General features: G+C 36.6%; 1 protein-coding gene and 2 long non-coding RNA genes across 4 annotated transcripts; 2 read left to right on the top strand and 1 right to left on the bottom strand.

The window, feature by feature from the left end:
• The first annotated feature begins 9,819 nt into the window (after positions 1–9,819).
• Positions 9,820–57,973, top strand: schlank (ceramide synthase schlank). Of its 2 annotated transcripts, XM_036372082.2 has the most exons (8): positions 9,820–9,920; positions 9,987–10,175; positions 26,486–26,606; positions 45,653–45,874; positions 51,332–51,553; positions 52,426–52,541; positions 53,260–53,404; positions 57,724–57,973. In XM_036372082.2, exons 2-8 carry the CDS (start codon positions 9,991–9,993, stop codon positions 57,844–57,846), a joined length of 1,134 nt encoding a protein of 377 aa, XP_036227975.1. In that variant the 5' UTR covers positions 9,820–9,920; positions 9,987–9,990; the 3' UTR covers positions 57,847–57,973. The 2 variants fall into 2 exon arrangements, with proteins under 2 accessions (XP_036227975.1, XP_069965592.1); XM_070109491.1 differs by lacking the exon at positions 51,332–51,553 and having other exon boundaries at positions 9,872–10,175.
• LOC118682716 (uncharacterized) lies at positions 12,163–22,308 on the top strand. Its single transcript, XR_011396355.1, has 3 exons — positions 12,163–17,580; positions 17,648–17,763; positions 17,846–22,308. It is a non-coding gene; the product is annotated as an uncharacterized lncRNA (long non-coding RNA).
• Positions 57,974–116,728: 58,755 nt separating the features above from the next.
• On the bottom strand, positions 116,729–117,939 carry LOC118682725 (uncharacterized). The gene is made up of 2 exons (XR_004978528.2): positions 117,597–117,939; positions 116,729–117,525 (listed from the first exon to the last, which is right to left on the bottom strand). It is a non-coding gene; the product is annotated as an uncharacterized lncRNA (long non-coding RNA).
• Between the last annotated feature and the right edge of the window lie 26,240 nt (positions 117,940–144,179).

Below are 144,179 nucleotides of genomic sequence, written 5' to 3' on the forward strand. Positions count from 1 at the left end.
GCATTCGTAATAGCTATCAATAATAATGTAATCATTTTGTGGTTTAGATTTAAGTATATCATACTTTTCGCATAGGAACTATTATGTGGCATGTTCTAGCGTGGGCAAACTTTCCAATTTGTATACTACATTGATCATCCATCTAAGAAATTAACCTTTGTTTATTTTTAATTGCCATGATTAGTAGTAGATATATGAACTATTTCGATGTACAGATTGCTATCATTAATTGTATTTGAATATATATTTGTTTCTTAACTAAAGAATAATACAATATATTAACTTAAATAAAGTATACTATAATTGCCTAAAACTCTTCATTCCTCTTTCAATTAAATATACGCCCCCTCCACATTATAATGTTAGTTATTTTTAAAAACATTTCCTAAAAAAATTTTCATAAAAATAACGTATATGTGAAAACAATGTTTAGCGGTTCAGCTAGTGTATCTATATAAATGTTAATTTTGAAAAGCAAATCTAAAACAATTATTAAAAATTTGTAAGAATAGAAACTGGAACTATTGTATATGTAACGTATAAACATGTATATTTGTAAATGAATAAAAATAAAATTAGAATTTAAATTTTTTATTTATAAGGACCGAGGTAATCGCTATACCAGTTTTTTATAACCAGAGAAACCATTTTCAGTAAGTAAGTAAAGTAATAAGTAAGCTTACCAAAATAATGGACAATATAAAAAACGCTTCTTTGGTTACACAGCAGTTAGTTTTCCAAAATAGTTGGCAAATTTGAGCAGTAAAATACTCATATGTAGCATTTGGGCTACATACATTAACTAGTAGTAACGTATCGGTAATTATTTCGAAATAATATTAACGGAAACTGTAAGCCGGGTTAAAAATTAGTGTTAATAATTTTTTTTTTATTTTTTTTTAGCAATTTTGTACAAAAGTATAAGAAAGCCAAAGGTTACAACAAAACAACAGTTGGGAAAATATATTATATAATAATATAAAATAAACTCATGCTGAAACATCCCCAAATTGGATAAAGCAAGCCACAATTTTGAGGAAGTAATTATTAACATGATGATCCGATACAACTTACTACTTCAGGGAATGCACTTTTTGAATATTATTAGAAACGAAATTCACTTCCCACAAAAATGTAAAGACCATGGAGGCAAATTGCTTTTTTTACTTTAAATATTAACTGACAAAATAAATAATTATAATTCTGGGTAGCATGCAAAATAAAAAATACGTTATATTTTCCATTGATAAATAATTGTATCAATCATTTTCAAAAGTTAAACCTTCTTTATTTCTAATTTAACCAACTTAACACTAATTACTCGTTTTTTGAGTTTACAACTTACTGCTCTTTACTAAGCAGCACTCTAATTACAGCACACAATTTGGCAGCCCTTACATAGTAGATTGTTACAAAAACATCGCCACTTAAATATTATGACAAGTAAGGATTTCGCTGTTTGTTGGATTCTAATATTTTCATTCTATTTTGTTCTAACATTCGTGTTCGCCACACTGCCCTCCACCCAAGTGTGATCGTATTAGACATATTAGCGCTACCAAACGTTACAAGCTGTTCCAGATGTATCTTCTATACTAGTCGTTTAATAACCTGGTATGGTCCTTCACAACTATAAAGTAATTTGGGAGACAGCCCTTTCTTTCGTTGTGGGTTATATAACAATACCCAATCGCCTTCAATAAAACCGTCGGGAGTTCAGTGCCTTGTCGTATTTTACTTTTATTTAATCGCTTGTAATTTTGGTGCGCTGTCTCACCATAGCATGTATATCCCTCATCTCATCTTATAGGATTCTGTTGAATTCCTTAGCGTTGACGTTAATTCCAATTTTCAAATCAATCGGTAGTCGAAGATAATTAAAAAGAATTACCCTTGCTGGAGTCTGCCCCGTTGTTTCATGTTCATCAAAGCGATAAGCCATCAGGAACAATATATGGGTATCCCAATCGTTTTGATACTTGTCCACTACTTTTCTCAAAATTTTTTCCAAAGTTCAATTAAATCGTTCCATCATGCCATCGAACTGCGGATGTAGTGCAGTTGTACGGGTTTTCCGGAGACCCAGTTTCTGGCATATTCCTGTATTAGCGCTGATTCAAAATTTCTCCTTTGGTCAGAATGTAATTTTATTAGAACACCATATCTCGATACTCAATTGTGGAGAAATACAAGCGCTACTGTTCCTGCCTCTTGGTTAGGAATTGCGTATAGCTCCATTCGCCGAAACTAACAAAACATATTTGTTTTCTAATTTACTGATAGGAATTGGATCAGCTACATCCATGGCAACCCGCTCAAATTGCGCACCTGAATCGTACTACTTCATCTGGCCATGACTCCTGGATCTCGGCCTTTTAGCAGCAATGCACTCGACACAATTGACGATCCACTCCTTAACTGATTGACGACAACCAACCCAATAAAATCTTTGCTGCAATTTCTCCAATGTTTTAGTGATACCCATGTGTCCTCTACTTGGACCGTTGTGCAGCTCATTGAGAACTTCGGGAATTCTTACTTGCGGAACATTCCCATACGCGATGCAAGCAGCCAGACGCTAACTTCAAACTACTCCATTGTGTCCAATAAGCCTTTGCGACTGGGCTTTCTGCAGCTATTTCTTTTCGCGTTGGGCGTTTATTTATCTCCAATCTATGTATTACACTTTTCAAACCTGAATCTTCTTGCTGATATTTTCGCAGTTCCGGATCCCAGTCTGATGTTATTGTCATTAATAGGACTTTAATAATGTCTTCTTTGGCATTAGCTTTCAAGCATTGTCTGCATTCCAAATTACTACTAACTTTACGATGTTCAATAGAGAAGTCGTAATTTTGGAGTCTCTCAATACACCGTGCCAACTGTTCTTCTGGGTTCCTGAATTCTAGAAGCCATTTTAATGCTGCATTATCTGCCCTCACCCGAATCGCGAGCCATAAAGATACTTATGAAAATGTTTGATGCACTTCACCAACGCCATTAATTCCTTCCGAGTAACACAATAATTTCTCTCTGGCTTACTTATTGTCTGGCTGTAATACGCAACCACTTTCTCATGCCCGTCAATGACTTATGATAAAACGCCTCCTACTGCAAATCTACCAGCCTCCGTATGCAAATAAGCGCTGATCCTGTGACCGGGTATGCTAACATTGACGCAGTACTTTTTTCAGAGTTTGGAAAGCCACTTCCTGTTCTTTATTCCATTGAAAAACTTTGTTCTTTTTCATGGGTTCGTGGAGGCTACTAGCTACGCTGGCAAAATTTGGAACGAATCGTTTATAATAAGTCCACCGTCCAAGGAAACTCCGCAATTGACGTAAATTCTTAGGAGTGGGTCAATCTTTTACTGCCTATATCTTTTCATTAGCTGTGCAAATGCCCTCTGTTGTCACTTTGGGTCCTAAGTAGCTTACTTTCTTTTTAAAAAGGGAACACTTTTTGGACTCAGCTTTAGACCAGCGCTAGCTATCCGTTGGAAAACCTGTTCCATGTTCTTAAAGAGTTCATCGAAGCTTTTACCCAACACGATGATATCGTCGAGGTATACCAACCAGGTCTTCCAGTGTAATGCTTTTAATACCTGGTCCATTAGTCTCTCATAGGTAACAAGAGCGTTACATAATCTAAAGGGCATTACGGTGAATTGTCATAGACCATCTTCAAAGCTGAAAGCCGTCTTTTCTATTTCTTCTTCATTTACCTCCACGTGCCAGTTACCCCTTCTCAAATTAAGTATTGAGAACCATTTTGTGCCTGATGACGAGTACAGCGTGTCATCGATTCTAGGTAGTGGATAACTGTCTTTCTTTGTTACATCATTCAACCTTCTATAGTCCACACAAAACCTCATGTTCCCATCTTTCTTCTTCATAAGTACTACAGATGAACTCCATGGACTCTAATGGTTCGATTACGCCGCTTACGCTTATTTTACGTATGGTCTGGTATACAACTTTACGTTTTGCTAGTGGCACGCTTCGAGGAGCGTGGCCTTGATTGATCTTGCACCACCAGTGTTAATAAAATTTTTCACTAGTTTGGTTCTTCCTGGTTTGGAGTCGTCTTTATCATATATGTCCATGCGTTTACTTCGCTCGATTTGTCGTTTTCGCCCAAGAATGGTTCTTCCTGGTTTCGAATCGTGTTTATCATATATGTCCATGCGTTAATTTCGCTTGATATGTTGTTTTCGCTCATGAATAGTTGCTTAAGACGACAACTTGAATATCTATTCCAGTTGCAAAACGCAACTTTGCACTAACGGTACGTTACTCGTATCCCTGCTTATCTGTGAAATGGAGATTATAGGGCATTTGCTTGCGGGAGCCAACCCGTGCCCTTTTCGGCTGACTCGCTTTAGTTTAACCATGGGTTGGATTTGACATTTGCTCGATCTTCCTCAGCTTTGCGTTTACGTCCAGCTTTGCGTTTATTGGACCAGTTAAATTCGATATTACAGTTGCGTGCAATATGACCACTTATTCCGCAGTTGAAGCATTGAACCACACAAACATTTTTCTTACGCCCTTCTGTACATTTTTCATGTGCTTTCTGCATCAGTTCTTTTTTTTTCTACCTGATGGTAGTTTCCTGTTTCAGAGCATATGAAACGGTTTCGGCAAACTTCATTTTAGGATATGCTATCGCAACAAAGCGTGTAGTGTCATCTCGTATTCTATTAACGAAGCTCCCAGTTTCCGTGTTACCCATGGACTCCACGGATTTATGTGAATAAGCTAAGTGAGTTAACCTTTCAATATATGTAGAAAACTCCGGCAAAGACTTACTGACATTCTAGCAACGCGTTTCCTATTCGATTTGGAAGATTTGCTTCCTGTGATCACTACCTCAACGTTCCATAACGACTCAATTCGCAGTTTGGAACGCAACGAACAATGCAGCTACTTTATCGTTTACGTTCCAACTATTTGCAGATGCGTCTTTTCGCATTGAAATTTGAAAACAGGGAACGGAATTGTGCCTTCAAAGCATGCCTTGTCAAAGCACGTTAACATAGGTGCCCATTTAGTTGTAGCTCACGCAGACGATCTCTTAGAACCTATACTTCAGTTTTATTTCTATATCGCTCCTCCGAAATCTGTGAGGACACTTCTACTATTTGTGAGGTCACCTGCGATATCCGTGCATCCTGCTCTTTCCCTGTGGGGGTACCTATTCTAATATACATGTATCTTCATTGGGGACTACGCTTCCAACTGCGTTGACAACTGTGTTTCTCTCTTGCGTTCGATCATTGGATTGTTAAATAGAAGACCCAATTTAGTGGCTATGCATATATCTTTATTTCTGATTCTAACAACTTAACGCTCTATTACTCATTGTCCGAGCTTTAAAGTCCTTACTTATATCACCATTGGTTTCACACTTTAGTAGTCTAACAAATCTGTGTCTGCTGCGCAATCCGGCGATCCTTATAACAGAGAATGTAGATTATAGAGAAGGTCCAACTAAACAACAAAACCTAACAAAATATGATGAGCGTGTTTCACCACCAGCTCAAAAGTAGAAATTTTAACAGTCGCGTGTGAACAGAGCTGAGCCTTCAATGAAAATTATGCTCAAAAGTTTGCATTGATATTACAGCCGCATGTTACTCTTGTGGCTTATATATTTATACGCGTATATGCAATCATAATTATTGATATGAATATCATTATGCGAATTTTTATGAATGCATGCAAAACTGATAAGACTCTATTAAATTATGTAATTTTCAAAATACTATTTATAGTCAGTTTGGGCATTTATCAATTTTATTTAGTTTTTACATAATATGCATTCCTAATAAATATTTTGTATTATAATTGTTACTAATAGTGATAAAACTGATTAAAACATATACATCCATACATATTTTATCATATTAATCTTATATACTCGGATTCAGAAATTCAAATCATAATTTTATCACTTATCAATACACTATCTGTGCGCGCATTGATTTATATGTCAACATATATATGTATATATTGTAACGGATTTCTCGATAAATCGTCTACCTGTAACTCACTCTTGAGTTCGATCACTGGATTGTTAAATAAAAGTCCCAATTTAATGGCTACACACTTATCTTTATTTCTAATTCCAACAACTAAACACTTATTGCTCGTTATTCGAGCTTACAACTTCTTGCTTATGTCTCAATTGTTCTTATCACGGCAACACTCTAACTAGAGCTGTGTTTGCTGCACAATCCGGCAGCCCTTATATAGTAAATCTGTAACAAACCATTGTTTCTAGAACATTCTGGCAACTACGAATTCGCTAACTAGTTGCTTCTGGCAGTTTATCGTTGATTCGATTTTGTTCTATCATCCGTGTTCGTCACAATATATATAACATTGCCGAACAAATAATGCATACACAAACCAACCTACATACATATGAATATCCGTACACATGTAAATATGTCACTTGAAAAACTACAAAAATTGTTCTACAAAAACAAAAATCGTCTTTGGTATGTTGCCAACAACGTTTCATTGTCTTTTCTCCAAGAGCTGCCGGCAAGCGATTTGAGGATTTTGTTGCGGCTTTGTACTTTGGCAGTTATCGTGGTCATGTGAGGAGTGAAGAAGCACAGACTGTCCCATGTTACGCCTAAAATTTTAGGGTTATTAACCGTCGGAATTTTTGTGCCATCGACTGAATTGTTCAGGTCCAGTCTGTATTCCTTCATCCAATTTGTGAATATGGTCGCTGTGCATTTAGTGGGGAGAGTGTCAAACTCCTTGCAAAGAAGAAACGAGAAAGGTCGGAGAGACAGCTGTTTACTTTTGAGCACATGCCATCAATTCCATTGCCCGACGTCAATATCTTGCAGTCATCAGCGTACGAGGTCACGGAAATTCACGCTGGTGGTTGGAGGAGTATCAAAATGTAGAAATTAAACAGTAGTGAAGAGAGAACACCGCCCTATGGAAGCCGCTGTTTAATTCTTCTAAGTTTGGAGTTTTGACCCCGAAATAGTTCGGATGAATCCCGGCTGCTCAGGTAGTTCATAGTCCACCGCTTCAGCCCTGGAGGGAGCGTTGATTGTTCTAGGTCCTCAAGTAGCGTTGTGTGATTGACTGTGTCGAAGGCTTTCGAGAAGGCCAACGCTACGAGGATCGTCCTCTCGCAGGGTGGCTTCTGGTTTAGGCCATGAACTATCTGAGAGCTAATGACGCTAAGTGCTGTGGTGGTGCTGTGCACTTCTCGGAAGCCATGCTGATGGTCCGCTAGACTCAGAGTCAGAGTGGTGAGTGAACATCGGGAGTAGCAAGGCCTCAAGTGTCTTCACTACTGGGGAAAGGATAGTTATCGGGTGATAGGGTAGTAGTGGTGGTAGCAGTAGTGGGATAACTCTTCCGACTTTCCACACATCGGGTATTTGAAGAAAGGTCACCGAAAGGTTTTGTACCTTGGTGAGATACCTCACTCCCGTCGAGCCTAGATGCTTTAGAATCAGCATGCTTATTCCGTCAGGGCCAATGGACGATTTGGCCGTTTTGATGACACTCTGAACCTCCCCATCGGTGAAAGTACGAGGTCAGGGAAAGTAAGTGGTGCGCAGTCTTTTGGCATTTTGCGCAGCCGTCGGATAACACATCGTTTGATCTTGTCGGTCGACAGTCAAGTGCAGTGTAAACTGCTGGCTAAAACAGCTCGCGCACTTCTTCAGGTCCGAAGAGGCATGGCCATCGAAGTGAATTTCAACCCGGTCGTCATGTCTCTTCGAATTTGACAAGGCCTTGACAGTAGTCCAAAGCTTACTTACACCGGTGGAGAGATTGCAGGACTTCAGGTGCTCTATACATTTTGTCCGCTTATGTTCATTTACCATTTGCCGAATCTCCAAATTGAGATCCCTTATTCGGGGATCACAGGGATCGGCATGTGTCGCGCTCGTTTGCCAATACAGCTGCTTCGGCAGGGAAATTTGGGCGGAGTTCCACTTCCAGCCGGTATGAAGCGAGCAGTAGCGATCACCTTGCTGAATTGACGCTCGCCAACGATGACGTTCGTAGAAATGGGTAGTGCGTTGAAGGTGCTCTCGGTAAATTCTGTGAAGCCGACCCAGTTAGCTTTGTTTAAGTTAACAAAAGTGCGGTTGTCCACAGAAATAAAGTCGGGAGGTTTCCCGGTCGAGATAATTATGGGCAGATGGTCTGATGAGAGAGTTAGCATAGTTCGCCAGGTTATGCTATTTATCAGACCACCGCTAGCGATGGTAATATCGGTCGAGCTATTACAGGTGCCCATAATTCTGGTGGGGGCTTCATCATTCATTGTGTAGAATGTCGAATCGTCAATCTGTTCCGCCAGCTCCATCCCCCTACGATCATTTGACAGGCAGGAGTGCCAAAGATCGTGGTGCGCTTTAAAGTCACCTAGCACCAAACGGCTTTCACCACGAAGCAGCGCACCTATGTTCGGGTGTTATCCAGTTGGGCAGCATGTAACTGAGGGGATGTATATATTGAACATCTCGAGCTCAACATCGCCGGACCGGACAGCTCAAGGGTCAAGCGGTCGATGTCGCCATCAATTAAACGATATTGCACTGTGTTGTGCAGTATGAAGGCTAGGCCCCCACCATTATCTCGCTCGTGATCCTTACGTATAACGTTATAACCTGCACAACTCAGAAGATCTGAGCGGCTGTTTAACCTGGCTCATATATGCAACTATCTCCTCGATCTTTCTCTGGAGTCCGCTGCAGTTGAATTGTAGAATTCGCGTTTGTCGCGTGAGTCCGGTTGTGATCCTGGGGGTGAGGGAGGTACTAGTAGGTGGTGGTTGTTGCAGCTGTAATATCCGCATGGGCGGTTGTCGCACTGTGGTGTTGTTTGGCGACGCCACTTGATGAGATTGCGGGGGCAGACTCCTACAGCATGAGGCAACATATGACACACTCCACTCCCTTGAGGTGCGCAGGCCGGGACACGACAGAAAGTGGCACCAGCAGTGTAGGAATTGCACTTAACTGATGTGACGTTCCGGCATATTACGGACTGACATGCGGAACAGACTGTTGCGAGGAACCCGGGGTTGCTGAGAGGTTTTCGCACGAGGATTGGAGCGGGATGAAGGTAGAGGGGGAGTTGTTCGGACTGGGAGTCATGCTGCCTAGAGCTCCTTAGGACCGTAGAGGTCATTTCTTGGCCACTTGTGGCCCACTCCCTATGTGTCTTAAGGCTTGAGCAGGTCTTAAGATGACTCCATTCATCACATATATTGCACTTAACCGAGGTGGAATTTGGATGGAGCCTTTTAGCGCATATGAAGCAAAAGAATTCCCCGGGGCCCGGGTTTTACTCTATGCCAGCACGGGTCAAGAGGATACGGAGCAACCCTGCTGCTAGGTGTTGCTCTAATGACGACAAACTTAAACTAACACTTACCGATCCAAACAGGGTTAGATCGCCGATATAACAGCCCTTGGCCGGTTAAAATTCGGGTCCAGTAACTAAGAACCGGCTGTTGTGGGAATTGAATATGATCAATGCTGCCAATAATTTTCCATGGGGAAACATGCTAATCGTTTTCAGTTCCCTTGCGAAAGTGAAATATTTTGATAATGGCCGCACTGTGAACCTTCTCTATAATCTACATTATCTGCTTATAATGTTGAACTTTAACAAAACTTCGCCATTCGAACATTTTGGCTGCTATGAATTTCGCTGCCCTGTTGATTCTGGCAATTAATCGTCGGAACTATTGCGTTCTCGCATCAGTCATAATACTTATAGGTATAGTAGTAAAATTGTGTATAATAAAATTATCATGATACTAACTGAAGCTTATAGAGACGGCAAATATGGTGATGTAATCGATAATCAATCGAAAAGTTTTTATTCTACATATCGGTGCATTATAAAGGCTTAACGCTTGTAATTTTCATTAAAGAATAATCTGCTTGTAGAGTTTTATTGATTTGCGTTTTCATTTTTTGAAAGAGATATGGAGGTTATAAAAGTCGCTGGGGAAACGTTTTGGTCAACTCGTATTTGGTTACCTCCTAATACGACTTGGGAGGACATCGCTCCAGGTTCACGACCGGATGTGACGCACGCCGATTACAGGGATCTCACATGGCCCATACCAATGGCAGTAGTTATTATGTTACTTCGATATGCTATTGAAAGGTATATTTGTGTTATATATTGATTATTTTCTTTTAATATGATCAATTCTGCTTTGTATCCCACAATAATGCCGGCATCTCGCTTGATTATTCGGAACAAAAATCAGTTAAAACTGAGTTAGGGTAGGTCAGTAAAGGTTATAATCTTAAATAACAGGGAATTCTACACGTGAAAAATTTATATCTCAGAGATTATAGTTGTCAAACTTATTTATGTGTAAAGTACTTTAAAAGTTGGTCTGCATTTCTAAAAGTATTAACACGTTTTAGTGTGTAATGGCCAGTGGCCACTCCCTTTTCGTTGCTGAGTATAAAATTTTCAATATTGAAGACGTGAATTTTGGAAAAATTTTAGAATACCATCCCACGATTTTACGGTTAAAAGGGTTACGGTTGTCTAGAGGAGATCCTCCAGATAAAAAATACAACACTTGTTATCTGTCAACATGGTACCCATTTGTTATTGTGCATATAACGAAAATTGCGTAAAAATAAAATGCTTATTTTTATAAGGCGCGGCCGAAGGCCGCCAGTGCGGAAAGAAGTTTGACGCGATTAAATTATGAACACCCCGGTGTTGGACCGACCAGGGTTATTTTTGTGAAGCGCGGCCGAAGGCCGCCAGTGCAGAAAGAAGTTTGACGCGATTGAATTATGAACACCCCGGTATTGGACCGACCAGGGTTATTTTTTTGAAGCGCGGCCGAAGGCCGCCAGTGCAGAAAGAAGTTTGACGCGATTGAATTATGAACACCCCGGTGTTGGACCGACCTGGGTTATTTTTTTGAAGCGCGGCCGAAGGTGCAAAAAAAAGCAATGTTAAAGAGAATATATCACTCTCTATAAACTTCAATTTTTATTAAGGATAACAGTGAAGATTTTGAAAATTTGATATATGAATACATATGGCGTAAAAATATAGTAAATCAGCATCATGATCCATTTGTGAAATTATCAGATGCAATAAAACATACGTTTAAGCCATAAAACCTTTTTCTTTTATTAAAATGGAAAATTAAGTTCATAATATTTTGTAGAGGGTGATTGGGTTTTTTTTATTTATTTTGAACCCATTTGTTATTGTTCATATTACGAAAATAGTGTAAAAATTAAATGCTTATTAAAAGCAAATACTTAAGTATTTAATATAAAATAAATATGTAGAAACATTGTAGTGAAGTGTTAGTGTGTAATAAGTGCATAATATAAAAGAAAAGATAACCATAAACTGAGAAATTGTAAAATGAAATTTGTGAAATTTTCTACTTAATATGCAAATATCTCGAAAACTATAAGTTTACAGCGGCAATAATTATATATATTCGAGATCTTGAGAATCTTCTCTATCCAACCATACCCCTCTTAACCCTGAAATCGTGGTATGCTAAATAATTATTATAAATCGAAAAAACACGCACTTTAAATATTTACATTTTTTAAATTCAAATGCAAATATCTCAAAACCCTAAGACAGCGGCAAGACACCCCCATATCATTGCTTCTTCACATTCGTTCTTAACTGTATGCATCAAGTTACCGAGTGCCGTATCCGTTTTTATACTCTCGCAACCTGTTGCTACAGAGTATAATAGTTTTGTTCACCTAACGGTTGTTTGTATCACCTAAAACTAATCGAGTTAGATATAGGGTTATATATATATAAATGATCAGGATGAAGAGACGAGTTGAAATCCGGGTGACTGTCTGTCCGTCGGTCCGTCCGTCCGTGCAAGCTCTAACTTGAGTAAAAATTGAGATATCTTTATGAAACTTGGTAGACATGTTTCTGAGTACCGTGAGACGGTTGGTATTGCAGATGGGCGTAATCGGACCACTGCCACGCCCACAAAACGCCATTAATCAAAAACAAATAACTTGCCATAACTAAGCTCCGCAATAAGATACAAGACTGTTATTTGGTACACAGGATCACATTAGGAAGGGGCATCTGCAGTTAAAACTTTTTTTAAAAAGTGAGCGTGGTCCCGCCTCTAATAGGTTTAATGTGCAAATCTCCTAAACCGCTAATGCTATAATAACAAAATTCACTAGAACCAAATGTTTTTAGCACTTCTATTGACGGTGTGAAAATAGTTGAAATCGGGTGGCAACTCCGCCCACTCCCCATATAACGGTACTGTTAAAAAAGCGCGATAAATCAAGCACTAAACACGCCCGAGACATTAAATTTTATCTCTGAGATGGTATAAATTGGGTTTATAGGAACCGCGTTCAAAATTAGTCTGTGGGCGTGGCACAGCCCACTTTTAGGTGAAAACCCATATCTTGAGATCTGCTCAACCGATTTCAACCAAATTCGGTGCATAACGTTCTTTTCATGTTTCTATGTCATAGCGAAAATGGGCGAAATCGGACTACAACCACGCTTACTTCCCATGTAACACCATTTTCAATTCCATCTGATTCTTTCACTTTCCACTATGCAAATCAGGTAACAATGATTATATCGGGGTAAAACTTTGCGTGAATAATGCAATTAAAGTATGCCACCTTGCGGCCAAAAATTGTCTAAATCGAACCAAAACTGTTCAAACCCCTAAGTACTAAATATGTGGACCCCAGTGCCTATAGTTGACCTTCTACCGAAAATATTAGTCAATCCACAAAGAAATCTCAAACGAGTATACCATTGACTTTGCGAGAGTATAAAATGTTCGGTTACATCCGAACTTAGCCCTTCCTTACTTGTTCTCAATTAAATCCTACGCCCAATGTATTAAAGAAGCAAAAAGTTCTCTTTTTTTAAAAAATAATTTTCGGCCAAAACTCCTGGATTTTGTTTAAGTGCTCCTTCGCGAGAACCTTATGCATTTACCTATTGCTACCGATAAGTATGAGTTCTTGTGTGCGACTTGACCATAGAACCCTGTTTTTTTGTTTGTTTTAATTTTGCGATTGGTGTCAGTGCAGAGAGATTTCTTAAAATATTTCCTAACATTTTGATCGATTTGGATACAGTAAATCGAAAGTTTTATTTTTGGCCGCTTTGGACGCGATGAGATACAAAACGCCGGACGGAAAGAATGTGTTCTTGCAACAATTCGACCGATTTCAGAGTATATTTTTCCTTTTTCGAAACATCTTACCATTAATTCCCTTTCCGAGGGGCTCATATCTCTTTTAGGCGAGATTCGATATTCTAAATTTAATAAAGTGAATAGAACAAAACTCTTTAAAATTGCTACTTTTACGAAAACAAGTAACACTATAACTTTCTTACATTTAGTTATTACGTAAGTAATTCCCATTGAAGTACTTGTGCGCAGGCTTTTTCTTCGCTGCCAAATTATTATTTTCTATAAATTTGTCTATGAAACTATGGTGTCAGATTTTCATTGCCTCAAATGCTATGGGATTATGCAATAGACTAGTGATAAAGCACTTAATACGATTATGGTCTAAAATAGTACAAAGAAGTTATTTTTTAACAAAAGGATATAGAAGAACTTCCTTTATCCGTACATACCCAGCCTACATTTCTATTATATACTTTTCATATATTAACACATTCGTAAATGGTTTCTACATATTTATTTAGTAATTATTAGGAGACATGGGAGAGAAACGAAAACGCGACAGATTCGGAGTAATGTTAAAGTTAATTCTCTCATTATTCTCTCTAAATTGCCAAAGTTTACATGCTTACGCGAATATTTTATTATTGTCGGAAACATGGATAAACGATAAAGAAGGTGCTGATGTGCCGAGCTTCGATTGTGTCGTCCATTTCAAACGTCCCAATGTAACAGCTGTTGGGGTAGCTATCTACCATAACTCCACAGACAGAATAAATATTGTCGCTCCACATATGGATATGAATTTAGAACAAATTAATTGGTTATCTGTGAATGCTGCTGCAGTTGGAGAGATATTTGTGCGGCCGAATGTGCCCTATAGTGCAGCAGAATTAGGAGAAGATTTGCACACTATGCCAATGATTTTAAGCGGTGATTTTAATCTCAATTTTGCCTTGGAAGAAGCTCAACCACTTGTACAATTTTTAGAAAGTAAATTTAAATTAAAAATTTATAATAATCCCAAAAACTCAGCAAACAGATCAGACACACGACAATAGATGCAATTTTCTTAAGATATTTAAATAATTTACTATCACGAGTTTTCTTTTCATATTTTTCATACCACAAATCAATTATATTTTTTCTTGAACATGAAAGTATGGAAGTGAATGAATATATTTTTTTTACTAATGGAGGCGAAACATCAACTATCATTTTGCAATAACCTAACACCCTTGAAAATTCCAAATTAATGAATAGTGACTTCTGCTATCGGGGAAATATTTTTATCTCATAAAACTCGCTGGCTAGTTTCATTTTTTCATTTCAAGTGCCCATTGAGATCCATGATGTTTTACTTCTATCGCCTAGCTTTCTAGGCTGTTTGGTTTTTACTTTAACTTATTTTTATTCGTTTGCAAAATTTGTAAATATGGTAAAGTTTATTAATTTTTTTTGCATGTAACTCTTTGTTATTGTGTGAATTAGTCGTATTTAAGAAAAACTTTAGTTATGATTGAAAGCTATTTGTGCACAATTTAATATATAATAAATGTATAGAAATTATTTAGTGAAGTGTTGGTGGATATAAAAGGGAAAAATATGAATGTAAAATTCATTATAAACCGAAAAATTAGATACTTTAAATTCTTGAATTTTTTGGGAAAATTTAGTACATCGTAAAAAACATCGCCGGCAGCTGTATACTAATATTGTGACGAACACGGATGCCAGAACACAATAGAATCGACGATTAATTGCCAGAATCAACCAGGCAGCGAAATTCATAGTTGCCAGCATGTTGTAGTGGCGAAGTTTGGTTAACGATCTAATATATGTTAAAGGGCTGCCGGATTGTGCAGCAGACACAGTTTTAGTTAGAGTACTGCCGTGTGAAAGCAATGAAGATATAAGTAAGAAGTTTTAAGCTCGGATTATGAGTAATAAAGGGTTAAGTTGTTGGAATCAGAAATTTTATTCAACAATCTAGATCGAACGCAAGAGAGAGTTTGTGGTAGACGATTTATCGAGAAATCCGTTACAATTGCTATTTGAAGTGGGATTGTTAAATAAATTCCTAGAGAAATAATTGTTTAACGAACAGATAATTCTTCAACTGAAAAAGGAGCTGGACGTGGTTTGGCCACAACTGGAGTGGTGTTCGAATTAAAGCCACAGTGACGAGGAGCAACAGAAGCAGAAAACATAAATTTAGAGGATTATGTCTTTTAGAGGAATATATAACGAATTTAGAGGAAAATATAACGAAAAAAGAAGAAAAGGAAGAGACTTAATGTTTATCTGGGGTTATGGACCCGTTTTTGGCTGCCGTTTGGGGAGCGTTTGTCAACGCAGTTGTCAACCTAAATGCAGCAGATGTCAACTTAAATATCGACGCAGGTGAATTCGGAAATGGCAGAGCATTTCAGAACATTTTGAAACTCGTAAGTCAATACAGGAAGAGCAAGAAGCACAGGTGTTCTCAAAATTGAAGGAGCAGGATAAAATTAAGGCTAAAGTGGAATGCCAGAAGTATATCCAACTCCTAATCAAGAGGCTTAACCAATAGCGGACGTATTCGTCAACAAGTATCAATGGATTTACGTTCTGTTCAAAAAATAAATTTAAAGACAGCTTTATTGCAGGGAATGTACCAGAAACTTGGTACCAGAATAACACGTATGAATTTTGCAAGAAATTTATGGACAAATATCAAAAAGATTGGGATACTCTTATATCCTTGTTCCTGATGGGCTATCAGGCTGCTGTATATGAAACCACGTAGCAGACTTCAGAAAGTCTAATTTGTGGCTTTGGCCACCGACTGAGTGAAGATTCGAATTAGTGCCAATAACAGGAGAGCTAAGGAAGTCAATAGCACTCTAGAAGACGAGATGAGGGATATGCATGCTATGGTGAGACAGAGCACTAAAATTATGAGCGATAAAATAAAATCAAAATACAAAATGAGTTCTGAGGGTTTTATTGAAGGAGATTGGCTATTGTTATATAATCCACAACGAAAGTAGGGGATGTATCCCAAATTACAGTGTAGTTGGGAATGACCATACCAGGTTATTAAACGACATACAGCCCTTTGGAAGACCTAGGAATAAAAAGAAGGTAGCTCATCTAGAACGTCTTGCAGCGTTTGGTACTGCAAACATGTCTCATCAGGACGATCAGACATAGTCGGCTAGCAGTATGACGAACACGGATGCGAGAAGAAAATATAATCGACGATAAATTGCCAGAATCAACCAGACAGCGATTCACTTATCAACCTATAGGTATTTTTGATGTCTGTATACCATGTGCCAATACAGCCAAATATCTTGGCATTACGCTTCATGCAAAAGTGTAAGCACATGTTCACTTAGACCAAAAAGGTATCAGTCGATTTTATTTTTTAGTACCACAATCAAAGATGTAACTTATCTTGTCATACACTTGGATATAACCCTCACGTGGGAAAAACATATATTAAGTAAAATAGGTCTTTCGACCCGGCCATTAGGAGCCCCATTGTGATACCACCGGGACTAAGGTCCCTTCACTCTAGTGGCTCCTCTCTGAACCATTGAATGAATGCCCTTGATAATTTTGCTGGTAGCTATGTATGTATACCACATATCAAGCAAAATAGGTAGGTAGGTGGGTAGAGTGGCTGTCTTTCGACACTCCTAGGCCTTTAGGAGGCCCATTGTGATATCAACGGGACTAAGGACCCATCGCTCTATTGGCTACTCTGAACCACTGAACGAATGCGCTTGATACTTTTGCTGATAGGTATGTATGTATATAATGTTTCACTCACTAAGCCATCAACACTTGCTGTGTAGCTCTATCTCTCTCTTTCTTTTCCTTTGTTCAATAGTGGATGCGTCATACACTCTAAGCACTGCGCCTTAAACGTTTAACACAACCTTTTTCGAATCTCCATTAGAAGTTCCACTTCAGAAACAAATTCTGCTGCATGACAACGTTCGGCCTCACGAATATATTCCTCATATGTTGTACCGTCCGACTATTATTTGTTTCTTTTGATGGCACATGGTCTGGCTCAGAAGCAGTTCCACTCATAAGACGACATCGAAAAATGGCTTGATTTTTGGATAACATCGTAAGATGAACAGTTTTACCGTAATGGTATTCGAGCTTTGAGAAAGATAGTAACAATTTTTGACTAGCGTCAATTGTAACCTACCTACCTGCCTAGTTGCGCACCTAATATAATTTCGCATATTTTATGGCATTGAACTATAGTGTATACAATATTATAGGTTAAATCAATTTTGCTAAGATATCTTACATATTGCCCAATATATACGTATAAAGCCAATTGGACCTTTGAAAAGTTTATATTAGGTATATTGCAGATATGGTAGTATTGACTCTATTTTATCCATTTGCCATTGATACATATTATTAACAGAAAAAAGTGCTCTCTGAGTTGCATTATGGTACCTCGTATACTATCACCAATATATAAGGAGTAAAGTCAACCGGATGTTAGAAAATCCTGATATTAGTTACATAAATGGGGCTAGCGTAAGTTTTCATCCGATTTTAACAATTTTAAGCGCAAACTTACACTATTATTATAAAAACACACTCACGTAATTTTACTCAGATAACCAGCATATTGGCCGATAAATGCAGTATAAAGTCATCCGGAAGTCAATCCAAGTTTTGTTCCCAAGAAAGCTTCCAGATATCCAGCATTTTATTCATTGTCCTGATCCAGAGATGTAGGGACCGTTCCCACGACAGTCGGGTCTACGTAACCCGAACGGACCCGGATTTATCCAGCTAAGGACTGTCAACTCGGCAGAATTTTACCGCTACAACAACAACAACAGAGATGTAGGGATAACATGACTCCTTGGGGTGTACCCCTTCGGACAGATCTGCACATCTTTAAAGCTCCCAACGTTGAAATAATTGACCTGCCCAAGAGCATCCGTTCAGTTAAAATCCGGAAAGGCTCCGGGCCCAAATCTTCAAGCGGGCTCAGTATGGCCCTCGGCTGGATGTTATTGAAAGCACCTTCTAGTCTAGCTACGAGGGTGAATTCTTTTATCTTTACAGATTTTTCAATCTCTGTTACCACTGAGCTTAACGCCGTTTTTGTGGATGTAACCTTAAAATACGCATGCTGCGAAACTGCCATTTTTCCTGGGTTTAGTTTGCACCTTATATGTATTTCTATTGGCCTCACCAGCGTTTTTAAGAGAAACGAGGAAAAACTAATAGGTCTAAAATCCTTTGGATTAGTGTGTGAGCTTTTGCCCGCATTTAGTATATATATCACCTTGATCCCCTCCCTACGGAGGGAATATACTCATACCCAATAAAGTCAGCGTTCACCCGACACATTATTAGAAATGAAGTAAAAACACATTGTAAACAAATAATTTAGCTCAAATTTTTTACATGTATTTCTTCTTTATATTTTTAAGTTCAAAATGCAAAAACAAAAATGTATATTCCTATTTTCATTTTTGTTATAACGTAATTTTAGTGAAAGAACAAGTAAACATAGGCACCATTAAGTCTGCGTTCAGTTAGCTTGAATTGGAAATACCGTCACTTCTCATGAATTTGTTTCTTCTTTTTGCGTAGATTCTATTGTGTTTTAATATAATTAATCCAGGAGCTTCTGGCGAGTCACCAAAGACGTGTGTGGCCTGGCGTTGTCCTGATGGAACACAATTCGGCCTCTGTTGATCAAGGATGGCCTCTTCTGGATGAGTGCTGCCTTCAAGCGGTCCAGTTGTTGGCAGTAGAGAGCCGAATTGAGCGTTTGGCCATAGGGAAGCAGCTCGCAGTAGATGATTCCTTGCCCATCCCACCAAACACACAGCAAAACCTTCCTGGCCGTCAATCAGGTCTTGGCCACTATCTGGGCCGCTTCCCCGAGCTTTGACCAGGACCGTTTGCGCTCGATGTTGTCATAAGTGACCCATTTTTCATCGCCAGTCACAATCCGCTTCAGAAACGGGTCGATTTTGTTGCGATTCTGCAGCGATTTGCAGATGGAAATTCGGTCCATCATGTTTTTTGCGTTAGTTCGTGTGACACCCAAACATAGAGCTCCTTTTTGAATCCAAGGTTATGCAAATGGTTCCAAGCGGTTTTCTGGCTTATCTTTAGTTCCTCAGCAATTAAATAATTACTCACGTGACGGTCTGTTTCCACTATTTCCATGATTTTATCGCAATTTTCGACGACAGGCCTCCCGACGCGTCGTGCATCTTTGACATCGAAATTACCGGAACGGAACCTATCAAATCACTTTTGTGCTACACGTTCGTTTACAGTATCGGGCCCATAAACTAAATTAATGTTTTCAGCCGCTTTGGCTGCTTTTTCGCCTTGATCGAAGAAAAATTGTAAAATATAGCGAATTTTCCCTTTGCTGGTGTCCATCTTTGACGAGCGCTCACAACGAACTGAGTAAATCAATCGAAAAACTGTCAAAGACAAACTTTTAGCGCGAATAAACACGTTTTCAGCGTCGTATAGTATGACATGATGCGACACGTAACACTAGTACTATGGACAATAAAGCCATCTCTTAGATAAAAACCGAACTTTTTACTTGACCTAATATAATAAAGAAATTTGTCTGTCGGAAAGAAAAATTATCATTAAGTTGTGGAAAGATGGCGAAAGTTTCAGAAAAATTGGGCGAACTATTAGAAGAACGTATTCTTCTGTCCAACGCGTCGGAAACAATAAAAAAAAACACGTAATTTTAACGTCAAAACCGCGATCTGGCCGTCTAAAAATATCAGCCCGGAAAGAACGGAAAATAATAAATATGGTGAAAGTTAACTGTCGAATTACGTCCACAAAGATTATTGAAAACGTAAATATAACAATTAAAACAACAATTGGTGCCGAAACTGCTAAAAAAATTTACGAAAACCTGGATATCATGGAAGAGCCGCTCGAAAGAAACCATAAAATTTACTCGTAAACAGACGAAAGCGCATTGAATTTGCTCATAATTATATAAATAAGTGGCCGTAATTCTGGAGACAAGTAATATTATCGGATGAAAGTAAATTTTGCATTTTTGGCATAAAAGATCGACAAATTGTGTGGCGCAAGACAGGAACTGCCTTTGAATAGCAAAATCTTGTTGGTACAGTTAAACAGAGAGTTTGCGGAATTATGGTGTGGGGTTGTTTGGCGGCTGGTGGTGTGGGTCAGCTTGAATTTATTGAATTCATAATGGATAAATGGGGTTATTTGAACATTTTAAAAAACAATTTGAAACAAAGTGCAGAGATCTTGGATTATCTTCGACGTTTTGGTTCCAACAAGATAATGACCAGAAGCATACAGCGGAAATAGTAAGACCTTGGCTCTTGTACAATGCTCCTAGACAACTTAAAACGCCCCCTCAATCACCTGACCTGAATCCTATTGAGCATCTATAGGATCTGTTGGAAAAAAGAATTCGTCAGCATACAATAACGAGGATTTGAGAAGTATTATGACGGAAGAATAGTCCCAGATTACAGCTAAGGAAACAGATAAGTTGGTAAGATCAATGCCAAATCAATTGAGCGAGGTTTTAAAACAACGGCTATCCAACAAAATATTGAATTTAATTTTTGTTTATCATTTTTAATACTTTTCAACTAATTTTAAACTTTTGCCAAAAAAATGAAAATGGGAATATACATTTTGTGTTTGCATTTTGAACTTGAGAATGTAAAGAAGAAATACATGTAGAAAACTTGAACTGAATAACCTATCTACATTGTGTTTTTTTTTCGATTTATAAGACTTGAAGCTGCCTATCACCCAGTAAACATTACTATCTGACACAATGTCTACAGGAGGGGACTCTGCTACCACTTCACTCTCCAGTCCGTGCTCCAATGAGTGGTTCACGGAACTCTCTGGAAGGTAAGAAGATTTTCACGAATTTCATTTTGCCTTCCTTACCTACTTTCTATATTATCTTAAGAGGTTATAATAGTTGTCCCACTCTTCTTCTCTTTGAGATAATTTGGTTAAATTGAATTGCTTCCTGAAATCTTTCTACACGTTCTTAAGTAAGGGAGACCACCAGCGGGGTCTATTTCTTACCTTACTGCATGTTATAGGACAAGCCTCCTCTAGTGCTTGTCAACAAGAATCTGTGAACTGTTCAACGAGTCTAGGTCCACTTTTATCTCTGGTTAAAATGGCGGAATCATAAGAATACGATTTTTTAGGTCCTGCAGATGCATCTGACAGCCACCTCTAGTGCTTGTTGACAGTAATCTGTGAACTGTTCCTCCAGTACTCCAATGTGTCAATTTATCTACCAGTTCTTCCCACATAAGTGTTATGTCTAATACTTTTTGTCGGTTTCTAGTTATAAATGTTGGAGTACTGCCCTTGTTGCATAACAAAAGCTTATTTCCTAATAAATAATTAAAGAGCAACTCACCCCTATCGTTGATGTCCGTGCTGCCCCATAGCGTGTGGTGTGCATTGGAGTCGTACCCAAGTAAATATAATCGAGCACTTGAATGCTTCGCTGTCTTGTACCGGCTCTTTAATAAGCTGCATGGTACTATGACAATGATGGCGATATGAGATTAATTTGGAGAAGGTGCATTAATTAGTGTCTTCTCTTCGTCTTTTTGAGAGTCGCTCAAAAGCTCACTCTCAGTGGAGAGTTTAGAGAGTCTGTCTGCGAACTTAGACCCCGAAGTACCCTTATCTTGCTCTGTGTTCTCCACGTCACTCGAGGACTCCATTGGATCTTCCTCGACTTCACATTCTGATTCCGATGCCAAGTTTTCTCCTGCATCGGCATCTGACTTAAAGATCCTTATCTTGCTTGCACTCACTTCCATTAGGCTCTGAGGATTTTTCCTTCGGTGTCTCCCTCATCCAGTACCCCAATGATAATGCGGTTCCGGGCCGCATCAGCAAAAGATTTTGCTGGTGTCACGCCCTTAGTCTTCGGTCTCTTGGCTGACTGCTTAGCCACATCAGCTGACCTTTGTCTCTTAGCTGCCACTGCCGGCTTCCAGCTTAAAGTTAGGCAAGAAAGCTTTCGCGCAATCAATGGATTCCTAGAGTTTTTTTGTAAGCTCCTCATTTTGTGGCGGTTGCAGCTCCATTTTTCTCAGCAGGTAAGCAGCGCGTAGCTTCTTTGCATACTTTGCCTTTGCTGGGACTTCAATCTTAAAGGAAGGCCATTCTGAAGCTGAAGCACTACTGGCAGCATCACTTTTGACATCTCCCTCCTTCCCCTGCTTAGCAGCCAAACCTTGGCTACAAGGGTTTTTATGGGCCGCCTCCGGTGCTGTTGCTTTCTTTGAGTCAGCTTGGGCTTCTGCTCTTTTAATAGTGTTAGCCTTTGCTCCAGGACCAAGCCTCGCTCCTGTCCTCACCTCGGCTGTTGCCAAGCTTCGCATCATACACTGCTCTCATCTGGGAACAACTCGCTTCCTCCGGCCTTTTTACAGGAGGTCCGGACTCCGTTTTGTTTATATTATTCTTATTGTATAAACAATTTGGTTCATACCTTGTACCCACGCGTGTAGGGGATGGTATGTCCGATGTATGTATATGTAACCAATTCCTATTTAAACAGATAGGAAGCCTGACCTCTCCTACGCTAGATACCTCCCTACAACAGCAAGAGCGGAATGCTGCCAGCTCGTCCCTGTCTACATCGTGAAACTGGTATCTATTCCCAGTCGGCACCCTCGTGGGGGGTTCAGCGGAGGATTTTCGCTAATCTCAAGCAAAATAAGTAGCACCGAAATAAGATCAGAAAATTTAAACGGGCTTTTAAATAAAAATTCTAAGCTTAGCCTTGGCAATAAAGTTCTTTCATACAACGCGGTCATAAAGCCGATTTGGATGTATGGTATTCAACTGTGGGGTACGACCTGTGCAACTAACATTGCTGTAATATAACGCTTCAAGTCGAAAATCCTTAGATCTATAACAATGCCTATTTGCATTAACAACGTACAAAAAATAGATAATAAACCCGAGCGAAGGGTTAAGTTATCTCTTCGGCCAATAAATATTCTGTACGACTTGCATTTTCATATTGTCCATTTTATACACTTAAACTTGTGTCTCAGTTCGGCTTTCTTTTTATTTTATTCTATTTTCGTATGGGGTGAATATTTTTAATAATTGGCTATGAGATACAGAAAGACGGTATCATTACAAATTCAAACATTATTTGTTGCCACTAATATATTTTTTCTATTGGTTAAATCTATTATATAATATTGTACTATTGTCGAGACGAGAGCGAACACGTTCTCTAGTTTTTCAATGGTCACTGAAGGAATTATCCTGTTGTAGCGCTGAACCATTTCGAATATCGGTTCGGTAGGTGCTGAGCTGTGTTCACGTGCGGAGTTTTTCGCTAGTGCCAATATTGGGCTGTTTGTGTGTTCAACTTGTTCATTTGACGTAAAATGAAAGGCCGAAGTAAGATCGTGGGAACCGCTGCTATATCGCGTGAACCGTGCTGATATATTGGGATCAGGCGACTGAGCGGCCCTCGAAATGACCTCAACTCTCTTGACCAGAAACCATTCCTCGCAGACTTACTTACATGTTTCGTGTCGTTATTTTGCTAAAACAACCATTTCAACGGCATATTCCACTCGGTGCAGGGCAGCATAACCTTCTCCAATATTTTTCTATACAAGTTCTGATCAATGGTTTTTTTTATCAGGTGGATTGGTCCAACGCTTTGCCCATACCACCACTTTTGCACCACGATGTTCAACGATCTTGACAGTGTATTGCGGATTATATTCAGTATTTCGCACACGACGGACATGCTGTGCCACCAAATAAAATCATCAATAGACCCGGTGCCACCAAATAAAATCACTACATCCGTCTGTCCACAAAATATTTCTACGTTGGCCAGTTGAAATTCAATGTATTTCTTTGTAAACAATGGAACTTTTCGCGGACTCCGCGGAAATAAATTATTTTCAAGTAAACATCTACGAATTGTTACTTCTTAATTTCTCTAGATGACGCCTGAGGATATTTTCTAGACGACTAGATGGTGCGTGGGTCGACTTCTCTAGTGGTTTTGCGTTTCTTTACGTGTCTTGGTTTATATCTGTGGTACAGGGCATCTGCAATCAGTTGATCAGAGCACCCGAATACTTCTTTAATTTCTTTATAGATTTTAACCATTTTACGAAGATTTTTACGTTTTCGTCACTGCAGGAGGAAAACTCCTCTATCCATTAATTAAACGACTTAAATTTTACAAAATCCCATTGTATTTATATTTTTAAACTTACTTTACAGTTTTTTTTTACATCCACTTGGCACCTTACATTCATATTATCATAAATCTTTAAACGGTATGAATACACACAGTATTCTTAAATGATATGTTCAAAACTGAAAATGATGATATAACTAAGTATGTATATCGAATGTAACTTAGTAGTAGGCTAGCACGTCCGCTTAAATTCTCAATAAATAGCTAATTTTAAAAGTAATGAATTTTTTTATTTTCATTAATTTTGTAACTAGCAAAGCAAAGCATAGCTTCTTCTTTCAACCTTATTAATTTTATGGATGTGTTTAATAATTTAAATAAAATACAAACGTCGCAATTGGGATTGTTTCGTATTTCACTTGTCAAAATTTTACATTCCTTTTGGCACTGTATTATATAACATATTTTTCACCATAGTAAATTTGTCACCGCCATTCAACACAGAGAAAAAAGTTATCGATTGATATACAACGTAAGTAAAAAATACCTCTTGTTACGCTGAAATGCGTGCGCTTTTTTAATGTTCTATTCAATAACGTATTTAGTAACTATTTATGCTATTTTTAGAAAAAGCTTCCTTCAAAATAGTATCTCTTGTTTTTGCCTAATAACGCATGTACTGGAGGGAGTATGTAGAAAGTTACGTCAATAACTCACATTAAGCCATTACATTTGTAAAAAATCGTGAAAGATATAACTTATGTGGTCTTTGAAGATGCAAATGATTTAATGATTCTTCCTGAATGATAATTTTGCAATATTCTAGACAAGTACAGAGATTACTTGTTTGTACTACTACTACTATTCAGCTCGTGAGGAATAGGACTCTTTTCAGAGATATATAAATTTTAAAGCATATATCTTAAGATATGTGGTGAATTAGTTCGCAAATTTTATGTCATTGAATTTTTGGCCACCGCGATTGCGTGTTGTGAATATCGTCCAGTCGGTCCCATTTTATATCTCTGTTTTCATCATACCGTTTTATGTTCTTTTACCAAAGGTTATGGAATAATAGTCGATCTTAATTTCTCCCAGGGCTGGCCAGATATTTTTCTTTGACATAATTATTTGAAAAATATTATTTGCCTTTAATTTGAACTACTTCATTTTCAATTGATAATGTTGCCAAGCCTGTCAGACTTTCTACACACATTGCCGTAAATAAATTTAGAACGATATCTATTAATTCGTTTGAACAAATATAATCTCAAAGTTTAGTGGTATACTTTTATGAGCCAATACCTTGTACTTCGTGGCATAAATCTGTTGCATCTACTTATATCGGTCAATCCAACGTGAGTTAATGACATTAATAATTTTTTACAATGTTCAACAATGGCTCTGTGTATGTAAAAGTTTGCAGCTGACCAATAAATATAAATAAATAAATAAAAATACAAAAATTTAGTAACTTGTTTCAACTGGTCGTATATTTCAACGATTGAAGACAATGCAGTATCAATTATAGCAAAAGATAAATTAACTTAAAAATTTTGTTCAGAATCGCGAATTGGCTCATCGTCCCTATCATAATTGTACTGTCTTTTCTGTTTTCTCTAGCGAGCTGGTGCCGTTTCTGTTTCGAATGTACATACATAAATATGTGATATTTTGTGTGCAAATTAATGAAATACTCGCAATCAACACATAGCAATGTGCATCATACATCAACAACCACTACTATTAAAAAACAAACTACAATACACCCGTTGATGTTTTTAATTTGTATTAGAATACGAGAATAGGAAGCTAAGATTTTTGTATATTATATACAAATAAAAAAAATTAAATAATTTTGTAAATAATTTGTTATTTTATTGAAATAAAATTAAAAACAATTATGAAAAATATATATAATGTTAGCCGCCCTAAAATTCTTGCGCCCTAGGCCAAGCTTGCCTATATGGACGAGACGGCCCTGATTTCTCTTATACATTTACTCAGCATTTTCATCTCTAAACTTGCCTTTTTCAGATTCTGGATAATGCCTATTGGGAAATCATTGGGCATTAAGTCATCTCGATCAAAAAAAGCTTGCAATAACCCTGTTTTGGAAAAAGCTTACCAAAAGTGTAATACGTTGAATTACAAGCTGGTAAGTAAAAGTTTTGTTGCATAATAGTTGTTATTTTGTCCATATAAAAACAATAACTATTTCCTAAAATTACCATTTCGAAAACATTTTTGTATGCTCAAAAGTGCTTGGTGTAGTCTGATACTTGTTTAAATTTAAAATGGTTGAACTATCTGTAGGTTTCGACTTTTTGCCTTTTAATAAAACAATTTTTCTGTTCGAATGTGACTCTACTTTAATCCCAAAATCTGACTAAAGTCTCACGAATAATGAATACATTTCATAATTGTGGCTTTATTTTCGACATTTTCGAGAGTTGGATACTATAACAGGATTTTTATTTGTGGGAGGCTAAAGAAGCCAGTCTACTTAAAAACGCAGATAACAACTCTGAGCTTACATTTTTGGGAAGCATTCTGCAAAGTATTTGGCAGTAATGCTAAAACTTAAGAACATTTTTCGAAGAAAATATAACGAAATCGAAAACAACAAGTCAACATACGTCGTGAAATTACTAAATTTCTGCACGTTGACTCAGTTTATAAAGATGTATAATATTGGCATTTTTAATATTAGTTTAATCATTATAATGCATCAATAGACAATGTAAATTCATAAAAAAATAAATGTGAAAGTAAGTATTAGTTGAGAGATTCTTAAGTATTTAAGGAGCAACGATTTTGTTTAAGATCAATTTTGAAAAATATTCAGTTAAAACCGCTCTTAAATGTATAAAAAATAATGTAAATATATATTTTTTTAAAAAAACTCCAAAATTCGTGAGTCGTGTTAAGCTGTCATGTTATTTTTGTTCAGTATTGTTTGGCATTTCATCATGGAAAGACACCTGAACAACGTTTATAAATCGTTCAACTTTATTACAAAAATTCACGTTCTGTAAAGAATGTGCTTCATGCGCTTCGCTGAACTTATGGTCAATATAATCGGTTTTTCGCAACACCACCACCCATCATGAGACCCAGCATTCATTATTGGATAATATTCGACCAAATAAACCACATACAGCACGCAGTGAAGAAAATAAAGCGACCGTAGCTGAGAGTTTATGCGAAGACCGTGTAGAGTCGATTCGGATACGTATGGAACGACTTGTCGCATTTTACAACGAGATCTTAAATTGAAAGCATATAAATACAGCTTGAGCAAGAATTGAAGGCGCTCGACCTTGCCAACCGCCATCGCTTTGCCCTATGGGCTTTAAAAAAGTTCCAAGAAGATCCGACTTTTCGATCCAAATTTGATTCAGCGATGAGGCCCATTTCTGGCTCAATGGGTATGTAACAAAATTGCCGCATTTGGGACGAAGAACAACCTGAAGACATTCAAGAGCTGCCATCCAGAAAAACAACGGTTTGGTGTAGTTTGTGGGTCGGTGGAATCATCGGTCCATATTTCTTTAAAAATGATGCCGGTAAGGAAGTTTTAGTGGTTTTTTTTAAAGTGGGGACTTTCGAAATGGATCACTCTATAGTACGTCTGAATGTCAAAAATGGGTGGAATCGGGTTAATACTTCCCATAGCCCCCATATATCTAATATAATGCTTTTCGAACTTTATAGTGACTTTATATCGCATATATCGGCCAATATGTGAGTTATCTCAATGAAATTGAAACAGCGTGTTTTTCTAATAACAGTGTATCTAAATTGAATAAAATTGTGTGAAAACTTGATCTAGCACCTATATAACTAATATCAGAATTTTCGAACATCTGGCTGACTACTCCATAAATATGATGATACCTTAAGATAGTAGTCTGGTAACTTGGAAATATCGAATTTTTTTTTTTTGAAAATACTAGGTATATGTTGTATATTAAGAGTACAGTGTAAAAATTTTAGAACGAAAATCGAAATAGTGACGAAGTTATAGCACCTATATATACGTGAGCGTCTGGTAGTAGTACGCATATAAATAGAAACATTTTACAGATGTCCTCAAGCGACCAAATCACCGGGTCCAGCCAACTTCTTTTTTTTAGACGCTCACTTCTGTGCTACGAAACAACAAATTTCAAAAAAAAAAAGCAAAAAGAACTTTTTTGTTTAGATAAAATCAGGTCAATACTACTCCCAACTCCCATATACCATATATAATGATTTTCGTTTTTCTAACAAGTTTTATGGCGAACATGTTCAGTGTGTAAGTTATGTATTTAAAAAAGTTGATGTTCTCAAGTATACCTGAGCAATGTCCAGATTAATGCAATCAACCCGTCCCTTTCTCTGCCTCCAATATATCCTATATAATATTCCCGACTGTCTGCCTGACTTGAAACCATTTAGGTTGGTCAAAACGTGTGATATTTTAATGAAAATAAATGGACAAGTTTTCTTAAAAATTATGTGGTTTGGCGCTGAATTAAAGTGAAATTGGTCTAGTTTAGACCTTGGATTAGACCTCATATTCCTAATACATTGAATTCCGATCTTCTGGTTGACGTTTTCCACATCAACTCAATATTTATTTATTTATTTGGCTGCTAGTTTGTCGGTAGGTTTCTCTTTTTTTTTAAATATCTTTTAACCCAATTTTATTGATATTATAATAGTAATTGTATTTTTTAATTAAAAGCCTGTTAGTAACAAACCCTTTTTTTATGTTACGAAAGTTATTGTGCCAGTATTATACTAACGAATAGGTGGCATAAAGGCAAGAAGCAGCATCGCTTGGACCAATTATATTTATTAGACATCGGAGTCCTAAACTGACGGAAATTGTATTACCCGGCTCGACATTAATACTTTAATTTAAAATAAATAAAGCTCTGACAAATTGTTGATATTCTCATCTGATCTTGACACTAAAACATATTAATATGCTGCACATTATGTTAAGGTTAGTGCTGCAAACACTCTTCATGCAGCTTAACTTCTATTCTAGAAAAAAATCGTGCTTCAACATTATTATGTAACCTTTGTTAACATATTTTATATTTCGGATTTGTAATAAGCAATGATGTCATTCTCCTTCGTGAAATAAGCCTTTTCTCAATGATTGCTTTCGGGCTCTACAAAAAATTAAATTTACTAAGTATAATTATTTTAAGTTTTTATGAACGTCATTTAAATTTCCCTCGCTTTCATTTCTTTGTTTCAATTTACGATTTCTGTCAAAAACTTTAGCAAATACTTTGAACAGTGCTTCCCAAAAATGTAAACTCAGGATTGTTATTTGTGTTATGAAGTAGACTGGCTTTAGTAGACTTTAGAAAAAAAAGTCCTGTTATAGTCCAGCGCATGCGTAACGGCAACTATGCTCCACTAGCCCTTTGCAATTGGGGTGAAAGGTAATTTCGATCTCTTACAATTCATCTAAAATGAATTATTACAAGTTGGTACATCTGTCGTGAGTTAGTGCAAGCTATAAGTCATTCTTTGTTTACAAGGCATTTGAAGTTGACGTGAATTAAGTTTAGCACGCCGGAAAACGGTTTTTTTTTTAAATAATGAGACGAGTTATTTATTTACAGCGAACTATCGCTGGATAATGTGGAAATCAGACTGATTTTATTAAATAATATTTCTTATACCGAAAGTTCATAGTTTACTCAATGTTAAATAAATTTACAAAGAATGCTTATTAAGTGATTGGGTTATTGAACTTCACAATTTTGATCAATTCAAAGAATTGGTACAGAATATAATTTTGTTTTGTTCAATTTATTTATAATAATTTCAAGTGGTAGGAAACGGTTTCAAATTACATATACTTTGTATTAATTGATTTATTAACCCTTTTTATTAGTATGGTTTAAAAGTTTACTTATTTTATTTATTTCTTTTTTTATTATTTTGAATAATGTTTTTAATATTTCTTATTGTATCATTAAAATAGGAGTTAATCTGCACTTGTTAATTTGTTGTGTCTATTATGTTATCAGTATTCACTAAACGTCTCTGTATTTCTTATCTATCGTCGTCGTCCATATTTCCAAATAATCATTTTGTCAAGCTACCTATTTCATTTATTAAACCTAGTATTTTTCTACCTTCCTTGCGTAATAATGTCAATAATTTGTTTTTAGCGTCTAACAATGAATTTAGTATTTCTTTATGATTAATTTTTATTGAATTTATATATGCTGTTATTTGTTGCAAAATATCCTTAATTTCGATATCTATTATATGTGATACTACAATATATCTGAATCCTTCACTATTTCTTCTCTTCTTATTTGTAAGTCCGTGTATCCTCCTTGTTTCGTTAGTTGAGTCACCACTATTGTTCCTTTAGTCAGATGTGTCCATATTATTGTTAGTAAAACTATTACTGCTATTTGTAAATTTTAATTTTTTTTAATATTATATGGATGAATACGCTTTAATAAATCTTTCCTATACTTCGGCTTCACCTTGTGTCGTACAGCTTTATAATTCTTTTTAAATCCTTCTGCTCTATTTTTCTCATAATCTTCTCTATTTCTATTTAACTTTGTTACTAAGTTATTATTTTTTTGCTTTTGCTTGCTACCTTATTATTGACTTTATTATTGTGTACATCTATAGGGTTAAATTTTATTGTCGAATGAAACCTCCCATTGTAAATACGAATAGATTTTTATATTAATTGTACTGTAAATTTGTACAGTACCCTGAATTTTTCTAATATATTGTAGTATTGTGAAATCTCTCTATATCTGAATTACCTGTATGTGAATTGGGTTTCGTTAAATGTAATATTCTATTTTCATTATCTAAATATTGTTTTATTATAACAGCTTTAAATTCGTTGTCTGCAATTATATTTTTTGGTTTTTCTAACTTAGAAAAATGATCTTCTAAATTTTCAATTCTAGTTATATGATATCTGTCGTTTAATGGATAAGCGGCGCCATATTTTGAAAATTTATCAATAATAGTTAAAAAATAAAAATTCTTTACGACAAAATCAATATGTGATTTGGTTTTTATCTGTGGGTGTTTCAGTGAATTTTAGGTTTAACTGGGTTCCTATGTCTTGTCAAATTTCGCATTGATTAACAACTATTTGAATCAGCTACACTTTCCTTAATGTGATAAAATGAACTTTGTTTGACTGCTTCAATTTCGGTGTCGATATCTTACGCTCGCATTGTGCATTTAGTAAATTTGACTTGGTTATCGTTTGAATACATTTCTATCAACTTTTTTGTACTATAGTATGACTGTGTTCGGATATTTCCGAGACTATGCCTACATTTCCTTTTGAAATTTATCTCCAAAAATTTCTGCCATTATATCAAAATCATTTTCTCTGATAAAAATAATCCTTGTTCCATGTATTGTCTTAAACTCTTCGATTTTGTTATTTGTTAAAATTACAAAATCTGGATAACGCAAAATCGGATGTGTACTTATTAACGTTTTTAATTTTTCGAATGCTTCGATATTCGTGGGGTCTTTTATATTGATTTTAGCTCCTTAATTTAGATACTTTGTATGTGGTTAGTCTACCTTCGCATAATCTTTCATAAACTTTCTATAGTACCCTGTAGCGCCGAAGAAACTTCTGATTTGTTCCTCTGTTCGTGGTAACTCCAGATTGTTTATTACCTTAATTTTGTTTGGATTAGCCTTCATTCCTTCTTTTGTTAAAATATGCCCTAAAAATTCTGTCTCCTTTTTCATAAAATTACATTTATCTATTTGAATTTTAAAATTCTTATTTTCAAGGACTTTGAAAATATCTGTTATGGCTTTAATATGTTCATTTAAAGATGTGCTAAAAATCCAAATATTTTCTGAATAGTTAACGTATGTTTTTTTGATATACAGGGGTGTTGTAGAATCTGATAGTTGTCGGAATCAGAATTGAAACCGATAAAAAAAATGTAGTAGGTGTCATGAATCCAGATATTATTGGTTTGACGTTCGAAACAGAAATTGTATCGGGTTTGGGTGTCACGGAAACCAATTTTATCGGTTTTTTTTATCAGAAACAAAGCAAGAGGATTTTTGCTGACAGATTTAAAATGTAAGTGAAGAAAATAAAGTATATTATTGTTACGATTTATTTTATCGTTATTTCTATTAAGGAAAACATATGAATAAAACAAAAAATGTCATAATTATCGAGTTTATGGAAAAAATCAAGATATTTTAGGAGAATTTACAAAACGTAACAAACGTAATTCAACAGCCAAATGCGTCTTTATTCAGATAATGTGATATAAATCTGTAAAGTAAGCATGTATACAAACATACAAGTAAATGTAAGTCAAATTTCACATGCGACTCCCCTGGTGCATCAAGTGGATTACTGTGTTCTTATAGCGAAACTAATTGTAAACTTTAGTAGACTTCATTCAGCATTTCAAATTTATAAAACGCTTCCTAATTTATTCATTTGAAAATTTTGTCACATAAGTAGACAGCTGATTCGAATATTGGTTTTGCATATGATCGAAAAGACGCAAATCCAATCAGATTCTGTGACACCATTCAAAATCAGAATTGGTTTGTAATTCTGACAACTACGCAAGTCTGTCTTGAATTCCACAACACCCCTGATAATCTCTTAAAATTTCGTCAGCCGTTGGAACGTGGCTGGTGCATTCTTTAACCCGAATGGCATTCTTATTCTTATTTCATTAAGCCATAGTGCCGTTGTTTCTCTATTTTTTATTATTACAATTTTTTTTTTGTTTACTAAAATTTGGATATATCCTTTTGCCAAATCTGTTGTTGTAAAATATTTGGGACGTCCTTATTTGTTTAATATTGAATCAATATTGGGCAGAGGATATTTGTCATCTATTGTTATTATTTCACTTAATTTTCTATAATCTACAACGAGCCTAAATTTTTTTATGCCTGAGTTGTCCATATTTGTTTTGTCAGCACAACTAATAAAGAATTGAATATCTTGATGAACTTTTTCTGATGATTCCTTGTTCTTCCATTTCTCTAATTTGTTTTCTTACCTCTTCCTCATGTTGAGGTGGACATCTATAAAGTTTTGTATTTATTTGTTCATTCGATATCGTCCTAATTTTATGTTGAAATTTCATTGTACTAGTAAGTACATCTCCTTCTTTGAAAAATAACCTATATATCATATTCCTCTTTATTTAAATGATCGAGGTGTAAATTTTTTATGTCACCATTTACTGGTTCAAGTGAGCAGATTTATTTTACGGCATGAGCCTTATTTATGAAATTCACTGATTTTGCGTTGAATATGAAGTTTTCATTCAAAATTAATTAATGCATTTAGACTACTTAGTAAATCTGCATCCGTAATGAACAGATATGAACGGTTGGCTAGTCTTCTGGCTTTCCACCTGAACCGACATCCTTCTAGAAATCATAACTCCTTTGGAGCATGGGTATGCACTTCAAAATGAAGAGTGTCCCTACCCGTAATGATTGTAAAATGAATTGGTTTTATCGTAATCTTTTTAAAATCATTTATTTTTTCGTCAATTATACTGAGAGAAACGCCTGTATCGATTAAAGCTACATATTTACTTGTTCCTATCCTAATTTGAATTTTCGGTAAATCTTCCAAGGCTAGTTTTAAAAAAAACGTCATTTATCAGAAGGTTCTGTCGTATCGAATCGGCTACTTTCTATTGTGTTAATTTCCGAAAAATTATTATTTCTAAATTGTCCTAAATTCTGAGTTTGCCTTATTTGATTGGAATTATTTCTATAATCATTACGTTCATAATTGTTATTTCATTAATATTGCATCTGTTGTTGATTATGATTATTAAATCTATTATTGAACGGTCTGTCGTCATTTGGTCGCGGTTGATATCTAAAAAATTTTTTTTGTTCACTTTCTCGTCCTTAATTTTATTATATTTACTATATTCTGGTCTGATGTAACTATCCTTATATCTTCTTCTCGTCATTAATTCTAAAATTCTTCCTAAGTCGTGTTCGTCATAATTTTTTTCAAGTATTGTTCCTTAGGTCATTTCTTTAATAGTATTCACTAACAAATTGTTCGTGTTGCTTAAGTTAATACAGCTATTACCCTCATAACATACTATAATTCATCACTCTTATTTATATTTAATGTTTTGTATATCTATAGCTAGTTCACTTATATTGTTTGCACGAAGACTTGCTATCCTTCGGTATGTTTGATGTGGTTCGGTGTCTGGTCTATATCTCAGTTTTAATGTAGTTTTGATTTGCCTCCAGTTATTAGGTTCTGGGTGGTTTATTACTATGCTTTTTGCTTCTTCTTGTATATTGCTGTAGTAAATCGTCCGCACTGCTTCCCTTCTAATTTCTTCATCTGATATTGGAGACAGTAAATACTCAACTCCTTTAAAAAATGAGTTCACTATGATGCCCTCTGTTCCGGTTAATATTGGCATGTGTCTTATGGTTTTTTATACTCTCGCAACCTGTTGCTACAGAGTATAATAGTTTTGTTCACCTAACGGTTGTTTGTATCACCTAAAATTAATCGAGTTAGATATAGGGTTATATATATATAAATGATCAGGATGAAGAGACGAGTTGAAATCCGGGTGACTGTCTGTCCGTCCGTCCGTCTGTCCGTCCGTCCGTGCAAGCTCTAACTTGAGTAAAAATTGAGATATCTTTATGAAACTTGGTAGACATGTTTCATGGTACCGTGAGACGGTTGGTATTGCAGATGGGCGTAATCGGACCACTGCCACGCCCACAAAACGCCATTAATCAAAAACAAATAACTTGCCATAACTAAGCTCCGCAATAAGATACAAGACTGTTATTTGGTACACAGGATCACATTAGGGAGGGGCATCTGCAGTTAAATTTTTTTTTTTAAAAGTGGGCGTGGTCCCGCCTCTAATAGGTTTAATGTGCATATCTCCTAAACCGCTAATGCTATAATAACAAAATTCACTGGAAGCAAATGTTTTTAGCACTTCTATTGACGGTGTGAAAATAGTTGAAATCGGGTGGCAACTCCGCCCACTCCCCATATAACGGTACTGTTAAAAACTACTAAAAGCGCGATAAATCAAGCACTAAACACGCCAGAGACATTAAATTTTATCTCTGAGATGGTATAAGATGACTTTATAGGAACCGCGTTCAAAATTAGACAGTGGGCGTGGCACAGCCCACTTTTAGGTGAAAACCCATATCTTGAGATCTGCTTAACCGATTTCAACCAAATTCGGTGCGTAACGTTCTTTTCATGTTTCTATGTCATAGTGCGAAAATGGGCGAAATCGGATTACAACCAAGCCTATTTTCCATATGACACCATTTTAAATACCACTTGATTCTTTCACTTTCCTCTATGCAAATCAAGCAACAATGATTATATCGGCGTAAAACTTTGCGTGAATAATACGTTTAAAGTATGCCACCTTGTGACCAAAAATTTTCTAAATCGAACCAAAACTGTTCAAGCCCCTAGGTACTGAATATGTGGACCCCAGTACCTATAGTTGACTTTTTACCGTAAATATCAGCCAATCCACAAAGAAATCTCAAGCGAGTATACCATTTGACTTTGCGAGAGTATAAAATGTTCGGTTACATCCGAACTTAGCACTTCCTTACTTGTTAATATTTGGTCCCGTCTCCTGTTGTTGTCCTCTGTACTTCTTCCTCCAGATATGCGGCTCTGAGCTGCTCTAGCTGCTGTCCTCTTCTAGCCAGCTGCTCCACCAAATCCACCTGTGCCGTATTTTGATGTTTCATCCTTCTTCTCCAACGTCTTTTGTCTTTGACCGAATGTTGCTGCTTTTTTGTAGGTAGTGTTCACTTTTATGTTTACTGCACAGTCACTTATTTGTTTTGTGTCGTGGTGTTCCCTTCTGTGCTCACTGCACTGTCACTTATTTGTTTTGTTGTGGTGGCTGCCTTTTTATTTTTTTTTTTTTCACTAGGAACCTACCGACTGCCCCAATTAAGTTTAGCGTCGCGACAAATGGTTTTTTTCATAATAAGACGGCGAACAATCGTTGGAGAATGTGGAAATCAGACTGATTTTATTGAATAATATTTCTTACAACGAATGTTGATTGTTTACTCAACTGGTTATTGAATTTAATAATTTTGATCAATTCAAAGAATTGGTACAGAATATAATTTTGTTTTGTTCAATTTATTTATAATAATTTCAAGTGGTAGGAAATGGTCTCAAATTACATACAAGTATACTTTGTATTAATTGATTTATGCTACATTGCAGTGTATTAACCCTTTTTATTAGTAAAATTATAAAGCATCAGCACTATATTTTATTGTACTGAAATTCTTGTTTACATTGTTTTATTTATTGTAGCAATGAAGTAATTAAGTAGCAAGTTTGTGTATTAGATTTTGGGTTGGAAGTGTCTGTATATGTAACTCGTGTCAGAGTATTTTTTTTATTTATGAAAAATTAAATATCGCGCAGTGATTAGATTCTTTGTTCGGAAAGGTTTAAAAGCAAAGAAAATTTACAATTGTTAAAAGTGTATAAGGAGTCCTCACCATCATAACGCACCGTTGAATTTTGGGCTGGTGAATTTAAACGTGGTCGTACTAGGTTTGAAGACGACCAAAACATCATTGAGCAAGTTCACAATATTGTTAGTGAAGATCCAAGTTTGACTAAGAGTGAAATTGCTAACGCCATATGCATCTCAGACGAACGAGTACTTCATATTTTACATAGAGAATTACATATGAAAAAGCTGCTTGGAAAATTAGTGCCACACACCGTAACAATTACCCTAAAACTGGATCGAAAACCAATTTCTACGCATAATTTGGAGCGTTTTAAGCAGAATTAAACCGACTTCTTGCGTCGTTTTATAACTATGGATCTACCACCATGATTATAAAATGAAATAAGACCGTTTACCGTAGACTGAATTTGGTTGTTCAGCTCTAAAGCATGTGAAACCACAACGATCAGCAAAGAAGGTTATGGCCTTTTGGATCAGCTGGATGTATAAATTCGTGAGAAAAGATCTAGCTATTCCAATAGACAATTTTTCATCAAGACAATGCATGAATTGCTTGAGTATCCACCGTATTTAGATTTGGCTCCAAGCGCCTACTACCTCTTCAGAAACCTGAAACAATTCCTTCGTGAAAAGTGTTTTTGGTGGAATGCAGAAGCTATTACAGTCGTAGACGAGCATAATGCAGAGCTTCCGGAAAGTCGTTATAGGGATGGCTTAAAACTATTGGAGGATCAGTGGAATAAGTGTATAGAAGTTAAGTGAGATTATATTAACCTGTATATTATTTGCGGCAATGTCCTGGTTCAGGAAAGCTTCGTTCGTAGAGTAGTTTTTTTAAACGTATTAATTTACCAACACTTAAAGATAATGGCAAAATTACCCTAGGTTGGTTCAAAGGCAATGTACTCTCAATATCTTGCAGAGCAAATGTTAAACTGATTGATCCATTTTTGCAAGTTGAAAACCTGGTTGAAAATTTGCCAGAAGATAAGAGCAGAGTGAAAAAACAATATTTTTGAAGTAAAAAATTGTTTAAACGTTAAAACAGTTGTAATTGTTTTCGATAATATATAGCTGAATAGACTGCATATTGTGAGATCTAAATCGTTTTCAAGCTCTCTTAAAATTCGCTTCTTACAAGTAGTCATTACAATATAATAAAATTTAAGCAACAGGAGCATAAATTGAATGTAAAGTCTTTTTCCAAACTATCGAACCCAATAATAACCCTCTGTTTTTACCCGACTTGCCTTTCGTAGCATGAACAGTCAAAAAGAATTTTCACAATGTTGGAATTTTAATCTTTCAATTACGATGGTAAAAACATTTTTGGGCACGGGTCATACATGCCATATCCAAAATTAAAAAATTCAATTCATTACAATACATAAACTTTTTTTTTATTAAGAGATACCGATCATTCATTTAGGATTCATTCTTACAATAAACATTTTAGAATAGACTCTAACTGTATAAAAATAACCAGTTTTAATTCCCATGTCTGTAACTACCGTTTCTCAAAGTCTATTATACCTTGATAGAAGCGTTCTTTGTTCTTCCGAATAAGCTCCCATATTATCTTTAAATGTATCTAAATAAGAATGTAACATGTCTTTAGTTAAAAAGTTATTGTTTGAGGAGAGTGTTCAGCCGATATAAAATGTTTTATAAATTAAAGCGGTAATAGCATTGCCGCGTTTTTCGTGACTAACTACAAAAGCGAAACGTTCCTCTATGTAGTAGAATTGCTTCTCAGCGTCGAGTCGGATATAACGCAAAATAAATGTAGTTTGCTTCACGTGGCTAGAATCAGGTTTTGCATCAACAATTATAGAGTAAAATTTGGCCTCTTTTCGTTCTTCCAATATGAAGGATATCACACGGTCATAACGGTTATGTTGAAAACTACTAAAAATGCGATAACTCAATCAATAAATGCGTTAGAGGCATTAAATATTGCACCCGAGATGATACAAATGGGCTTTATAGAAGTCGGTAACAAAATTGGTCAATGGGCGTGGCATTACCCATATTTAGGTGAAAACCCATATATCAGGACCTGCTCGACGAATTTCAAATTCGGCCGATAAAAGATGAAAATTGGCGAAATAGAATCACCACAACGCTTACTTTCTATATAACACAATTTTAAATTTCATATGATTCTCTTCCTTTACAGTATACAAATTAAACACTAATAAATATATCAGCGTAAAACTTTGCAGAAATAGTTCTTTTAAGATATGCCATACCAAGCCCAAAAATTGCCAAAATCGAACCATAACTCTCCAAGTCCTCAGATGTCGAAGATGTCAACCTCAGTTCGTATGTCTGAAAATATCGGTCAATGTGTGAGATATATTATTGAAGCTCGGAGGGAATATTTTTCTGATAATACTGTACGCTAGTTTCAAAAATGTACCTTTCCCCTAGCTCCTACATACGTAATATAAGGATTTCAAAATTCCATTTGCCTTTATATCGTATATATCGGTCAATTTGTAAGATATCTGACCAAAATGAATTGAGCGAAGAATGTTGGTCAATATATGTGACATTTCAAAGTTTTCATAAACGCAATGTGGTTTAGCGCTGTATCCTAAACCATGGTCTAAACCTTATACCCCTTATAATAATAACCGTTTCATTGGTTGTTTCTTTGGGTATATATTAAATTTAGCCTCTTTAGTTGAGTCACACATATGTCTCATTTGAGTTAACGGTTACACCCGAACTTAGCCCTTCCTTTCTTGTTGATACTACAAATGGTGCCACAACTCTGTGATCCTTTATAACAAATTGTGCTTTTAGCACTTCATAAATTTTCATTTAGAATTTTAGAATTAATACTCGTGATTTCGAAATATTAAATGATTGATAGGAATTGTTACTTTTAATATGAAATATTGTCATGAGTGACGTGCAGTACATATCGCAATTTAATAAAATAAGTAAGGCACGTAAGAAGGAAGAGAGGAGGAGCAAGAGGTATGCAAAAAAGTCCAGAATTCACTTCAACATAAATTGGAAAGACGTTTAAAGAAGAATTAAATAAAAATGAACATTCTTTAACAGTGCGATATGTGCCATTAAGAATCGGATATAAATCAAGAATAGCTCGAAAAAGGTTCCTTATTAGCAAGGTCAACAGCTGAAAGAAAGGATTTTTGGATGGATGGATTTCTGGGATAATGTATTGTTCGCAGACGAGAGTAAATATTGTCAAATGCGATAGTCGAATAGCGGTATGAAGAAAGGCAAATACTGAAATTTGGAAGAAGCTACATCTGACCACATAACTATTATAAAGAACTCACTTCAAATCGAGGGAATTCACCTCTTGAAATATTAACATGGTTTTGATTTTTAGCAGAGGGGAATTTTGAACCTGGAAGTAGGGAATGAATAATATGCTAGTCTGTGAATTTTTAAATTTCATTTCGATTTTAATTTTTTTTTATTTTAAGTTAATATAGGTATACTAATACATTTATTTAAATAATTTAACATTGATATGCTGTTGGCAATTTCACTGTCAATATTTATTACTTCAATAATTATTTATTTACATTAGAAAGTTTATCTTAATATAAAAAAATTCAGTGTCCGTGTGTATGTTCCGAATGAACTCAAAAACGACTCAACTGATATTCATGAAAGTTGGCATATATATGTAATTTGGTCCAACTTAAATGATAGGATAGTTATTAGTTAAAGTCCGTATATCTGTCCGCCTTCGCAAGCGAGTGAAATTTAAGATATCTTAATGAAGCTTGGTGCACGTTATCCTTTGGAAAACGAGTCGTAGATGGGCGTAATCGGATCGCTGCCACGTCCACAAAACTCCATTAATCGAAAGCATATAAATAGCCCTAACTCAGCCGGACATAAAGAATAGTTATTATTTAAATTAATGGTCTAGAGGACTGTACGAATCTGCAAGACTTATCTATATCTATATAAATGCATATGCTTTTATTTTTCTATGCATGCATATAAGTACATAACATATGAATGTGCCTACGAAATTACATACATATATAGCAATAAGTTTGTATAAATATAAATGAACATTCTTTAGATTTCGAATTTCAGAAAAAAACGAAATTAAATTTATTATAATGAATATGAACTCGCATCCAAATTGAGGAAACACAAATTTGTAGTAAAAAACACAACAAACAAATTTTCATTAATGAATGCAGGAACGTCGAAGTTTGGTATTTGCCAACAATCTTCTTTTCGCGACCACAACTTTCTTATGTTGCTTACAGAACTCAAGAGTGAATATCCCGTAAACCACACTGACAAAAGTGACAACATAGCTAGATTTAAAATATTTTTCTGTAGCTCATATTTAATTACTATGATTTGTTGACAAAGTTATTAAGACGGTCAAGGCAATCGTCGCCCGTTTATTATTTTCTTTTTTATGTTGGCACATCAAGGATTTCCTACCAACAACACAACGTTGCGACGCTTTGTCCTCGCGCAAACAGACGCAGACTAAATCTACATAATAAGGTGAATACAAATATTCTACCGACCCATTATAATATTATATATTGTGAATTTCAAAAGATGGATTTTTTTTTGCACATATGTATATCCAATGTTTATATATGGTATTTGAGAATATTTTCCGATAATTGAAGTTGATCCGACAAATAATTTCGGAGGTATGAGCGTATTTGTAAGCTTTTTTGAACAAATTTTTTGTTTGTAATTGGCTCCCAAAACTTTATACGCGTTTTTTCAAAATACTGCTTTCAGCATCGGTAAGCCAAATTTTTCCCAAACGGCTGAACCGATCAACTTTAAATTTTTACTCGACCTTTTTAGATACATATATTTCTCAGGTAATGATCGAAGAAATTTGATAATTATTTCAACTTTCTAAGCCACTCTGAATTGTAAATTTTTTCACAAATATCTATTATTTCGGGAATCCGCCGTTTTTTAAAAAATCAAAATGATGACAAGTAGGAAATAAAAAATTTTCAAAATTATCTGTTGCTACAGAGTACCTATAATAGCTTTGTTCACCTAACGGTTGTTTGTATCACCTTAAACTAATCGAGTTAGATATAGGGTTATATATATATAACTGATCAATATGAAGAGACGAGTTGAAATCCGGATGACTGTCCGTCCGTCCGTGCAATCTCTAACTTGAGTAAAAATTGAGATATCTTAATGAAACTCGGTAGACATGTTTCTTGGTTCCGTGAGACGGTTGGTATTGCAGATGGGCGTAATCGGACCACTGCCACGCCCACAAAATGCCATTAATCAAAAACTAATAAATTGCCATAACTAAGCTCCGCAATAAGATACAAGACTGTTATTTGGTACACAGAATCACATTAGGGAGGGGCATCTGCAGTTAAATTATTATTAAAGTGGGTGTGGTCCCGCCCCTAATAGGTTTAATGTGCATATCTACTAAACAGCTAATGCTATAATAGCAAAATTCACGGGAAGTAAATGTTTTTAGAACCTCTACCTACAGTGTGAAAATAGTTGAAATCGGGTGGCAACTAAATCCACTCCCCATATAACGGTACTGTTAAAAACTACTAAAAGCACGATAATTCAAGTACTAAACACGCCAGAGACATTAAATTTTATCTCTTGGATGGTATGAGATGACTTTATAGGAACCGTGTCAAAATTAGACAGTGGGAGTGGCACCACCCACTTTTAGGTGAAACCCCATATCTTGGGATCTGCTTAACCGATTTACACCAAATTCGGTGCATTACGTTATTTTCATATTTCTATGTTATAGTGCAAAAATGGGCGAAATTGGATCACGCCTATTTCCCACATAACACGCATTTTCAATTCCATCTGATTCTTTCACTTCCCACTATGCATATCAAACATCAATGATTATATCGGGGTAAAACTTTGCGTGAATAATACGTTTAAAGTATGCCACCTTGTGACCAAAAATTGTCTAAATCGAACCAAAACTGTTCAAGCCCCTAAGTACTAAATATGTGGACCCCAGTGCCTATAGTTGATCTTCTACCGAAAATATCAGTCAATCCACAAAGAAATCTCAAACGAGTATACCATTTGACTTTGCGAGAGTATAACATTTTCGGTTACATCCGAACTTAGCCCTTCCTTACTTGTTATTTATGAGATAAATAAAATGCCTCTACAAAAACTAAAATACACAAAAAAGTTTATTTTTCTAATCTGCTAGTGAATATAAGCCCTTAAGGATTTCAAAGGAAGCGATGTAAAAATTGGATAATGGGCGTGACCCCCAATACCAAATACGAGGTCTACAGTGACTGACTTTTTATCGAAAATATCGGTCAATCTTTAGGGTATCTTAATGAAAGTCAATATCTTTTTCTGGTTAAAATATGACATAACGAAAATGGATAACATCGTACCATTCAATTGTACCCCTAACCCTCAAGTTTCGGTTAGTTTTGTATCGTTTATACATATCGATCCATATGAATCTTAACAAAAGTAAGTAACGTACTTTATGGTATATATGTATTGTAGTTTCCTGCCGAAAATATGTGAAATGTGTTCACGAAATGCCCATGTAATACCTATAATGATTTTCGTTATTTTAGCAGACTTTATGCCGAATATGTCAATCAATAAATGCAATAAGTCCACACCTACCCATTGTCCAAATATACCTGATATAACATCCAGCTTTCCTCCTGACTTTAAACCGTTTGTGTTGGACGATATGTGTATTAAATATAATAGCACGGTCTAAGACCTTTATTCTTAATAAATATAATGATTTCAGTTTCTCTCGTTGAGTTTTCTTTTTTTATATACCATATACTTAATATTATAAAGAGGAAAGATTTGATTGTTTGAATAGAATAGGCTCCGAAAACATTTGACGGTTTTCAAAAATTCTCTCACCGTTGGGGACCTACACTCCTCTGGTAAACATAGACTATATTATAATTTCAAAAAAGTTAGGGATCCCTATGTAGTATTGAAACTAGTATAACATACTTATAGTATGAGTTAATAAGATATGAAACATTACTGTAATCCATTCACAGTTTCGTCGATGAATAAATGTTAAATTTTTACGCAACACCTATGTATATACGAGGTGTGTCTAGAAAATATCGGTAATTTTAAAATTTCGCGGGTTTGGAGAGTCCAATTGCCAAAATTTAAAGTACGATAAAATTACCAGCTGTATTCATTGCTTACTTTGTCTGTTGCAGCCGCTAAGGTTAGACGGGCTTGACGTCTTTCTTTTGTTAAAAAGATAAAGATTGCATAGTTTATATCTCAATTATCGTAAAAGTCAGAAAAAACCAAAAAAAAAAAATACATTTTAATTATAAATAGAGTAAAGAAAAATATTAATCGATTAATGTATCAAATGATTAAATGCAAAAACAAAAAATTATTTTCAATTATTTGAAAGGTATTAATCGATTAATCGCTTCTTTCGATTATATTTGTTTTTAGTGTTAAAATAATGAAATAACTTCATTGAACATATTTCGTATTATTATAACCGCAAATATTACACACATATATCATTTACACTTGTTTTTCAAGTACGATTGCAAAAACAGTAGTTTTGAAAGCTTTTTGGTTGTTAATATACTTCGGTTTTCTTAAGCTATTGTCCCAGCTTTAGAAAATAGACGTTTCGCGGGTACTAAAAAAACAAATCTAGAGCAAATATTTCTGGGAAAGTGAATAAAGTTTAGGATAAACAATCTGCATTTATTCCCATGCCTCGAGAGTGTTTCGTTTAAAATCTAAAACTTGGCAATACAAAAAAAACTCAGCTCGTCTTGAGAAACTGTATTATTATTCTGCCTCCATCTTTTGCTATGAACTAATCATTTATGAAGAACTCGTAGGTCGAAATCATTTTCCAAAGATTTTTTTGATGTTTCCATTTGCTTCCACTTTCAGTTTCGCTGCATCCTCGCAAAGCAAGAGCTTTAGGATTTGCAAAATGTATTGTAAACCGTTGGTCGAGTATGGTTGAAGCCGCTCCCAAAAATAAATGTTCAACTGTCTCAAAGCGTCAAACTGTTTTAGCAAAACTTCTTTTATTTCAAGTGGCACTGGGGCCACCATTATAAGTGACAACAGCCATATTATATGATTGAAAATTAGTTTAACGTTTCTTCAAGAACCCCAGATATATGTTCAGCAGTTGAGCAATTTGAGCACACCTATCGTTCTCCAAAATTGTTTACTTTAATGTTTATTGTGAACGGTTACCCCAATCATGCTGTTCATACTTTTATCAGCCATATATCTGTAGTAAATAATTATGTAATTTACAATAGTATAATTTATTGTATATCTTAGCCACAGCAACGCGTGGCCGAGGTCTTCTAGTTTTTCAATATAAAGTTTTGTTTTTGTTTGATCTTTGCAAATCGCGAGACTACTCTCGCGGTGTTCGGTTACACCTGAACCTAGTTTTTCCTTACTTCTTTGTACATAATGTTAACAGAACTACAGAGAAATATAAAAACCAACGCCCACAATGTTAAAAACTTTGTCGTCAGTGTATGTAGGTATGTTTTGATTATCATTAAATTTCTGTAGTGAATATATTATTAAATATAATTTTTTATTCATTTACTGATGTTAAAACTACGATTCTTTTAAGATACCGTCCTTAAAAAAACAAACTGATATGTCTGAGCGACAAATTCAACGTTGGTGGCGATTGAGAAGAGCTGCAGATAGACCAACAACTATAGTAAAATTTTGTGAAAATACGTGGCGTTGCATATATTATTCATACAGCTTTACTTTTGGAATTATCGTCCTTTGGGATAAAGATTGGTTTTGGGACATAAAGCATTGCTGGTATGGTTATCCGCATCAGGTTTGTAAAATCTAAATAACGTATATTTTACATAGTATTATTAAGTGATTTATATTGTATGTCTTTTGATCTCAGTATACATGAATACGCAGACAGCACCTCAGATTTTTCATTATTAAAGTAATTGACCTCAAACTATGATTTTATTTAATTTAAGTTTGAAGAATGCGAAAAATGAAATAATACGGAATGGGCAATAGTGGACCTTACTTCCCCGAGGAGCAATAGAAATAGATAATATGAAGCGTTAACGCATTTTATATGTGGATTTGTTTTTAAATTATTACTTTTAGTGACATAGTTCTATAAAATAATCTCTAACAGTTCGACCGCCATGGTACGTATAACCATAACTCTTGTCATTATAACTATAGAGCCTAGGGCAACACACAAAGTTTGTTTATTGAATCTTCAAATATGTATATCCTTTTTTTGTTACGTACAAATGGATATATGGTAGAGTAATTTGAATATTTAAAAATCACAGATTATTTATTCAAAGAAGTTTGAATACATTGTTGGTATCGGTTTAATGTTGTGTCTTTGAACAAAATGAATATTCTCTCACCGTTTTGGTTGATTGTTTCTTAACATCAGAATATTGTTTTATTCCTCATTAGAAAATATCAAATAGCCAAAATATTTGAGGTACACCTGTCTGCGTTATATTATATAATATATTTCAATGCGTTAATAAATGCTGACAAAAAATCAAAATGGTATAAAAATTATAGTTTTGAAGCGCTTTTTTTTTATAGATACGTCAAATATATTTAGTCCTTTTCCTTACATTTTTATTCTGTTTTCAAATATTTTACCTGACACATTTATACAGACAAATTTCGTTGCATGATTTATAAAATCATAATTTATTCTAAAACATTTCTCTAAGTTCGGTAGATAGGTAGATACTCATTAAAAAGCCCTTTTAGATTAGCCTAATTGCCCGTCTGGAAATTTTTTCATGGACAACGAAATTAGAGATCTTTGTCCACTCCATACAAAATAAGAAAAAGTTTATGTCAAGCGAATGATGTTCCGACTCTGAATAAGCATTTGCGAAGAGCTTTAAAAAAAGCTGAAATTATTTATTAGTTATATGCAAAATATCTGTATATCAATTGGTTATTTTAAATCTATCCTACCAGAATATACATTGTGACCAGAAAGTTTCCGGAAATTGTCAATTGAACTACCCGCGCTGTTGATATCAGTCGACCTCAATAGTGTTGCGATTTTTACAATGGAAAAAAATATTGACAAAGAATTTGCATCAAATTTTGTGTTTCGAACCAAGCTTCGTCTGTGAATGTAAAAAAGGCTTATGGTGAATCGATTCTATCGATCTAATTCTACAACTGGTGCAAAGCCTTTAAGGATGGTCCAGAAACCGTCAAAGACAAGCCTCGTTCCGGTCATCCTTCGACGTCTACCACTGACGATAACATCAAATAAGTGAAGGAAATCGTGCTCGAAAATCGTCATGCGAGTGATAGAGAGATAGCGTGTAAACTAAGCATCGGCCGTAAAGCAGCTCGTTTGATTTTGACCGTTAATTTGATTGGATTGAGAAAATTCAAACTCAATGGTGAATGTTTATTATCATTCAAAAGGACATTCTTTGGCATTTATTTTTTAAATACTATCTCTTTTAAATGTTACTGGTGAACGATACGCGTAATGTTTTGCTCCAAGACCTGACCGGCCCAAAACGTAAAATTATCTGCTCATCGTAGTGTTCTTTCAATAAAACCATTGATTTATGCGATGTGTTGTTGTTGTTGTAACGGTTACCTAGTCCCCGTTTGGGTGATAAATTCCAGATTGGTTGTCGTCGAGGTCATCTAACGGGAAGCCCAGGAAACGAGCTGTTTCGACGGGGTCGGACCATAGGGTAAAGGGTGTTAGATGAGTGGAGTTTGTTTGTTGGGCATGCAAAGAGGTGGTTAGTGTCATGCGGAAACTCATTGCACACAGGACATGTGTTTGGTATGTCGGGGTCTATTCTGGATAATTAGTTTAACCTGCTACAATATCCAGAACGAAGTTGCGCGAGGGTCACTCTGGTTCTCGAGCTCTACGTCTGCTATGGGTGGTGGTTTGACTCGTAATACTCCATTCACTGAGAGGGAGTCGGTGAAGGTGTTGATGGCTCCACTGTGAATGGCGGTCAGTGCCTGTCTGAAGTTCGTTGCGTCCGAAGTCCTGTCGGCTTACTGTCTAATGTCGTCGACGTAACCAAGGAAAGACCTCTTGATGTTCCTAGGAGGCGGCTCTGCTACAAGCAGACGACTGCAGGGGTGGTTTCTACGAAAACATCCCAGCAGAAACTCCTTGGAGAGGAGCTCGTTATGTTCCTTAACCGGAAGCATACGGGCCTCACTGTGTAGGTGTTCGATTGGGGACATCAAAAGGCATCCCGTGATAGTCCGGAGTGCAGTGTTCTGACAAGTCTGGAGCTTCTTCGTCTGCGTGGCACTACATCCAGGCGACCATATTGGGGCTGCATAATTAAGGACCGGACGGCCGATTACCTTGTAAGTTGCCAACAACGTTTCTTTGTATTTTCCCCAAGAGCTGCCGGCAAGCGATTTGAGGATTTTGTTGCGACTCTGTACTTTGGCAGTTATCGCGGTCGTGTGAGGAGTGAAGGAGCAAAGACTGTCTAGCGTAACGCCGAGTTGTTTACTGTCGGAATTTTGGTGCCATCGACTGAAATGTTTAGATCCAGTCTGTACTCCTTCGTCCAGTTCGTAAATATGGTCGCTGTGGATTTATGGGGGAGAGTGTCAGACTCCTTGAAGAGAAGAAGCGAGAAAGATTAGAGAGATAGCTGTTTACTTTCGAGCACATGCCATCGGTTCGATTGTCCAACGTCAATATCGTGCAGTCATCAGCGTACGAGGTCACGGAAATTCCTTCTGGTGGTTGAGGGAGTTTCGAGATGTAGAAGTTAAACAGTAAAGGGGGGAGGATACCACCCTGTGGAACCCCCTGTTTGATTCTTTTCAGTTTGGAGTTTTGACCCCGAAATAGTTCGGATGATTGCCGACCGCTCAGGTAGGTGTCGAAGGCTTTCGACAAGTCCAACGCTACGAGGATCGTCCTCTCGCGGGGTGGCTTCTGGTTTAGGCCATGAACTATCCGGGCGTTTATGACGCTAAGTGCTGTGGTGGTGCTGTGCACTTTCCGGATCCATACTGATGTTCTGCTAGGCTACGGTTGTGAGTGTACGTCGGGAGTTACAAGGCCTCAAGTGTCTTCACTACTAGGGAAAGGAGATTTATTGGGCGATAAGACTCCCCTTTGTTGGCGGGTTTCCTAGGCTTTAGTAGTGGGACCACTCTTCCGACTTTCCAAACATCGGGTATTTGAAGAGTGGCCATCGAACATGGTGCAGGTTGCACAGCCGTTGAGGCAAATGTCGCATTATTGCGTTGACAGCATGGGGCCACGTAACTCGTGTGTCTTAAGGCCTGAACAGGTCTTAAGATGGCTCCATCCATTGCATGTATTGCACCTAACCGAGGTGGAGTTTGGATGGAGCCTTCTAGCACAAACGCAGCAATAAAATTCCTCGGGGCCTGGGCTGGACTCAATGCCAGCACGGGTCAGGAGGATACGGAGCAATCCTGCTGCTAGGCGTTGCTCCAATGACGACAAACTTAATCTAGAACTTACCGATCCAAACAGGGTTAGATCGCCGAAATGTGTGAGAAGTGGCGCCATCTTGTTGAAACCAAACCAAATAGTCGGTTATGATGGTGCGATAACGGTCTCCATTGACGGTTACGTTCTCACCGGGATCATTTTTGAAGAAATATGTACCGATGATTCCACCGGCCCACAAACTACACCAAACCGTTGTGTTTCTGGATGAAATGGCAGCTCTTGAATGTCTTCAGGTTGCTCTTCGTCCCAAATGCGGCAATTTTGCTTGTTACATACCCATTGAGCCAGAAATGGGCCTCATCGCTGAACAAAATTTGGCTCGAAAACATCGGATCTTTTTAGAACTTTTCAAGCGCCCATAGGGCGAAGCGATGTCGCTTGGGAAGGTCGAGCGGCTTCAATTCTTGCTCAAGTTGTATTTTGTACGATTTCAATTTGAGATCTCGTCGTAAAATGCGCTAAGTCGTTCCATACGTCAGTCCCAGTTGCTGCCAACGTCGCCGAATCGACTCTCCACAGTCTTCGTGTACACTCTTAGTTACGGTCTATATTTTCTTCACTGCGTGCTGGACATGGTCTATTCGGTCGAATATTATCCAATAATGAATGCTGGGTCTCACGATGGGTAATGGTTTTGCGAATAGTAGTAATTGAAATAATATGACAGCTTGACACGACTCACGCGTGATTTGTCAAAAAAAGGCTATTGAAAAAGGTACCTCTACTTGGATCACCCGTTATAAGAATTTCAAACTTCCTCTTGATTAAAGATATCTTAACAAAATTAAGTGAAAGTATAATATTGGATATACTATAGTTTAATGCTGAAAATGTGCGATATCGATCCACAAATTAACCAAACTCTGATATACTACATAGATATAATGATTTTTATTAGTCCAGGATGAAATTGAGATTTCCTATTATTTGATTGATGTTACATATCTTACATATTAAATTTGATTGTGTTAATATCACATAACATATATGTGTTGTATCTCATTTGAGTTAATTGTGTAAATTTTTTTTTCTAGATTTTGAATATAAAGTAGTATAATAGTAATGAATGTGTTTCACCGGCTTTGATCCTTGCAAGAGTAAAAATTTTCGGGTACACCCGAACTTAGCCCTTACTTATTTGTCAGAGTTGAATTTTTCGAAGACCTAAGACGTTAATAGGTTAGGTAATTGGCTAAAGTGTGCCTAAAACTCCGCCATAAAAATGGCAGTATGTGCATTTCAAGAAAAAAATAGGTGAAAAATATTTTATCTTCCATTTTATTAATGAATATTTAAAGCCGTTTTGACAGAATATTTTATTGAAGTTCGTTCCTTTTTTTTTTTGCTGTGTTTCTTACACTAAACATTGTTAGTACAATGAAAAATGATAGTATTGTTGTTACCAGGAAAAAACTACATTGCTTTCATGGTAAAGTGCTGGCATTTGGTGACACACATGTGGTATTCGTTCTTAGTATAGTATTGTTATTTAATGTTTGTCGCAGGTATAATATACATGCTATAGTTAATATAATATATCATTAAATTCGCTAATGCTTTGGTCAATATCTCTCTCTGAGTTTCTTCTATAATCAATATAAATGTGGTTACTGATATATTTTAACCAATTCGTTTTATGGGATAGTAAAACCCACTTTTGGTGCTACAACAGGAGAATGATCAGAAGATAAATGAGTACATGTATCAGCAGTTATAAGCGATATTTCCCTATTTTAGGTGAAATATGTTTATTTACATTACATTGGCAACAAAATATTTTTTTAGTCTATTTCTAGCGATATATGGTGGTATTATATGATATCCATGGCTTTTTATTGGTCCCTTACTGTAACACAGTTTATTGACGTTAAGCGGAAAGATTTTTGGCAAATGTTTGTTCATCATATGGTCACACTGCTACTTATGGCATTGAGCTGGGTTTGTAATTTACACCGCGTCGGTTCCTTAGTTCTTGTCGTACATGACTGTGCCGACATATTTTTAGAGGTAAGTTAGAATTTCTCTCATCATTTTTAGATTTTTTTTAGTTTTTTCAGAATTAAACAAAGTAGTATATGTATGTTCCTTCCATAATCAATCAATCTCACCATAGTCAAAAGTTATTATATTAACTACTTAAATTGGATACAAAATTTAGCACATGCTTAACTAAAACGCAAAAAAACAATATTGTGAATGTGGCGTCTGTCCAGCATTTTATAGTAGTCAGATTATAGTGATAAATTATAACCCTAAATATGTAAATTTATAATCAAAGTTAAAGTTGCATGTTTGACAGTTGCATAGAGCCGAATTATTATATTCAACACAGCCGAATTCGTCGAAACTACCAAGACAAATATTAAAGTTTTTATGCTTCCATAGCGGTCTAATCCACATTCTCTTCACCCCAAATTGGTGAAATGTTTAGCAGCAATACTTACACTGTAAAAGCGTGTACGTTATACATTATACATACATATATATTAATGTATGTATATATTAACTAATGAATATTAAATAATAATATATTTTTGTACTCTTAAACCGTATTTGCAATTATAAACGTTTTCTCTTGACGCTTGTGTAGTCTTATCTCACTTATAATGGATTTATATATTGTTTCTTCTTTCATTGTCATTCGACGTAAATCAAAACAATGAAAATTCAAAATTAGTCTGCAATTAGTCCCTTGGTTTTTGACAAACCCAATAAATATGATACCTATATGTAAACCAATAATACCATCTCTTTTAACTTTGTATTAACCAATGATGCCAAAGCAACCCATATTATTCAATTATTTCTAAAATTCAGAACACTCAAAATAGATAAAACAGGACTTAGTTTTATTTAATTATATAAATTTTCAATTCTAGGCTGCAAAATTGACAAAGTACGCGAAATATCAGAAATTGTGTGATTTTATATTTGCGATATTTACTGTTGTATGGATTTTAACCAGGCTCGGTTTCTTTCCACGCATAATTTATAGGTAAGTACTCAAAAGTTACCATCATTTACTAAGGCACTAGCGATGAAATGTTATAAAAATTATTTACAAAGTTAGATGAACGTTCCCATTATAGTGAAGGTGAATTTTAGTGACTTCTGTTTTAAAATTATTGCGGTAAGGTTAAATTGTAATTTTTGTCGTATATACGAGTATACACTGGTGGGCCACATAATTAAAGCCAAAATAGTATAATATTAAATACAGCACGCGTTTCAGTTCAATGTTTTTAGCAATGAAGTATCAACACGAACCATCAGAAGTCATCTTCTTTAAAATTACTACGAGGATTCATTGCAAAAAAAAAAAACAAACAACTTAAAGCGTCGTATTCAATTTGCAAAGGAGCATATCGGAAATTTTTTGGTGATGATGCCTGAATCATTTTTATGCAGGATAACGACCCCAAGAATACTGCTAGGAGTGTTAAAACTTGGTTTTTGTCAGAAAATGTTGCCGTATTGTTTTCACCATAGCATTGTTGATTCCTAAAACATTGTTTACTAGTTTGAAATTAAAAGTAAATAGACCTCTGTAATGTAACTGCAATGCCAACGACTGGATCTGGAGCATGTTTATTAAAATTATATTAATTTAAAACGCACAGTACACAACTCCGTACACAAAAGAATATTTATTGTTTAATTTCTTTAGATACATTTATCTATACTTACATATAATATATATTTTTGTTTTGCAGTTCATCTGTTGAAGCTCCAAATATTTTACCAATGTTCCCGGCGTACTATATTTTCAACACTCTTTTAATATCTCTACTGTTTCTACATGTAGTTTGGACATACTTGATTTTAAAAATTGTTGTTGATTCTTTACAGAAAGGATTGGTGAGTTACTGAGTTAACGGATATATTTTTATACTAATATATTTTAACATGTGAGTTCATATTTTAAAATCTCATTAATTAGTAATTGATTGCAGACCTGCTTCAAAACATAATCGGACAAGCGTTTACCTCAAATAAATGTGCCTTTTTACTGTTTTTTTCGCATTTATTTAAATGGTGCTTTAAAAAAAACATTGTTAATATGAATTATTATTCTAAAATTACTGGATTCTTAAAAAATCTCAGTGCCTTAGTTTTTAAAGCTTATTAAATTTGAAGGGTCTGAAAAATTATTTGCTAACTATCTACTTTAATTCTTAAAAAGTATTTGGCAAAAAAGCATGAAAGTAAATCTTATTCGAAATATTAAGTGGCCTGATTTGACATTTTTTATACTACAATAACAACACTGGTTAATAAAATTTTTTTTATTACATGAAAACTCTAAACAATAATATGTGAATGAAAAAAACCTGCCACGTCACGTTTTCTTGTGACATCAAAACATATATTTTCTTAAGAAGTACAAACAACAGCTTCATTTCAAGATCTTATTGCTTAATATAGAAAAAATAGTTATGATTTTCGTGAATATTTGGCTTCTGGTAGGTTTTTTTAATTTGCAACAATAATCTGCTACCATTCCTGCGCTCCATTTTCCTTGATACCGCTTCTCCATTAAGCAAATGTCCTTATAGATCCTCTCGCTTTGTTTGTCATTCACAGCACCCAAATTTGGCGGAAAAAACTCCAGATGAGAGTCCAACATATGTATTTTAAGGACCTATTACTCCTCAAATCCTTTCCTGATATTATAAGTTCATTTATCAAGTCTTTGCAATTTTTCGATTTATGGTTTCCTAAAAAATTTTGAACAACGTTCACAAAACATTTCCAGGAGAATTTTTCCTGATCATTGAGTTTTTCTTCAAAGCTCTTATCCTTTATCAGTTGCCGTATTTGTTGACCTACAAATTATTCTTTCTTTAATTTTTGCTTTGCTGAGTTTGGGGAATTACTCTTTCAGATATACAAATCCACTGTCATCTCTAGGCACAGCTTTTATAAAAAAAAAAAAATGGCAGTGGCAGTTCGGCAATTAATGATGTGAATTTACGACGCTGAGATTTAAAAAAAAAAAAAATTTTACACAAATGTAATAAAAACTGTCGGGATCGTTAATTAAAAATACACGTATTTGAGTTAGTTATCACAAAAAAAACGACGTAATTTAAACAAAATTATTATAGGTATATTGTTATTGAGGGTACACCAACATAAATCAACATCATTACAAAACTGGTGTGACAATAACCTACAAGGTGCTTTCCAAAGTAAACAGTAAAAAAACATTTCATCTATTGGAAGTGAAGTTATTGCGATTTAAGTGTCAGTATGTTTTTGTCATCGGTGTGAAACTGAGCTTCGAACAAAGAGCCAACATTAAATTTTGTTTTAAAATTGGTAAAACTTTTACCGAAACGTTTCAATTGATGAAACAAGTTTATGGCGATTATTGCCTATCCCGTAGTCGAGTGCACGAGTGGTTTCAACGTTTTCAAAGTGGTCGTGGGGACATAATCTAGAAACGAGCCGAAACCCAAAAAATCGCGCCTGGAGAAGTCAAAAGTGAAGACAATGCCGATTTGTTTTTTGTGATTCCAAGGGTATTGTCCACAAAAAATTTGTTCCACCCGGCCAAAACGTTAATGCGGTATTCTACCTTGGAGTTTTGAAGCGTTTGGTGCGCTGTATTCGACGTGTTCGGCCCGAATATCGCGAAGATGAAAGTTGGCGGTTGTTGGACAATAATGCGCCGTCTCATCGACCGACGCTTGTGGCCGATTATTTGACCAAAAATCATTTTAACAATCAACCACTCCCTGTAATCACCTAATATGTCACCGTGCGACTTCTACCTTTTCGGAAAAATGCATTTGCCGATGAAAAGAAAGCGTTATGCAGACGTGGAGGCCATTCAAAAGGCTTGCTCCGGCATACTGGCGGCCATACCGGGCAACGAGCTAAAACACTCGTTCGACATGCTTTTGGACCGTGCAAAAAGCTGTATTAAAGCAGAAGAAGACTATTTTGAATAAAATAATTGATTTTGCCGATAAAACCATTTTGTTGTTTTTTTGAAAGTCCTGTTTACTTTGGAACGCACCTTGTACATAACAGTGATTACCAGTGTAATGGATGGTGATAATAGATAATAAACAAAAAATGGCGACTGGCGACTCTGTCTCCTGTGAAGCTAGCCGATAGAAATTCATATTTTTTACATACTGTTTCCTAGCGGCAATTAAAATCGCGCGAACGTAATTTTTCTGTTCGTGATACGAGACCAAATTTTAAGTATATTTTCAAGTAACAAGTTAAAATGAATGTTTACTTTACATATAAATAATAGTTATGTTTGTGTATCACATATTGGCCCTTCTTCATCAGACGAATCAGAGTATATATTACGATAATTCATTATTTGAAGGAGACCATTTTTGATTTCGAAGTCATGACAACACTTTTCTCTCTTATTGTGGCCATATCTTATAGACTTAGTCTTTTAACGTATATTCTGTTCCTCTGTTATGTTTTGACAATATTCATTGAACTAAAAATAAGCTTCTGCGTTACTGGGGGTTAATTTTAAAAGGTTAAAAACAAAGTTACAAAGCCTAGCAAAAGGATTTTCGTTAGTACATTTTTGAATTCTCGAAACTCTGCGCAAAATTCTACTGTTGAGTTTACATTAATCCACTGGTATAAAATATATTTACTCCATTGCAATTCTATGGCAGTTAATTTTTAAGCCTCAAATTTACATTTTTCTTGTTCTAAATATTCGATAATATATCATTATCAATAGAAAAAGTGTATATTTTTTAAAGTGCGAATGTTACTCAATAAACGTCGATGTATTTATTCTATTAAACTAATAAGATAATTGCAGCAATTCTGATTATACTATTTTTACATATTGCCGTTTTAAAAAAAGTTTTCAAAAATGTATTGATATTTAAAACACGTTTAGCCTCAGTTATGCATACACAGCTCAACACTGCTTTGACAAACATTGCATGTGAAACATACTCGCAGTTATACTTCACACAGCGTATAGAAATTCAGCAGTTTTCAATGTTTGTAAGATTGAAGTGTTATAATAGGCGCCATGAGAGAAGAGAGAATAGGAGAGCAGCGATGCCTCTATCTGAAATATCACGCAGCATATAAATCAAAATTCAACAGATTTCATGTCATGTCCTAGAGTTCGGTAATTAAATACATGCAAAACGTATTAAACAGATTCCTTTGTGAAACTGCTCATTTATGGCAGTGCCATTTAATTTGGGCATTTATTTGTACTGTATGGTTAATTATTTTTCTATAAAACTCGCTTTTATTTTTTTCACATAAGTTTTCTAAAATGTCAAAAAAAAGACTATGTAATTTTAAGAAAAGTATAACAATTCTAAACGCATATGGAATTTTTCTGGCTAAACGCATAAAAAGAGCTAAATCTAACCAGAAAAAGGCTAAAATGCCTACACTGATTTTACATTCATTCGGATATGCTAGTTCTTTCCCAATAATATTTTTTTAACTGTAAATTACATTGGAAAACAATTTTAATACAAGCTACATTTGTAGCTTGATATTTGAGTAATGTTAAAATGAACTGAAAAATTATGTTTCAGGAAATTGAATGCTTTACAAGGAACTTAGTACACAGAAGTTCCATTATTTTCAAACTAAATCTCCTATTTCGCATCTACAATTGCGTAAGTACAGCCAAATTTAACTTTACGAGAGAGTTTTGTCTACCAACCGCAGATGATTATGTATATTATCGAATACTATATAATAGTAGGTCGAAGTGTCAAAATCAGGAAATTGCTCAAAAGCAGTTGTCTTTATTTTACAAATTTTAAATTTTATTTTATTTGTTATTAATTTATAATTGTAATAATTGTATTTGAACGCTGCGTTCCTATAGTTTGATAGTTAATAAATAAATTTTAAAATTCTTGAAAGTTGTCCATATTAATCAACTTGTGTAAACGCACATATATTTAATAATCTCATCTCCGCATAGTTCTTATAGAAACGTTTTTTTAGAGCATGCTGCAATATTATTCTCTCTTTCATGTTACATATAAAATGACATTTTCGCCACAATATAAAGAATTAGTTATCATAATTTTATTTCATAATTTTAAACGAATTGGTCTTCAAAAGTGTACGCTCAGTAATTAGTTGATCAAAATTTTAAAATAATTATCAAATTAATATTGTAATATATTTTTAAATATTTTTAGATGTCAGGTGATATCCGATCGAGTGATAGTGAAGACGTATCTGATAGCTCTGAAAGCGCAAATATTCCCAATGGAATTGGAGAACCTACAAAAGAAGTTAGCAGTATGAATCGATTGCGTTAATTATAGAAGAGAAATAACATTTTATGCATATTTGTATACATGTAAATAAATAACAAGCTTGATTATTTAAACCAGAAAACCAAAAAAGTTATATAATAAAAGTGATCATAGAAAAATTTAAACAAAAGTTTTATAATTTAATCCATTATATCGTCACCTAAAATGCAAAACGACGTATTATCAAAAAGATCATGTTACGTATGCAACAAATTTCTATATAAATTAAAAGGTTTTTATAATATTAGTAAGATCTTATTAAATCGGTTTTCCTTGTCCTGCAACCTTATGAAAAGTGATGTATTCAGATATATATGAAACTGAGCGGTAATTAAAGAAAAATTTGATGTTATAAAAGGTCGAATTTGGGCCGAAACTGTGTACCCTCTACCAAATAGACTGTAAAGTAGGTAGGTAGGTAGAGTGGCTGTCCAACGACGCACCTAGGCCTATAGGAGGCCCATTGTGATACCACTGGGACTGTGATCCCCTCACTCTATTGGCTCCTCTCTGAACCAACCTGTGCTCCTGATGAAGTTCATCAGTACAAATAATTTTATATTAGCAACTTCTGATACGTCGTCAAGGAATCCACGACCGATAGTTGCGATTCTTTTCCTATATAAAGCTTTACATTCGCATAGAAGATGCTTTACAGTCTCCTCTTCTTCTACTTCTTGACAGCTTCTACAATAGTCGTTGTATGGTACACCTAGTCTACTGACATGTCTACCAATTAGATAGTGACCTGTTAGTACTTCTATCAGAGTTCTTATATCATTCCTATTAAATTTTAGTAGTCGGTTTGTGCGACTCACGCTCCAACTCTACTGGTTGAGCAGGTTATTGATTGTCTTCACCGAGACTCAGCTATATTTAGAGCATGTTCGCTGATTAAGTGTTTGCAAGTTGCCAGAGGCATAAAGATACCCTCTTTTTCAGGGGTTAGTTGCAAAGTGGTGCCTCTTCTGGCTAGTTCATCTGCTTCGCAGTTACCAGGAATATCACTATGTCCTGACCCATTGCAGGTTTATTGTGAAGTAGGATGTGAGATCCTCTAATAGGTCAAGACAATCTTTCACTAGCTTGGATGACACCATTGGAGACTTGAGTGATTTCAAGGCCGCTTGGCTATCCGTATATATATACCTTCTGCTCAAATATAAACGAGACTGGCTCAAACAACAAAAACGGTTAATTATTCTTCAATATTTATTTTATCCCCTTCAAAATAGTCACCATTAGAGGCGATACACATATGCCACCTTATTTTCCAATCTTCCTAACACTTCTGGTAGGTCGCTTTAGGTATGGCTTTCAGTTCCTTCTTCGAATTCTCTTTTATGACTTCAATCGACAGAAAATGCTTTCCACAAAGCGGCAATTTGAGTTTAGGGAAAAGAAAAAAGTCACACGGTGCCATGTCGGGTGAATACGGTGCTTGCGGACAATATTTGCGTTGTTTTTGGTCAAATAATCGCGTACAAGACGAGACGTATGAGCTGGATTTTGGAACAAGTCGAGCAGACACACGTCTCATGCCCAAAACATCGTGAATAATGCTATGAGCGGATCCATTTGATATGTTGAGCTCACTAGCTATCTCTCTTTCAGTCACACGACGATTTTCCAACACAATTTTCTTTACTTTTTCGACGTTTTCTTCGTTTATTGACGTTGCTGGACGACGATCATGGGGCAAGCTCTCCAGGGATGTACGGCCGTCCTTGAACGACTTATACCAATCAAAAATACGTGCACGTGATAGGCAAGACTCCCCATATGCCTTCTGCAACATTTTCATTGCCTCCGTCGCACTTATTCCATTGGAATAATAAAATTTCAAACAAACATTTTTTGCTCAACGTTAATTTCCATAGTAAAATTCGAAAAACACACTCGAGGTTGACTTGTTTATAGTGCCTTAAAAAAAACTATGTGACAGATCGCGCTCAAATTTGACATGTAAACATATAACAGTCCTGCCAACCTATGCAAAAAAAAGTATGACCATATGTCATGTCCTTGTCGAGTTATGGATAAAGTCTCATTTTGCGTTGAGCAGAAGGTATATGCTCCTTGTTGGGAGCACACTTTTTGTCAATACCACAAGGCTTTCTTTAATTGCTGTGATCTCCGCCTGGAAGACACTGCAGTGGTCTGGCAAACGGAAGGCGATGTTGGTGTCTAATGTTGCGCAAAAGACACCACCTCCCACTCGATGATCCAGTTTGGATCCATCCGTGTAGATGCTAATTCCTGTATTCCTGTCCACCTCGTCCCTTTTCCACTCCTCTCTTGTGGGGAAGGCAATATTGTGGACCGAATTTGGTTTCCGTTCTATTGGATTGTGGAAATCCGTGGTTTTGGGTAGGAACGGGAATATACTGAGTATCTTTGAATGCCCCTTGTTGCATGCGACTAGTTGGGAGGATTCCCTCAGTCTAAGAGCTGACTTGGCTGCCACTTGCTTACAGAACAGGTCTGTTGGCAATAAATGTAGAATGACGTTTAGAGCCTGGCTTGACGTTGTTCTAAGTGCTCCACTAATGCATATGCTGGCTGCTCTCTGTATGCTTTCCATACGCTTTACCGCGTATTTCTATTCCATTATTGGCCACCATACCAATATACCGTATGTCATGATTGGAATGACAACTGCTGTATAGAGCCAATAAGTTACCTGAGGCGTAAGCCCCCATTTGGGGCCCACCATCCTTTTACAGGTGTAGAGTGCTGTGGCTGCCTTCTTCATCCTAGCATCCAAGTTTTGTTTCCATAAAAGCTTTCTGTCTAAGATTAGTCCCAGGTAGCTCGCTTTATCTCCAATTGTTAGTCTGCAACCATTTATTATTGGCGCCGTAACTTCTGGAGCATTATGTTTTCTGGTGAACAATACATCCTCTGTCTTACCAACATTTAAGTTTAATCCGCACGATACTGCCCAACGATTTATATCGTCCAAGATCGTTTGCATAACTGCCGATACTGCCACATCGTCAGCGTAGGCCACAACATGTACCCCCTTCTTTTCTAGATTCACCAGCAACTTATTCATTGTCAGGACCCAGAGAAGTGGGGATAACACGCCTCCTTGAGGTGTACCTCTTTGGACAGATCTGCACATCATTGACGCTCCCATCGTTGAAATTATTGACCTGCTGTTGTTGTTGTAACGGTTACCTAGTCCCCGTTTGGGTGATAAGTTCCAGACTCGTTGTCGTCGAGGTCATCTAACGGGAATTATTTGTAGTTTGGATTATTGACCTGCTCGTGGGCATCTGTTCAATTAATTTCCTGAAAGGTTCAGAGATGTCCAGATCCTTAAGCGCACTCAGTATTGCCCTAGGCTGGATATTATTGAAGGCTCCTTCTATATCTAAAATGGCAAATAGAGTGTATTCTTTAACTTCCAAAGATTTTTCAATCTCCGCCACCGCAGAGCTTAGTGTTGTTTCTGTGGATTTTCCTTTGGAATACGCATGCTGCGAACCAGCCAACTTTTCTGGTTTCAGTTTGTTTCTTATATGTAATTCTATTAGTCTTTCCAGAATTTTTAGAAGGAATTAGGAGAGGCTAATTGGGCAAAAGTCGTTTGGACTTGTATGCGAGCTTTTGCCTGCCTTTGGTATGTATATTACCTTGATTTCCCTCCAAAGCGAAGGGATATAGTTTAATTGCAGCGCCCCCTTAAGAATGGCAATTAGCCAATTTATTATGTAATTCTGCGACTGCTGCAATTGAGCCGGGAATAGACCGTCTGATCCCGGCGACTTGAAGGGCTTAAAGCTGTTTATTGCCCAGCGTACGTTGCTTTCTCTCACACTGTTTATTAGAGTGGGGTCCATTTCTGCTCCACTGTCTAGAGTATATTCCGCAGTATGGCTTTCAGAGCTGCCTGGGAAGTGGGTATCCGTTAGTAGCCCCAAGGACTCTTCACTGGATACCGTCCAACTTCGGTCTGGCTTCTGAAAATAACCGATACTATGCACCGCTTGTGCCATTATTTTCCTAAATCGAGACACTTCCGCCGTGTTCTCAATATCATTGCAAAACGATTTCCATGAATTTCTTTTTGCTCTCCTAACTTCCTTTTTGTATGACCAAAGGAGGTTGTCCCAGTCTGACTCGCCTTGGGATTGCTTAGCTAAATTGAACTGCTTTCTGCATTCTTTCTGTAGCTTTTTAAGTTCTAGAGACCACCAGGGGGGCCTTATTCCACCCCTGCTTCGTGTTATTGGACAAGCCACTTCTAGTGCTTGCCGGCACGATTCCGTGAGTCGACTAACGAGGATATTTAGATCCTCCTTGCTATTGGGCTGAAACGGTAGAATCATGGGGATACGTTTTTCCAGCTCTTGCATGTGCACCTGCCAGTTCGTTTTCCTGATTCCTAAAGTTAATGCCTCTATCGGCCGTTTCCTCTATTGTACATTTAATATATCGGTGATCCGAAAAGGAATGTTCTTCGAGAACCCTCCATTGGGTTACCCTGTCAATTAGTTCTTCCGACACAAGTGTGATATCCAGCACTTCTTGTCGGTTCCTTGTAATAAATGTTGGCGTGCTTCCCTTATTACACACCAGTAACTTAGTACCTAGTAGGTAATTAAAGAGACACTCACCTATGTCATTGACATCTGTGCTGCCCCAGATTGTGTGATGCGCATTTGAGTCGCATCCAAGTATCGTCATGCACTTGGATGCCTCGCTATCCCGTACCACCTCTTTTACCATCAGAGGTGGCACCAGCTATTGCTCGTATGGCATATAGCACGACGCTAGCCGGTAACTGCTTGTGCCCGTTTCAGAGCTTACTGCTGCTGTGTCGTTGTTGCTGTAATTATGTAATATAAAAACATTAAGGTTTTTCTTTGCCATTATGCAGGCTCTGATTTTACCTTCACAGTTAGCCATCAGCAACTTATAGTTCGGCGTCCTCAGTCCGCAAATACGCCCTCCATTTACCCATGGCTCCTGAATGAGGACAAATTCAGGCTGTTCCATTGCCACGCGGTTGATTAGGGCTGCTGAAGCTAGTTTGCTATGATGGAGATTAATTTGTAGAAGACGCATTAACTATTGTTATATCTGCGTCTTCCTGAGAGTCGCTTAAAAGCTATTTCTCAGTATACAAGCTTGAGAGCCGGAAGAAGAACACTCACCTTGCTCCATACTTTCCGCGTCGCTCGAGGACTCCATAGGATCTCCCTCTACTTCGCATATCTCTTTTCTCGATGCCAAATGGTCTGCAGCATCGGCGTCCGACTTGTAAGGCGTTATCCTCACTTTCGTGCACCCGTAATTTATCTCCCCGTCACTTTTCGCCAGCGGTTCGATGGATTCTTTCATTAATAACAGCATAATCTGCATCGTGGCCCTTTTGGTCTCCACGCCAGATTCTGCTACGCTGTCCACAAATGTCTTGACATACCAATTTTGCCCCGGGGTATACCTCTCCCACCTTGGTTATAGCAGCTTTGTATAGAGCGACCGATCTCTCGTCGTCGCAAGCAATAATTTTGATCTGGCCCTGGTACCAGCCGGCATCTGCGCATGGCGGTGGTGGACCCGTTACTTAATAGCACTTCCAGCGCCACATTTGTCAGCGCAGCCTGCACCCATTTCCATTGGGCTCTGGGGATTCTTCCTTCGGGATCTCCCTCATCCAGAACGCCAATGACAATTCGGTTCCGGGCCACTTCTGAAAATGATTTTGGGGGCGTTACACCCTTGGTCTTCGGCCTCTTGGCTGACTTCTGCCGCTTGGCTGCCGTTACCAGCGGCTCCAACTTGTAGTTGGGTATGACTGCTCTCGCGCAGTCAATCGATGCTTGGAGCTCCTTCGTTAGCTCCTCTTTCGTTGGCGGCTTTAGCTCTACCAACCTTAGTAAGTATGCGGCGCGTCGTCTCTCCGCATACTTTGCCTTTGACGGGTCCTGCATGCTAAATGCAGGCCACTCCCTGGCAGATGCACTTCTTGCAGCAGCCCCTTTGGCATCTCCTCCCTCCCCCTGCTTCTCAGCCGTGTTTTGGCTGCAGGGTTTGGGTCTGGCTGCCTCCGGCGCTACCACTTTCTGTGGGCCAGCTTTAGCTTCTGCTCCTTTACTAGTGCTTGCCTTGTCTTCTGGACCAAGCTTCGCTCCTGTCCTCTTAGTGTTTGTTGAGCTCGCTCCAAACGCTGCTCTTTTTTGGGAGCAACTAGCCCCCTCCAGCTTTTTTTCTGGAGATCCGGGTTCTCTTCGAGTTTTGTTTTTCATTCTGTGTTGTGTTTGTTTATTCTGGTTCATTGGTGGTCCCACGAGTGTGGGGGAAAGTATGTCCGCTTGCGCATAGCCCCCGTTGCGCAAGTAAGGCTATCTTATTACGGAGGGCGCCAGGTATCCGTAAGCTCCGTTCGAGACTGGGCTATTTAAGGGCCCCCAGCCAGGTTGATCCTCAGCACGGGTCGCATGATACCTTGATCCAGCCCTTTATCGTACCCCCGTCCACGGGTAGGCTCCTCATCTGTATGCTGTGCTATTGAGGAACATCGAACACACAGATAAGAAGTCTGACCTTTGCTAGATTCCTCACGTCTACGGCAGGAGCGGACTGTTACCAGCTCGTCCCCGCTTGTGTCGTGAATCTGTGGTATCTATTACCAGCCGGCACCCTCGGGGAGGGTTCAATGGGGGATTTTTGCCAACCAGACTGTAAAGTTCAATCTTTTTGTAACAGATGGAATGACTTACATGTATGTTTTTAGTAATAGTTCTTTGATAGTACAATGGATATACATTCTTGTGCAGTCAAATTGTTCACCTAAGTGATGCTTTAACTTTTTAAAGTAATCAACAAAAGTATGTAGGATCAGTGCGAATTTGATATAAGGCTAATATCGGAAAAAAAATAAAATATATATCAATAATATAATATATAAAATAAAATATATATCCCTCAAAATAATATATATCACAACTTTATGCATAAACTTTAATTCAGTCTATCATGGGAACCGCAAATGTTCATTGGTACCATGTTCCTTAGCAAGCTTTTAGCCCTAAACAAACTCAGTACCGATCATTTCGGAAACGTACCTGTAAACACATAGAGAACATGAAGAGTAATGCTACAACTCTCACTTACTATACTACACTTTCTATTCTATATTCAAAAATCCAATGAAAGGCAGCTAATCTACCTATATGCATATATAAAAGAGAGTCAGTCATCGGCTATTTCTCGTGCCGACAGGACGTTTTGTTTTTCGCTTACGTAGCGTTTTTTGATTACTTGTATTATTCAATTCGATCTCGTCGCTCGCGAACACTATCTTCGGTTTTTATACTCTCGCAACATGTTGCTTCAGAGTATAATAGTTTTGATCACCTAACGGTAGTTTGTATCACCTAAAACTAATCGAGTTAGATATAAGATTATGCATATATAAATGATCAGAATGAGGAGACGAGTTGAAATCCGGGTGACTGCTTGTCCGTCCGTCGGTCCGTAAGTTCGTGCAATCTGTAACTTGAGTAAAGATTGAGATAATTTTATGAAACTTGGTACAAATATTTCTTTGTACCGAAAGGCGGTTGGTATTGCAGATGGGTGTAAGTGGACCACTGCCACGCCTACAAAACGCCATTAATCAAAAACTAATAAGTTTCCATAACAAAGCTCCACAATAAGATACAAAACTGTTAGTTGGTATACGGAATCACATTAGGAAGGGGCATCCGCAGATCAAAAGTGGGCGTGGTCCCGCACCCTAATAGGTTTAATATGCATTTTATACCATCCCATAGATAAAATTTAATGACTCTGGTGTGTTTAGTGATTGATTTCTCGCGCCTCAGTGAATTTTGTTTTCATAGCTTTGTAGAGATATGCATATTAATATCTTGGGATCTGCTTAACCGATTTCAACCAAATTCGGTACGAATTCTTCTCATATTTCTATGTTATAATGCGAAAATTGGCGAAATCGGATTACAACCACGCCTATTTCCCCTATAACACCATAAATTCCATCTGATTCTTTCACTTTTCACTATGCAAATCAAGCAACAATGATTGTATCGGATAAAACTTTCCGTGAATAATGCGTTTAAAGTATGCCACCTTGTGGCCAAAAATTGTCTAAATTGAAGCAAAACCGTTCAAGCTCCTAAGTACCCTATATGTGGATCCCAGTGCCTAAAGTTGATTTTTTACAGAAAATATCGATCAATGTGTAAGATATATAATTTAAATTCATATAATAAAATAAATAAGTGAAACTCTCGATAAAAGTATGTCTTTGAGTCAAAAATGGGTCGAATCGGATCAATACTTCCTTTAATATAAAATTTTGCCAACACCTGAAGTAACTTCCCGGTCTTTGATCCTTGCAAGTTGTGAGAGTATAAAATATTCGGTTACACCCGAACTTAGAACTTCCTTATTTGTGGGCGTGGTCCCGCCTCTAATAGGTTTAATGTGCATATCTCCTAAACCGCTAATGCTATAATAACAAAATTCACTGGAAGCAAATATTTTTAGCACTTCTATTGACGGTGTGAAAATAGTTGAAATCGGGTGGCAACTCCGCCCACTCCCCATATAACGGTACTGTTAAAAACTACTAAAAGCACGATAAATCAAGCACTAAACACGCCAGAGTCATTAAATTTTATCTCTGGGATGGTATGAGATGACTTTATAGGAACCGCGTTCAAAATTAGACAGTGGGCGTGGCACAGCCCACTTTTAGGTGAAAACCCATATCTTGAGATCTGCTTAACCGATTTCAACCAAATTCGGTGCATAACGTTCTTTTCATGTTTCTATGTCACAGTGTAAAAATGGGCGAAATCGGACTACAACCACGCCTACTTTCCATATAACACCATTTTAAATTCCATCTGATTATTTCACTTTCCACTATGCAAATCAGGCAACAATGACTGTATCGGGATAAAACTTTGCGTGAATAATGCGATTAAAGTATGCCACCTTGTGGCCAAAAATTGTCTAAATCGAACCAAAACTGTTTAAGCCCCTAAGTACTAAATATGTGGACCCCAGTGCCTATAGTTGACCTTCTACCGAAAATATCAGCCAATCCACAAAGAAATCTCAAACGAGTATACTATTTGACTTTGCGAGAGTATAAAATGTTCGGTTACATCCGAACTTAGCCCTTCCTTACTTGTTTATATTAAATTTTTAGATTATGTGACAAAAGTCTTAACAAAAGTTACAGACTTTTTCATTACCTGCAACATTGCCATATAACTTTTTTCTATAGTACTCTTAGTTTTGCTGTAAATCGAGATAAACCATTCTTGACCCTTGCAAATTCAACCACGGCCATCCCTTTCTATTTCCCGACCTCAGATCGCCGTAAATTTATTCAATTCATTTATTTAACAGAAAGATAATTATAAATAATTATATTACAGTTTAAATGGTCTAAAGAAAATTCTGTTTTTTTGTTCTGGAATATGCTGTTCCTCTCGTTTCAGTACTTTCTGCATTCATCAAGGATGTGGTTGATTGTCAGAGGACAATTGCATGCAAGATGGAGCAGCAGAGCCACTTAGGAGGTGTTGATGTGTGATTGCTGTGTGTCGTAGGCGTAACCTAGTGAATGTTTGTATTTGCTCTGTAGAAGATTTAATTGGAATAAAGGATGCGATGTGGTTTTTGTTAATAACCGTGTTAGCGTGCTTATATGTTTCTTTTTATGTAGTTTTTGACACATTTTCGAATGTCTGATCTAACATAGGTGGCGACAGCTTCTCTTGGAGAATGACAATTTTTTTTGGCTGCTACATCAGCACATTCATTACCAGAAATTCCATAACGGCCAGGGGTCCACATTATTTTTATTTTGGAGCTTTGTTCTATTAATTTCTCACGTATTCTTTGGATCAAAGGTTCGTGGTTTTTTACATTTTGTAGTCCTTCTACTGCCGATTTACTATCTGAGCAAATAACATTTTGTCTTTGGATGTGGCTGCATATTCTGTAGCGAGGCTTATACAATAGCTAGGCAGCAAAAATAGAACAGTGTGGAAAGAGTAATCCAGCCCTAATTGTGTTACCATCTTCGAATACTATGGCAAATGAAACAGTGTCACTGTATTTGGAGCCAGTAAAAATAAATTTCCATCCGAGTGCTGTCAAATTACCTCTGATTTGTAAAAAGTTTTTTTTAGTATATCAAAGATGAAGTGTTTTGTTTTGGATGAAAAAGTAACGAACTTATAAATGATGATGTTGAAAGGTTCCAAGGAGGCAATCGAGGTACTCTGACCAGAGTTGATTTTAACGGAATTTCGACGTTTTTGGATAGCTGAGCGATTCTACATATTGTTGATGCCCGCATTAGGATTCGTTTTCTGTTCAGGGCCCTTTTTATATCGTTGGTCAAATCACAAAAAGATTTGGAATAAGTCGGTATGGTACCAGGTGGTGCGATGTTTAAGTTCAGGGAGTCCAGATTCATCTAAAAGGTTTTTTATTGGTGTCGTTGAAAAAGCGCGAAGACTTTTCCGTACTGCTGCGTGGTAAATTGCCGAAATGTTTGCGAGGGAACTTTTTGTCCCGTACCCGTGTAAGGGTGGACCATAGTCGATAACAGAAAGAATTAAGGACCTAGTTAGATTATTTAAGGTAGTTTGATTACAATTAATATGTTTAGAAGCAAACTATTTTATCTTATTCAACCTTTTGTGGAGTTTTCCTTTTAGAAATTTACAATGTTCCTTAAAACTCTCGCTAACTAAAAGCCCACGAATGATGCTAAAAAATATAAAAAAGTACAATAAATATTAAAAACACATAAAACAATATAAATAACAAAACGGGCGCGAATCTTTAAATATAAAAACTAATACGCGGACGCGATACAAACATACACACATATAAATACCGATAAAAAAAAAGTGAAAAGGGCTAAGCTTAAACTACAAAAGAAATTAAAAGATATTAACACAACCAACACGAGATTAAACCAACAGCGGGAAAACAAAAGCCAACAAAGCCTTAAATAACATATCACATACGCATATTCCTCCCACAACCCCTGCAGGAAATCAGAGTGAGTTGTATCGATTCCTCTTATTGTATATACTTGTACGTCAAATTTCGTTTTTTCATCCAAAAAAACTGAAATAATACTTTTTATAACGGTCACCAAACTGTTTTAATTTACGAGAAAAGCCGAAAACAGCACACTTTTCCGGCAATACCCCTTATACGGCATACATCCCGCCATACCCACTATCCTTTGCAAAACAAGAATAAGTAGTTTTGCGTATATTATACATTCAAAGTCCACATTGGCATACATTCCGCAATACCCCTCTCGAAAACAAGCAGGGTTGCGTACAAATACCAAAGTACAAACAATTAGTGCATACATAGGTACGAAGTGCATTGATCTTTACAACAAGCTCTCAACTGCACAAGTACATAAATACATACATATAAGTCCACGTATTAGGGTGTGCCTATATACCCCTACATAAAGACATAAAAAATATTATTAAATAAAAAGTGCGGGTTAGTAATTAAATTACATACAATCGGAAGATATTAAAAAAATAATAATAATAAATTCAAAAATTAATAATAATAATTTAAAAATATCGCAAGTAAAACTCTTATTATCTTAAAAGAGTTCTGTTCCACATACGAGTCTATACGAAAATTAAAAACGCCATTGATTTATTAATTTTAATCAAAGCAAAAAAAAGAATCTGCTTTTCTTAAAATTCTTACACTAAAAATTTTTTTCTTTATGCGACATACGTTTTTAAATGACTCGGACTCAAAAGAATCAAAAATATCTTAGTACCAAAGATGATTTAGATGATAAAAGTCCATGTACACCAGAAGCTACACACTCAAAAGAAGGTGCTACAAAGCAAAAAAGGGGTAAGGACATTTCATACAGCAAATTCATTGCTGAGAGTGACAGTCTTAACGATACTGCACTCGATTTTCATCTTCATCGATTCAAGACAATTCTGAATCGGTTTTAGAACACAATTAAGACAATCTTGACAATTTTTGGACACGTCTCCAAGCTGCATATGACGCAATGGTAGAACATGACGACTCAGATCAGCTTTCGGTTTTGGTTTTAGACAATATTTAAAAACAAAAGCAATGATTTCTGACTAATTAAAATTAATTAAATCAATTGCACCTGCTCCGCACCCGAGAGAAGAGCTGTCACAAGGTCAAGAGGCAAGTTCAGGCATCCATCTAAAGGTGCTTGCATAAGACACAAACATTTTTCATGGTGGTTATGAACAATTGCTGTCCTTGTGGAACATCTTTACAGCCGCTTACATAAACCACCCAAAATTATCAAATGCACAAAAATTGTATCACCTCCGATGCAAAACAAATACCACTGTTTTAAATTGTTTGTCGGTTTTATCGACACAGAATATTCCCACAGACAGGTGGACTCTATACTGGTAAACATATGCACATATGTTATGAAAAATCATAACTTCTATAAAAGCAATCATAACTTCTATAATAACCACCCAGTACGAAATCGCAGAAAGGGTAGACAAAAAAATAGTCAGAACGAAAAACGTTTAACACGACCTAAAACGAAGCTTCAATAGACCCCAAGCCAGTAGCAATAATAATTTAAATAGAAGTTTTTTCAAAAATCACACGTTCACATCCGAACAGTACAAATACACGTCATGCGAACTATGTACAGAGGGGCATAAGCTCAAATCTTGCGAAAGATTCAAGCACTTCAATATTATCGACCGAAACAATTCTGTGAAAACAAAAAAGACTTTGTGCAAATTGCCTGTCACATGCGTATAAACTTAAAGAGTACGAAAGCAAATTGAATTGCGTTTATTGTCATAAACGACATCATTCAATGCTTAATTACAGGACATTTTCCAGCTCACCCCCAAACAACTCGAATATGAAAAGAGGCACGAGTTTAGTTGCAATAGCAAATCTCGAAGTGCAAAATCCCGAAAATTGCCAAGAAGCACCATTATGCTCACAGTCAATAAAAACTCAAACGCCACATAGCGATTATCGAAGTAGAGTACTACTACCCACAGCAGGCGTCTCCATCGAACACCGAGAAGAACTGTTTAAACTTAGGGCCTTAATAGACCAAGGATCACAACGATCATCTATAACGTCTAGGGCACAAAATAGGTTACAACTACCAACAAAACAAGCCTATTTTGAAATCAAGAGAATGGGCGGAAGAATAGTCCAAAACTCAAACAAAATCTGCCCCATTACTCTAACTTCCCCCAAAGCGGAAAAGCGCATTCAAGCAGAAGCTTTTGTCTTACCGCAACTAACAAATATGCTTCCAAGCTATCGTATAAATTGCAAGCTCTGGCAAAAGCTTTTATATCTAAAGATCGCTCCTAGCAGAAAACCCAAGTTGAGGAAATCTCAAACGAATACCTCAAATCACGATTAAAAAAATTTTGAGAGTTGGAAGAACTCTATAATATATTAACTATAAATTAAAACAAGTTACCTTTGGCATCAACTGTGTTCCATATTTAGCCATTCGTACACTCTTCAAATTGGCAGAAAACACAAAAGTCAGAATTTCCTCTGGCAACCGAAATGTTAAAAACTCAAACATATGCAGACGATATCCTGTCTGGAAGTCACAGTCTTCCACAAACATGCATGTGAATCCTTATCACAGGTTATATCAGCCCTCACAACCGCAGGGTTTCCCTTAAAAAAAAACTACCGCAAATTACTCAGATATAGTAAAAAAATATATCAAGCGAAAATTCGTTAGACATTAATTTCCTTAAATTCGAAAAGGAAAGTATAACAAAAACTAAATAGAATGCGATATCTGATCAGTTTTCATACACTATAGCGTTAATGTCGGCATTATCCGCCAAAACAAAGTACCAAATTTTATCCTCTGTGGCAAAACTTTTCAATCCGGCAGGATTGTTTTCGCCAGTTATGGTACAGACGAAAATCTTGATACAAGAATTATGGCTGGACGGAACCGACTGGGACGAACAAGTAAAACCACTTCGGTTAGAAAAATTGTCCCAATTCGCAAGCAGTCTGGAAGGCATTTCCCAGATACAAATCCCACAATGGGTAAACTATTCCACGGTACACAAAGCCGCATTACACGGCGTCTGTGACGCCTCTGAGAAGCATGCTGCGCGCACACAAAGCGATACCGCGACCACAAGCCACTTACTAGTAGCAAAAGCAAAGATGGCTCCATTAAAAACGATAAGTTTACCTCGACTTGAGCTTTGTGTAGCGCCAGTACTTGCAAAATTAGCTTTCATGGTGCAGACAAATTTAAACATTAAGAAATATAGATTGTATATCTGGGTTGATTCTGAAATTGTTATAGCCTGGTTGGAAAAACCACCACGTGCATGGAAGACGTAAATTTCTAATCGAACGTCTCAAATACTGGACCTTGTGGGATCAGACACTTGGCGACATGTAGCCAGTGCTGGTAACCCTGCCGATCTAGGTAAAAGAGGGTGAAAACCGCTGCACCGTACCACCACCATCCTCTAGTGAAATGTCCCCGATGGTTAACAGAATCTTTCGTTTCTTGACCACATTCCCCCAATCGCGATTTACTTGCCCCTGAAAGTAGAAAAATCGACTCCTTTCACACAACATTGGAGGAGACTGACACCCTTGAGCGGTCTTCATCGTCACCCGAGCCCTCAGAATAGTCGCCTATATGTTAAAATTCAAAGAGCGACTTAAAATTGAAGTTCGGTGAGTTCTCCCAGAATACTCCCAAGGCAATACATTGCAGTGCACCTCGAGCTATGTACGAATCTGACAAAGTAGGCTTTTCTCGCGGCATTTGCTCGCTTCCTCGGATGAAACTAGTGAGCGATAGCTGTGGATTTTATTAAATAAATATGCCGTGAAATTGTACAGAAGTACGCACCCCAAGGCATTAATTGGCAGTTTATCCCCCAAGTGTGGTTTAGGAGAATCAGCTGTAAAAAGTTTCAGTTCCCACTTCAAAAAACTAGCTGGAAACTACAAGTTCAACTATGAAGAATTCACAACATGCTTAGTTCGTATTGAAGCCGTTCTTAATTCACGGCCATTTATATAACTCTCGCAAGATCCCTCAGATTTCACAGCCTTAACTCCAGCACATGTATTCAAAGGAACACCCATTCTGGCCATACCTGAGCCAGGTGTGGAGTCGATATCTTTATTAAATCGCTGGGAAAGAATTAAAATTCTACATCACGATTTCATCCACCGATGGAAAGAAGAGTACATAAAGGATCTCCATAAAAGGTATCGTTGGAACACTCTTGAACAAGCGCCAAAGCTTGGAGATTGTGCCATTATTCATGATGATTTTCTGCCTACCGAATGGCAGCTTAGTCGCATAGAAAAGCTACATTACGGCTCCGATGGTCATATAAGAGTCGTTGATCTCCGTACCCAAAGCGGAACGCTGACCAGACCGCTCGTGAAGCGTGATTTCTACCAATCGCAGATAATAACGATAAAGCAAATAATAAACGACCGAACCGATAATAATCCCGAAAACGTAATTAATAACCACTTCAATAAATGGACAAAAAGAATGAAAAGACGATAACTCGTAAACTCGACAACAATCCGTATATATAGGTATATAATATAACGGGTCGATCAATATGGCGACCCCTTCATGCCACAAAGAGTTGTAGAATGCCCATTTTAACTTATATCTTACAATTTCATAAAACCCAATAACCTTTTCTACACAGATAACTATGGACGTAGATGCACCTATGTCAACGCCTGCTATTCGGTCGGCTATCAATGTGCCGCGACCTGGGGTTACTCCAGCGCCCTGGTCTGTAACTGCAACCGCTCCTCGAAGTGGCACCCGACCATCACCAACACCAAATATGGAACCGTAGCGCACATAGTACTCAAGAGTGCACGCCCGTCAATCTGTGCCAAATATGCGGCAGGCTGCATCATACGTTGCTCCATCGCAACACGAGACGTGTCATCGGTCGGCCACCTGCCCCGCGTAGCCGCCCTCTAAGCAGAAAACCACCATCAACTCGACGATACAGCACCGAAGACCAGCAGCCCCTCCTGCTTCCCGACTAAGGAGTCACTGAAATGAAGCACCGATGATGCGCCGACACTTTAGGCCGCAATATCGCCGCTACACGGGACTGAGCAAAGTTGTAGCAACGCTGCAACCGCTGCATAGACACCTAGGCTAAACATTCGCCTAGGGGAGCCGTAATAGCTAAATGAGCTATAATGAGCTAGCACCACACCACACAAGCAACACTGATACACTCCAACGCACCACAACAATACCATCCACTCCCGAAAACACCACACCCCAATACATACAACTCACCGAGGGATACCAACACACACCACACACGATCTCACCACTCTGCCCAATCAACAAAAAGGATCGACGACTGGATACGGCACCTTTTTTCGATCGATCGCCGTCGTAAGTGAATCAGCCGAGTTTTTTCTACGCAACCCCGAAAACCTACACCGTTTTAAAATCATTTTATAATTTCAAAGTCTTTTAATTGTGTAGAACGATTTTGTTTAACATATAAAATTTGCGAATTTGAAACCCTTTATAAAAGGTGTTTTTTTAGATTTATAGATGATTTCTGGCGTATGACCGCCAAGGCTGGCTCGGATGTAGTCCAATCTAGACGTCCAATTTTCGACGACTTTTTCCAACATTTGTGACCGCAGATCGGCAATAACACGGCGAATGTTGTCTTCCAATCGGTTAAGCGTTTGTGGCTTATGCGCATATACCAATGACTTTACATAACCCCACAGAAAGTAGTCTAATAGTCTGGAGGCCAGTTCACAGGTCCAAAACGTGAAATTAGGCGGTCACCAAACGTGTCTTTCAATAAATCGATTGTGGCACAGCTCCTGGACATCATGGTTGTTCAATTGAGGAATGAAAAAGTTAGTAATCATGGCTCTAAACCGATCACCATTGACTGTAACGTTCTGGCCATAATCGTTTTTGAAGAAGTACGGACCAATGATTCCACCAGCCCATAAAGGGCACCAAACAGTTAGTTTTTCGGGATGTAACGGTGTTTCGAAATACACTTAAGGATTAGCTTCCCTCCAAATGCGGCAGTTTTGTTTGTTGACATAGCTATTCAGAAGTGCGCTTCATGGCATTATACGATAAAATGAACGTTGTGCGCGATACGTATTCCGCACAGTACCATAATTTTTGAAATAAAATTGCACTCTTTGCAAGCGTTGTTCAGGCGCGAGTCTATTCATGATGAATCGCCAAACCAAACTGAGAATAAATCACTGTACAGCTGTTAAATCGGTCGCCATTTTGAACAGTAATGCCAACTTAAAGTTCTATACCTCGAAAAAAACCCCCTTTATATGTCATTATATATACCTCTTTTATTCTAAAGCAAGTGCAAGTGAAAGTCGTGAGTGTTTTTTAACACCAAACTACAATAAATAGATACAATGCTAGGGTTATGGTCTTTTATAAGTAGTTGTACCTCATGGAAATTATTCTAATACCCATTAAGATTCCATTGCAAAATAGTGATCATTTTGACTTATAAATAGGTCTTAAAATAAACTGTAGGGTGTATGTATATTATATAATATTCAATATTTTAAAACTTTTGTATAATGATACAATGTATTGTAATTTTACCATATATTTTTATGTGGTTATAATTTTTATTTTTTTTTCTATTATTATTTTTGAATTGTGTTTTATTTTCTATGGATTGTTTTCATTATTATTCGTAGTGTGGCTTGAAATTTCTTCACTTGACATTGTTGTGTCATCTACGTGAAAGATGTATATGTGACTATTCCTCCCGTTAGTGTTGTTGTTGTAGTTTTGGAGATCAAGAGGGTAATTATTTGTAGAGCTGAGATCTTTTGTTGCCATTGGGTGGAGAAAAGAGCTAATAATTGAATCATGATCAGTGTGTGTGTGTTGGATGGGTGGGAATGATTTGAGCAGGTGTTGAGTGAAAATCGAGTTTTTCAGGGTTGCTTTGGAATTTTTCTGGAATAAAGGTGTATTTGTGTGGGTGATTACCGATTATATTTATTTCTAAAGCAGTTGAGTTTTGATGCTCTAATTGAGTTGAGTTATTTAGTTTATATTAGTTTTTTTGTGTGTTAATAGAATAGGTTTGGACTGTACCTGCAATGAATATATTATTTGAGTGATTATTAGTTTTTAATGTTTGAGAAGAGGTCGATTTATTAATTACTGATTGAGATGTAGCACTGGACTCTCAGCGCGTTTCCATAATTTTCCGAGAAATCGTTCGGCTATAATTTTTTCATTTCATTCTTGTGAAGAAGAGAATGTTTCCATTAAGCAGTTCTGAAACACTTTCTATTTCTTTGCTTACTGCACAAATTGAAAGCATGACTACTGCGATAAAGGTTTATTCTTTTCAGCAGATTCTAAAACAATAAATTAAGGATCGTTTTTTTAACGGTTGGGAGCTCGAGATACTTATATAAGGTCAGTGCTTATGAATGTTGTTTTTTTTTTGTTTTTAGCTTTTTTTTTTTTTTAATACCGGCACTGTCGGAAAGGAAATCAAACCGATTTGCGTTCACAAGGGATGGCCCTGGAGCCATTTTGGCTAAACACTTCACAGGAAACTTCTTAATTAAGATTCTCTTTCAAAAATTTGCGGAAATAAATTACCGACGATATTTTCAATGATATTTATAGCACATGAGTATTAACTTAAAACTTTGAACTAGCACGAAAAGCACACGGTAGAGAAAGAGAACTGTTCACTATGAGTGATAGTCAGTGACTGCTCCCGTAATTTATTTTTCCTATATTGTTTGTTATTTTATCTTTCGTTTCCGATGGGTTTATTATTTTCAAAGGCTTCTAGCTTACATGTTATAAAGCAAATTAGCAGTGAGGTGCACAAAATATCTTCTCTTCGCCATGAACTACCTCTTATGAAAAATTACATAATAGCCGAAAAATTCCTTAAAGTGAAACAACATGAGTCACGCTATATACATTGCTCAACCACGTGAAAGGCACCGTGTATGCTTCTTTTCTCAATAATGTTGCCGGAGAGGAAATCTTCAAAGAAATATCTTCCCAAGTATTGATAGAAGTATATTGGTTTACAAAATATACTAATGAAAAACCATTACCATCGGAAGTTGTGTTGCTTATGTCCAGATGAAAGACTTTACTTGAGCTCGTGCCCCTATAAGCCAGAAACGTTGTCTAAAAAACTGTAGCATTTGTTGTATACCACCATGTAGGCAACGTGTATGCTCATTAGGGACTAGCAAGTAAGCCAGGGCCCCACGTGGAATTATAATTTGATGTCGATGAGCTTCATCTAAGTCGGTGCTGGTGAGCCGACCACCTACTCTCTGTATGCCGTCAGTATCCAGAAAGGGATTGAGTGCTGAGATTTGACTACGACCCGCAATCCTAGAATGCAATGCAACCGATTTAGTTTCGTGTTTAAGATTATTACCTTGTGCTTGTCGAACGTGCAGAAGTAACGCCCAGTGCTGCTCTTCGACAGAAACTACATCGTTCCTGTAACCATGATATTTCGGTAACCATCGCCTTAACTAAACGACTTAATTTGCTAAATTTCACTACGAGAGGCATCCGCTTGTCTTTCGTGTCATAATCCACTGGTAATCAGCTCTAGAAACGAAGATGGAGACCGGACGAGACTCAGCTATGGAGAGTTACTCTTCCTCTTTCGTCAAAGTGGGTAGGCTCATTGTGCAGCCCACACCACGTCGATCCCTGCTAAGAGAGCAGGAGATAGGCCCCTGCTTGCACAATCGGCTGGATTCGATTCCGAGCGAATGTGTTTCCAAGCATTAATATCGGCTTGGATGTAAGCTACACGATTGGTCACGTATTGCTTGAACGTGGATGGAGTTTTGCGGATCCAGCATAAAACAATAGTGGAATCGCTCCAATACGTACATGGGGCGTCCTGTAAATCTAGAGCCTTACGTGCATTATTCAGCGCCTTGGATAGAAGATGAGCACTACACAGTTCGAGGCGCAGTATAGTCACATCCTTAATTGGTGCTATCTTCGTCTTCGCTGAAACAAGAACGGTGCGTGACGTTCCGCTGTTATCGATAGTTTGAACATATATAACTGCTGCATATACTACTAGCATCGCAAAACCCGTGTAAAAACCAAAAGCCCACTCGTATACCCAGCCAACGAGGAATACGAAGCCGTGCAATATCTTGCAAGTTATTGCGAAATATCAACTATGTATTGAGTAGCTCTGCTGCGAGTTCGGCATCCCATGGCAGACCAGCCTTCCATAAGTCCAGTATGAAAAGTTTGGCCAACACGACTACAGAAGCTAATATCCCAGTTGGATCGTATAATTTCGCCACGTCACTCAAAACCCTTCGTTTAGTAAGCATTGAGGTGTCGTCAACCATGTTTACATTGAAGAAGAGTTCGTCACTGACTGGATCCCAGTAGAGACCCAATATCTTTGTTGTTCTTGTTCCAAAGCAGTTCTACGTCTTGAGCACGAGTAACGGCAAGTTCGTCGCTGTCGATAGTCCATATCCAAATAGTCATCAACGCAGAAATTCTAAATATGCTATAACGCGCTGCGGCAGCCCGGCTTGGGTCATAGATGACTTTATAATTGTCATTCACACATTGACGCAGTGCGTTGAATGGGCTACACGCCATTCCATAAGTTACCATCTTTAATTCATATACTTGAAGAGGTTTATTTGGTGATTCACGCCAGAGTATTCGCTGCCATTTACGATGTCGTTTGTCTATCAATATTTGTCGGAACATTTTCTTAACGTCTGCAGTAATTGCTACGTTGATTTTGCGAAAACGGTTAAGAATGTCGACAAAAATTCCGCTAGAGAGCGTGGTGACTAAACGTAGAATAAACAACGCTGTCTAAGTTAATTAATTGAATTAATTATTGTTTATTTAATCAGTTATGCGCAAAATTATGTTAAACGTAAAGAAAAAATTGTATTGCTCAAAATAAATATATACATCACCCGAGCTCTCGTTTATCGCAAGAAATATTAAGTAAGCATCATGCCCCCTTGCAACAGCACAGGTATAACCAAACTTAACTGTCTCACGTGTAATGAGCACATTAAAGGAAATACATCTAGTATCCAATGTAGTACATCATTAGGAGAAGCTAGTGCCATCTTGAAAACAAAGGTACGAGAACTCACGCATAGCCTTCAAATCCGACTTAACTCCATCACAGCTTTCTCATCTCAAGAATCTTCGCTCTAAATTAGATTCACTGGCAGAAAAAGGCACGTCTAATAAAACAATTAAATATGTACATGGAATACCAAAGATTGTCGAGAAAAATTTTCTTATGTTATGCATAACGAATTTCTTGTCTCATGCATTACGGAATCATGGCTCCAAATGTCAATAGCTGATGGTGAAGTTGTCGACTAGGTCTTACAACATCTATAGAAAAGATAGGGATCCTATGGTCAGTGGTCTTGAACGTGGAGAAAGAGTTTTCATCGCAGTAAAGCGTTCTATTCAATCTGAGCTGATTGTCATAAACGACAACACCCTGGAACAAGTATTCATTAAAATTAAAGGTATAAACACAGATATTGTCATCGGTAGTATATATATTCCTCCTCTGTCAACTGCTGACACATATTTGCTACATATAAATTCACTGTCGTATGTCCGAGACAAACTATCGGATGTGAATCTACTGATAATAGGTGACTATAATCTTCCTTGCAGCATATCAAGGACAGAGTGTGCCCAAATACTCTACGAAAATCTATCCATGCTTGTATGCCAGCAATTCAATAATGTCTTGAACAATCATCACAAGACCCTAGATTTGTGCTTTAGCAACGCTGATATTGTGCTATGTAAGACACCAGCCATTATAGAAGAGGACAAACATCACCCAGCAATAAACATCACCCTCGATATACGCATCTTAGACCTGAACTATCAACCAGCTATGTATTTAAGAACGCAGATTACGACAGCTTGAATAAATTATTCAACAGAACGAACTGGATCGACCTTCACAAACTTGACTGTATAGATGATATATTGAATTGGTTTTACCAAAAAGTGTATGAAACACTAAAAAACCCAGCAACTATTCGTGTTGGTTCACCTTGGAACTTATACGCAAAATAAAACTAAACAAGTAAGGAAGGGCTAAGTTCGGATGTAACCGAACATTTTATACTCTCCCAAAGTCAAATGGTATACTCGTTTGAGATTTCTTTGTGGATTGGCTGATATTTTCGGTAGAAGGTCAACTATAGGCACTGGGGTCCAAATATAATATTTAGTACTTAGGGGCTTGAACAGTTTTGGTTCGATTTAGACAATTTTTGGTCACAAGGTGGCATACTTTAAACGTATTATTCACGCAAAGTTTTATCCCGATATAATCATTGTTGCTTGATATGCATAGTGGAAAGTGAAAGAATCAGATGGAATTTAAAATGGTGTTATATGGGAAGTAGGCGTGGTTGTAGTCTAATTTCGCCCATTTTCGCACTATAACATAGAAATATGAGAAGAATATTACGTACCGAATTTAGTTGAAATCGGTTAAGCAGATCTCAAGATATAGGTTTTCACCTAAAAGTGGGCTGTGCCACTCCCACTATCTAATTTTGAACGCGGTTCCTATAAAGTCATCTCATGCCATACCAGAGATAAAATTTAATGTCTCTGGCGTGTTTAGTGCTTGATTTATCGCGCTTTTAGTAGTTTTTAACAGTACCGTTATATGGGGAGTGGGCGGAGTTGCCACCCGATTTCAACTATTTTCACACTGTGGGTGGAGGTTCTAAAAAAATTTTCTTCCAGTGAATTTTGTTATTATAACATTAGCGGTTTAGGAGATATGCACATTAAACCTATTAGAGGCGGGACCACGCCTACTTTTAAAAAAAAAATTTAACTGCAGATGCCCCTCCCTAATGTAATTCTGTGTACCAAATAACAGTCTTGTATCTTGTTTCGGAGCTTAGTTATGGTAGTTTATTTGTTTTTGATTAATGGCGTTTTGTGGGCGTGGCAGTGGTCCGATTACGCCCATCTGCAATACCAACCGTCTCACGGTACTCAGAAACATGTCTACCAAGTTTCATAAAGATATCTCAATTTTTACTCAAGTTAGTGATGGCACGGACGCACGGACGGACAGACAGTCACCCGGATTTCAACTCGTCTCTTCATCCTGATCATTTATATATATATAACCCTATTTCTAACTCGGTTTTAGGTGATACAAACAACCGTTAGGTGAACAAAACTATTATACTCTGTAGCAACAGGTTGCGAGAATATAAAAACAAGACACATGCAATCTACAAACAAAGGAGCACAAGTCCTAACTATAAGTGGTTTGCGAGCTTCAGATATGAATGCAAAACATTAAGTGGTAGATGTTATCGAAATTACGAGGCCCAGGTAGAAAACTCCGTCAAGACGGACACCCGAGCCTACTGGAAGTTCATGAAGAATAAGAGAAAACACAACACAGATATCAGCGGAAGTGCGATTGAACAATTCAATAGCAAACACTGGTAAAGGAAACAGCAACTAATTTGCGTCTTTTTTTGAGAACACCTATACATCCAATGATGCTGGATATACGCAAGACTCAATGGCCGTACCTGCGGCTTCAACTTATCATGATGACAATTCTGGAGTAAATTGCAACTTATCTGACATGGATGCCAGTTTTGATGACGTTTTCAAACAGCTAGCATCGCTTGATATAAATAAAGGTGCAGGCCCCGATGGACTACCAAATATATTTCTACGCGGTTGTGCGGTAGGACTCTGTGAGCCAATATCTCATATTTTTAGTAAATCGCTGTCACAAGAGACATTCCCAACGTGTTGGAAAAAGTCATACGTCTGTCCAATACACAAGTCTGGACATAGATCTGACTTCCAAAACTACCGCCTAATCTGCATCCAATCATCACTAGCGAAGCTCTTAGAAAAATTGGTCCTATCACAACTGGCAGCGTCCTTCAAGGTTATTATTATCACCCGTCAGCATGGATTTGTTGGCGAACGATCCACAACAACTAATTTTTTTATCTATATTAACTACATACTTGAGTCTATGAATGCTGGCACAAATGTTCATGCAAAGTTCGACAAAGTTGACCACGAAACATTACTAATGAAACCCCAAAATTATGGTATCAATGGCACGGTGCTCAAATGGTTCCACTCGTACCTAGTCATCTGTCAAAAGAATGCGAAGTGCTATTTGGAGTCCCTCAAGCCTCGAATCTAAATCCTTTATTATTCAATATATTTGTTAATGATATTGGTAAACATTTTAAATCTGAATACTTGCTGTACGCGGATGACCTCAAAATCTTTAGGATGATACGTGAAGAACAAGATAAAATCTGTCTGCGGCAAGACTTGGTTTGCCTAAGCACCTGGTGTACTGCCAATAAATTATATTTATATATCACTAAATGCGCTGCAATATCCTTTTCAAAAGCACGCTCACTTGAAGTCATGAACTACAAAATGAATTACCAGAAACTTCAGGAAGTCGTCGAACTAAAAGATCTTGGAATAATCATAGACAACAGGTTGACTTTCCATAAGCACACTGATAAAATCGCCTTACAAGCCTACAAAGTGCTTGAACTCATCACTACAGCAGTAAAAGACTTCAGTAATGCGTCCACCTTAGTTAAACTCTTTACTACATTAGTAGTCGCCATGTATTGATATTCAAGTCAATAGACTTGAAAAAATTCAGTATAAATTCTGCAAGTCACTGTCTATTTTCTTAACACGGCAAACATCAACAGCAGCAGTGGAGGAAGTAAAGAAGATTGTTGAAGAAGTTCTGGCAGACTTAATGTTCTTTTATAAAGTCTTGAATGGTTTTATCGAGGCTCCTGAGGTACGCTTTATTAAAACAACCAAATCAACTAAAAGCTATGTCATACACGGTCCTAGGAACAGGATAGCTAATTGAGAAGACATCTATACGACTACTTATTAAAAAATGGAAAGATAAGAAGTCGGTTGAAAATCATCCAAGGTGTGGTCGACCTAAGGTCTTTTGTAAAACAGACGAACGTTGGTTGGTTCGCCAGGTCAAATAAGAACCAAAAACAAATGCCACGGTTCTCTCCAAAAATGTTAAAGAAAGCCTAAATATAGATGTGACACCCCAAACCATTCGAAATTATTTGAAAATTATGACTACAGGGGAACAGTTGCGCGCAAAAAGCCAGATATCTCTAAAAAAAAATAGATTGGAAAGATTAAGCTTTGCACAAACGTACATAAACAAGCCCGCTGAATTTTGGAGTAATGTGATCTTTGCAGATGAGAGCAAATTTAATCTTTTTGGATGTGATGGCAAAGTAATTGTGTACAGGAAACCCAATACAGAGCTGGAAGAGCGAAATACAGTGGCAACGGTGAAACACGGAGGTGGAGGCGTTATGATTTGGAAGTGTATGTCAGCAGCAGGAGTTGGAAAAATGGAACCAATTCGCCAAATCATGGACCACATGCAATATATTAGTATTTTGAAGAGAAACTTGCGAACTAGTGCAAAAAATCCCGGAATCGGAGCGACTTTCCAGTTTTACCAAGATAACGACCCGAAGCATTCCGCATTAAATACAAAGCTTTGGCTTTTATACAATTGCCCTGGAGTAATTAAAACGAGTGCTCAAAGTCAAGATCTAAATCCCATAGAGCATCTATGGGATCATTTAGAAAGAAGACTAAGACAGCGTCATTTTACGAGCAAAACCCAAATGGAACAGATACTAATGGAAGAGTGGTACAGTATAACCACATCCATAACAAGAAAGTTGGTCGAATCAATAACAAGACGTTTAAAAAAAGTAGTCCGAAGAAAAGGAAGAGTTACGCGAAATAAAAAAGTAATTTTTTGTTTTTTAACTTGGATTTTACATGAATTGTCGAATATTTTTTTTTGCTTTTAATTTTGAAGTAGTTCAGTTTTTTTGCTTTTTTGGTTAGTTTTACTGTTTTTATTATCATAAAAGTCATCAAGTTACAAACTAAATAAATTATTGCTTTAAAAAACACTTTAATATTTAAAAAATAAATAAACAAAATGCATATGTCGAATACATTCTTTGGCCAGTGTAAGTATATATAAGTTTTGTATAAATTACTTACTATATCCTTGCAATACTAATATTAATAATAACTTTATTATTCCCTTTTACTGTATATTTGCATGTAACTGTGGTCCAGAAAGCTGTATATTGTTTAAGGATGTCCCATTAGAAGTCTTCGCGGAAGCGTTGAAAACCACGCGAAATTTTGTGGTTACCGCATGATGAGGTATGAAGAAACCAGTTTCTTTGGCAATGAAGGTATCTTTGCTAATCTCCATATGATCGAGAGCAATGTATTCTCGCATAAATGTGATGTACTACTCACGAAGACATGTGTCGTTTATCAGCCGCCGCTCACCAAGTGCATGAGCATCCGGTCGAAATAAAATTTGCAACTGGTACCTGCCGTCTGAAGTGCGGGTGTCGTGGAAGATCTTCTCGCAGTCATCAACTTGGACTTCGGATGTTAATGTGGGGTCTTCGAGTTCCCAGAAGCTCCTAAGTAACTTGTCCAGTCGTTGTTTGTTGACGCATTTTGCAGTAAAAGATGTGTGTGATGTAGTGTGAGCGGAACTTGTGACTGGTCTGAAAACTAACCAGCCAAGACGGGTGTTTAAAGCGCAAGGTTGCTCTGGAGAACCCTGTTTTAAACCCTCTTGAAAGATATCCGTCAGTACGTCAGCACCAAGTAGCAAATCCACCTGACGCGGAATGCCAAATGTTGAGTCGGATAGCAGAAAATCCTTCAAATGGCTCCAGGCTTCTGCGTCTATTTTAGTATCTGGCGTTACTGAGGTCATTTTCAGCACAACAAAAGCCTCAAGTTTAAAGTTACTGCTGTTGTCAAATGCAGCCTGCATCTGAACCATTATATGACCCTTACTATAGACTGCAGCGGTAATCAATGCCTTCAATTCGTATCTCCCCTGGATGCCTACGAAGACACATACGTTTTGTAGTAGCAGCGGTAGTGAGACTCACCTGAGAGCTCAGGTCGCAGAGAGCGCGACATGCGAATTGTCTTCCGTAGTGGTCAATAAAGATGATTTTCGCAGTCGCTAATAAAATGGTCTGGTCTCCATTTACGAGAAACGACCGGACCTCCCTCAAATGTCACTGTTGTCGAAGGTGCGTCTCTGGGTATATTCCGATCGGAAATTTGACTGTTAATGTCTTCCCCCATTGTCGGTGAAGTGTGTGCAACGTTGACTTTGCAAAGCATAGTATGATGGCGATGATGGCATCTTAAACAATCACGCGAGGTACAATCGATTGCGATCCATGATCAGCCCCAAGACAATTGAAACATAATGAGAGCCGCTTAACTGTATTCCACCGTTCGGGTATTGAAAGATTGATGAACCGTTGAATATTCGGTGCCCGTTAGACCAAAGATGGCGAACAACCGTTGCACCTTTCCCGGAATGTAACAGCTCAGATGAATTTACCGCTGCCACATGAGCTTTAACGGGACGGGCTGGTCTCTGATGAGTAGTTGTTGTACCGTTCGTGGCTCCTTGAACCAAATTGCTGGCAGGTTTCTCAATAAATATTACAAAGTCCTGAGTCATTGGAATGTTGTTCGTCTGAGGGCTCATCCCCCTCTCATACCTGGTGGTTGTAGGCAATTTGGGCAGCATAAGTGGTACCAATAGGTCGTGCCAATGATTTACCGGAAGGCCCTTAATACTTAGGGCACGCATCACATTTGGCACGGTGTCGACTAGTCGGAGCAAGCACTTTTGAGATTGGACGGGTTGGTTGGGCAATACCAGGATACGCTGCACGTTAGATTCAACCAACAATCGTGGATTGTCAAAACGCCGTTTCAATTCCTGCCACATGTCCTCATAACCGCCTGTATATAATCCGCCAACCAATTGTACGCTGTCTGCATTTACATGTTAGCGTAACTTATTTAATTTGTAATTGGAATTCAGATTTGTACGATTGTGAGCCAGTGACTCAAACAAATCCTTAAAAGGCAGCCAAATCGCTGGATTCCGTTGCAGCCAAAATTTGTCATGTGTGGTCAATTCACTGGCTTGTGCTGAGAAAACCAAGTCAGTATGATACTCCATGAACCTCCCGAAATGTCTTTATTAAAAGAAGTCGTCTTGATCTTACAACAGTCCGTCACGGAATAGGTCGCTTCTTTATTGAATTCCTTCTTAAATATATATATGTGGTCAACGGTATATAGCATCACGCCATATGATACATATGTACATACATATATGGATAGTTTGAACGTTTCAATTTTACATTTACATTCCCTACGCTAGAGTGGAATGCAAGCAATGCTAAAAGGAGGACACAACTATGCTGATCATTTAGAATTCAGCAATCAGCTGACTGGTATTGGTTGGGGTCCTTGCTAATTATGCGCAGGACTGCATTCTAATGTACTTAAATCTTAAATAGTAATCATTCAGCTATTGTACTGGTTTGGTGGGGACTCTCATGTAGAGTTCACTTATATGAAAAAACGGTTAAAGCTGGGGTAAAAGTGTTCCAGTATGATGTTTTAGAAGGCGTGTTAAGCACTTAAGAAATATTCTCTCCGATGGAGAGCATTGGGCTTTCTAGCAAGATTCTGTTCCAGCACACAAGGCAAAACAGATCCAGCAGTGACTTAATAGCAATATTCCTGGTTTCGTAGCTGCAGATGATTGGCAGTATGGAAGTCCAGATTTGAATCCACTGAACTACATTTTGTGGGTAGAGTTCGAGAACATGGCCTGTCGAATATCCCACAGAAATTTGGAGAGCCTCAAAAAATCTTCGAGTAGAGTCGCCAATACCAACAGTAACTCTGCGTGCTCCTTGTGTGAAAGCAAAATGTTACCATTTCAAATATAATTTTGTACATCGCTATTTAATATATGCATTGATAAATTAAAATCAACTTTATTCAAACATATATTATAGTTAAGTTTTTAACGGCCTGAACGTGAAATAGAATTTAAGGCAGGCGCAAGATATACACAGATATTTAATTTTCGTCATATCAGACAAGAACCCTTATACAAAATTACGTCTAGATTGTAATCTCATCTCGAAGTATCTATTAAAATTCAATCTTAGGAGGATATAGTCTGATTTATTTAGTATCACTTCCGTCATACTAGGGTTAACCTTTAGTCCGTTGTTTGCGGTCCATAGGTGTAATCTTCATAAGCCTCTTTCCATAATCTTACTGAATACGGATGGAAACAGCCCTGATACCGATATAGTGTTATCGTCTGCATATGTTACTACTTTCGCTCCTCTTCCTTGAAGTTGAGTAGTATTTCTTTCAGTGTCATCACTCATAAAAGTGAGGAAAGGACACTTCATTACTCTGCTTACATAACTTGTTCGTGTCCTTCTATGCCAAGAAAAGCAGTAATTGCATACTGTTAATTAAATAATATCTTTTCTATAACATTTATTACCTCTGTTGATCGACCTTTTATGTATGTATGTTGTGCGATCGGTAAGTTATCAGCTATGATTGATCCAATGTGCATATTCATTACCCTTTCTAGGCCCATCAGCATGAAGGAGATGAGATTTATAGTCTAAAGTCCTTAGCATTATCGTATGTTCTTCTGTCTCGTTTTGGTAGGAACACCAATTCTTGATTCTTTTTTGGATATAAGATAGCTTGATACTAGCCTTATAGATTCTTTCAAACCTTAGAACCATTGGTTTCTGTACCTTCTGCAACATTATGGGAATAATTCTATTCATATTCGCCGCTTTAAATGGTAAGAAGCTGTTAATACCGTATGTTATTTTTTTCCTGCTTACTATGAGACCGAGTTGTTCTACTATCCCTCATTCTGGCTGAACATCCATTACCGTAAATTACTGACTACTAGGGAAGTGCGTATTCATGAGAACTGCTAGTGACTCTACAGCAGAGAAGGTTTAAGCACCTCCCAGCGTTTCCAACGATTCCTTGTGAGATCGATTCTTAATTTGGCGGTTTCCGCGGGAGATTCCGATTGCTTCCTTTTCAGGAAACTTTCGTATTCCTCCACTATCTGTGTTTCTCGCTCTCTCCTCTACGTCAGCTAAGATGTCTCACTTCAAATTGTTATATTTACCAACATTCGGCGAAGACTCAAACATGTAAAGCAAACCATGAAACTGCTTTGAAAATTAAATGATTATAAAGCATTTAGATGCAAGCCCCATCCAAATATCTTTTCTCACAGTAAATTGTATTAAATTGAACAAAAAAATAATTGATGGACTATTCGCAATCGAAGTGAGTTATCTCCAAACGACAACAACTACCTGCAAAGTGGCTCCATTCTATGAAGAAGAAGATTAACGAACGTGTCCCTTATCGCCTTCGCACACCAAACATAACCTAAATACACATTACATAACCCACCAAAACAACATGAACTAACAGAAGCTAAGCAAACAGCCTATCTATCATAAATGCAGCAGACAAAATGTGACTAAAACATAAATGCATTTAAACTTAGCCCACCATTCGGCCCGGTTTGGTCGGGACAGTCCCGGATTCCGAGTAAAGCGTCCCGGGCTTAGAAATAAAAATAAATACAATTTTTAAACGGAATAAAAATACAACAATGTATGTGGTGGAAAAGCAACAAGTGGCAGCAAATGCTTCTCGTCAAACTTCAAACATATCAGATTTTTTCATCGGAGAGAAACCAGATTTTAATCTTTCGACGATGGAAGGCGTGTGGGCGTATCACACAATTGATGAGAACAACAGTTTCAGGTTTGTTATTCAAAAAATCAAACTTTTTATTGTTGATCAAACGACTGCGCGCCAAAGTATTTCGAACCGGTTACTGTGGTGACAATGTGCCAATTAATTTCGGTCGGAAAAGTGAAGGAAAGGTTTTTCAAAATTAAAGAAATTAAAATCGAACATAATTGGTATAGGTTGTGCAGCGCATATCGTGCATAATACGATTCGTATCACATGTAATACACTTGATGTTGAAATAAAAAGCATTGTTGTTTAGATCTACACACATTTTTAAATCCATAACTGTGACTTGAAGTAATTTAGAAATACAGACGAAACAATTTCCAAGTAAATATTTCAATTTAGACCACAATTTTTGTTTTATCATTTTTAATGGTTTTCAATATGTCAATCAGGTGATTGCTCCGAATATCTTGAGGCATGGACTCAACAGTTTGCACTTATAAACTCGACTGGGCAAAAATTTAGAAAACGTTTATTTTCTTTACAGAAAATAATATTACATTTTGAAAGCATCAGACACTACTTCACATAAGCTGTTCGAACAATTCACTTATATTTCTCAGTATATAGGTGACAAACGAATTGATGAATGGAGTTGACAAACGTTGTTCTACTTTTCTGTTGAAGCAAAGCAAAATTCGTTGAGCTTTCAGAGATCGTTGAACCTGCTCTGACACTACCAGGAACATCGGCACCAGTGGAACGCATATTTTTCACCATTAACTGCACCGTCAGCACCGTGAAATCGATTTATTTGTGAAGAATAATTTAAAATTTTACTTGTTTGGAATTTTTGACTCACTCAAAATCACACCCCGAGCTTTTTCGAAAAATCAGTTAACAAGATAAATACGCCAGATTAAATCTTTTTATCATTTTTAATGTTTACTTTCTTTCTCTTTTATCATTTCCATTCTTTTTGAATAAAATTGTGTTCTCCCAATTTTCAGTGAATTATAATATGACTAAAAACAACCGTTCTTGATTTTGCCGGGAAAAATATGGTCACCTAAGTATAAACTGTCTTATCAGCAATTGAGGAACTGTTCTCGGCAATATATGAATATAACAGTAAGTGTAAATGAAGCTAATAAGAAATTAAAGGGTGATATTCGAAAGACATTCTTTCACATTTATTTCTCGAAGATTATCTCTTTTAAATGTTGGCCACGGCTACGTCCCAGATGGTCCATCCGTCTACCCCCTGAATCTCTTCTGGTGAGCAACCGTCCAACATGCGGCAATTTTTCTTGTTTACATACCCATTGAGCTAGAAACAGGCCTCATCGCTGAACAAAATTTGGCTTGAAAACGTAGGATCTTCTTGGAAATTTTCAAGAGCCCTTAGGGCAAAGCGATGTCGCTTGGGAAGGTCGAGCGCCATCACTTTCTTGCTCAGGTTGTATTTTGTACGCTTTCAATTTAAGATACCTCTTCAAAGTGTTCCGTTATTCAGAGTAATCCTCTTGTTCTACCAGAGGACTCGTTTCATCCTGCTTTAAAAACATCTGTCGAAATCATAGGCAATGTACGGGATAATAATCATAAAACTTCGTGCTTTTGTACTTGGTTTAACTTTGCAAAAGCTAATTTTAAAAGGTTAAATACAGAACTTTCTACATTTAGATGGCCTAATTATAATGGTGATATTGAATTGAGTGTCTCTCATTTTAATAACATTATTACGAAATTATTTGAAAAGGATGTTCCAATAGTAATTATTAATAAAAGTAAAAGTATAAGTCCCTGGTTTTCGAAAGATTTATATAAATTGAAAAACAGAAAAATTCGTTTACTCGTTTAAAAGTAATAAAACACCATATTCTGGAGTAAGTTTTGAACTATGTTGATTTGGGAGTTAATATGGACCCTAAGCTTAATTTTAGTCTTCATATTGATATCATGGTCTTTAAAGCATAAGCTGTCCTCAGTTTTGTTAAACGTTGGTCTAAAGAATTTAGAGATCCGTATATTACTAAAACACTTTATACAACTTTGGTTAGACATATATTGGAATATGGCTCTGTTGTATAGAACCCTAACTACCAAATCCATTCTGACAAGTTAGAGTCTGTTCAAAAACAATTTTTACTTTTCGCCTTAGCGCATTTCCGATGAGATTCTAGGATAAGTCTACCTCGATAAACTAGTCGTTTAAAACTTATTAATCTACCTACACTTTCTAGTCCCTATTTCTATATAGGGAAATGCTTGGCATAATATTCTTAGTGAAAATCTTGAATGGAACAGTTTGCAGTTCTTTTCTCCTGTCTGAAATTAAATTTAATATCCCGATTCGCTTTTCGAGGCAGCTTAGACCTTTACTGTTAAAATTCGGTAGATCAAATTTTGAACTAAACGAACCATTCTGCCGTGTATGTCATGATTTTAATTCTCAATCCAACATATTTGACTTATCTGACTCACTTTTCAAAATTAAAAATACTTTATTGTCTGCTCTTAATATAAATCTTAGCTGTTGAAACTTTTGCACACATCTAGCCTTTAAGTTATAATTTTTGATAATATAAAAGGTCCAAACTGAAATCCAACTAATAAAAATATTATATATTTATAAACAATTATATTTAACTGTGATTTTGATTTAGTTTAAAAATATTTCAAATATATTCAAATTTATTTTTTATTACTACAAAATATCGCTAATGGCAACCCTGCGTTGTAAGAGAGCAATCAGCGGACTAGTTTCTACGGAAAGAATCCAATTTTCGCGGATTTTCACGTGCATGGTCCTTAGAAGCGGTGGTGAATTTTGATTAACATTACGCTCTCATAAGATAGGTCCTATCAGCTGATTCGGTCTTCGGTTTTGCGTCGGTCACTAATTGAAGCATTAGTCATGACACTTTTTATATTTTCGATTAATGATAGTTTTATGACCATGACAGTGGTTCGATTCCAATTTTCCCAGATATCCCACGGTTCGGACAATAGAAGCGGTTGTGAGTGTTCATTTGCATTGCGCTCTCATATGATAGGTCGTATTAGATGGTACGATCTACGGTTTTGCGTCGGTCACTAACTGAAGCATAAGACACATACACCTGAATTTAGCTTAAGTTACTTAGGAACAGAAGAAAAAACTTTTAATGAAGAAATACATTTTTTTTCGTATTGAAACAACAACAGAATGGATCCTCATCTGTAAAAATCCGATCCATTTACCAAATTTTATCAATGATAGCAGTTATATTCAATTTCAAATTAATAATTACAATGTAATGGAAAAATTAATTTTTAGAAATTATTTTGCACAACCATAAATTAGAAGATTGGGTATTAGATAAAAATTAGCTAAGGAAAATTATATCTGAGTACAGCGTAAATGAATCGTACAAAAATTTTGAAAATGATATGGAAAGGATTGGCAATAAATTTCCCGAGCCGCGAACTAAAGGGCTTCCGGATGTTGGTTTTATGCCTAAGAAACTAGCAATTTTATAAAAAATTGTTGATAATGTAAATAAAACAAACAAACAAAAAATAATAATTGGCGTCCGACGAATATGATGAATAAACTGACCAAAAATTAGTAAATTAGTTATAAGGCACCTAAATATTAGCTCACAGAAGGATAAAGGCGAGTTGAATTATAATATAATATGAGTGTTGAGATTATCAGAATAAATTTAGATGACAACAGTGCGACAGAAGGAAAATAGGCGAAACAGTTTATGGATGAACGAAAGTACTCCTTAGTTTCAGGTGTTGCCATATATAAAACCTTGAAATTGCTCTAATATACCCTATTAAATTATTAAAACCAAGAATGATGACTGACCTTAAATAATAGCGCATGGACAATATAGCTCAAATAAATCAAAATTATAGAAGTTAAAGTTCCGTATGCAGAAAATGAAATATCGCAATAAGCTCACAAGGCTCAAAGCTGTCTAATAAGGTGTGTAAAAGAAAGAATATTGAGAAATTGATGAAGTGTTTAAAATAAGTGTTTTGTGATTTGCTGCCATTTTTATGAACACACATTTTAATCTACTTTGAATATTTTTGCTTTATCAGCTTTAGTCTGTGAACTCCGAATACTATAGAAGTTGCTGATATAAATTTATTGTAATTTGGTCTAATAACTTTTCTGATTTCGGCTATAACCACACATTTTATACTCTAGCAAACTTACTTTCAGAGATATATGCTGTAATGGGAAGATATAACGTGGAATTTGAAATTATCTTACATGGGAACTGGGCGTGGTTACAAGTCCGATACCCCCTAGTTTAAAACAGTAACATAAAGATATTAAGGTAATGTTATGCATTACCATTGTTTATTTTTATTTTGCTACAGGTATTTTACACTCCATAATGACGGCTATCGTTACCCCTTTAATTGTGTGTCAAAAGAAACAATTTGCCTATTAGACATACACAATATAATAGCGGAAGTTTAGCTGGCGTTCGACAACAGAATACCAAAATGTACTTAACAACTAAATATTGACTACCTACTTCAGGCAATTGTATCGCCTGAGGACAATTTTGTTTATATTATATTAACGAATACTCTAAGCCCTCATTATAGTAAGTAAAAATGTCAAAATCAGGAAACGAATTTTGGAGTTTTAATACATTAAATATCTTTAAAGAAAATATATTTACATTATTTTTTATATATAATATTTAAGAGCGGTTCTAACTGAATATTTTTCAAAATTGATCTTTAAAAAAAATTGTTGCTCCTTAAATACTTAAGAATTTCTCAACTAGTACTTCCTTTCACATATATTTTTTTATGAATTTACATTGTCTATTGATGCATTATAATGATTAAACTAATATTAAAAAGCCAATATCATGCATCTTTAAAAACTGAGCCAACGCACAAAAATTTAGTAATTTCAAGACGATGGTGACTTAAATGTTTATGAACATTATTGTTGTCAATTTCTTTCTATTTTCTTTGAAAAAATTTCTAGAGGTTTAGCATTACTGCCAAATAATTTGCAGAGTGCTTCCCAAAAATGTAAACTCAGAGTTGTTATCTGCGTTTTCTAATTCTACAAAATTAGCTTCATTAGCCTCCCACAAATAAAAATTCTGTTATACAAGTAGTATCCAACTCTCGAAAATGTCGAAAATAAAGCCACGTTATGAAATATATTCATTATTCGTGAGACTTAAGTTAGATTTTGGGATTACTCTACTACGTTCGAACAGAAAGAATGTTTTATTAAAAGGCAGAAAGTCGAAACCTACAGATAGTTCAACCATTTTAAATTTAAACAAGTATCAGACTACACCAAACACTTTTGGGCAAACAAAAATGTATTTGAAATGGCAATTTAAGGAAAGAGTCATTGTTTTTATATGGACAAAATAAAAACTATTATGGAACAAAACTTTTACTCACCAGTTTGTAATTCAATGTATTACACTTTTGGTAAGTTTTTTCCAAACAGTTATTGCAAGCTTTTTTTGATCGAGATGACTTAATGCCTAATGATTTCCCAATAGGCATTATCCAGAATCTGAAAAGGCAATATACTAAAATCATAGCTTCCTATTCTAGCATTCTAATACAAATTAAAAACATCAGCATGTAGTTTTTTTTTATAGTAATGGTTGTTGATGTATGATGCACATTGCTATGTGTTGATTGCGAGTATTTCATTAATTTGCACACAAAATATCACATATTTATGTATGTACATTTGAATCAGAAACGGCACCAGTTCGCTTGAGAAAACAGAAAAGACAGTTCAATTATGATGGCGACGATGAGAGAACTCGCGATTCTAAGCTAAATTTTTAAGCTAATTTATCGTTTGCCATTATTGATACTGCATTGTCTTCAATCGATGAAATATATGACCAGCTGCAAACTTTTACATACATAGAGCCATTGTTGTAAAAGTGGCACAAACTCTTATAAAAATTGTGTATGATTTGTTTAAATTAAAGGCAAATAGTATTTTTCAAATAATTATGTTAAACCTTTGGAATATACGAGTGTTTTTTTTTTATTAAAATGACCTAAATACTTTTCCAAGTTATAAATTTTGTTGTCAAGGGTTAGAAGGCTCTGGCCGGCCCTGGGAGAAATTAAGATCGACTATAATTCCATAACCTTTGGTAAAAGAACAAAAAACGATATGATGAAAACAGAGATATAAAATTGGACCGACTGGACGATATTCACAACACGCAATCGCGGTGGCCAAAAATTCAATGACATAAAATTTGCGAACTAATTCACCACATGTCTTAAGATATATGCTTTAAAATTTATATATCTCTGAAAAGAGTCCTATTCCTCACGAGCTGAATAGTAGTAGTAGTACAAACAAGTACTCTGTACTTGTCTAGAATATTGCAAAATTATCATTCAGGAAGAATCATTTGCATCTTCAAAGACCACATAAGTTATATCTTTCACGATTTTTTACAAATGTAATGGCTTAATGTGAGTTATTGACGTAACTTTCTATATACTCCCTCCAGTACATGCGTTATCAGGCAAAAACAAGAGATACTATTTTGAAGGAAGCTTTTCTAAAAATAGCATAAATAGTTACTAAATACGTTATTGAATAGAACATTAAAAAAGCGCACGCATTTCAGCGTAACAAGAGGTATTTTTTACTTACGTTGTATATCAATCGATAACTTTTTTCTCTGTGTTGAATGGCGGTGACAAATTTACTATGGTGAAAAATATGTTATATAATACAGTGCTAAAAGGAATGTAAAATTTTGACAAGTGAAATACGAAACAATCCCAATTGCGACGTTTGTATTTAATTTAAATTATTAAACACATTCATAAAATTAATAAGGTTGAAAGAAGAAGCTATGCTTTGCTTTGCTAGTTACAATATTAATGAAAATAAAAAAATTCATTAGTTTGAAAATTAGCTATTTATTGAGAATTTAAGCGGACGTGCTAGCCTACTACTAAGTTACTTGCATTCGATATACATACTTAGTTATATCATTATTTTCAGTTTTGAACATATCATTTAAGAATACTGTGTGTATTCATACCGTTTAAAGATTTATGATAATATGAATGTAAGGTGCCAAGTGGATGTAAAAAAAACTGTAAAGTAAGTTTAAAAATATAAATACAATGGGATTTTGTAAAATTTAAGTCGTTTAATTAATGGATAGAGGAGTTTTCCTCCTGCAGTGACGAAAACGTAAAAATCTTCGTAAAATGGTTAAAATCTATCAAGAAATTAAAGAAGTATTCGGTTGCTCTGATCAACTGATTGCAGATGCCCTGTACCACAGATATAAACCAAGACACGTAAAGAAACGCAAAACCACTAGAGAAGTCGACCCACGCACCATCTAGTCGTCTAGAAAATATCCTCAGGCGTCATCTAGAGAAATTAAGAAGTAACAATTCGTAGATGTTTACTTGAAAATAATTTATTTCCGCGGAGTCCGCGAAAAGTTCCATTGTTTACAAAGAAATACATTGAATTTCAACCGGCCAACGTAGAAATATTTTGTGGACAGACGGATGTAGTGATTTTATTTGGTGGCACCGGGTCTATTGATGATTTTATTTGGTGGCACAGCATGTCCGTCGTGTGCGAAATACTGAATATAATCCGCAATACACTGTCAAGATCGTTGAACATCGTGGTGCAAAAGTGGTGGTATGGGCAAAGCGTTGGACCAATCCACCTGATAAAAAAAACCATTGATCAGAACTTGTATAGAGAAATATTGGAGAAGGTTATGTTGCCCTGCACCGAGTGGAATATGCCGTTGAAATGATTGTTTAACAAAATAACGACACGAAACATATAAGTAAGTCTGCGAAGGAATGGTTTCTGGTCAAGAGAGTTGAGGTCATTTCGAGTGCCGCTCAGTCGCCTGATCCCAATCTATCAGCACGGTTCACGAGACATAGCAGCGGTTCCCACGATCTTACTTCGGCCTTTCATTTTATGTCAAATGAACAAGTTGAACACACAAACAGCCCAATATTGGCACTAGCGAAAAACTCCGCACGTGAACACAGCTCAGCACCTACCGAACCGATATTCGAAATGGTTCAGCGCTACAACAGGATAATTCCTTCAGTGACCATTGAAAAACTAGAGAACGTGTTCGCTCTCGTCTCGACAATAGTACAATATTATATAATAGATTTAACCAATAGAAAAAATATATTAGTGGCAACAAATAATGTTTGAATTTGTAATGATACCGTCTTTCTGTATCTCATATCCAATTATTAAAAATATTCACCCCATACGAAAATAGAATAAAATAAAAAGAAAGCCGAACTGAGACACAAGTTTAAGTGTATAAAATGGACAATATGAAAATGCAAGTCGTACAGAATATTTATTGGCCGAAGAGATAACTTAACCCTTCGCTCGGGTTTATTATCTATTTTTTGTACGTTGTTAATGCAAATAGGCATTGTTATAGATCTAAGGATTTTCGACTTGAAGCGTTATATTACAGCAATGTTAGTTGCACAGGTCGTACCCCACAGTTGAATACCATACATCCAAATCGGCTTTATGACCGCGTTGTATGAAAGAACTTTATTGCCAAGGCTAAGCTTAGAATTTTTATTTAAAAGCCCGTTTAAATTTTCTGCTCTTATTTCGGTGCTACTTATTTTGCTTGAGATTAGCGAAAATCCTCCGCTGAACCCCCACCGAGGTTGCCGACTGGGACTAGATACCACAGTTTCACGACGTAGGCAGGGACGAGCTGGCAGCAGTCCGCCCTTGTTTTAGTAGTGAGGTATCTAGCTAAGGTAAGTCTTCCTATCAGGGTGTTCGTTACTTTTCAATAGTAAAGCATCCAGATAGGAGGTCTTACTATAGTTGGAGGTGTATATAGGGCTGGATCAAGGTGTCATGCAACCCGTACCGAAGATCAACTTGGCTGGGAGCCCTTAAATAGCCCAGTCTCGCACGGAGCTTACGGATACCTGGCGCTCTCCGAAATAAGATAGCCTTCCTTGCGTAGCGGGGAACTTCCTGTAATAAAGGTTCCAATTAGTGCTCCGGAAGTTCCAATAAGTTCTGTTGGGATCAATCCGCCAAGCAAAAACTAATGTATTTATGATCACAGAAGGTATAGGAATAATCGTCTAGAACTCTCCATTCCGAGACCAAGGGAATAATTTTTCCAGAGTCTAGCATAGCGTGCTGAAGATCAATTTAAAGGATATTCATTCTGCAAGCTCTTCTTAAGAAGTGCGAATTTCGCACCACCGTCGTGAACGACCTCATCCTTTTAGAACAAGCGCTCGAAACAGAAGATGGATCCATCAACTGACAATCTGCTCGGCGCTTGCCGATATAGCTCCTCGGTCCATTACAGTTTAATCAGTCTCCAGTCGTGAGTGAGTAGAGAAGGACTGCAGTTAGGCAAAATATCGATTTCCTCTGAATTGGAGGGTTCGGCTGGATGAAGGACATGTACATGAGGCCGCAACAGGAGATCCGCTTTCACCTCCGCCTCAAATCTTGCCCCCTTTCATACTTCCCCACTCTGGCTACCTCTTATAGATTGCACTGCTTAGCACTTTTTTGGCCCATTCTAGTGTGCTAGCATGCTGCTCGGCCAGCTTGCCCCCGTTGAGCTCCAAAATCTTGGTTGCTAACCGACGGTCAACTTCATAGCTGCCATCAGATACTTTTTCACAGGGCCCTTAAGGTTTTCTAGGGATGCCGTACCCACCTTGTACTTAGCAAGAGATTCCTCTACTACTGCTGGCGATTCCACCTCGTACTTCATCTCTAGTTTCTGACTTCAGGCTCCTCCCGGAAAGGTAGTTGCCAAGGTTATCTAAGTAACGAGGCCAACGCGACCCTTGATGCACGTCTTTATGACGTCATCTAAGTTTTGATGATTTGATTACCGAACGCAGGGCCGGACATAGACATCTGTTGAATTCTGTGCTGTGTGTCATTTCAAATAAAGAATCGCTCCCCTCTTTTTTTATTTTCTCTCATTGTTGCGACATTTTAATTTGACATTTTCATTTTTGACACTAAAAAAGAGCTAAAGCACTGTTTGAAGTTATACTTCGGGTTGAAATTACTCCTTCTCCCCCCTATCACACAAACTCAATGATGAAGTTAGGGGAACGTACTTTAAGGCCTGCAAAGGTTTTAGCCGGACGGACGGCTGCCGCCTTAGCATTTCTGCAGGGTGTCACCTTGCATACTCAGGTGATATAATACTTCGACCACAAGCTCAGGGTTCAACCGATCCATCTAATAGTCCTTAGCGAGGTCCGTGTCCAACAAAGGCTCAAAAGTCCGTAGAAGACTACATGCCACGGATGCCGCAATGAGAAAGAAATTGGGCTATAATTTGGTCGTTACACGGATCCCTAAGGGTAATCATATTCACAGACCACCAACCCTTGACATATGCACTTAGTAGTAAAAATACTAACAGCAAAATGAAGAGATGGAAAGCCATCTTAGAAGAATAAGATTATGAACTCAGATATCAACCTGGTAAAACAATTCCCTCCACCACCCGCAGAAAACCTTTAGATATAGGCACGAAATAAAAAGTTATTCACCAGGAAAAGAAATTTTCGTCAGAGTTAATAAGAGACTAGGTTCAAAACTAACTCCAAGGTATAAAAAGCAAATAATTAAAGAAGATAGAAACTCCACTGTTTTAACAATGACAAGCAGAATTGTTTATAAATGTAATTTTAAAATAAAATAAATTACCTTTACAGATTTTATTTAATCTCTGAAAGTCTTGGATTATAATTCTTCGTATGTTGTGACAATTAATAGAGGTATAGAAAAAATTCAGCAAGGAACTTTTATTATTTTACATTCAATAGATCTGGCACAGTACACAATATCCATATCCAATACCCATACATTTATCCAATAAAACATCCCAAATCACCATAACCTGTATCCTATCCTTATCCACGAATTAAGCCTTACCGAAAATATTTAAGAAAATATATAAAAAATAAATGAACTTCTTCAGTGAGACAAGTTTTATCTGTGCAACCTCCGAGACGTCGTCAAGAAACCCACGACCGATGGTTGCGATTCTTTTCCTATATAGTGCTGCACAATCGCATAGAAGATGTTTAATGGTCTCCTCCTCTTCTACTTCCTGACAGCTTCTACAATAGTCGTTATATGGCGCGCCAAGTCTACTTGCATGTCTGCCTATTAGACAGTGGCCTGTTAGTACTCCTACGAGAGTTCTTATATCATTCCTCTTGAATTTTAACAGTCGGTAGGTGCGGCTCATATTCCATTCTTTCCACGTTTGCCTGCTGGTTGAGCAGGTCAGGGATTGATTCCACTGACACTCGGCTATATTAATGACATGTTTGTCGATTAGGTATCTACACGTAGCCAGAGGCATATTTATGTCCACCTTACCAGGATCTAGTTGTAGGGTGGTGCCTGTTCTGGCTAGTTCATCTGCTACGCAGTTCCCAGGGATGTCACTATGTCCTGGAACCCATTGCAGATTTACCGTGAAATAGGATGACAGATCCGTTAGAAGATCATGGCAATCCTTCACTGTCTTCGACGAAATTCTATGAGACATCAGAGATTTCAAAGCCGCCTAGCTGTCTGTATATATAAATACACTTCTTGTTGTGATTACGCTTTTTGTTAGTACAAGAAGGCTTTCTTTAATTGCAGTGACTTCTGCTTGGAAGACACTGCAGTGGTCTGGTAACCGGAAGGCGATTTTGGTATCTAGTTTAGCCGAGAAGACACCGCCGCCTACTCGGTTATCCAGCTTGGAACCATCCGTATAGAAGCTTATCCCTGCTTCCTTGTCCACTACATCCCTTTCCGACTCCTCTCTGGAGGGGAAGGCAATATTGAGGACCGGATTTAGGTTCAGCTCCCTAGGATTGCGAAAATCCGTAGTTATGGGAAGAAACGGGAACTTCCTAAGTATTATAGAATGCCCCTTGTTGCTGGCGACTAATAGGGAGGATTCCCTCAGTCTCAGAGCTGACTTCGCTGCCATTTGTTTGCAATACAAATCTGTTGGCAGCAAGTGTAAAATTATGTTGAGTGCCTGGCTTGGCGTAGTTCTGAGAGCTCCACTGATGCAAATACTAGCTGCTCTTTGAATTCTTTCCATGCTTCTAATCGCATATTTCTTTTCTGTAATTGGCCACCATACTACTATCTCGTAGGTTATGATCGGCCTTACAATTGCTGCGTACAGCCAGTGAGCCACCCGAGGTGTCAGTCCCCACCTGGGCCCCACCATTCTTTTACATGTGTAAAGTGCTGTAGCAGCTTTCTTTACCCTCGCTTCCAAGTTTTGTTTCCAAGAAAGTTTCCTGTCCAAAATTAGTCCCAAGTAGCTTACTTTATCTCCTATCGTTAGCCTGGTGCCATTTAAAAATGGCGGCGTGATTTCGGGAGTACTGTGTTTCTTAGTGAACAATACTAGTTCTGTCTTGCTAGCATTTAAATTCAGTCCGCATGATACGGCCCATCGATTAATCTCGTTTAATATTGTCTGCATAAGACTAGCGAGGGTGTTCGGGAACTTGCCCCTAACCGAGACTGCCACATCATTAGCGTAGGCCACAACATGTACCCCCTTCTTTTCTAGATCCACAAGCATTTTATTCATTGTCAGGACCCAGAGAAGTGGGGATAACACGCCTCCTTGGGGTGTACCCCTTCGGACAGATCTGTGCATCGTTGAAGCTCCCAGCGTTGAAATAATTGACCTGCCCAAGAGCATCTGTTCAATTAATTTCCGGAGAGGCTCAGATATGCCCAGATCTTTAAGCGCGCTCAATATGGCCTTCGGCTGGATGTTGTTGAAGGCACCTTCTATGTCTAGGAAGGCTACGAGAGTATATTCTTTTATTTCCAGAGACTTTTCAATCTCTGCTACCACTGAGCTTAATGCCGTTTCTGTGGATGTACCCTTCGATGTAATGCTTCGTTAACAGGGGTTGTTGTTGTTGTAACGATTACCTAGTTTGGGTGATAAATTCCAGATTCGTTGTCGTCGAGGTCATCTAACGGGAGGCCCAGGAAACGAGCTGTTTCGACGGGGTCGGACCATAGGGAGAAGGGTGTTAGATGAGTGGGGTTTGTTGGGCATGCAAAGAGGAGGTTAGTGTCATGCACGCAGGACATGTCGAAGTCTATTCTGGATAAGTAGAAGTTTAACCTGCTACAGTATTCAGAACGAAGTTGCGCGAGGGTCACTCTGGTTTCGCGAGGCAACTCGAGCTCTCCATCTGCTATAGGTGGAGGTTTGACTCGTAATACGCCATTCACTGAGAGCGAGTCGGTGAAGGTGTTGATGGCTCCACTGTGAATGGCGGTCAGTGCCTGTCTGAAGTTCGTTGCGTCCGAAGTCCGGTCGGCGTACTGTCTAATGTCGTCGACGTAATCAAGGAAAGACCTCTTGATGTTCCTAGGAGGCGGCTTCGCTACAAGCAGGCGACTGGTTTTCGTAGAAAACACCCCAGCAGAAACTGCTTGGAGAGGAGATCGTTATGTTCCTTAACCGGAAGCATACGGGCCTCACTGTGTAGGTGTTCGATTGGAGACATCAAGAGGCATCCCGTGACAGTCCGGAGTGCAGTGTTCTGACAAGTCTGAAGCTTCCTCGTTTGCGTGGCACTGCATCCAGGCGACCATATTGGGGCTGCATAATTTAGGACCGGCCGGCCGATTGCCTTGAATGTTGCCAACAACGTTTCTTTGTCTTTTCCATAAGAGCTGCCGGCAAGCGATTTGAGGATTTTGTTGCGGCTCTGTACTTTGGCAGTTATCGCGGTCATGTGAGGAATGAAGGAGCAAAGACTGTCTAGTGTAACGCCTAAAATTTTAGGGTTGTTTACCGTCGGAATTTTGATGCCATCGACTGAAATGTTTAGTTCCAGTCTGTACTCCTTCGTCCAGTTTGTAAATATGGTCGCTGTGGATTTAGTGTGGGAGAGTGTAAGACTCCTTGCAGAGAAGAAGCGAGAAAGATCAGAGAGATAGCAGTTTACTGTCGAGCACATGCCATCGATTTCATTGCCCGACGTCAATATCGTGCAGTCATCAGCGTACAAGGTCACGGAAATTCCCTCTGGTGGTTGAGGTAGTTTCGAGATGTAGAAGTTAAACAGTAAAGGGGGGAGTATACCTCCCTGCGGAACCCCCGGTTTGATTCTTCTCAGTTTGGAGTTTTGACCCCGAAATAGTTCGGATGAATCCCGGCTGCTCAGGTAGTTCATAGTCCTCCGCTTGAGCCCTGGAGGCTGCGTTGATTGTTCTAGGTTCTCAAGTAGCTTTGTGTGATTGACTGTGTCGAAGGCTTTCGACAAGTCCAACGCTACGAGGATCGTCCTCTTGAAGTGTGGCTTCTGGTTTAGGCCATTAATTATCTGGCCGTTTATGACGCTAAGTGCTGTGGTGGTGCTGTGCACTTTCCGGATCCATGCTGATGTTTTGCTAGACTGAGGTGGTGAGTGAACGTCGGGAGTAACAAGGCTTCAAGTGTCTTCACTACTGGGGAAAGGACTTTTAACTGGGGGGATGTATATATTAAATATTTCGAGCTCGACATCGCCTGACCGGACAGCTATACCCTGACATTCAAGGGTAGTGTCCCTGCAGTCGATATTAACATCGATTAGACGATATTGCACGGTGTTGTGCAATATGAAGGCTAGGCCTCCACCATTATCTCGCTCGCGATCCTTACGTAAAACGTTGAAACCTGCACAACTCAGAAAATTTGAGTGGCTGTTTCACTTGGTTTCTTGGACCGCAGCTATCTTTACGCGCCCCCGGCTCATGAATGCAACTATATCCTCGATCTTGCTCTGGAGTCCGTTGCAGTTGAATTGTAAAAGTCGCGTTCGTCGCCGGTGTCCGGTCGTGGTCAGACTGGGAGTCATGCTGTCTGTGTCTCAGGTTGCACAGCCGTTGAGGCAGATGTCGCAGTATTGCGTTGACATCATGGGGCCACGTAACTCGTGGTCCACTCCCTATGTGTCTTAAGGCCTGAACAGGTCTTAAGATGGCTCCATCCATTGCATGTATTGCACCTAACCGAGGTGGAGGTTGGATGGAGCCTTTTAGCGCAAACGCAGCAGTAGAATTCCTCGGGGCCCGGGTTGGACTCGATGCCAGCACTGGTCAGGAGGATACGGAGCAACCCCGCTGCTAGGCGTTGCTCCAATGACGACAAACTTAGCCTAGAACTAACCGATCCAAACAGGGTTAGATCGTCGAAATAACAGCCCTTGGCCGAATAAAATCCGGGTCAATTCCGGTATCGCAGAACCGGCTGTTATGGGAATTGCTATCTATCGGTCACTATTAATGCTTGCACTTGGTTTACGTCCACGGTGAAATTCGTTTACTTTGTGATTTGGCTATCGTTGTTTTCTATGTCCAACTCAATATCACTGTCGCACTCGGTTTTTATATTGCGTAACGCGTCTAACCAACTCATGTGCTCATGTGTATAAAACAAATTCTTAGCAGCGGCTTGAATTTATTTAGAATGGATTTGTTTTTTATGGAACGATTATTTTAGCTGACACAAAGGATATACTTTTTTGTTTTTTAAATAACTCGATATTTCACAATTACATCTGTTACTGTTATTAGTTTATAACTAATTTAGAACAAGTAATTTGGAGATAATCTTAAACGAACTTACATGGTGTGGAAAGTAGAGTAACTCTAACTCTAACTAGAGTGTGAATCCTTGTATGTTGAGCACCAGTTATGCCAAGTATACTTGTATTATTAGTATTCTCCAAGTGAACTGTTGCGTCTGTGCAGAAGTTTTAAGCGGTTTTGTGTTAAATGCGCAATTGTTGACAAAAGGACTTGCATATAAGTTATGGTGTAGTGCACTTCTGTGCTTTTTTGAGTTTGATTAGAGTTAACTGAAATTACAAAATTAACTTAAAGCTAAACCTAAAAGTTGAACCCATAAGCCACATACTTCAGCCAGCAAGCCGACTCAGGAACGTAGACATTTCTAGCATAGTCAAATATTAGGTTACCGCAGCTGACCTAGTTAGTCAGGCCACTGAACTCATGCGTCAACGGAATATGTCTCAGCATAAGCGATAACGTAGATATTTGCAGCATAATCAAATATCACTGTTAACTTGTTCGCATATATAAGTATGCATTCAAGTTTTTGTATGCATTATTTGTTCGACAAAGTCAAACACCAAATTTACCCCAAATATTTTTATTATCATTTTTTTGACAACATTCCTGATTCAGCATTGAAAACTACATGAAATTCTATATTATCGCCCTTATACGATCAACCCCTGATTTTAAATCGCAATTTTTATTTTAATCCGTTCGATCCACATATCAACAAGTTGGCAATCGAATATAATACTTGTAGTAGACTATAATTTTCATGTATAGTTCTATCACTCAATCATTATGCTTTTTCGCACTCCCTATACAGTTTTCGTCCATGTTGTTTATTTGATCTTATTCGTGTCTCGATCCTAGTAGTGACTGTTACGTTATGTTATTTTAATTTTACAGTGCAACTCTCAAGTTAATTGTTTTTTATTCTCATAGTGAATTTAAAATTATTTCTTAGTGCTAAAAATATCGATATCGCAGACAATCTTTGGGTGGTACCATATTCACCTCTGCTGAGTAAAACATTCAACAATTACATACATATATTAATGCAGAGCTCTGCAGTTCGATGAAGGGCATCAAATATATTTGCAAATGAAATAACGAATTACCAAATTGGCTGGATTATCACCTTCAATGAAGCAGCCTGGCGTATCTTCGGTTTTCAAATTCATAAACATAATCCATTTAGTTGTACATCTTGAAAATCGCCAACACGTGTTTTTCATGAAAGAGATCATGCTATAATAATTGGCTTGTGTATATGCAGTCAATCCAAGGCAAACGGAGTGCTTTTATCTGCGTTATTGGTTAATGTCACCAGACCATTGTCGTTTCAAGATATATGTAAAGAAATGGACAACAGTATCCAACCTATATAGAAGCATGTCTTGCACTAGGATTGCAAGAAGATGATAATCATGGGATAGTATGATTTCTGCAGCTGCATTAAACTGCGCAGGAACAATGCATCTACTATATGCTATAGTACTGATGACATGTTTCCCGGTCCGAGCAGAAATGATATGGGATCTTCTATATATGATTACGCTAACTAAAAAGTTCCCTTTGTGTTGCCGTTGACACATATGGATAACATTTGGGGAGCACAGCAACAACTACAAGTACGGTGGTCGATGTTATCTCTCCGCATTTTCATTGGTCGATGTTATTTCTCCTTTGCGCGTCACACTTAACCCAGTCGTATACATAAGTATATGTCGTTTAGTAAAAGTTGCAAATACATATATCGGTATTGCGATTTTTTCCGCTTTTAATTGTGTTTGGACTTAGCGTGTTGCAACTCTGAATTCTGTTACAATTACATTTTTAACGCACATTAAATTTCAAGTATTGTTTGTGAAAAAAAAATTTAAGTAGAAATAACCTTTGATATCAGTCGTTTTATTTTGACATTCGACAATATTAACAACAACAACGAAATTGGAAGTGATTAAATTTTTTCCCGTTTTCTTTGAATGAGTTTGATGTGTTTCAACTCTTGCTAATCAGTCATTCATTCTGTTAATTATTTTTTGTTTTTTTTTTTGGAAGTGTAGTGTCGTCGAAGCGCACACATACACCTATTTCATCATGCCGTACCGTAAATTGCTTACAGGGAGAGTACAGAGACAAGGAATAGAGGAAATATGCAATTAAGTAGAACACGAAATGTAATTTATACTACAAATTTAAATTTAATTGAAGTTGATGATAATGTTGATAATAACTCAGTTCATTGTGCCTTGGTTGAAATACTGCATAATTTTGATCCCTTTCATATTGGTTCTATGAACTTATTGTAGTTTGTAGGCATTGTTTAGCTAAGCATTTTGCTTCAAAGTCTACAATGCGTAAAACCACTTCTTTACTATGTGTTGTCATAAGGGTAAAGTTCATCTTCCTCAATTAACACAAAATGAGTTCTTTAATTCAATATATCACGGCCTGATGTTGTCAGTATTTTTACGGCTGTAGATGGTGAACCATCACATGTGAGAAATATGATATCTTTTCATAGACAAATGGTGTGATTAAGAATGTATCAGTATTAGATTCTGCATTGGATCCATTGGCATATCCTTTACTATTCCAAAATAGAGATTTTGTTTGGCACGTTAGATTCGAAATAAAGTTACAATGTTACAATTTGTACGTTTCAGATTTGCAATAAGGGATTAATTTAGCATTTTGCTATATCCCTAAAACTATTTTTGCAGTACATTGTTGATATGTATGTGAGAATAGAAGGATGTCGACTACATTTCATAAGACAGAATCATTTGAGGACAGGTGTGTATAACAATATTACTGATTATTTGCAAACAAATCAAGTAGGAGATGTTAGCTTAGGTCGCAAAGTGATTTTGCCTTCATCCTTCACTGGGTCTCCGAGAAACTTGTATCAAAATTACTTAGTTACAATATCAATTGTTCATCACTTCGACAAGCCATCGCTTTTAGTTACAATCCGAATCGGCCTTAGATTGTAAGTAATATTGATCCTAATGAATCGTCTCATTTTAGGCCTGACATACAGGCTGGAGCACGAATCGTGCTACAAAAGCAAATCCTAAATACTTTTTTTTTGTGTGAGTAATAGATTTATTATTTTTTATTTGGCAGGTAATTATTAATTTTTTTTTAAATTATTGCTTAGGATACCGAAAAGAGCGTATCATGCTTTGCAGTACGTCATATCCGTCCAAAGGGAATTCAAACGGGAATGGTAAGAACACCTCACCATCGATATCCATATGTTCGTGTTCAAGAAATAATCGCGGCTGTTGCATCGTCAATTCAGGCAAATCCAAGAACTTCGATTCCCAACTTATCGGCGTAACTTGGAGTTAGCAGACCGTCATTTCAAGGGATAATTCATGATGACTAAAATCTGTGTCCATACAAAGTTCAAATAACAAGCCGGTTAAACCCTCTAGATTTGCCAATTCACCTGGAATTTTGCTAAAAAATCATTGGAATTACCGAAGAAGACAATAACTTGATAACGACTGGTGTATGGAGGTAGACCTACCCTAGAATCCCATCGAACAGACTCTAACTTGTCAGAATGGATTTGGTAGTTAGGGTTTCATACAATAGAGCCATATTCCAATATACATAGGTCTAACCAAAGTTGTATAAAGTGTTTTAGTAATATACGGATCTCTAAATTCTTTAGACCAACGTTTAACAAAACTGAGGACAGCTTTTGCTTTCAAGACCATGGTGTCAATATGAAGACAAATAATTAAGGGTCCATATTAACTCCCAAATCAACATAGTTAAAAGCTTGCTCCAGAATATGGTGTTTTATTACATAAGAAGAGGGGTGCACAGATCAACGGGAAAAGCACATCGTCTTACATTTATTCTGATTCAATGGCAAATCATTTCTATCACACCATGCAACCATATTGTTTAAGTCTGTTTGCAACAGACACCTTTCCTCAGTTGAAGTGTATGATTTAAAAAGCTTTACGTCATCCGCGTATAATAAAATTGTTGAGAATTCAATTACTGAAGAGATATCGTTAATAAACAATAAGAACATAATCGGGCCAAGATGACTACCTTGCGGAACACCTGAAGAAACATTAATTGTATCTGAAGGTGTGTCCACAAATATCACTCGTTGTGTTCTATTATAAAGATAGGAAGCTACCCATTGAAGAAATCTTGGCTGAAAGCCCAGTAGATCAAGTTTATGTATGAGAATCGAGAGATTTACTTTATCGAAAGCTTTGCTGAAGTCTGTGTATATAACATCCGTATGCTTATGTTCCCTAAAACCCAATGATACATGGCAGAGATAAAGAGATGCCCAACTCGTCTCTCAATGGAAATGAGAGCGCAATTGATAAACGTCAAAACCTACTGAACTCAAGCAACTGTCAAAGTTCAGTAGGTCTGACGTTTGGCAATTGAAAAAAGGGGACGGCCAGATTAAAATCCTACAGAAAAATATGTAAACAGAGAGATTTGTGCTGCTGTGGAAGATCACTAATAAAAATTGGAAAGCAATGAAAATGAAAGAAAACGCGAAATTGAAATCTATGTGACGATATCTTTTGTGATGTCATGCTAAGTGGTATTGATTTTCAATTGAAAATTTTCAAAAACATTTAATAATTGAGAGCTAATACATTTATTCTTTTGATTACGTATTGAAAGTTCAAAAATCAATTGTTTAATATATCACAAAATCACAAAAAAAGAGTATAAAAACGTTTCTGCATATGATGGGTATTTTAATTTAAATTCCCAAAAATTATTATTTTGTCCGATCTGGCTACAATGTAAAATGTTATAAAAAACGCTAATCTTGAGGCGCTCTCACACTGGAAAGAGTTGGGCATCTCATTATCCCTGATACATGGTTTACAAATTGAGGCAAGTTTGTTAGAGTCGATATCCCTTTACGAAATCCATGCTGAGATGAGGAAATTAACGAAGAAATCGAAAAGGTTATATGGTCAGTGATGATAGCTTCAAAAAGTTTAGGTATAACTGATAGTTTTGCGATACCTCTATAGTTTTCAATGTTGGATCTAAACCCACTTTTATGCAAAGGAATTATAAATGACTGTTCCCATATTGAAGGAAATATACCGTGTTTAAGAGAGGAATTAAATATCCTTGTCAAAGGCAAGTAAATATTTTTGGTACTATTTTTTAGAAAGCATGAGGGTATCATGTCTGGGCCGTAACTAAAAGATGGTTTTAACTTATTTAATTTAAGTAGGACGTCTTCTTCAGAAATAATTGGAGCGTTAATTAAAGTATTCGAGCACAGCACGTGCCGATAAGAAAAAGTTTTGGAAGAATTATTACAGTAGTTTGACTTGAAAATTCTGCAAACATATTGGATATAATAACATTGTCAGTTGAAATGATAGATTTGTATTTCATCGCGGACGTAAATTTGGAAATCCTGCGTTTGGAGTTGACAAAATCATAAAACGATTTGGGATTACTTACAACATTCTTTTTTACTTAATTTAAATAATTATTATAACATTTTTTGTTTAGGTCAAAATATTGTCTACGCAATACGGAATATTTAGAATAGTCGACAAGTGAACCGGTTTTTTTAAATGTTTAAAGGCTCGAGTTTTTCTGTTTTTAAATTTATGTAACTCTTTCGACGACCACGGACTTCTACTTTTACTTTTATAAACTAATTACTATTGGAACATACTTTTCAAATAATTTCGTAATAATGTTATTAAAATGAGAGGCACTCAATTTAAGATCTCCATTATAATTAGGCAATGATATTGTAGAAAGTTCTGTATGAACTTTTTAAAATTAGCTTTTGCAAAGTTGAACCGAGTACGGAAGCACGAAGTTTGATAATTATTATCACGTACATTGCTCATGATTTCGACAGTTATTTCCAAAGTAGGATGATACGAATCCTCTGGTAGAACAAGAGGATGGACACCGTTATTTAAAGATGTTGAATAGTTTTTAGTTTATCGAGAACTGCGCTGCAGACGTATCCCTTTTAACAGCTTTTGGTTCCAGCAAGATGGAGCAACTGCACACATACATAGCCAGACCGGTTATTGCGGAGCTCCAACGAAAATTTGAAAACAAATTAATAGGTATCAAGAAACTCCACTTTCTTTTATGGTGCTTACAAAGAAAGTTCTGTCATCACCAGCGATTTCGGACACTGCGACAAACTTCGTGGAAATAAAATTTAAAAAATAAAAATAAAGTTAGTGGAAAAATCGGGTATGACCAAGGATGCGTGGCAAATTATATTTACGTACTCAGTAACAATGCTGTCCCTAGTTACATTTACAGGCTCTCAACACGTACATATGCACCAACTGCATAGTTGGTAAGCTATGCTGATCACCAAAGTCACCTGACCTGACTGCAGCAGACTTTTTTTTATGGGGTTATGTCAAGCAAGAGGTGTACAAAGCAGTCCATTAAATCGATAATTGAGGCAACCCTTCAGGCCGCAATGAATAATTTTCTAATTAGGTGTCGCATGTGCGTGGCTGAGCATGGAGGTCATTTACGGTCCATAATTTTTAAAAATAATTAATTATATAAAACAAAATAAAATTTGCTATACAATAAAAAAATAATAAATGTAATGCATTTATTAAAAAAGAGTTATTACGGTTTGTTTTTGTAGCGTGTTCGTGCGCCCCCCTGTAGTTGTGCGCGTGTTTAAATCGAAGTTAAAGGAACTCATATCTGACATTTGGAATACAGAAGTTTTTGAAAATTACAAAATTGGTCGAATTTTAATTCACCCAAACAAATGCGTAATTTGTTTGCGATTATTTGTGGTTTAATATTTCAGCAAACGCATTAGCATTTCGGTTGGAATTTAGTGGCTATAGTGTAGATGTTTGTTTCAACAGAGCATTATTGGAAATCGGGGCTATTTTGTTAACATATAGAGGGTATTCACCCTATTTTTGTTTCCCATGCAAAATTGAAATACGACAAATACAACACGGCGATGTATGTTTTTTGAGTGTGCTATTCTATCAGCTGTATCTGTTTACTTTTTTTATTGTTGACGTTTAAGTGTCTAAAATTAATAAATTAAATAAATTTCATCAATTTCTTTAATAATATGGAAGGAAGCCACGATATTCAGATAAATTAAGTTGAAAAAAAGTGAAATATAAAAACGGTGAAGCAACAGCGTTTAATTTAAATAAGCTGTTTCAAAGACTAATGTAGTGATATTTAAACTGCTTGAAGACTTATTTTTTTATATAAGAGTATTCTACAAAAAATTGTTCCAACTCAACCATACAAAGTTAAAGATGACGATTTAATTACATTCCAGTTTCAAAATTATCTGATGCATACATCATCAATTATTTTTGGTTACAACTTTGATCAGGCAGCAAAATCAGTTCCACTAAATGAAAAATCCATCGTGATCGATGTAAAGAATTTTTAGTAAAATTATGTACTGAAATCCATGAACGATTACCTGTTAATATTGCACTCTTAAAATCATTTAATGTTCTTACACCGATATACGCTACATCACAAAGGAATATATTGAAATTGTTGAAGCAATTTATAAAAGAACCATTGTACGGATCGAAAGGTCACATTATGAAAGAATAAACATGGTATTCAATAAACCGTGGGCAAACACCGAAGAAACAGTTCCATTTTGGTCGAATGTTTATGAAGATCTTGATTCAGGTGGTAACAAAAGATTTAAAAATGTTGTCAAAATTTCTTTAGCACTGTTAACTATTCCTATTTCAAATGCTGTTGTCGAGAGAGCATTTTCAACATATGCTGTGATAAAAAATAAGTTAAGGAACAAATTAGCATTATATTGTATATGGTTCAGAGTATAATAATAGTCAAATTTTCTTTGCAACGAGTTTACAAACAATGTACTTTACTTTAACCTACAAAAGAAATGCTGAGAAACATACAGTTCACATGTAAGATTTTAAAAATGACGGGCTCGGAGTTTCAGGAATTTACAAGCTTTAACAAACGCAATATACATACATATGTACGTATGATGATATGAACAGATTAATATATATTAATTTATTATTAAAAATATTAGTAAAGTATAATATATAACAAGAGGAATGATAAACAAAAAAAGGTCATTTTCTCATTTTTAAAGCCTTTTGAAAAATAAAAATGAATAAAAAAACATTTCTACACATCTTTGTCATTTAATTTATTAATATTTTAACTATTTATTTAATGAATTAATTATTTAATAATTTTTAATTATTTAATTTATTTTAGTTATGTCGATTTTAGCTTTAAGGTGTTTTGTTTTCTATTAAGGGCTTTTATTAAATGCTTAAGGGAAAGTTTTTTTTCAAGAGTTGGGGACACTGATGGAAGGCGACACAATAAAAAGTAAATACTTTTAATAAAATGTCTTTTTTGTTAGTTGTGACCACTATTTTTCTCTTTAGAAACTTTACAAAATGTGTTTTTTCTATGAGGAGTTGGAGGATATTTTCATCAGCAGATTGAATGAACAGTAGTGGAAGACAGTTTGATGACGCTGATGGAAAGCGATTCGACAAGTGGTTAATGGTTGAAGCGCTCAGTTCAGTTGAAGCTGAAGATGTGGTACTAACACAAAGTTTTGTGATAAACAATAATGTGCACATTCGAAGGCAGAAGGGAATTTATTCCAAATATTGCAAGATTGCAAAGATGAGGAAGCAAAAGTTAGAGATAGATGTGGCAGCAAAGGAAAGAGAAATGTCAATTGAAGGAAAAGAACTAGAGTTAAAGGAAATAAAAATAGAGCTAAAAAAACGAAAAATCTACCATAAATTAGAAATAGAAATAAATTAAATTAATGCAGGAGAGGGTAGCACTGGAGGAACTTAGACTTAAATATATTGTAAAGGATTTTATTATTTATTACATTTTTAGTTCACATTTGTTATGACGTTATTTTTTGTGTTTCAAATGAAGTTTTTACGTTAATATAAATTTTGTTGTGGTATTAATAGTTATTAGACCTATTGAAGTATATATATGAAGCATTTTGATTTTGTATATAACGAAGCAACTAATTTCTCCTACATAGTATTTCCTGATGTTAAGGGAAATTAAGACATCGAAACTTTATTGCTGTTTCCATTATCTATTTCAAACTTTATTAACACGTTGTAAAGAATACAACACACCATAATCTAATCATTGCATTCCCTCTTATTTCACGTCGCAAGCGTTATAAATTTAAGCCCCTTCAAGCGACCGAACTTCTCGTTCAAAAGACTAAAACAAATTTCAATTAGTACGCGCTATATGAAAAAATACGCATTCAATAAATCTCTTTCTTCTTTTGTATGTTCAACGCTCTTTTGCTGTAAGGGCATTATTAAAAATGGTGTCAGTAGATAGGCACTATCTCCTGCGACCCACTGTGATGTCGAAAGAATCGTTCGGGATGGTTCGCAAGAGAACAATTTGAAAATATTTTCGCATCATGTATTTGCTTGGGTAATAAATCGTTACCTACCTAATGCGCAATTTATAGTCGCAAATAGTTTGTATATTTACAGAATATTGAAGTTTACACGAATAGAAAATTTCGTGCTGCATAACTGGAGCTTCGGCTAATTTTATTTCGGAACCATCGATGTAGCCTACATACCCTGACATTTCTTTCGCAGTTGCGGACGCAATCTCCAGCCTTTCTCTTTCATTGGGCCAGTATAAAAACTAATATTTTACCCGTAATATGGCTTTAAAATCTCATTGGGATATATTTTTAATAGTGGCTCCATCACCCACACCGAATAAGGAAGCCGCTTTGCGAACAGATTGTCCATCGCCGGAAGATCCCAACCTACACACTAGCACTATTTTGAGTTGAGATTCGATTGAAAGTCGTGTAGCACTTGAACTTGTTTTAAAAACAGCGTCAATTTTAATTAACGTTAAGATACGTTCGAATTCCCGAACACGAATCATCTGATTGAATCTGCGTCAAGATTCCTTATGACATTTCGCTGCCAACTGGAACATTTTGGTAAGCCGAAATCAACGCTTCTTCGGTTGCGCAGCAAACAGGTCATGCTGATTAAAAAACTTTCAATAGCTTCGTCTTCTTTCTCTCCTGCCAAAGTGTAAATATTTGTATTGAATAAAGAAATGTATGCAGATACTTACTTGATTCATCTCCTAATAAAGTCAATGCATGATTTTTACATAAAAAAACTATAATTTCTTAATTTTTCACTATCTGCTGATGAAGTGTAGAAATACTGCACAATAAGACATACAACGATTAAGAGGAGCTCACAAGTGTTGTATTTTTTGAGACTATACGACATAAGACAAAGCTTGTGAATTGCCTAATAATGGTAAATATACGTCAGTTGGTTTGCCTACACCTACAAATTGCTAATCTCGATGTTTTTGTTCCTTTTGAAGAAAAATTTATTTATTTATCGAGCTTTATGATAGCAGGTTCAAATGTGTTTTGTTCGACAGCCCATGCAGGTTGCGGAAGAACATTCACAGAAACTTCTATAATTCGTAAATTGAATACCCTTAATCTTCAATGTATTTCCTGGGCATTTAGTCGAATTGCTTCCACTTTATTAAATAGTGGAAAGACACTACATACTGTTTTTAAACTACACATAAATATGATGGAAAGTGCAGTACCTAATATAAAAAAAAAGCTATAATACCCTTCACAAATACAGAGGCTCCTTACAAGAACTTGATTCCGAACGTTCAATTTGTATGGCAGATATATGATATAGTGATCTGATCTGACCAATTTCTGCGGAGAATAATTTGTTGCCTTAAGCGATAACTCGTGCCTAATTTCGTGAAGATACCTCGTCAAATAAACAAATTTTCCATGCAAGCACTTTACTCCGATCGTTCAGTTTTTATGGTGTAAATTAAGTCTACATGATATTTTTAGAGATATTAATGAAACCAGATAGAATGTTGAAGTCAGTTGTTTTAGCTTCAACTAATGAAGGTTATCGGCTTATCAATAGCGATGTATTCAATCGCATCGCTGGTGAAATAAAGGTTTATCACGGTTTTGACACAATTATTTGCGAGGGTAACAGCAACGTGGACTACTATCCAGTAAAATTTTTGAATACTTTCATTGTAAGTGGTTTGCCACCACATAAGTTGGAGCTCAAAATTAATGCGATAGTTTTGTTAATTCGAAATTAATATACGAAACAAGCATCAGTGAATAGGACGAGAATGCGTGTCAAAGCAAAGCATAATAGCACATTAGATTGTGAAGTGCGCACTGGAGTTACTCGCGGAAAACGTATTTTGATTCCACGCATACACTTTACGTATTCAAGGACTGCAATTCCCATTAATTTTCAAACAACACAGTTTCCAGGCATCACCGCATTTGCTATGATAATAAAAAAAATCCCAAGGACAGACATTTGATAGAGTTGGAATATTGCTAAGGAGATCTGTTTTTTCGCATGGCCACAATTACGTTGCAGCCAGTATAATAAGATAATTTGACGGGCTTAAATTGTATGTCAGTAATGATGGTGGACAAGGTCATTTTTCTAATGATGAAAGGGTGTTTACCAAAAGTATTGTTTACACTAAAGTTTTGAGAACTTTGCAATATAAAATATAGAATTATTATCATGCATTATTATAATTTTAGGTTTATTTCAGTTTAAATGTTTTTCAATATTTTAATTTTTTACATTCATTCATATCCTAATTTTAATTCTTTGTTTCTTACTTTCACTGTATACAGGCGTGCATACAGGCATTTCGTGATGACAAGGGATAGGGATTCATTTGGCAATTTACGACGGGAGCAAAATGTTGTACAAAGTCGCATTGTCGAAATTGTGGCTTCATTAAAGAATGAACGCGATCAACTAAAAATTGAACGTGCTTCATTGAATAATAACTGCGATCGATTGAAGTTGAATGCGATCAATTGAATGATCAACGCGATAAATTGCGTCAGAATGTTGAATTTCTTCAGAAGTTGGTTGGTGCTGTTCTACGAAATTGCTGATTTCTATGAGGATAACTTTCTGATATTACCTAAAGAATAAATGAACGCAGCAGAAGATAAGATAATTTCTTTGTTGAAAAGATTTGAAAATGCAGCATAAGGTCGAGACGTTATCGGTAATGCATTCAAACAATTTATCAATATTTTAAACTAATTACTTTGGCATCCTCTCGGAGGTGTATATGACGACACAATCAAATTGGCCGATTTGATTTGATTGTTCAATCAAGGAAGAATTAAGCCACAACCAGAAACAGAACAAATAATTTTGCACGAGAATGAAATTAAATTTTTAATTTTATTTTTGTAAATTGTTTTCTACAGCTTTCTTTATATTTTATTCACATTTTATTCATATTCTTAAATAAAATTTAAATACTATTAACATTGATAAAAAATTTTATTTTCTATTGGTTGAATTTCGACCACTGGCGACCCCAGTATTCATAAAGATTCGATGGCTGATGATATATTGTATGGACATCGTTCACTAAATCGGAGTGCAGCTGATTTAATCAACATTTATATAAATCGTGAAGGGCAGAATGGTACTGCCTTACTGGCAGCGACTGTTACTCACAAAGCGTGGTATGTCGCAAAGTACCACTACTAAATGATGAACAAAAATTACCGCATTGTGCTGGCAGTTTTCGCAGGGCAAGGGTATTCGTTTTTTTTTTTGGCCGTTGCGTCATTAAATTTTCAAAACAACCCAAATGCAGTCTGCAACATTAAAAAGCAATCGTCCATAGTCACAGTGCTGAAACAGTATGTGGAGCCAAGATGGCCGACTTTTAACCGGAAAATGGTTGCATATTGCTATTTTCTTTTAAATTATGAAAAATTTGTCCAAAAAATATTGGTTATATGTAAAACTTTAATATTTTTTCAAAATAAAATCAGTGTATTTTAATATATATTCTTACAGGAGCGGCTATTATTGGCAAATACCAGAAAAATTAAGATACATATTTATTCCTTTTTTCAATTGTGGTAAGTTAATAAAGATTAACCACAGAAAAATGTAAGATGCAATTAAGCAACCATGTCAAATAACGGGGTCCAGAAAATGCTTATTCAACGAAGCTGGAGACAAGTTTTATAAATTTTAACAGAAATAATAATTATATTAAAAACAATACTCGAAAACAACTCACCTTAGTAAAAATACGTCAGTATTGCTATTGAGCACGGCGTAACAGTGTTGCTTAATTATAAAGTACATTTTAGGAAAGAAATATATCTGCCGTATTTTATACTATAAAGATATTGCAAATTCAACCAATAATTTATATAAGAAGGCTATATATTAAAAAATTAAACTAAGAACTATATAATAATATGGTAATTTTTTATGTCAAGAGTTGTAATAAAATATTGTGCAAACATATATCTACCGCTAAATGATACACATATATGAATAATAAAACGTAAATAAAATTTGTGATTAAATAAATCTATACTTAAATTAGAGAAAACATCGGCACAGTACTATTTTTTGATATAAATACAATGATACATTTTGCTTTATTGTTTAAATGAATTATTATCATTTGTATGACAATGATACGTTTTGCTTTTTTGATTATATAAATTATTATTACTTACATATAATATCAATTTCTGTCACAATAGTTATTTTTTCCCTTCCATTCATAGTTAAATTGAATTTTCAGTTTATTCATTAATAAGTTAATTAAAATGCTTAAAAATATTCATTCATAGTTAAATTGAATTTTCAGTTTGTTCAATAATAAGTTAATTAAAATGCTTAAAAATATGCCGCATATTTACCTATATCAACGTGGTATAATATCATAGCGTTAAACATCAATTAATAACCAAAATTTAAAATATTTATATATAATTATTAAGGTGCTTTCTGCTAAGCGCAACCCGTTTTAACCTTTCGCCACCCTAACTAATCATGGCCGCCATCTTGGTTTTATTGTGAACGTACGCCTCAGAGGTGGCGAAACTACTGTGAATGAGACTTTCAACAACTGTTAAATATTCGCAATAAAAAATTTAATGTACATGAAAGTACTGAATGCATAAAATTACCGACTGATTTCTGCACAACCATCAACTCACAAAATACTCTCATCGACAGTTTCCAGTTACCAGAGGACTTGGAGTCATAAAAAACTATCGATTTGTGAATTATCGAATTGACTTTTTGAATAAATTAGATATGCTGGGCATAGATTGGATGTCGGGTTATTTTGCTTCATAATTTGAACCGCCCACGGCTTTACAATGGCACAAAATTAGTAATTAAAAAATATTGAAAAACATTATCGAAGCCGAAATTTTGAATGGCAGGTTCCGAGGCAAAAATGTATTGCTGCCACGAATTCCCATGATTCTTACAGATGTGCCAATTGAATTCAAACGCACTCACTTTCTCACGGACAACTTTATGTGGCATGTTCTCGCTTGAGTAAACCATGCAGCTTGTTTGTATTCTCTAAAACCGGACCGACGAAAAGTATTGTACACTCCATTGTGTGTGAGATCAATATTTGTTTAATTTTAATTGCCATAACTAGTGGTAAAAAATTAAATATTTTCGATGAATAGATAGCTATCAATAATTGTAATTTAATATTTATTTGACCAAACAGATTGCTATATTGAAAAATCCTTGAGAACAAAATATTTTTTGGAAGAAGTCATTGACCTCACTTTGGCATCAAGCGAAATAGCTATCCAAATCTCTGAATGGAGGGTTCTTAACAGCCATTCCTTCTCTGATCATAGGTATTATTAGGTATATTAGTTTTAACGTAAACAAAACAGGTCGGAGAATCCTATATGAACTTTAAGAACACGGGTTGGAACCTTTGCGGCCATAAGCTTCGATCAGCTCATACGGTTGCGCCAGGTCTTTGCTCAAAATCTGTCAGCGCGATTGATGAGAGTGTCGCGATCTTCAGTTCGGTGTGTAGGTCTGTCCTTGAAAGCTCTTGTCCTCTGAAAACTCAGACAGGAAACGGGAAATCCTCTTGATAGACACCAGAGTTGTAGGAAATCAGATCTTCAAGCAGAAGGCTGTTCCATAAAGCCCTCCAAAGCGGGCTGAGTATAGATTGGGTAATGTATAAAGTCGGACTAGCTATATATAAAACGGAGATTAGGAAGGGCAAAAGGAGAGCCTTCTGCAAAAGCTTATCTGAGAGATAAGTCTGGAAACTGAGATGTGAGTAGTGAGGAATCACTACGGCTACTCCTGGACGCTTACTTTTCGTTAATCCTATCTACGGAAGTAGCACCCCTGGAATATCTTCAAGAAGGCTATGCAGCCTTCTCAGACCTTCTGCACGAGCGCAGGAATGGGTCGTCACGTGGCTCGCCCACTGAGGTTAGGTTTCTTAGTATTTTTAGCAGTGTTATTATTTGCGGGTTTATCGGTTCATTATTTTATTATTTAATTTGCGTTGCGGTAGTATCGGTGAATAGTTCATTACTTGCGTTTTCGTAATTATATGCGGTTGGCAGAAAACATAAGTTCACGAGAGATCTTGTTAACTTTCCGCCTTGAGTACGGAGATCAACTACTCGTATATGACCGTCGGAACCATAATGAAGTCTTTCTATGCATTCTGTGGGGCGTCGACAACCGTAATGGGTGATGACACAATTTTGTAGCTTTGGCGCCTTTTCTAGACTCTTCCATCTGTACCTTTTTAAAGATCCTTTATATACTATTCCTTCCATCGGCGGCTGAAATCATGATGGAGAATCTTAATTCCTTCCCATCGATTAAAAAACGATAGCGACTCCACTCCCGGCTAGTTTGTGACCTGAATGGCTGCTCCTTTCAAAAAATGCCCTGAAGTTATAGCTGTGAGGTCTAGCGAGAGTGTTGTGAGTGGCCGTATATTAAGAACGGCTTCAATTTGAATTAATAATGTTGTGAATTCTTCATAGTTCAGCTATTTTCTTGAAGTGTGAGTTTAAGCTTTTTACAGCTGATTCTCATAAAAAACACATATAAGGCCTTGAGGAGCGAACTTCTGCACAATATCCTTTGCCAGCTACTTTCATGAAGTGGAAGTTGAAGCTTTTTACAGCTGATTTCCATAAACAACACATATAAGGCCTTGGGGAGCGAACTTTCGCACAATATCCTTGGTCAGGTTGGTACAGAGCCCGAGATGCACTAATTTTGCCGTAAAACAGACAAAGACAGCCACATAGCCTTTCATTATGGTGGGAGACCTTAGCATGGATGCCTTTATCTGCAAGACCCAGGAAAATCGACACCTGTAATTGTGAAAGGCAGAGCGAAGTTGCAGCGTACCGTTGGAGGTGCTGCCATAATCTGCGTTTGCAACTTCTGCTTATGAATAGTGCAGATCGTGCACATGCAAATGAGTTTTTTTATTTGGGGCTTAGGACCCATTAAGCGATGTTCAGCGTGAAGCATAAGTAAATGGATATAGCTGAGGAGTAATGTGGCAAGTCGTATGGGGGTATTCTGGAGGAACTCCCTTAACTTTAAATTTAAGTCGCTCTGTGGACTTTAACATTTAGGCGACTACTCCGAGGCCTCGATGGAACAATGAAAATTGTTCAGGGATATGAAAATTGTTCAGGGATGTCAGTACCGTCCAATGATGTGTGAAAGGAGTCGATTTTTCAACCTTCTTGGGCAATTATATTGCGCATGGAGGATTGTGGCCAAGAATCGGGAGATTCTGTTAACCAGCGGGGGCCATTGCACAAGAGGGTGGTGTTAGTAGGGTGCAGCGGTTTGCACCCTCTTGTACCTAGATCGGCAGGATTGTCAGCACTGGCAAGTATTTGAAACGTTCGATTAGAAATGTACGTCTTTCATGCTAGTGGTGTTTTTTTTTAACCAAGCAAAACTAATTTCAGAATCGGACCAGACATCTATATTTCTTTTTGCTTAAATGGCTCCGCACCATGTAAGCTAATTTTGCAAGTAGTAGCGCGCCACAAAGCGCAAGTCGACGTAAACTTAGCATTTTCTAAGAAGCCACCTTTGATTTTTCTACTAATAAGTGGCTTGTGATCGCGGTATTGCTTCGTGTGTGCACAAAGATAGTGACACAATATGCCTTCTCAGAGGCGTCACAGACGGCGTGTAATTCGGCTTAGGTTACGGGGGAATAGTTTACCCATCGTGGGATTTGTATCTCAGAAATGCCTTCCAGACTGCGTTGCGAGTTGGGTCCATTTTTTTATGCGAAGTGGTTTTACTTGTTCGTCCCAGTCGGTTCCGTCTAGCCATAATTCTCGTATCAATATTTTAGTCTGTACCATAACTGGCGAAAACATCCTGCCGGGTTGAAAAGTTTTACCACAGAGGATAAAATTGGTAATTTGTTATGACGAATAATGCAGACATTAACGCTATAGTGTATGGAAACTGATCGGATATCGCATACTATTGAGTTTTTTTTATACCTTCCTTTTCGAATTTAAGGAAATTAATGTTCAACAAGTTTTCCATGCTTCCATTAAATACGTATTTAAATATACGCCAATTTAAAATAAAAGCATTAAATCTGGCTGAAGCGTGAATCCCTTTTCTAAATAAAATATTATTTAAGGAATTCACCGATGCAGGTTATATAAGTAGTATTTACTTTGTATGATCTTTTCCGGACCAGGGCTGACTTCCTCCATGTGGTCTAAATGGAGGTATTCCTCTACAACAAAAATCTTCGCAATACTGATATTTTGGGGTTGTAATTGAAACGGAGGGGAGTTCTTCTCCAAAAATTTCTTCAATTAGGAATTGAGGTATTCGTTTGAGATTTCTTCATCTTGAGTTGTCATTACCACCATGACATCCGTATTTAGTCCACTTAGGTTCCTACCAAAAATAGTATTTTGTGCCAGAAGCGTATACAATTTCCTTCTCTTCTAGTGTTATCGTTGGTATGAGATCGCTGCCTAATAGAAGATTTTTTCGGGCGGCGGTGTTGCAGTTAGAATCTGCTAGCTTTCGGTGTAAAACCTTTTGCTAATGCTTGTTATTTATGTGATAGCTTGGAAACATATTTGTTAGATGCGGCAAAAATATAGCTTCTGCTTGAATGCGCTTATCAACTTTGGAGGAAATTAGGGTAATGGGGCAGATGTTATTTGAGTTTTAAGCTACCCTTCCACCCATTCCCGTGATTTCAAATCAAACAGCAACCACACCAGCGCACCAAATCCACAAGACGCACAAGCACACGCACACACATACTCATATTGTCCTGAAAACCTCTTGGTGGAAATCAAAATGGGTCGTATGATTTATAATAAATCCGTTTAAATAATAAAACAAAACAAAAATGGTTGTCAAACTGTTTTAATAATCGGTAAAACCTGAAATACCGCTAACAGGTAAAACAGTTTGATAAAATACATATATATTGTACATCCAAATATATATCGAATTTAATTGCCTTTGTATGTTTACCGTTGTGTTTAAACACACAAAATATCTCAAAGAACAAAAAATGCAAGTATTTACTTGCACCAATTTCCGGCAAAACCCGTTATCCTTGATCAAGTATAAGCAGGATTGCTTACAATAAGCTAAGGCAAATCAAAAGCATAGAAAAAAAGATAAAATTCAACAACATAATTCCAAACATACGTACTCCTAGATATATGCTAGTAAAATGTTTACTATATTTATATTTTATTATACAATATATACATATTATACGAAGAGTATAATTTCTACATTTATGTATAACATTAATACGTTACATATTATATTTCTAACATAATACAAATATACATATAATATTAATATGAACTAGTTATATACACACTCTATATATATACATATATTCAAAGCAACAATATAACAAATATATAATATATATACATAAAAAATACGTTGTATTAATTACCTTTTCGCGGCCTCTTCGTACAGCTAATACATCATAAAAAAAAAATAATAATATGAATAATTTGTTCCAAAACAAAAAAACAGCAAAAATCTCTGCAACGAGCACTCAATTGCACAAGTACATAAATACATAACCTGCATACACCTGCATACCCCTACATAAGGACATAAAAAAAAAAATAAATAATAAATAAAAAGTGCGGTTGTTAATTAACTATTAAATAAAGTTGAATTGAAAATATAAATAATTTGAGGCGGTACCAATAAATGCGAAATATGCATATTTTACTCATTTAATTTGAAAACAAAACTCTTATTAACTAAAAAAAAGAGTTTTCGGTTATATATACGCTTATATATGAAAATAAAAGCGTTATTGTTTTATTAATTTTATACTAAACTCTTATTTACTTAAACAAGGTTTCTTTCTAACACGTATATACATTTAGATATACGAAAATCATTTTGAAATCCCATCACTCATCACTGAGAAAAATTTTATTTATTTCCACATATCTTTTAAATGAGCTCAGACTTATAAGGATCAAAAACAACTTAGTTGCAAAAGGTTCCAAAGATAATTTCTGACGAAAAAAGTCCATGTACTCCTGCAAAAGCTATACGCACAAAGCAATGAATCGGTTTTAAAAAACAAAATCGAAAATCTTGACAATTTCTGAAAAGCAATGATTTCTGAGCATTTCAAATTGATTAAAGCAATTGCACCTACTCCACATCCAAGAGAAGAGCTGCCAATTCATTGCAAGTTCAGGCATCCATCTCAAGGTGCCCGCATATGACACAGAAAGTTTTCATTATGGTTATGAACAATGGCCATCAATCCGGGACATGTTTACAGCCGTTTACAAAACCACCCAAAATTATCATATGCACAGAAATTGTATTACCTCCGATGCAAAACAAAAGATCAAGCAGGCATAGTAGTAAAACAGTTCGCACTAAATGTTCATAATTTCAATTTGGCTTGGGAAGCTCTTAAATCAAGATACGAAAACGAAAGAATATTGGTCGATAAACAAATAACGATGTTAATGAACTTGCCAAAATTCAAAAGGAAACAGGTGACGAATTCATCAAACTTCAATCTACTTTTTCATATTGTTTGTCGGTTTTATCGACACAGAATATTCCCACAGATAGATGAGATCCAAAACTGGTAAACATATGCACCGCCGCATTACCAGAAGAATCATTACTTCTATGGGAGCAATCGCCCTCATCGCCAACAAATGAAAGATTTCCTAACTACTCAGTACGAAATCGCAGAAAGGATAGACCCAAAAATAGTCAAAACGAAGAATGTTCAACACGACCTAAATCGAAGCTTAAATAGAACGCAAGCTAGTAGCAACAACAACTTAAATAGAAGTATCTTTAAAAAGTAAACGTTCACATCCGAACAGTACAAACAAACGTCAAGCGAACTATGTACAGAGGGCATAAGCTCAAATCTTGCGTGAGATTCAAAAAATTGAATAGTATCTACCGAATTAATTTTTTAAAAACAAATAGACTTTATGCAAACTGCTTGTCTCATGCGAATACACTTGACAAATACAAAAGAGTGCGAAAGCAAATTGAATTGCGTTTATTGTCATAAACGACATCATTCAATGCTTAATTACAGATCATTTTCCAGCTCACCCCCAAACAACTCGAATATGAGAAGAGGCACGAGTTTAGTTGCAATAGCAAATCTCGAACTGCAAAATCCTTAATTATGCTCAAAGTCAATAAAAACTCAAACGCCACATAGCGATTATTGAAGTAGAGTACTACTACCCACAGCAGTCGTCTCCATCGAACACCGAGAAGAACTGTTTAAACTTAGGGCCTTAATAGACCAAGGATCACAACGATCATATATAGCGTCTAGGGCACAAAAAAGGTTACAACTGCCAACAAAACAAGCCAATTTTGAATGGGCGGAAGAGTAGTCCAAAACTCAAACAAAATCTGCCCCATTACTCTAACTTCCCCCAAAGTGGAAAAGCGCATTCAAGCAGAAGCTTTTGTCTTACCGCACCTAACAAATATGCTTCCAAGCTATCACATAAATTGCAAGCATTGGCAAAAGGTTTTACATCTAAAGATCACTCCTGGCAGAAAACTCAAGTTGAGGAAATCTCAAACGAATATCTCAATTCACGATTAAAGAACTTTTGGGAGTTGTGCTCCATATTTAGCCATTCGTACACTCTTCGAATTGGCAGAAAACACAAAAGTCAGAATTTCCTCTGGCAACCGAAATGTTAAAAACTCAAACATATATAGACGATATCCTGTCTGAAAGTCACAGTCTTCCACAAACATGCATGTGAATCCTTAACACAGGCTATATCAGCCCTCAAAACCGTAGGGTTTTCCTTAAAAAAAAAATTACCGCAAATTACTCAGATATAGTAAAAAAATATATCAAACGAAAATTCGTTGGACATTAATTTCCTCAAATTCGAAAAGGAAAGTATAACAAAAACTTATAGAATGCGATATCTGATCAGTGTTCATACACTATAGCGTTAATGTCGGCATTATCCGCCATAACAAAGTAACAAATTTTATCCTCTGTGGCAAAACTTTTCAACCCGGCAGGATGGTTTTCGCCAGTTATGGTACAGACGAAAATATTGATACAAGAATTATGGCTAGACGGAACCGACTGGGACGAACAAGTAAAAGCACTTCGGTTAGAAAAATTGTCCCAATTTGCAAACAGTCTGGAAGGCATTTCCCAAATACAAATTCCACAATGGGTAAACTATTCCACGGTACACAAAGCCGAATTACACGGCGTCTGTGACGCCTCTGAGAAGCATGCTACGCGTACACAAAGCGATACCGCGACCACAAGCCACTTACTAGTAGCAAAAGCAAAGATGGCTCCATTAAAAACGATAAGTTTACCTCGACTTGAGCTTTGTGGCGCGCCAGTACATGCAAAATTAGCTTTCATGGTGCAGACAAATTTAAACATTAAGAAATATAAATTGTATATCTGGGTTGATTCTGAAATTGTTATAGCCTGGTTGGAAAAACCACCACGTGCATGGAAGACGTAAATTTCTAATCGAACGTCTCAAATACTGGACCTTGTGGGATCAGACACTTGGCGACATGTAGCCAGTGCTGGTAACCCTGCCGATCTAGGTAAAAAAGGGTGAAAACCGCTGCACCGTACCACCACCATCCTCTAGTGAAATGTCCCCGATGGTTAACAGAATCTTTCGTTTCTTGACCACATTCCCCCAATCGCGATTTACTTGCCCCTGAAAGTCGAAAAATCGACTTCTTTCACACAACATTGGAGGAGACTGACATCCGGTCTTCATCGTTTTCCCGAGCCCTCAGAATAGTCGCCTATATGTTAAAATTCAAAGAGCGACTTAAAATTGAAGTTCGGTGAGTTCTCCCAGAATACTCCCAATGTAATACATTGCAGTGCACCTCGAGCTATGTACGAATCTGACAAAGTAGGCTTTTCTCGACGCATTTGCTCGCTTTGTCGGACGAAAATAGTGAGCGATAACGGCAAAACCTTCATTGAAGCCCAAAGAGCCACTGAAAAGGCATTAATTGACAGTTTATTCTCCAAGTGTGGTTTAGGAGAATCAGCTGTAAAAAGTTTCAGTTCCCACTTCAAAAAACTAGCTGGAACCTACAAGTTCAACTATGAAGAATTCACAACATGCTTAGTTCGTATTGAAGCCGTTCTTAATTCACGGCTATTTTTATAACTTTTGCAAGATCCCTCTGACTTCACAGCCTTAACTTCAGGGCATTTTCACAAAGGAGCACCCACTCTGACCATGCATGAGCTAGACGTGGATTCGGCTATTCTTATTGAAACGATGGGAAATAATTGAAATTCTCCATCACGATTTCAGCCGCCTTTGGAAAGAAGAATACATAAATAACCTCCATAAAAGATACCGTTGGAAGACTCCTGAACAAGCGCCAAAACTTTGAGATTGTGTCATCATACATGATGATTGTCTATTTTCCACAGAATGGCATTTTGTTCGCATAGAAAAACTACATTACGGTTCCGACGATCGAATAGTTGATTTCCGTACTCAAAGCGGAATGCTAATAAGCCCGCTCGTGAATCTATGTTTTCTGCCAGTACAATAACGAATACGCAAAGGATGAACACTCCGCCGATGCTACCGCAAAACAAATTAAATAATCACATAATGAACCGAAAAACCTGTAAATAATAAAACCGTTGACAATGTTAACAATCCTAACCGCAATGATCGATCCACATGACGACCCATACCTTTCGTCTATAAATTTACATGCCATATATCTAGCATTTTCAGAGTCCACGCAACGCCAGCAGGTTGGCAAGGCTCATGGGCACTGCAATAATGGTTTGTCTACGGTACACACTACACAGGAGTGTACGTTGGTTACACTCTGCCAACTGTGCAATAGACCGCACAACACCCCATAGTGGGCCGTCCGGGTCGACATCGAAGGCAACGAGCTCCTCTTTCATCCAGACTGAGGCGAAATGAGGCATCAACGTGTCGTCGGCAGAAAAGGCCATCATATTGCCGCTCCACTCCACATTCGCCTAGCAATACATACGTATGTTATCTTCTTGAATTGAAAAGATTTGAGGAAACTCAACATACGGAACTGTAATAGACTTTATAAATAATGCATTAATAGTAAATAATAATGAATGTAAATTTATTGGTAATAATTTCGGTATTTCTTATGAAAAAATACATTATCTAAAAAAATTCGAATTGAATAAATTTGAAGAATTAATACCAACAGACCTAAACACACAGGAAAACAAAATATTAGACAAATGTTTACATAAAAATAAAAAGAAGGTATTGAAAGTTAAATACTACATGTGTCAAAGGATCCGAATTCTCGAGTAATCAAATGGAAAATCTTATTATATAAATTTTATTTTGATATTGAGTATCTTAAGGAAAAGAGGGTAGACCTGATCCATGCTTCTCTAAATTCAGTTTGTGGTACGGAAGAAAATTTATATAAGGATTTTTTCATAATAAATAAAATTGTCAATAAATATCGTACACATATAAGGATAGTAAAACATAAAAACAAAAAAAACTGAAGTAGTTTTAAAAAAATTGTGCTAAAAGGAATTAATTTCTATAATAAAACAATTCATACTAAAACTTAACTAAGACCAATTGATTTTATAAACAAAGTAAACATAAATTTAAAAGATAATAGATAGAAATATCAGAAGGAAAGAAACAGAAGACATTTCATAGAGAAGAAATGAAAAGAGTAAAAATTACATTAAATTCTTATTTATATACCAAAAATCCATATGCTATTAGACAGAAAACTGCGAAGCGCTTTGTAAAATATCACTATAGTAATTCAAATAAAATAGATGGAAGACCTCTAAATTCAATATTTTAAACAAAAGCATATATTGTGAAATATATTCAATTTTCAACACTATCTTTACCATTTTTGAAAAAAACAAACAAAACAATTAATGAAGAAATACATATGTATGTTATCTTCTGATTTTAGTTTTCATTAGTCTAAATATTAATTCTATTTAATTGAAAAGACTTGAGGAAATTGAAATCTTAAAGGGATAAGTTATGTACGCATTGCGTTGGCGTAATTTGGTTTATTACCTTAGTTAAGAATATTCACTCTATTTTAGCAATTGAGATCATAACATTAATTTCTCTCTTTTTAGTATTTAAGACAATAAATATTATTTTCTCTTTTTAGTACTTCAGACATCATATGGTATTTGTAAAAACTGTTAAAAGAAAAAAGTTGTTTTTAAATATATCTACCAAACGTTAAGACGGTGTATTTATTTTAAGCGGACAAATATTTAATAACTTAAGTGTAACAATCTAAATATTTAACTTGCGTGTATGGGTGTGTGATGTCTGCGTGGTTGGTGTATGTTCGTGTGGAATAGTATGTGGTGTCTTTGTATGTTAATTGTGTTAGTGTTGTGTATTTGTGTTCAGTGCAGTGCGTTGAGTGGGTGGAGTAACTCATCTAGCCACTGATTATTAAAAGAAAATTATGCTCAGACACTTTTTTTGATGTTACATGCCGCATGTTTGCCTTTTGACTTAGATTTTTATACGCAATCATATTAAAATGAAACAAAAAACTTTGTCCAACAGAAAAAAAAGAAAAATATTAAATTGGGGTGGAACAAAATATATAAGGGTATAGTTCCTTGATGTTGGCCGATTCTCAGGCCTCCTCGATAAGCACCCTAAATTTCATTAAAATCGGTCCAGCCGTTTCGGAGGAGTTTGGGAACGAACACCGTGACACCAGAATTTGGTATATTAGATATGCAGCCATATACATTGATATGAATATAATTTTGTCAATATGTATGAGTACACGTACATTTGACTACATTTGACTACATTTTAATTAATTAATAGTTAATGTGAAAATAAGACCCATTTTTTAATATCTCTTATGTTTGATAATATAATATAACCCTATATATAATATTACAATAGTAATATTATTGTATTACAATAGTAATTTATATAAATCCTACCTTTCGTGATTTAAAACTAATATAAGCATGTATCATGCACATATGTATGCATGTACACAAACTTGCATACATATGAAAATGCGTACATATGTCAATATGTCACCAGCAAAAACTACAACCTTTGTTCTACAAAACAACAATCGTCGCCAAATGTCAATAGCCAAATTGAAGAAGCAAAATTTTTAGTAAATCACACAACAACAACATTTTCATTCATTAGCGCAAGCGTACTTTCAACAGGTAATCTCGATTCATTCAGGAAAACAAATACCATCATATCCCCCCGAGCATGCGTTTGCCTACAAGTGGCTTTTTGCGACGATGGCAAACACTTAAACTCAGAATTTAACAACTTTCTAATATTCCTTTTGAGGGAAAAGTGACAACTCCGCAAACCCAAAAAAACACAGAAAAATGCGGCAAAAGTGGCAACATAGCTCTTGTCGATTGAGAATATTTTACAATTACAAAATATTTTTCCGCGGCTCGCAAAACTCTGCGTCGATATGTATGCATGCTAATACATAAACTTACATATTTACGATAGTTTGTAGACAAAGATGTTAGAGCAGCAAGGGAAGGGGTGAAATTCGGCGAGCGTTCGTTTATTTTTTTTCGGCACAGCTCGGATTTTCTACCAACAACACAATGTTGTAACGCTTTGTCGTCTCGTCAGTTCTTCGACACATTGACTCTTTGACATGAAAACCAAAAACATGAGCTCCGCCTATTGGTTGTCCGTGTCAACGGAGACATAACATATGCAATGAGTACATATATAATATTTACATGCATAGAGGTTGGTTGAAAACTTGCTGCTTTCACCAAGAAATACCACTACTAGCACCAACTTTTTTTTTCTCAAGTTGGTACATCTGTCGTGAGAACACATGCAAAATTACAAGTCATGCTGTCAATTAATTCGTTTTTTCGTTACAAGCCATTTGAAGTTGACGTGTCAGAGTATTTTTTTATGATTACTCTCTTATTCTTAGCTCACTCATTTCTACAAAAAAATCAAATTTTCGCAGATATTCTACCGTACAGTTTGTTGAAGCGGACGGTAGAAGCGGTGGTGAGTGTTCATTTACATTACGCTCTCATAAGATACTGTTTTGCGTCGGTGACTGTTTGAGCTATAATGCCATAGGCATCTCAGACGAACGAGTACTTCATATTTTACATAAAGAATAACATATGAAAAAGCTGTTTGAAAAGTTTGTGCCGCACACTTTAACAATTACTGTGGACTGAAGTTGGTTGTTCAGCTCCAAAGCAGGTGAAGTCACAACGATCTGCAAAGAAGGTTATGGCATCAGTTTGTTTGGATGCAAAAGAAATTTTCTTGATTGATTATCTGCAGAAAGGTAAAACAATCAACTGAATATTATTGCAACCTTTTGGATCAGCTGAATGAATAAATTCCTGATAAAACACTTAGTTTGCAGCACAAAACAATAATTTTTCATCAACACAACGCACCTGATCAATGAATAAAATTCAACAATTTAGAGCTGCCTCGACGTAACTTGCCAGTTTCGACAAAGTTAACTTTAGCACACACATAAGTTTACTAATGAGTATTTGTGTCATGGCTAAATTCGCTTTACTGATTTGCATGGAATTTGTACTAAAAATATGCAATAAAACACGTCCAAAAGTTTCTATATATTCTAATGATGGGTGCGTTCGAAATTGCAATCACGACAGCAGTGTTATAAATTTGCCAAAGTATCACGTTCTGGTTGAATTTCTGGCAACACTTGCAACAGCATAATGTTCTACTGTCACTTTTTGCACGCAATTTATGCAAATAATCGACAACACTAAATTTTTGTCCGCATCAGCAGAGTATCAGCAAATATGCAACACAGTAGCTGTATTGCTGAAATTATTACGTAGCTCGAACGCACCCGATATATTATATTATTATAAGCACCACCCAACCAAGCTGATCATAATAATCTATGAATACATATTTCTTCACTATTATTATCGAGTATATATGTATCAACAGTCGTTTACTTTTTAGCAGACGGCGTTTTTTGTAAAGAATACGTAATGGAAACAGAGTATTTTGAAAATATTTTTGGAATATAATCTGTTGTCGTCCGGTTGACAATTATTGGCCGGACTTAATGCCGTCTCCTAAATGTTGTGCGTATGGAAAACTTGCATTCTTGTATATATTACTATGCTCTGAGTTCGGCACCCTAAAATATGGTTTCAGCGACCAACACGATCTAATACAACTTTAGCGCTAATAACATACGCGTCAATAAACAGTTTGTCCTTCTGACAGACAGGAAAGTTTGGAAAAATTAAAATTGATACGACGATTTGGATACATATATAAAAACAAGTGAGGCGAACTGCAGAAAAAAAGACCCAACTCATTTGAGAAACAATTATTCCAATTCTTATATGTTACATGTAGACAAATTTACAAACATACGTTCTTTCAGTTATATAATGCTCAATTCTGAACCCAACGCTCGCTGAGTCCTAAACGGATGAGTTTACTTTCATACCCGTACGGCTCCTATTCACTTCTCTTCTATCGCAGCTTTAAGCTGTGGGACATCTGCCCTGGCATCGGTCGGAAGGATCCTAAGACCCATCTTTTAAAAGCCATAGCCCAGGTTATTTCTGAGGCAATGCGTTCAGAGCCGATCAGCGCAAAGAGGGAGTCCTCTCAACCTTCACCTATCACATCAACTTAATGGTAACAGGAGAGGAACGTACTCTGAGGCGTGCCTGGGTTTTAACGGGACGGAGGCAGTCTTGGCATTAACCCGCCAGCAATTTCTGGACTGTGTCACTTCCACATTCTCAGTCGATATCCGAGGTCAGATCCGTTAGGAATTTACACATTCCGTGAAAGTCGCAGGAAATTTATCGTTACGCAGGATACACTGCGCGGAGGGGTCCTAATTTACATCCCGAGTAAGTACATAAGAGCTACCGGATTGTGCATCGAACACATTTCTAGTTAGAGTGATGCTTAGTAAAGAGCTATAAACAAAAAGTTGTAAACTCGAATAAAGAGTTAGTTGTTCGAATTAGAAATAAAAATTAGTGTATAGCTTTTAAATTGGATCGAAGTCAAGATTGGGTTTCAAGATAGACGATTTATCGAGAACCGTTACAACATTTTAAGTCCATATTGACATATAACCTGCAATGTTTCTTGTTCTTTGGCAAACAAAAACAAGCACAGTTGCTTACAAAACATTAAAGTACAAATAATTCGTGCACACTTATATACAAAGTCCATTGATCTTTAACACGTGCTCTTATTCGTACATACGAGTTAATATAAATACATAATCTAGCCTAGGTATAAGCCTACCCCTACAGGACTAACAGACACAAAAACTAAAAATAGAAAAGTTGGGTTATTAATAAATCATTATGTACAAAAATTTGTTATATAAAAAATAGCTAAAATAAAAATACAAATAAGAAAATTAAATTTCGCAAATAATAAATACTTACGTCTTACTTAGGCTACGTATTCATTCTCCTCTTCCTGGATCTTTGTTTTACATACAACACTGAGGGGAAGGATTACTAATAAGGTACCTGGCGGCAGGTATAAAAAGCTAGGGATAGAGGTTCACTGAAAACAAAACTTAGAGGAGGGAGGAGGGGTTGAAAGCAAAAGCGGCGCTGAAAGTTCCTGAAAGGCTTATCTGTAAGTCCAACCGAATGAAAGAGGAGGAGGTACACTCGTCTCAAGGAGCCCAACCCGACCGATAACAACGAAAACACGCTAGATGAGCGAGAGGTGGAGAAGGATCTAGGAGAGATCCTGGAATCCACACTGAAGCTTTACAACGCTGATAAGGGAGAGCCGGAGATTCAACCCTATCTCGAGAAAAAACCCGAAATTAACAGTGAAGGTTCTTCAAATATACCTGCATAAAAGCAAGATGCTCCTCAATTTAGAGAGGGTCGGCAACGATGTGACTTTAGTCCAGAAACCATGGATAGCCTCGGAAAACATGATTGTTTAAATGAGCTATGCCTCGGTACCACCACTCTCTTCGGTAACAACTGCCGCACCCTAATGTCCCGCTTTCTTTTAGCATTCGACTCGCAAGCGATTTGACCTTTTTTTCGAGCATCCGCCTAAACCAACTCTTCGTTTCGTTACTACAAAAAATAGTTTTGCCAAGGTGAGTGAAGTGAAAATTTATTTATTGATTACATAAATAATGATATTTTGACTAAAGTCGCCAACATATTTTACATACTTCCCAAGTGCAAAAAACAAGGGGAGAGCAGCCATCTAAATTTCTCTTCAGAAGCCGTAAAGAATGACAAGGATAAGCGCTACTCCTTGCATCCTGTTACCTAGATATAGCTAACCGGGTGGAAAAACCAACATATATTGGCTCTACCTCAAAGAACGTACTTAATGCAACATGCTTCGTACAACCTCATTCTCTGACTATAGGTATATGAGATTACAAGTAGAATTCAAAAGTGTAACCTTCAGGAATCCTAAGAATACTAACTGCGATCTGTACAGGAAGATAGTACTCGTAATAGGAAATTTAATTAGACTCGAGAAATATGGCTCAATCTCTGAACTAGAGGAATGGAGAGTCACACTCACTAACATTCTCTAAAAGATGTCGCGTGCCCTCCAGTATATGCAAAGTGTGGATTGAGACCACCTTGGTGAAACAAAGAGCTCGGATCATGTAGGCGTAGTTTTAAGGAATTATTCAAACTGGCCCATTAGGAACACTGCTGGAGGAAATATAAAGATGTACTTAGGGAGTATAAAAATGAAATTCACAAAGCCAAAATAAAGTCGTGCAAGAGCTTCAGCGGGAAGCTAGAAAAGACAACCCAGGTAGCTCGGCTTAGGAAATTGTTATCCAAGTGCCCGACAGTCCCTTGGCTACTAGGCGTAAAAAACGAAGAGAGTGGACTAGATGCAGAAAGGAATCACTGGTAGACCTGGTCAATACGCATTTTCCAGGATGTATGGACCAGTGAACTGCAACGAATAATCCATTTTTGTTCATATTCGAGCACTGTTCCGTTTTTCTGGCGTTATATTTTTGCATATACGTCAACGGGAACACAAGTAAAAATGGCTTTTCGTAAAATTAGCGACTACAGCAACTACAAGCACTTATCTTTGATTTTCTCTGTAAGATGCATACATATCTCGGATGACAGTATCGTTAATTAGTGGTTACGATTTTTTCCACTTTTAATTGTGTTTAGACTTTGCGTATTGCAACTCTGAATTCTGTTACAATTACATTTTTAACGCACATGAAATTTCAAGTATTGTTTGTGAAAAAAAAATTGAAGTGGAAATTACCTTTGATATCAGTCGTTATATTATTATTTTTAGATTAATTTCAAGTGCATTGTGTGATAGTTAAATTTTTCTTAAGCATTTTTTTCCAAGGTTAATTAGTTGGTTGAATCGACATCAACAGCACTTCAATTCGATAGATAATTTAGTTGTGTGTTTTGACGATATCCTATTACTTCCTTTATTATTGGTGAACAGTCAGCCATACCATTTACCCGACTGTGATTGCCGAAGAATATATTGTTTGAGTTACATCAGATCAGTTGATGCTGGTCTGTACGTAAATCGATCAACAATGTTGTGATCAGCCAAATTTATTTGATTGTGTTTTCGGTACGAATGTTTGATCTGACTTAATCATATTCGCTGCAGCTCCCTACCGATATCGTAACGAAAAACAAAATACTTTGGTCTATTAACGGCTTCGTATTGTTTTAATCCTCTGGTAAGTACGGTATTTTTCCAGCCATGATGGATAATGTATCAACAGTGCTGGTACCTTACCTGATCACAATATACAAAGGATGTTTAATTCTTAAGTATGTACCTATCCTTTGGAGAGAGATGAGGATCGTATTTATACCGTTGGCGGGAAAAAGAGCTCTTTTTATTCGAAATAATATAGACCAATAAGTCTAACCTCATTCTTTCTGAAGGCATTTGAAAAAATTGTACACGTCTATATAAGGGACAAGCTTCTATGATATCGAAAGCACAGCCCGAATATTCGAAGCGTAGATCAACGGAGAGTGCACTTCACTCGCTAACCCTAAATATAAAAAGAGCTCTAGAGCATAAGGAATATGTTCTTGGTGTATTTCTTGTCATAAGCGAGGCATTCAATAATGTCTCAAATAACGCAATCGTTAACAGTCTGAAAGCAGCCCGGATAGAGCCTACCATCATGTCACTTGTAGCTAAAGAGCTTCCTAAAAAGTTTGAAAGGAATGCATCCAAACTGATAACCTATGCAGACTACAAAGCTATATCAGTGACGGAGAAGTTCCTAGACACAATCAGTGACGTGATGGACAACGCTCTAAGGATACACCACACCAATGCTCAACGGTGTTAAGCTAACAACTACCTGGGAGTAATTTTGGATAGCAAACTGATGTAGAAACCCAACTCAATAAGCCGATGGTTGGTGGACAAATAAGACCTCATACCCTTACGCTTTAGTTGAGAGAGAAGGTTCCAGGTCACACTAAAAAAAGCTGCATGGCGCAGAAGCATGTGACTCACTTGCGGAACTTAGAACATCTTTACAGATAGATCAAAATTGGCTAATGAGTGGGAGTCGGAATCAACTGCTCGGAGCTGGATCTCAGCCGACCCATCAAGCTTCCGGAATACTAAAGTACCTTCCAGGTGGAAGTCTTTGCAGTCGGGAAAGTGGCTGAGATAGCTTACAACCCAGGAAAAAACCTAAAAAGGATAAATATATGCGTCGATAGCCAAGCGGTAATTAAAGCAATAATCTCACATCACAGTACGTCAGCGAATGTCCTTTGAAGCAAGGAGGAAAGCCTTAAATACATGCAATGTCGCCAAGATTATGTGCAAGAGCCCCGTAAGAAAACTCGCATACTTTTAACTCACACGATCACAAAAGGACGCCGGACGGTTGTTGACCTCTTGACAGATTACAACGTACTGAAAATTCTGAATCGGTATTAGAAATTACGATTAAAAGCCTATAAAATTCTTGGTCACGTCTCTAAACTACATATGAAGCAATAGTAGAATCTAACAATTCAGATCTACCGGAAAATTTTAAGTCCTCGGCTTACGCCAAGTATGAAAGCTGCTAGGACCAGTATAAAGAAACAAAGACTATGATATCCGATCAACTAAAGCAATTGAAGTCAATTGCACCTACTCCACATCCAAGAGTAGAGCTGCCAAATATACAAATTCAAGACGCAAGTTCAGGCATCCATCTCAAGATGCCCGCATGTGAGAAAGAAATATTTCATGGTGGTTATGAACAATGGTCGTCCTATTATAAAACCCATCAAAAATCATACCAAGCACAAAAATTGTCTCACCTCCGACGCGAAACAACGGGTCATGCAGCCGTCATAGTAAAACAGTTTGCACTAAATGACTATAATTTCAATTTGGCTTGGGAAGCTCTAAAATAAAATTAAAGAATATGGAGCAAGTAAGGATACTAATCAGAGTGCTGCACGAGTATGATTAAATCAGATCAAACACACGTGCCGAAAACACGATCAAATCAATTCGGCTGGTAATACACAACATTGTTGATCGATTCAAGTACCGACCAACGTTAACAGCTTTAATACAACACACACATAATATTCTTCGACAATCAGCATCGAGTAAGCGGTATGGCCGACATTGGTTCAAATCAAATCATATCAGTACATTACGTTGCGCCCATACATTGAATTGAACCAATGCGGGTGAGCTACGAGTACAGGCAAATTTACTCGAGTACTGTAGGATTGATTTCAATCATGTGAGACATGCTCGAGTAAAAATATATGAAATTTTGGTATGAGCACATGTTAAAAGATTTCGATGCGCAAAAACCTCTATGTTTGAAGCCTAAAGAACTTAATACATATTTATAAAAAATTTAATTATTTTAATAACATACAACTTAAACTAAAGAGAGAGAATAAATCCATATTTTTCTTGTTCTATCATCTTATATTTAAAACTAATAAACACATTTCGTAACAATATATTTTGACTCGCTTAATATTCAATTTTTTTGAATAACATAAAATGAAAAAGGGTATTAATATTAACAAACGAACAAACGTATTTGTGCATGCATATAAATGTTGTACACATTTACAGTACACGGGTGAAGTAGTGTGCTTAATATTCAATTTTTTTGAATAACATAAAATAACCAGTAAGGAAGGCCTGAGTTCGGATGTAACCGAACATTTTATACTCTCGGAAAGTCAAATGGTATACTCGTTTTAGATTTATTTGTAGATCTTGCCGCTTTGTTCTATGTTGACCGATATTTTCGGTAAAAAGTCAACTATAGACACTGGGGTCCATATTTTCAGTACCTAGGGGCTTGAACAGTTCTGGTTCCATTTAGATAACTTTTGGTCCACCTTGTGACCTTTAACGTATTATTCACGCAAAGTTTTACCCCGATATAATCATTGTTGCTTGATTTGCATACTGGAAAGTTAAAAAATCAGTTGGAATTTAAAATGATGTTATATGGGAAATAGGCGTGGTTGTAATCCGATTTCGTCCATTTTCGTACTATAACATAGAAATATGAGAAGAATATTATGTACCGAATTTGGTTGAAAGCGGTTAAGCAGATCCCAAGATATGGGTTTTCACCTAAAAGTGGGCGGTGCCACGCCCACTATCTAATTTTGAACGTGGTTCCTATAAAATCATCTCATACCATCCCAGAGATAAAATTTAATGTCTCTGGCTTGTTTAGTGCTTGATTTATCGCGTTTTTAGTAGTTTTTAACAGTACCGTTATATGGGGAGTGGGCGGGGTTGTCACCCGATTTCACCCATTTTCACACTGTCGATAGAGATGCTAAAACATTTGTTCCCAGTGAATTTTGTTATTATAGCTTCAGTGGTATAGGAGATTAAACTTATTAGAGGGCGGGACCACGCCCACTTTGAAAAAAATATAAACTGCAGATGTCTCTCCCTAATGTGATCCTGTATACCAAATAAGAGTCTTGTATCTTGTTGTGGAGTTTAGTTATGGCAATTTATTTGTTTTTGATTAATGGCGTTTTGTGGGTCTAGCAGGGGTTCGATTACGCCCATCTGCAATACCAACCGCCTTACGGTGTCAAAAAACATGTGTACCAAGTTTCATAAAGATATCTCAATTTTTACTCAAGTTACAGCTTACGGACGGACAGACAGTCACCCGGGATTAACTCTTCTCTTCATCCTGATCATTTATATATATATAACCTTATATCTAACTCGATTAGTTTAAGGTGATACAAACAACCGTTAGGTGAACAAAAATATTATTCTCTGTAGCAGCAAGTTGTGAGAGTATAAAAATGGTATGTTTATTAACAAACGAACAAGGGTATTTGTGCATGCAAATAAATGTTGTACACATGTACAGTACACGGGTAAAGTAGTGTGCCGAATATGATATACAACCTGAACATTGAGTATGATTAACTTGCGGTTATTGTCTGCAAAAGCTCATAAGAAAATTAAGTATAAGCTGATCGCCAGTGATTCAAACATGTGCTTTGTCGCTGATTTGAAGACGAACGATTCGATTTATAACAGGAATCAAACTAACAGAATCATGGCACAAACAGTCACCGACGCAAAACCGTGGAACGAATCAGCTGATACGACCTATCTTATGAGAGCGCAATGTAAATGAGCAGACACCACCGCTTCTACCGTCCGTTTCTACAGACCGTACGGTAGAATATCCGCGAAAATTGGATTTTTTTCCGTAGAAACGAGTGAGCTGAGAGTGAGAGATCAATCTCTTGCAACGAAGGTTTCCAATCTCGATATTCTGTAGTAATTAAAAAATAAACTTGAAGATATTTGAAATATTCTTAAAATAACTCAAAATCACAGTCGAATACACTTATTTATAAATAGGTAAACTATTTCGAATAGTTGGATTTTAGTTTTGAGCTTTTACATATTGAAATATTATAACTAAATAACTAAATGTATGAAAAATCTTGTATACAAATTGAACAATGGCAACATTGGTTAAATGAAAACAAAAGAGAACAACTGATTTCTGCGTTGGAACTACGGGCATAACTTTTGACAAATTTGGTTTGATACGGGCGGTTAGGGAAGGAATTTTTAAAAACATTTATTAATTGAAAGCTAATACCTTTATTTCTTTGATTACGTATTGAAAGTTCAAAAATTAATTGTTTAATATATCACAAAATTACAAAAAAATAGTATAAACAGTTTCTGCATATGTTTAACGGATACATGTATAATAATATTTAAATTTAATAAATGCTGGGTATATTTAATTTAAATTCCCAAAAATTATTATTTTATTATATATATTATAAAAAATGCTAATTTTGAGACCTTCTCGCACTGGAAAGAGTTAGGCACCCCAATATCCTGCTAATGAACTTGCCTAAAACTCAGAAAGAAACATCTGAAGAATTTATCAAACTTCAGTCCATTGTTGCAAATGGTTTGTCGATTCTATCAAAGCACAGCTCTCTAACAATTAGGACCCTATTCTGGTAAAGATATTACGAGAAAAATCGTTCCTTTTGTGGGAGTAATCGCTCTCATCTCCAACAAATCAAAGAATTTCTAACTACCATATACGCAATTGCAGAAAGTGTAGACAATACAATATATATATATATACAATATATATATATATACAATATATATAAGTTAAATAAACTGCTTACGCTCCATACGCGGGCGTTTTTATTAAAAATGATTGCGACCTTTTCTTTGAAATATTGTAACGGATTTCTCGATAAATCGTCTACCTGTAACTCACTCTTGAATTCGATCACTGGATTGTTAAATAAAAGTCCCAATTTAATGGCTACACACTTATCTTTATTTCTAATTCCAACAACTTAACACTTATTGCTCATTATTCGAGCTTACAACTTCTTGCTTATAGCTTGATTGCTCTTATCACGACAACACTCTAACTAGAACTGTGTTTGCTGCACAATCCGGCAGCCCTTATATAGTAAATCTGTAACATAACATTGCTTCTAGAACATTCTGGCCACTACGAATTCGCTGTCTAGTTGCTTCTGGCAGTTTATCGTTGATTCGATTTTGTTCTATCATCCGTGCTCGTCACAATATATATTGTATATATAAGTTAAATAATTTGCTTACGCTCCATACGCGGGCATTTTTATTAAAAATGATTTAATTTAATGTTGTAGACACAATGAATGTATACACAATAAATTTTAAAAATAAGATCGGAGGCCGATGTAGAAATAAGCACCAAATACAAAAATAAGTTAGGGTCGGCTTTAGAATAACGTCCCACGCTTTCGGGGATAAAACGGGTATGGGCGGATAGAGGAGATCCTTCAGATCAAGAATATATATAGATATAGCCGCGGGAAACTTATAGTTTTCGAGATATTTACGTTTAAAGTTGAAAATTTCAACTATTTAAAGTACGTATTTTTGCGAGTTAAAATGAATTATACACTTATATTTTTCACTTTTATATCCACTAACACTTGACTAATTCGTTTTTAGAAATTTTTTTTATATTAGATGCTGCAAAAATAGCTTTATTTCAATATTTAAATCATTCTTTAATTTTATTAATTTTGACAATAACAAAATGGTTGTGAATGTCAAAACATCAGTGTTGCCATACTAATATATTTTGCAAACGAAGAAAAATAAAATTAACAGAGAGATTGTATCCTAGATACAGGAAACAACGCAAAAAGAATTTCTGCGCGTAAAAACTTTGGTACACTCCGGTGTTGGATCGACCAGAGTTATTTATTTTTGAAGCGCGGCCGAAGGCCGCCAACGCAAAAAGGAGTTCTGCGCAAAAAAACCTTGATACACCGCGGAGTTGGACCGACCAGGGTTATTTTTTTGAAGCGCGGCCGAAGGCCGCCAACGCAAAAAGGAGTTCTGCGCAAAAAAACCTTGATACACCCCGGAGTTGGCCCGACCAGGGTTATTTTTTTGAAGCGCGGCCGAAGGCCGCCAACGCAAAAAGGAGTTCTGCGCCAAAAAACCTTGATACACTCCGGTGTTGGATCGACCAGGGTTATTTTTTTGAAGCGCGGCCGAAGACCGCCAACGCAAAAAGAAGTTCTGCGCGAAAAATATTTTGATACACCCCGGTGTTGGACCGACCAGGGTTATTTTTTTGAAGCGCGGCCGAAGGCCGCCAACGCAAAAAGAAGTTCTACAAGAAAAAAGTAATATTGTCATAGAGGGTATAACATAATACTTAACATCAATGCTTTGTAATAGTTTATTTCTCTAGGTTTTGGATACCTGTATTTGGGGTATTATCTGTTTTAATTTCTTTCAGTTCAATTACAAAAGATGTCGATAAGGTAACACTGGTTATTTGAAATTTTGCAACCCTTTTGTTATTGTCAGAATTAATAGAATTTAACAATAATTTAATTATTGAATTAAACTATTTTTGCACAATATAATGTAAAATAAATGTGTACAAACGAATTAGTGAAGTGTTAGTGGATATAAAAGTGGAAAATATAAGTGTATAACTCATTCGAAATGGGAAAAATGCGTACTTTAAATAGTCGAAATTTTGAACTTTAAACCCAAATATCTCGAAAACTATAAGTTTCCCGCGGCTATATCTATATATATTCTTGATCTGGAGGATCTCCTCTATCCGCCCATACCCATTTTATCCCCGAAAGCGTGGGACGTTATACTAAAGTTTTCCCATAAGTTAATCGCCAGGATCGGTGTCGTATGGAAAAGGTAAAACTAACTGAACTGCGCGCACGATCGTAGAACGAATGTTGACCTGGCGCTCAGGCATGTTGACGAAACGAATTATTTTAGCGAATGAGTTGAATTGAAGATCCAATCCCTTTTTTATTGTTGATTGTGTGGGGTGTCATAGTGTGTGGTGGTAACTTGTTTGGTGCCATCCTGTGTAGTGCGGTTGTGTAAGTTGTGAGGTTGTGTAGGGTGTGATGTGTTGTATTAGGGTGTGTCATTATTTGCCCTGATGAAGAGGTGTACTTGGAGGGGGAGTTTATAGTAATTTAAACATCCTGAGCACCCTAGGCGAATATTTTGCCTAGTAGTACATATATGCTGTAAATGTCCCAGGTATCACGGCGTACTGCTGCAGGAGTAGCCGAGGACGCGGTATGCATGATAATGCAGTAGTGAAATATCCATAATTATCTGTAGGTATAACATAAGAGGCAATTTTGGTGTTATATCAAAATTTGTATTTTTATGTTGGTACTAGTGCTTAGAAAAGATAAGCAACTTTATTGTGGGTGAGGGGGTCATATTGATATACCTTTAATATGAATTTTCTGGCTTGACGACTTATTATTATGTGATACTAGTATATACGTTATTTTTATTGGCGGTTATTTATTATTTCTGTATTATCGGCATATAGGATAGCTACTCCACGCCTGGCGCAAATATGGTTAGAATGGGTGCTCCTTTCAAACCTTTGAAGAGGGATCTTGCGAGAGTACAGTGATTGACCGTGAAGTGAGAATGACTTTTTTTCGAGTTAGCAATGTGGTAAATTCGATATATTTATGTTTGAAATACCCATTTACTTTTTTTAAGTAGATTTGAAGCTTTTTATAGCTGACTCCCATAAATCACTCACATTAGAATCGCTTAGATAGATGCGAGAAGTGCCACGTTTGTTTTTTGTATGTCTAGGTGCGTCACTGTATCACATTGAGAATATGGTGATCCCTTAATTTTATTTTTGAATTGTTACATAATTATAAAAATTTAGGCAACTATGAGTCACTATAGTAAGAGAGGTGTCGTTTTTCGACTTTCTAGGACAATTACTATTATGTTGCATACGATATTATGTGGGCGATTGTGGCCAAGAATCGGGAGATACTGATATCGTTTAGATTGTTTGAAAATTGTAACCAGTGAACAAGAACTAAGATTTTTTCTTGTAATGCTGCGTGGTCGAAATTGCTATTGCAGATATTGGCTCAATAAGATATGAATACTGATCAGATCTCGCATTCCATTGGATCCCCTGTGTTTTTGTTGTAGTGCCCTTTTCGAATTTAAGGAAATTAATGTACAACAAATTTTCTTTTGGAATATTTAGAAAGGAAAATTTGTTTGAATTGTATGGTATTGTGTTTTTAATACTGGCGTTGTCAAAGGAAGCTCTGACTTAGTTTTTTGTGCCAATTTGTGGAGTGTTGGAAAGTTGT

This window comes from Bactrocera oleae, chromosome 5 (assembly GCF_042242935.1).
Source record: "Bactrocera oleae isolate idBacOlea1 chromosome 5, idBacOlea1, whole genome shotgun sequence".
Lineage (NCBI taxonomy): Eukaryota > Metazoa > Arthropoda > Insecta > Diptera > Tephritidae > Bactrocera > Bactrocera oleae.

Bases quoted from the DNA above. Each gene is read 5' to 3' on its own strand.
- schlank (XM_036372082.2), top strand. From the start codon at position 9,991: ATGGAGGTTATAAAAGTCGCTGGGGAAACGTTTTGGTCAACTCGTATT. The intron at 10,176-26,485 runs GTATATTTGTGT...TGCCTTTTTCAG, and splicing joins CTTCGATATGCTATTGAAAG to ATTCTGGATAATGCCTATTG. The intron at 52,542-53,259 runs GTAAGTACTCAA...TTTGTTTTGCAG, and splicing joins TTTCCACGCATAATTTATAG to TTCATCTGTTGAAGCTCCAA.